This window comes from Diadema setosum, chromosome 12 (genome assembly GCF_964275005.1).
Source record: "Diadema setosum chromosome 12, eeDiaSeto1, whole genome shotgun sequence".
In the NCBI taxonomy this organism is placed as follows: domain Eukaryota; kingdom Metazoa; phylum Echinodermata; class Echinoidea; order Diadematoida; family Diadematidae; genus Diadema; species Diadema setosum.
This window is the reverse complement of record NC_092696.1, coordinates 25,521,506-25,659,160: the sequence shown is the minus strand read 5'-3', so window position 1 is coordinate 25,659,160 and position 137,655 is coordinate 25,521,506. Positions and strand designations below refer to the sequence as shown.

The 137,655-nt window shown below is 38.0% G+C and overlaps 6 protein-coding genes across 7 annotated transcripts; 4 read left to right on the top strand and 2 right to left on the bottom strand.

Annotated features, from left to right (window-relative positions):
• Positions 1 to 22,555: 22,555 nt before the first annotated feature.
• Positions 22,556 to 39,291, bottom strand: LOC140235945 (very long chain fatty acid elongase 4-like). The gene is made up of 7 exons (XM_072315938.1): positions 39,189 to 39,291; positions 33,425 to 33,546; positions 29,429 to 29,616; positions 28,429 to 28,509; positions 25,075 to 25,246; positions 23,910 to 24,037; positions 22,556 to 22,870 (listed from the first exon to the last, which is right to left on the bottom strand). The coding sequence occupies exons 2-7, from the start codon at positions 33,489 to 33,491 to the stop codon at positions 22,556 to 22,558; spliced, it is 951 nt and encodes a 316-aa protein (XP_072172039.1). The 5' UTR covers positions 33,492 to 33,546; positions 39,189 to 39,291.
• A 394-nt stretch (positions 39,292 to 39,685) lies between these two features.
• On the top strand, positions 39,686 to 51,497 carry LOC140236001 (very long chain fatty acid elongase 4-like). Its single transcript, XM_072315988.1, has 9 exons — positions 39,686 to 39,734; positions 43,354 to 43,430; positions 44,621 to 44,808; positions 45,422 to 45,505; positions 46,924 to 46,980; positions 47,792 to 47,906; positions 48,516 to 48,643; positions 49,479 to 49,613; positions 51,008 to 51,497. The coding sequence occupies exons 2-9, from the start codon at positions 43,361 to 43,363 to the stop codon at positions 51,152 to 51,154; spliced, it is 924 nt and encodes a 307-aa protein (XP_072172089.1). The 5' UTR covers positions 39,686 to 39,734; positions 43,354 to 43,360; the 3' UTR covers positions 51,155 to 51,497.
• Positions 51,498 to 64,335: 12,838 nt separating this feature from the next.
• On the top strand, positions 64,336 to 80,406 carry LOC140236163 (ubiquitin-conjugating enzyme E2 variant 2-like). The gene is made up of 4 exons (XM_072316130.1): positions 64,336 to 64,432; positions 66,617 to 66,762; positions 72,219 to 72,344; positions 74,841 to 80,406. Exons 1-4 carry the CDS (start codon positions 64,420 to 64,422, stop codon positions 74,979 to 74,981), a joined length of 426 nt encoding a protein of 141 aa, XP_072172231.1. The 5' UTR covers positions 64,336 to 64,419; the 3' UTR covers positions 74,982 to 80,406.
• An 8,921-nt stretch (positions 80,407 to 89,327) lies between these two features.
• LOC140235681 (ubiquitin-conjugating enzyme E2 variant 2-like) lies at positions 89,328 to 97,406 on the bottom strand. 2 transcript variants are annotated; one of them, XM_072315700.1, is made up of 5 exons: positions 97,326 to 97,406; positions 96,180 to 96,325; positions 95,374 to 95,496; positions 94,003 to 94,188; positions 89,328 to 89,863 (listed from the first exon to the last, which is right to left on the bottom strand). In XM_072315700.1, exons 1-4 carry the CDS (start codon positions 97,333 to 97,335, stop codon positions 94,048 to 94,050), a joined length of 420 nt encoding a protein of 139 aa, XP_072171801.1. In that variant the 5' UTR covers positions 97,336 to 97,406; the 3' UTR covers positions 89,328 to 89,863; positions 94,003 to 94,047. The 2 variants fall into 2 exon arrangements, with proteins under 2 accessions (XP_072171801.1, XP_072171802.1); XM_072315701.1 differs by having other exon boundaries at positions 94,017 to 94,188.
• Positions 97,407 to 103,841: 6,435 nt separating this feature from the next.
• LOC140235598 (retinol dehydrogenase 12-like) lies at positions 103,842 to 117,172 on the top strand. The gene is made up of 6 exons (XM_072315603.1): positions 103,842 to 104,108; positions 106,564 to 106,707; positions 107,216 to 107,407; positions 108,065 to 108,343; positions 116,007 to 116,208; positions 117,070 to 117,172. Exons 1-6 carry the CDS (start codon positions 104,060 to 104,062, stop codon positions 117,170 to 117,172), a joined length of 969 nt encoding a protein of 322 aa, XP_072171704.1. The 5' UTR covers positions 103,842 to 104,059.
• Positions 117,173 to 125,068: 7,896 nt separating this feature from the next.
• Positions 125,069 to 134,328, top strand: LOC140235820 (uncharacterized). The gene is made up of 7 exons (XM_072315821.1): positions 125,069 to 125,182; positions 129,433 to 129,739; positions 130,838 to 130,940; positions 131,904 to 132,029; positions 132,632 to 132,821; positions 133,796 to 133,973; positions 134,201 to 134,328. Exons 1-7 carry the CDS (start codon positions 125,069 to 125,071, stop codon positions 134,326 to 134,328), a joined length of 1,146 nt encoding a protein of 381 aa, XP_072171922.1.
• Positions 134,329 to 137,655: the final 3,327 nt, after the last annotated feature.

Below are 137,655 nucleotides of genomic sequence, written 5' to 3'. Positions count from 1 at the left end.
TCCTTGGCTGCGACTCCCAGCGTGTTACAGTGTTACCACACGCACAAATGGCAGACACAGCTAACAGGGTTCCTACAACATTTTTCTTCAACTCTGTGATATGCCCCCTTCACACTTGTCACACTTGAGGGCATAGAGAAGCTTCTCCAGCTGCGATTCGAAAACCATATACTTGGACTCAGTACAATACCAACTTAACTCATCACCTTCGCTTTCAGAGGTTGACTCAGATGAGAGGGTGTACGATTGATCACTTTTGCAATATTGCCAGATGAAGGGATGTCAGTTGAAGATGACTCGGACATAGGTGGGGATGACGGATTTGAGCTGCGCTCTACAGAGGATGTGGATGGTACAGCTATTGAAGGTGAACCTTGTAGCTCTGATGCAGAAGAAGCTGGAGGTACGTTTTGGAGCACATCAGCATCAATAAATCATAATATGATGTAATATTTAAAAAGCAAAGAAAAAATGAATTAATTGGTATTCAATGCACAGTGCAACTGGCTTCCTGCTAGATGATAGATATTGAAATGAGTGCATGCATAACTAACCAGTGGTAAGCCATTCTCTGCGTACAGGGTAGGATGTCCACTGGTCTGTTGGGGGCTCCCCTTTCTTAGCGGCTTTGAAAATTCTGTTATCCGAGTAGTGGGACGGATAGAGGTAACACTGATGTCCTTCAGTGTCCTTCCAAGTTTCCGGGACTACTTCCACACTGGTTTTGTGACTCCCAGCTTCTTTTTCGAACTCAACCACAACATATCTCAAAGATGCCATCTAAAAACAGGATAATGGCATATATGTTTGCTTGTTTTATACATTATTGATTTTTTTTTTCTTTTTTGGAAAGTCATTATCGCTTCAGGTGTCCTAAAAACACAACATGGGGTCACGCCAATGCCTGGTGATGTCATGTAACTGAGCATCTGAGTAATGGAGTGTGATCCCATGTAACTGAGCACAGATCCATTACTTGCATTTCTCAATAAGTTAAAATCACAGGCATTCTATTATTTAATTAGCAGAGCTGATGAGCAAGAGGTACCAGTACAAATGACTCTTTATATGGCATCCTATACAGTTTGCACACTATTTCAGACAACATCAAAAACACCAAAATTTCCTTCTTAACTACACGTGTCTATGTAGGACCAAGCACTGTATATTAATTTATTAAACAAGTTATCTTATTGGAGGAGAGGGTTAGATGGTTCAGAAAACTTTCTACCAATTGGTCAGACTGGACACACCCCTATGAGTGACTTTTCCTTAATTTTAAAGAATTGTTTTTGAACATGATTTCCAAAGAAGGAGGATATTCCTCTGACGTTAGCTGGTCCGTACGTTGCTACACCCAGCCGTTACCTGGCAACAGGGTGAATGCACCTGCAATAGTGTTGTATTTGCACAGTGTGTTATTGTACAGTGAACGAGGAGTCTTTCTATTTCTCTCTCTCCTGTTCTTTCTCACCATCTTTCATTATCGCTGTCCCCTTCTTCTTTATTTTTCTTTCTCAGCATCACCCGCATACATGTCCGTGTATGTTTTGTTGTGTAACTGTTTTTGTTGTGTAAAACTAGTTTGTCTTGTTGTAGTTAAGTAAACCGACAGTTGGTTATATTATATAATAATGTTAGACTTAATCGGTTTCAAGAGTAATTGATTAATATACATAAACTGAAGCACTTGAGCGATTTGGATCCTCCTTAAGAATCTGTCAGGTATATGTTGCTCTAAAGATAACATCAAACCAATCCTTTTGGTAAACCCTCCCCCTCATAAAAACACTAGTCACATCCAAATGTTCCATTGAACTAAAAAAGAATCTGTTTTCACTTTCTGCTGTTAGAATGACTTGTTCCACTTTTACTTTGGGAGCGTCTCTGGCAAGCTCAGGAGAGCTGCCAGTTTCATGCAAATTATGGTTCTCAAGTTTTCTGACATAATAATTATTTATCTACCACCTCCTCTCATTCCATCTCTAATTTCAACATTTACCTCTGTTATGTAATCTAATACACATAAAGGTACTATTTGGAAATAGATTTCTGCTCATACACTTACTCTCTTGTAATAACAAAATGATTAAAATTATGATGTCATTACTTAGTACAACTGATAACATTTTTATCATAATCATAATTTGCAATTGCTAGCATTGCCATCATAGCTGATATTGCAATGTACATACAATTGAGTCTTCGTCCACTTATAAATGGTTGTGTCAGATATCACAATATACCATGAATAAACCATACAATTTGAAACAGCGACTGCTAAATATCACCCTACAACAAGAGCGCATGTTTGCTATGCATATGGGAGAGGACACTATACTGCACATTACATCTATATTGTTTATACATGATGTAATTTGGTGATGTTAATTAGCACACAAGGCAAAAGAGAACATTGACTGATGTTGTATGAAGGCAACTCGTACTTTTTATTACAGAACATCCATGCTTAAATATGTACAGTGTATTTCACATCCATTACTTGAAACCTTGGGCACACAGAGTTTTGCCAAAAAAGAAAAGAAAAGTAAAGCAAACAAACTTTATTTGATAAATACTCCTTACTCGAGATCTATATCTAGTCCACAATTTCAATTCATTAATTGGAGGACTTGTACTTGATCTCGCTATGAGCCAAGACTTGGAAGACCGACCTTCGAAAATGACATCAAAAACGTCTTGCTCCCCGATATATTGCCACTGTCATGGTTTCTAAGGCATTTGGATGGCACGATGGCTGTAGTATTTTCATTGAGAAAAGCCATGAGGGCTTCTCTGAAGCGTTGTTGCCTTGTAGATCTCGGTTCCATCATTCTTCTTCTTCTACCCAGTCATTGGGTGTCCGGACAGGTACCCAAAAAAAATATCATTTCATGGTTAGTCAACATAGAAAAACAGGTAAGCATTGTTTTTTGTTAACATCTAACTGATATTGTTTCTTCAACACAGTGATGACACTCAATGAGTAGATGACATAATGGTTCTACTAAAAAAAGTGTATTCATTCAAGAACTTCAAAAGATTTTTTTTTATTTGCATGACAACAAAATCATTAACCTGTAATTTAACTTGGCCATCGTCCCATCATAACATGAGCCAAAATAAGGAAGCATGCAGTGATTTAAAAAAAAAAAAAAAAAAAAAAAATCCATACCTGGTATCCTGCTTTGAACAGGTATCATCCTCGGGCATCAGCTTCTCACCCTTGGCGAGTCATGGGGGAGTGTCTTAATGTCTTTATTTGGCAGTAGGACTTGCCCACGCAGGTTAACTGTTCATGGGAAAATGGAATATTAGAAGGAAAACAGGAAAAGAGGGAGAGAAAAATGATTTACAGTGAATGCATCGTTTCGCACTTGTCACTTTCAAAAAAATACATCAGCTCACCATTTTCATGTTTGGAAATGAGCATATTCTGGAAAAATTTGCCATTTCTATAGGCATGGATGAAGTTCATATATGCTCCTTTTTCACAATTCCGTTGAAGACAAGTCCCAAGTACACTCAGCTCTTCTTCAATGAGTTGAAAACATGCAATAACACAGTGTAAAAGGGAAAAGATGCGTGAAGTTGAAAATTGCAAAAATCTGCACTTCAGGCAAATTAATTCCATCCCAACCCTATTCAAACAGTATAATGTTATTTGTCAATTTGTTTACTTCGAGGAGGGGAGTAGGGTATCATTTGCTAAAATTTATCAAACACACACTAAGAAACAACATACGTCGCCATCGGGAACGAGGTGCCACTGGACCATGGGCTTGGGCTTGGATTTTGCCCCCTGGGTCTCCTTCTTAGAGTCTCTACCTCGGTTCCAAGTGCCTCTTCTCCTCCAGACTTGGTCCCGACACCAGTTCATCTGGCATCCTTACAGAAAAACTGTATGGTTGTCAACAATGCCGGCAACTCTGTAAATACCCACAGAAATAAATGCATACAGGGAAAATGTTTATAGTATATATCAGACAAAAATCCTCGAACAATTCTAGGAGTAATTCTTTGTAAATTAAACTGCATAAGATCGATGATCTTGTTTAGGCCAAGTTCAATTCTGGTGTACGATCATACTTGGCAGAATGCCCCGGGCTAGCGGCACGCCCATCCCCAGCGATGACCAGCGTCTGTCCTTCTGCCTTCAGTGTTTCCAGCAGGGATCTTTGATGTGCCATCCACACCTCCACCACAGGCTGGAGGATGCGCTCTTGCTGTTTGAAGAACGTCCTCTCTGTAATTACTGCCACCTTCATGAAGCTGAGGATCCCGAGGGTCTTCACAGCACTCCCTCCAGCAAACAAGGTGGCAGCAGACAGGAGGACATTCCCAGCTGGAGTGCTGCCATAGTGTGGCTGGCTGTCCCAGACGCTAGTGTAGTCACACGCCACGCATTCTGTGGTGACCCTCAGATGGGTGCCTGTCACCTTTTTGCTTACAATGACGTTGCCGGAGGAGCAGAAAGGACATCTCTGAGAAAGTCTCATCAGGTTGCTTTCGAAGATGATATACTTTGTCTCCTGCAATTTCGGCACATGCCGTGTTCTTGGACTGCGGTCTCTCTTGTCATACAAAGTCAAAGCAGTAGACATATTTGAAAGGCTTCCGCATCAGCATAGCATGGTCCCTACATGTACATGTAAGATATAATTTTTGGCTATAATACAATCTATCATAACATTTATACACCACTACAATTTTACCCTTTCAATCATAAAATTAAATCTTAAAAATGTTACTATTTATCACTCCACAAAATAATACCTTCACAACAATACAAATTAGTATTAGTTTGTGTAACAATCCTTTCCCCAAATCTTCCTTTTAACGCACAAATTTTTACTCTTGACAAAATGTATCAAACTATTCCCTATTCTTTCAATTAAAATGTCAAAATATACCTCACTTGCCCCCTTCCTCCTCATTAACTTTTTCAGTTCTCTTGCAACTTTCCTAGCATTAGTCACACTGATTTTTACCTTAGAAAATACAATACAACCCCACCATCCCCCCCCCAAAAAAAAAAAAAAAAAAATTGTATGGAGACAAATATTCATACCAATATACCCATACAAAATAAAATCAACTCAATGATTAAAATGTTTGTCAAAAACAAATACCTGATTTATGGTGCCACGCACCGATACTCTCATCTTCTTTGGACTACCATTCACATCACGAATGGCAACAACTGGTGGGTTTCGATAATCGTTGACAACCTCAGTGGAATACTCAAACCTTGATGCTTGCAAGAAGAACTACGGAAAAATGATAAGACCAATATTGATAACATAACATCAAACTTTACAAATATTTCTTATACAAATCCAAACAGTAATCAATATAAATGAATTAATAAAATACCTGACACTATGCTGTATATATTCACATCAAATTATTAAACAGTATCACCAATAATTTCTCTTGACACATTCAACTTATTCTTCAAGCTACCATCAAATCTTTTCCTTCAGTGTTTAACTACCTTTCCATTTCATAACTCATTCAAAATCTAACAATCAAATAATAATAAAATTATTAACACAAACAAATTATCTCAAACACACATCTAACAATATAATTACAATGTATTCATTAACACAAACTTACACTATTGGCCAAACATTTATGATCTAACAAATAACATTTTTCATTTATCATACACAATGGACCAGAAAAAAAATGAAAACACAATGGCATACTGTACTTCCAACACTATCTTAAGCCAGGTTTCCGAAATGCCTATAATTGAGCAATGATATTTTAGTGAAGATAACAGAACTTCAATATTCTGATAGTTCTTGGATAAACTCCTTGCATTGCAATGCAAAAAACTTAGATACTGTGTGTGTTGAGAGTTATTATTTTTGAGGGTAAAACTCACTGGGTGTATAATATTCACAATTAGTGCTGTATTGCACAGTATACTCATCCAAATTCATTGAATGGTGAGGGGAAATTGCCTAGCAGACTTGGCACAGTCATTTTTAACACAGGCACATAGGGAACATAATAGAAAGAATGGGAAAAATGGGGGATAATGTATAAATGAGAATACATATATACAGAAGTGAAACAGCAAAAAAAAACAACAACAACAACAACAACAAAAACAAAGCAAAATAAAGAACATGAGCACACACTGCTGAGGTAAGAGAAAAGAAAAAAAAGAGAAAAGAAATGATTTTGTAGCAGGGCTGTATGCAAACCACTCCAATTAAAATATGTCTGAAAATGCAGACAGCATATATAGCAATGAGAGAAAAAGAATGCAGAGAAGAACAAAGAAGAGATGGCCACTATATAAGCATAATTATATCGCTTAAATCAAAGGCAAAATTGAAATAGACAAAAGAAAATACAGTGGACTCCCGTTATAACGAAGTCCTCGGGACCGGCAGTTTTCTTTCGTTATATCGGAATTTCGTTATAACCGAACAAATAAACAATAGAAATACATAGAGTGGATGACATAGCAGCCCAAATTTTTACTTCGTTATAACCGGAATTTCGTTATAACCGTGTTCGTTATAACGGGAGTGCACTGTATCTGTAAAGGCAAAGCATTGGATGGCCTAACAGGTTGCATACACAGAGAGTATAGTCACTGTCTACCAGGCCATCATGAGTAGCAAACCACAAACATACAACATCCAAATTCCTGCCATTCTTTGGGGATTACTCCAATGCCAGAACAATCAAGACTCTGGTTTCAGAGAAAGGAGTTTAAAGTCACACTCTGAAGTATGGAGCTCCTCCATTTCCTCTCCACTGGCCAGCATAGAAACGAAGCTTGACTCCTTTCTTGTACAGCTCTTGTACCTCCTTTGCATGCTTCCTTTTAGTTTCCAGGTCGCGCTTGGATAAGTCGTCGGTCACATTGTATTTTTCCTCTTGGAGGGCCTGGCGGGAGGCTTTCATGATCTGAACCTAAATTCTCCTGGTAGGAAAGCGTCTTAAAAATAACATGCCGAGGTCGATCGCTCCTTCTTCCCATCCCGGTGGGCACGCTCCACTTTAATGTCAGCTTTGAATTTGGTACGAAGGATGTTCTCCACTACCTCAATGCAATCCTCCTCCTCACTGCGCGACTCAGGGATGCCAACGAATCGGCAGTTATTCCGCCTGGAGAACCTTTCTGCCTTGTTCACTTCCGCCTCTTGATGTGCAAGTTTCTGTTGAACCTCTAGTAGGCCTTCTCCATTTTCACCAACCTTCCTTCTAGTTCGTTGTTTTTCTTTTCTAGGTCGTCGAACCTCAGGCCTTCAAATTCGAGTGCCCTTTCCACCGTCTTAACACTCTCAACCACTGATCTGACTGCCTTGTCCAGCACACTTAGCCAGGTGAAACTGAAAATATGGTCAAATATGGGATATCCCAGTATGTGCAGTACGTTGCAGTTCATGCTTAGTGCCTACACATACCTCAAATAATTTGCAGCTCTCACAGCAGTACTCGGTAGAAGACTTGGTGAAGCATCGTGAGGTCTAGGCAAATTTGGAGGTAGCTCATTCGGTAGTTCAAGGCAAGGCTGTTATCCATTCTTATCCATTTTTTATTAATTTCTTGTAATTCAGCTTCAAACTGTTGATAAGTCAATCATTCTGTGTTAAAATGTATAGAACCATAAATTTTTAAAAATTGATAATAAGGTCTGTTAAAAACAGGGCTTTAGTATGAAATAAGATTATGGGATTATTTCCTTTAATGTTCGTTACTTGTCTGGCAGATTTGCTAGACCAACATATCTGTGATGCTAAATGTCCTGTTTTTATGTTTTACATGTCTGACAGCTGGTGCCTTTAAGATGCAGCTTGATTAAACATTGTCACTGACCAATACCTGCACTAGTTAAAGATCAATGATCTTGTTAATGCCAAGTTCAATTCCGGCGTACGTGCCATACTTGGCAGAATGCCCCGGGCTGTTAGCCCGCCCATCCCTGACAATGACAAGCCTCTCAACCCCTCTGCCTGGAGTGTTGCCAGCACACATCTCTGATGAGCCATCCACACCTTTTCCACCACGGCCTGGAGTATGCGTTCCTGGTGCTTGAAGAACATCCTGTCCGTGAATGCCTTCCACATTTCCACATTGTTATCGTCTAAAGATACCCGACTTCCACTCCTATTTCTGAGGCGTATACGCTCCCGATTACGCTCCCGGTATTTCGAGTCCCTCACTCTTTTTCTCTTTTTCTTGCACTATAATCCAAATCGCTTTGAGTTTGAGGTTTTCCTATTTTCTCTCTTTCCATCTTTTCACTACTTGTTTTCACGTTTTCATGATGCAGTAAAGAGATGTATGGCAAGACTTTCAGCCTCAGTTACCAGCTCACTTACAAGTTCAACAAGTGTTCCATCTTGGGCTTTTAGAACCATCTTTGAAGTCCTCTTGCCATTGGTCTCTGTGGATATTCTTGTCCATCTCTTCCAGTTGACTGGTGTAGTCTGTTTGGCGACCAACTCTTTGATGACTGGATGATCACCAATCCTTTTCACTCCACATTCTGTGCACTTCCTGTTAGTGCATTCCAGATTATGATGTTTCATACCTGTGGGTTTAGGGCACATTGTGACATCAACAAACGAGTGGACATCTTGAAATGGAGACACCATGTGATTCTTCAGAGCAATATGCTTCAGAGCATCCAGTTTTAATTGCACATTCGAGCAGTATTCACACAGGCAAGCCCGATATTTCATAGCACCATGAAGCTTGATGTGTGATGGTCTTAGTGTTTGGGTGCATTGGCGATACCAAGAATTGAACCCCAACAAAAATAACAGCTTTTACAGTATGTTTGGTACTAATGTTCCAAGCACATTTCTCCTTTTCAGTAATATCACATATCGGTCAGTCCCAATATGACTAGACAATGTGTATTTCATTCATCCTAATAGTTACAACTGTTTTTCCATAATTTTGATGATCTTTTAAAGATACGGAGCAACAAAAGTAAAGCAGAAAAAAGATATATTTTTTGTATAGCTGTAAAGTGACTGATTTGCTTGCCAGATTTTAAAATCAACTCTGAATTCACAATGCCATTCTGTTACTATGACTTGTGTCATTGTATGGGTTCAAAAAGTCAAGATTTACCACCAGTAATCTTTTGCATAAAAATGTGCTTGTATCAATTAAATGTAAGAATTAATTGTCTAATATGATGATATTTCTATCATGTGTCTTTCAAAGACTGTGCATGTTAAAGTTATGGCTGGTCATTTTGCAGTGAAACCCTGAAATATGAATTTCTCTTTGTGTCTTTGGACAGGAGAATATCAAAGCCTCCCCCATCCTCACTGATCTAGGAACCGGTTTTGCCTGTTGAAATACATATATACAGTATGTCCCAAAAAAAATTACAATCATATACTGGCATTGATAACACCCAATATGATTAAGCTGTCTAAATGCTACTTAAGGGTCTTAAGATATAACATCTTCGCTCTATTTTGCAGAAAACCCCATTCAATTTGGTTAAGCGGTCGCAGAAAAATGTGGATTGTTGTAAAGCATGTCATGAATCTGATTCTTCCAAGTTAAGCACTTCGATGCTCTTGTGTGTGAATACAATAGACAGAACTTGGAGGGAAGAGATTCCTGACTTCCTCTACAAAATTCTTCATTTCTCTTCGACTACTGAAGCAAATCGAATTGGGTTTTCTGTAAGATGTTGGCAATGAGTTACAGTTTCATTCCCTGAATTTGTATTTAGACTGATTCACTATTTTTTAAGATATCATTGCGGAGGGTCCCGTTGTAGTTTTTTTTTTTTTTTTTTTTTTTTGGGGGGGGGGGACATGCGTTACACGCAAATAGGTTGTTGTCATTGCAGCAACATACTCTGTCAGGGCATAGCTTTCCTTATGGCAGCATGGTAGAAACATGTGTTTTGAGCCATTGTAGGAGCTTTCTCCATGGAACCAAACACCTTTAGGAGTGTGTCACCGTTTTGTCCCATCTATATCTTGGTCTCCCTCGATTACGCTTCCCAGGAACTTGTGCCCTCAAGGACTCTTTTACCATCCCGTTATGTCTCATAACATCTCCAAAGTATCCCAGTTTCTGTTTGTTTGTTTGTTTGTTTGTTTGTTTACAAACTTCAGTAGTCAGTCACTAGGTACATTGAATGTCCTTCTGATGTAGTCAAATAGGTATCTCCCTAAAAATTTGCTGTTGGAAGCCATCCCATGTGTGACTGCTACACCCCTGACCATTAGACTTGCAGTTCATAATTCCACCTTGTGCATGAGCAGAAAAAGGTCATTTTTACCAACAGGTATTTTGGTTTGTTATTTCACTGAGATATGCATCTATGATATGATGATTATTGATGTGATCCTTATCTAAATGGTACTTGGTTGCACACATCCACCTGACAGCAAGCTTGATATTTGGCAGTATCAAAGAAAAGGGGTTGTTTTTGCATTCAATACAAAATAATGAAATAGATGCCTGCTAAAATGTCAAATTACGGACTATTCTGGTCACCCGGTCTAAATGCAAGTTCATTATTTCTTTTTTTGAACACAAATTCCATTAATTGTTACGTTTGGCAAGCTTATGCATTATGCTGCTTTGAAGATGAGTGAAGTACACATTGCCAACTGAGAAAAAAAGATGAAAGGTCATTTGTACCAATGTGTACGTAAGCTAGTTACGAACTGGCTTATTGCTGGGCACCATTTCATAAAATTTGTCAGCCCTGACAAGTTGTCAGTCTCTGACAATCACCATAGTAACAGTCCATTACAAGCACTTTGACTACTTAGCAGCTCATTAAGAAGAAATGAGTGGAGGTGGAGAAATTCAAGAACTTTATGGAGTTGTGACAAATTAGACAATGATGTTTACCAGACAGTGTTCCTTGATTTAGCTTCTGCCCACTCTGCTAGCAATTGCAGACCATGCATATGATATTCAGGAGCCAGATCATTCATTTCCAGTGTCATAAAACTTGGTTCTTGCCCAGTATTATGTTTTGTAACAATTGGATGATTTTTTTTTTGTATGAATTGGAATGTTCTGTTATTATGTGTATGTTATTGGTCATGACAGTGCTTCCTTTGTGGTGTGATAAGGTGATAATAATAATAAATTACATTGTTTAAAAGAATAAATAGTATTCCTGTTGCATTTATTCCATGTTAGTCAATGCATGCTCCATACTGTATAAACATTAAAATGAAAAAGGCAGTTGCATTCACACTTTAACATAGGGAATACTACACACACACACACACACACACACACACACACACACACATACACATTCTTACATTCCTCATCTCACTTTCTTTTTGTACATAAGGTGTTCAAGGGTACAGCGACCAGAAATTACTGCAAAAATATGAAAGCATGTGAATATATTATGCTTGACATGTGTACCATGCTGTGATGTCTGAATACTCGTGAAATTCATCTTACTTCCCAGAGTGCAGAAGTATCCTCTTTATACCTGTACAGTGAAAACTCACGATCTTCAAACAGACCTGGGCCCTGTTTTATTGAAAGATAAAATCAATTTTAAATTTCCTTACCACACAGGCACCATACACTAACAGTTGAAATCAACTATGATCAATTTTATCTCTTCATAAAACAGGGCACTGCTATAACAAGATACTTGATATAACAGACTTATCTCTGGTCTGCAATGAATTTATTTCCTGTGTTTTGCATTGTTCATTGACTACTGATAAAGTGAAACATCTGATGTAAAGAACCTAGTCGCAATGATCTTGTTATACTGAGTTTCCACTGTACTCTGTGTACATAGTTATACATTTCTGCAATCAACACACGCGTCAAAGACCTTTAGCCCCACACCAAAAAATCGATACAAAGAATACTGATTGAATTAATGGTGGTACCAGCCACTTTGCCTGGTGATCACATTGTTGTGGGTAGTTCATTTATTTACAGATTGATGAAGATATTTACAATGCCATGACTGTACAACCGTCTGGTTCTCAGCTTCCATGGATTCAAACAGTACCAGGATTTTCCCTCAACATTGAAGACTAAATTGCAGTTTATTGTCCCCGCCGAACGAGTTCGAGCAGGGGACTATGAAACGGGCTCCGTACGTGTGTGTGTCCGTGCGTGCGTCCGTCCGTGTGTGCGTCCGTGTGTGATCAAAATGTTCAATTTGCTACTTCTCTGTCATTTATGAGCCAATTTTGATTCTGTTTGCTTTATGTGATAGCACTACATGGGAGCTTTAAAACTTCTACACAGAATTTCAGTTGTGACCTTGACCATTGACCTATATTGTACATTTTGCTACAAAATGCTACTCCTTCGCCATTTCTAACCCGATTTCGATTCCGTTTGCTTTATGTGATGGCACTAGGTGAGGGCTTCAAAACTTCTACACAGAATTTTGACCTTTGACTTCTTTGACCTTTGACCTTGATTTTTGACCTATATTGTACATTTTGCTACAAAATGCTACTCCTTCGCCATTTCTAACCCGATTTCGATTCCGTTTGCTTTATATGATGGCACTAGTTGAGGGCTTCAAAACTTCTACACAGAATTTTGACCTTTGACTTCTTTGACCTTTGACCTTGATTTTTGACCTATATTGTGCATTTTGCTACAAAATGCTACTCCTTCTCCATTTCTAACCCAATTTCGATTCTGTTTGCTTTATGTGATAGCACTAGGTGAGGGCTTCAAAACTTCTACACAGAATTTTGACCTTTGTCTTCTTTGACCTTTGACCTTGATTTTTGACCTATATTGTACATTGGCTACAAAATGCTACTCCTTCGCCATTTCTAACCCAATTTCGATTCCATTTGCTTTATGTGATGGCACTAGGTGAGGGCTTCAAAACTTCTACACAGAATTTTGACCTTTGACTTCTTTGACCTTTGACCTTGATTTTTTACCTATATTGCACATTTTGTTACAAAATGCTACTTCCGGCGGGGACATATATTACGCACCACGTCAATCTACTTTTCCTTGTTTAATATGTTTATGTGTACACAATTTTATGTGTATGTGTATATATATATAACAAAACTGGAACAAAGTTCATGCTGTATCACCAACGGTTTATTTCTGCACACAAATTTTCGAGCGTCTCGCCAAAAATATAAAAAAGTATATACTTTATAAACCAGTTTTGTTATTTATCTTTTTGTCTTGCCAACACGTGGACTACCTACTCAACATATACTATATATATACACACACACACACATTTTAAAGACACTCCAATTTCATCTTCCGCTACATTGTATGTCTTTTAATGTTAAATACCCTGCAAGGACATTTTGTTTACATATTTAGGTATGATTGGCAAGTCCCTTGTCTAGTGTCCTCTTAATTGTTTTAATATTATTATTCATGGGGCAGAGTCCTCCCTTGTCAGGCTGGTTTCAGTTATCACTTCTCCCTTTTTCATTCCCCCCCCCCCCAATCCCTCATCTCTCTCTCTCTCTCTCTCTCTCTCTCTCTATATATATATATATATATATATATATATATATATATATATATATATATATAGCAATAATAATGTCACAATAGAGGAATGCATTAAATGCCAATTGCCTTGATTTTGATTCAAAATCCAAATTTTCAGGGGCCTCCCCCTTCATCTGGGATGACAGATGATGATCCCAGATGGAGGGGGGGGGGGCCCCCGAAAATTCGGATTTTTAATTAAAATCAAGGCAATTGGCATTTAATGCATTCCTATATTGTGACATTATTATTGCTATTTCTAGTACTGTCAATATGCAGAGCAACTACAATGTGTATAAACACACACACACACACATGTATATAGATGGATGGATAGATAGACAGGTAAATAAATAAATAAATAAGATATGTATGAATATATTGTATTGATTTGTCATGAAAATATAAATATCCATCTATCTCTCCAGTGTTCCTTACTCTTCAAGGGACTGTACAGTACTTTTTGAGGTGATGATTCAGGTTTATAACATCTTTTAGTGAGATACTGAGAAACCTCTAATGAAATATGAAAGAGCATGTAATTTTCATCAGGATTTAATGTTTATTTGATGAAAATTGGTCTTGAAATGGATGAGATATCAAAAAAAGCGATCCTAATGAAATTGAAAGACCACAGCTTTTAATATTAGGATCTCTTTGTTTTCCTTGTTTTTAGATATCTTGGTCATTTCAAAACTGATTTTCATCAAATAAACTTTTGATTCCCTCTAGAATTGTATGCTCTTTAACATTTCATAAAGTGGTTTCCAAATATCTTGCAAAATGTTACAAGCTGATTCTTCAACCAGTACTGTACAGTCTCTTTAAGGCCCTTTTCCTTAATACCGGCACTCATTAATATTCAATGCAACATTACGCACTTGTCAGCATTTAAGTTCAATAGCGACCACTTGATACAACAAAGGAAGACTACTGAATGCAGATCTGTACAGGTTTGTTTTTTGTATTTTGTCACTAATTTATTATATCTGACAGTGATATAAGGCTGTTGACAATGAAGAGCACTTTTTGAAGAAAATCTTCAAATGTCTCTCTAGACCAAGAAGTGAAGATAGCCCATGGGAAAGTAATAACGACCTCTACTGTCTGGGCACAAACATAAAGTAACTCATGCAATGACAAACGTACAGTGCTTTTAAGAAAAGCCCTCTCCTGAGAATTCATTTAAAAATAACAAATGATACACACATGCTTTAGTAAGGGCCAACAGGAGATGTATTGGTTAAAAGAAAACAACAACAACAAACAAAACAAGGGAACAGGACTCATTTCAAATGAGATGCAGAACATCATTAATGATATGGCATTACCACCCATTTACCAGACTGAAGGTACGTACTTGAATGTGAAATGTCTGGTCCCATCCAGTATAACTCATTCACTACATGAATAATTTTCTATAGACGGTGAATAAGCTGTGACAAACTACATGTAGCTCAATTGTGGATCCAACATTGAATGGCTAAATGAAATAATGGTATAATAAATGCCAAATCTCATCTAGCACAATAAAAAAGAAGCTGATATATGTCTTGATCTGCAATTTAAGAGTGGAGATGAGGGCAGGGAAAAGTCCTGCTCATAAGCATTCTCTGTAAATTCATTATTTCTTGAGAATGCTACTTGTCACTAAAGGTGTGCAAAACTTGGGGTTATGAGAATACTATGCAAGAAAAAGTTATTACAGACAGTATTTGGATCATCAATTATAGTTTCTAGAGCTTACTATTGCATACACATCACAGAATACCTTTAAAAAAAATCTGTTCTGTAAACGCAAATATTTTTGCAGTGCATTAATTTTCGCATACACATGTATTTCGTGCTACTTCTGGCTAGTGTAAATTCTAAACCCCACAAAAATATCTTCACAATTTTTTTCTGCACATTTTGAATGGGTTGACGAATGCGCAGCGCGAAATCAAGAACCCACGAATATGTTTTAGAGTCGCTCAGCACGAAAAATTAATCACGCAAAAATATCAACGTTTACAGTACATGATGTTAAGTTACTTCTACAATTAACATACAAGTGTATATGTCATAGGCCTTCCTCATATGTTCAATAAAGGATTATATGTATCAACGAGTAGGGCCAAGACAGGTAACATATTCATCACACTTCTACAGTTCAACTTTCAGCACATGAGGGGGAAGCATCTTATACACACTTGTACCAAAGATCAAGATTTCTGAAAGTTTGTGCGTCAAGAGTAACAACCGAATTTACAGCTGACAATACTGTAGATGCACAATATCACGACTATTTTGCAATACAACATAAACACTTGCATCTGTTACAATTCAAACCACCAACATCTCCACAGATTTGAAGATTGATCATGTGAAACTGCCAGGTTTCATTTGTGCAATAAAGAATCACTAAATGATATACAATTCCTTTATGTTTTCTTCACTTCAGTCAATGTTAAGCGTTGGTAAATCCGATGATAAAACCTCACAATCATAAAAGCAGAGTACAGTATGTAGTCTCTGAGTTAGCACATTCTGAGTCACTCGGGTTACATGATTCAACTAAAACTAGCAAATGTGCTTGTTTGTCAATATCAAAGTGTTGAGTACTGTAATGGAGAATTTAAGACAACTTGGTTGAAATGCTAGGGAATGAACACATGTGACAAAATGTATGTTTTTGTTTTTTGCTAAAAGTTTTTATAAATCAAAAGCTTTTTGGTGATTTCAGTTTTACACAAGACGCTATACTGTAGCAAACCCTCATATTCTTTACGATTTTTCAGCTTTACTATAAAGATACATATTATATCAGAAGATAGTGTAGCCTTCATTTGCTTTTGTGTGTGTGTGTGTGTGTGTGTGTGCGTTAGTGTCAGGGTGTGTGTAGACAGACAACTCAATGATAGCAATTGCTCATACATTAGCATTAAACTGATTTTGTACATGATATGACAGAATAACGCTGAATTCATAAGACTATGGACATGAACTACACAATAAACTTAATTGCGTGGCACCAATATGATATCACTACTGCTAATACCCGGTACAGTACTAGAGAATTAAGAGTAGGTGATCATACTATATGATTAAACCTATATGATAAGTGGTACAAGTATGAGTCCATGAAAACATACATAAATAATGCCACTGCATACTTTGTGAATCACTCATAACCTATGGACAGTCCCAAAATCACTTGACTGGCAGTGGGAGTTATAATTTTTCCAGAGTTAACCTGTGCATCCAACATTCACTGATCCACTCAAGACTTTACATCACATGTATCAAAAGACACATACACACACAAACAAACGTACTGTATAAGCTGAAATTTTCATGGTAACTTCATTTTTTGTAAATTGAACAAGTAGGTACTGGCTCTCAATCACACACACACAAAAAATAACATGTGAAAATATTCCTGAAAACTCAGACTAAATAATCCTTGCATGCAAGTTTAACACTGGCCATTTCAAGATTCTGGCACTGGCACATAATAATATGCACATACTTACGCTGAATGCTTCCTACTTTTGGGCTCAAATCTTTTGAACACTGGTACTTCATTCCCTAAGAAATTTGATCTCATTTCAAGCAATATTTCAACAAAACACTGTCGGAGAAGTCACAATTCTCCTGAACATTTGTATGATAAGACTACAAACCATGAGATTAACATTTCACAAAGATGTTCAATCAACTGTCATTTGTGAAAAATCTTTATGAGATGATATAAGTGTGTAATAGAAGAGATAGAAAGAAAACACTACAGATAATAACCATTTGTAAAATGATTTTGTTGCATTTTTTTTTCTCACACGCATACTCAATGAAAACATGAAAAAAGGTTTTTGTGCATTTTGATATCATTTCAGAAGTTACATGAATGTTATAAACAGATGCAGATGCCAGCATTTCTTATCTGTCTATGTACTGCTAGCCCCACTGCTTAATCACATACATTAGAAGTGTCAATAGATATTACAAAATATTTCCATTGGGCCTGGAAAGATCAGGCTCCACATTTAAAAAAACAACAACAACAACTACAAATCTACATTTGCCTTGTAAAATTGGTTCTGACATTTTGCCTATGAAAATACAAGATACAACATTTGTTATTGTGAGTTCCTTAACCAGCAGTCATAAAATACGCATATGTCTAATAGCACTCTTCATTATCTATGAAATAAATTGATTGTGACTCAAAAAGAAACTCTGAAAACCATTTGAAGGCTTATAAACTTGCAAGAAATCCATTCAGACACATCTGAACTACTGTAAAACCAGAAACATCGAGGCATGAAACTTTTGCAAATTGGCAACTAGCATTCAATGCATTGTGTAGACACATGAAACTTTTGCCAATTGGCAACTAGCATTCAATGCATTGTGTAGACAAAACCTTTCACATGCATTTTACTTTCACAAATCTTGGCTTCCTGCAACACTTTCATGCACATGAAAATATCTTGTTTTGCAGTAAATGTCACTATCAAATGCCCCTTTTGTATAGCAGCGTTGCTGTAACACATTCTTTTCAGTAAAGAATGAAGTTAGCTTCAAACAATCAAATACGAATTATAGCATATCATGTTAAAATGATAAAAATGATAACAGCCCTGTGAAAACTTCAAAAATTATACTCCATTATAAAAATGTATACAGCGCAGTTCAGCCTCAAAGTTGGAAATTCTGGGTTACATGCCCACCTGAATGAAACGGGAAATACGCTGCATCAAGCAAGCTGTCCATAGTGCACAAATTAAATATGAACAGCTCCTTACCTTTGAAATGATACTCTCAACCCCACCCACAGTCACACACACAGACACACACACACAAACTCTATCTCTCTCATTCTACATTTCTGTTGATTCTATATTTCTGTCCAATGCTTGAAAAAAAAAAAAAAATAAGAGTTGTTAGGTCAACAATTAAACTTTACCTGTGTGTAGTTCTGAGTTGGATACACACATGATGGGTGGTTATAGCTGAAAGTGGTAATAAATAATCATCATTGTACACATATCACATATAGAATGGTCTAAAACCATGTTCTTTATTATATAAACATTTTTCATATATCCGGAATATAGCTGTCAATTCACCGATTACGGGCAGCTTTTCCTTCTGAGAGTTGTGAGGTTCAATTTGTTAAGATTGCACACCAAGAATTAAGCATGCCAATCATGATTGCAAGGAGGTCAAAGAGTTGAATCTGAATTAACTGCTGCTCTACGATTTACACGTACACCACACGGCATAAAAACACATGGATAGATAATTGACATTGTTTAAGAGTGCTGGACCAGTGGAAAAAAAAAAAAACAATACAACCAAACACAAGTCATCAGTGTTTTGGCAAAAAGTTCAATTACACACATTTCAGGAAATGCAGTCACTGTCAACACTGAATACAAGTACAAACTTATGTTTTAAATATGCATTCATTCATTGTCAAACATGCTCACCTAAGCATTTGTACATTGGGTGTAAACAGGACTGGCTCAGCTAAAGAGAACTGGTTGGCCCTAATACTCATTGAATGGAGACTACACACTCCAACCATTCCACTCAATCTCTCCTCTCCTATTCTCTCAGTAGCTTTTCACTCAATCTCTCCTCTCAGTAGCTTTTCACTCAATCTCTCCTCTCAGTAACTATTCACTCAATCTCTCCTCTCCTATTCTCTCAGTAGCTTTTCACTCAATCTCTCCTCTCAGTAGCTTTTCACTCAATCTCTCCTCTCAGTAGCTTTTCACTCAATCTCTCCTCTCAGTAGCTTTTCACTCAATCTCTCCTCTCAGTAGCTTTTCACTCTATCTCTCCTCTCAGTAGCTTTTCACAACTATTTGATGAGTATCATCTGTCCCTCGGCATGTGTCGCAATTGATAAAAATATAAAAATAATGCCGGTATTCCTGTTTTAAAAAAAAAAAATCACACAGCTTTGTTTTCATTCTACGAAAACCTGAATCTACTAGAAAGCTATTTATGAGTGGAAGAATCAATCCATTAGGCTGCATGTCCATGATCAACACTACATATTTTTCACACATTTGTTCGTCCTCTAAGAAAATTGCACTTCAAAATCCAGCGATCACACTTTACTAAACTTGCAGTTCTTACCTACAATTTGTAATTGGATTACAGTCCTGAGCGTGAAGCATTCTACACACAAAGTATCACTGAGTTGTTTTGGATAAGATACTACACCACTACGCTATACACACAGAGCAATTATCTACTCTAGTATTTGTACTGCCACATTATATAGTACTATAGCAATTACCAACACTACACAATAACAAGTCGCACAACTAGACACCAAGATAAAAAAGCTAGATATATATATATATACATAGTCTATATTTGGTTTCAAAATTGATACAGTAAAAATTGAGTTGAATTAAACTAGACATGACTCCTTGATTGCAAAACATCAAAAGTAAGTGTTGTGCTAAACACCATTCTCCATTGCAGTATACTTATGATTGTGATGGCTTAGAATAATAAAGAGACCTATCTAGTATGCTGGTTCAAAAGTGTATGCTGTACTAATCACAAACTGTACCTATTTGCATTACTAGATGCTTTTTCACAGGCTACAATGGCATATCTTGCACATATTAAAGTGACACACATGAAGGAGGGGGGAAAGTCAATCAATCCAGTGGTAGGGGGAGCTGCCTACAGGCAACACCACATGCACAAGTCGGCAATCAGTGACCACATGGCCAGAGAAAATCACCACATCAGATGGAGAAAGTGTTCCATCCTAGCCAGAGACTCTGTAAAAACCTCACAATGGATAAGGGAAGCCATCTACATTTGCAAACAACAAGGGAAAACCCCGAGACCTGGGGCAATACTCACTTTCCTCAATATACGATCCCATTCTCTCAGATCTACATGTGTCTGGTATGTCGGCTAGTGGGAAGACTCTTTCACAGCATTCGATCTGAAGAAGCCCACAGATCCAGTAGGCAAAAGTCTCAAGAACAGGTAAGTTGCAACTGACTGTGACAAAATGAATGTTTACCTAACACCACTAGAGGCCTTCATAGACAAATGGTCCCTCTGAATAGGCTGGGGTGCAGCTTGATATTATTTCAAGTACTGTACAAGTGGAAATTTTCATGCACTTCACACGACATGAAACGAGCAAGAAATTTAAAGTACACAATTCTGCTTCCTTGTCATATCTATTACTATATCATACTTTGATTCCGAGAATTAAAAACAGGGGAAATTCATCATACCTAGCCAAGCATGAAAAATCACTCAAGTTAGAATTTCCACTTTTACAGTAGATGAGTTTCCACAGCACTGATGCATACCATGTGTGCCATGCATGGTCATGCATAAGACCTTGACATTGCTTTGGTCGTGTCTCAGAAATGAATGTGTGCAAAGACATACATGCATATTTCTCGTAATTTTCTTACGATTTTGGCTACCAATTAATTTGAAACAACCCTTAGATACGCTGTGAGGTTAGATTCAGCCGCATTGGTGGAAAGGAAGCAACCAAGCATACCACCAGGGTAGGGCTCAGCCACGTTTTTTTCCTCCTGTTATTGTGCTGGAATACTCAATACTGACCATATCCATACTTTCCGAAGATGGTTACTGGCCATGTCAAACAAATGGCTTCTGTGCAGAGGGTTTCTGTTATGCCTTTGACACTCCAGAACAATGCCTCAGTCAAAAGATGCATGCTGATCAAATGGGTGGACATTTTGGACTGCAAAAGACTTCAGGAATTGCAGCCCACATGTGCGTGCTTGTATCAGAAAGTGTGACTATAATTAATAAAGAAAGTCTCCCCCAAGGGAGCGAAAGGCATCCCCCTTGTAGTATCTGCTTAGATTATTGAGCTAATTAGCACTTGACTTGCTTGGAGTTTGAATCACAGTTATCTGTGAAAAAATGTCTCGACGACTTGGGATAAGAATAATGAAGACTTCACTCTCCATCAACCTCCAGCCACTTAAAACGTAATGAGCTGGCACAAATGAGAAGGGAGCATGCAGCTACTGAGTAAATAGAATCCAAAAGAATGTAAACTTTGCTTCTCCTCTGGCAACAGTGATCAATAAATTTCCCCAGTGCATTCAGCAGATGCGCTCCCTTGCTCTTTGCAGATGCACAATTCAAAATACACAGCATCGGCAATTCTCTACAGCAGTGATGTTCGCATTTGAGGATTAGTTTTTCTCAGGTCAATTTTTCTTTTCTAGGTCTAGATAACATGGGTGTATACATTTATATATCATACATATATGAATGTATGTGTGTGTATATTAGATATACACACAGCATATACATAACATCATAATGAAGATAAATAACCATTATTTATCTAATGCAATTCATGTCGGGAAATGTCACATTCCATGCCATTGTAATTAACACAAACACTACATAAAAGTACTAGATTTGTACTACCGGATTCTTGGCAGTACATGACCATACAACCCCCAGTAGAGATGTTCTACATCACAAGGGGCATGCCACAACAAAGGTACAAGAAACTTAAGGTGTGTTCAGGCACTCTCCCAAAGCGTGCCGCACCTGATGATAACTGCACCAGAGGAGCACTTGAACATTCCCAGAGGGTACCATACTGTACCATACCAAGTTAAACATGGACCACTTCATGATGTGCTCCAAAAGCATACCATACCGCACCATGCCATGCCAGAGCGCACTCGGATGCAAAGTGCTCCAAACAGCTGTTGCCATAAGAACTTGCGTAACACGCACAACATCATAATACAAAGATTTAATTCTCTTTGTTTGGGATACCTGTATGCAGTACTGGTGTGCGAGCTGACTGTGTTGGTTGCAACAAAACATGTAAACACTCTGAGGAGTCCAAAAACAGCACATGGGGTACTCTGTCTCCACAGAGCACTTGGATGCTCCAAATCTGGCATGGCAAGGTACGGTACGGCACGGTGTGGTTTGGTTTGGTTCGGTTCACTTTTGAGCACTTGAACACGGCTTTGGAAAGCAGCCCGACTTGGTTGACCGGTACTCTCTACGCCTACTTGACCTTTTTCTGTGCTATACTCTCCTTCCCCACCGTGGCCGAAGCTGCCTTCTGCACGCCATTCTGCGCACCGTTCAATGCCCCGTTTGGCGCACCATCTCCCATCTTTTGATGGCCGAAATCACGCGTGACCTTAAGCTGAACCTTGGGCGGGCGTTCGCCCTTGACGTAGGCATGGAGGTAGAAGTTGGAGAAGAGGAGGAACATGGAGGTGGCGTAGGCGATGAGGCCGTACTGCATCCAGAGGGGGAAGTTGCAGCGGACGTAGAGGGAGTTGAAGGCATGGACCATGCCAAGGCAGAACTGAACCTGGGTGATGAGAAGAGTTTAGTGGACTTATGTTATAACAAAATCCTCAGGACCAGCACTTCTCTTCCGTTATATCGAAATTTCATAATAGGGAGCTTTAGATTTTGATGAGCGGACGTTTGAGACGAGTGCGCTGGACGTTCTCCTCTCCCCTGCGTCGCGTTGAAAAGTAGCTTTAGATAAGCTGAGACGCAACGTAGAAAAAATAAAATCGCGACCCCATATGATCAGTGCATGAAGTAGTTCTCTACGTTGCAAAATGTGCGGACGTAAAAATAGCCCAGTACGCGTAGTGAAAAACTCAGGCGACGCAAACTAAAAATAGATCGACTTGACGCACGCTTCTCCGCACGCTCAGAACATGTTTTTTCCCCCTGAACGTCCGCACGTCTAAAATCTAAAGCTCCCTAATAACCGAACAAATAAACGGTAAGGAACAAAGCAAGGGTAATGTTGCAGCCTGAATTATTTCGTTATAACCAGAATTTTGTTATAACCGTGATCGTTATGATGGGAATGCACTGTATCAGTCTATTTCAAGAGATGGAAGATACAATTTTTTATCTCTCTCTCTCTCAGGAATATCTCCAAAGTAATTACAAAAGCCAGAATAACGTAATCTTTTCCATTATTACAACTGGCACCACAATATGCCGCAGAGACAAACGGAACAAAGGAAAGACAAAAACAAAGCTTTGAGGCAATACATATCTAACATAAAATGTTGATCTGACTATGTCTACAAGTTGACACAATATTGAGCAGATTTGACATTTTCGACATCAAACACCCAGCTCACAACATCATTTAGAATTTTCTTGTTGTTCTTGGTGGTGGTGGAAGTAGTGTTGCTGCTGGTGGTAGTCTTCTTCATAGTCTTCCTTTTCTTCTTCTTCTTCTTGGTGGTGGTAGTGGTGGTGGTGGAGGTTGTATTGGTGTTGGTAGTGGTGTTGGTGGTGGTGGTAGCAGTAGTGTTGTTGTTGGTGGTGGTGGTGGTAATGGTGTTGGTGGTGATGGTGGTGTGTTTGTTTATACTTACAAACTGCAAGATGGTGAGGTACCTCTTCCACCAGAGGTATTTGTGGAACTGGGGCCCCATGGCAGCCAGGCAGTAGTAGCTGTACATCACCACATGGATGAAGGAGTTGAGAACGGCACCGAAGAGAGCTGAACAGAAGAAAAGAGTGACGAAAACAGATGTTTGTCAGTGCTTTTTTTTCTTTCTGTGTGTGTCTGTGTGTGTGTGTGTGTGTGTGTGGGAGGGGGATGTTCAATTTGGAGAAACTTAGCATGGTTCTTCAAATTCTGCCATCTTCAATCCACTCCGAGGAAAATCAGGTGTGTGTGTGTGTGTGTGTTTGTGTATTTTGTTGCTGTTTTTACCTCCACCAAGGGAGGAGGTTATGTTTTCGTTACTGTTTGTTTGTTTGTCCATGTGCAAAATAACTCAAAAAGTAGTTAACAGAATTGAATGAAACTTACAGGAAAGGTTGAAAATGGCACAAGTAACAGACGATTAAATTTTGGTAGATTTTGGTGATCCGATAATTTCTTGGGAATTTATGAAGGATTTTTGATATTTTGGCAGGTAGGGTCAATGAACTTGGGAGTTCAAATGGGAGTTCAAGATGCGCATTTTTGTGGTTTTCATACGCGCACTAAAGTGCGTGCTCTAGTTTCTGTTAGGGCAAGGCGCGCCGCGCAGCTAAGGGTTTATGACATAACAAAGGCGTCTATATTGGGAAATCGGGCAATTTTTCAGCATGTATACCTATATGGGTGGAAATCACTGATCTCTATGGAAGAGCCCAAAGAGCTTTTCCCCAGTGGTGGACAGGAGAAAATCTCATTGGGAAGAGCAAGATCATCAGTGGACAGTAGCTGCTTGGCGGAGGTCTGCGCTCTTAGAGTGCTTTTCTAATTTTTTAGTTGATCAAACATTGCTGAATGCCTATTGTGTCTATACACATTCAAGATGAATGTTTTGTCATGTGAAATTATCGAAATCAAATAACGATTTTGAAAAAATACAAAAAGTTTGTTCCTGTGTGTGTTTGTGTGTGCTTGTATGGTGGGCATTTCTGTTCACTTTGGAGAAATCTTTAATATAGACAAAATAGACCCAGTCAAAAATGAATTGTCACTACCAGAATTTAAACCATACGGAACATTTGCTAATAACTGGACTAACTGCATTCACTCACACTGTCCACCTGCTACCCACTTGATCCCGATCCACCAGAGGATGAACATGGAGGCGTGGTGGTAGACGTGGAGGAAAGTGATCTGGTTGTTTCGCTTCCGCAGGATGAAGAATGTGGTGTCCAGCATCTCAAAGAACTTGGAGAAGTAGAACCACCACAGTGCCTTGGCAATCTGTGTCGAGGAAACGGAACAAAAGTGAATCAGAGATATTGCTCAAGACATATGCGGCATGTCTGAATAGTTATATGGATATTGCGGCCAATATTGGCCAAACTGTGAAATGCTCCGTTATAACACCATCAGCTAAGTGACAACCTATTGTGTAGTCCCACAAACTACGTCTTAATACTGCCAAGACGAAAATCTTTTGGCTGCGTAATTAGCACAATGCATCTAAGATCAGTCTTAAATTACCAATTCTGGTCAGCAATAAAGTCCTTGTGATCATTTCTCTTGATTTAGACAAGACTTTTTAAGACATCAATGACAGGCATGATTTAGTCATGATTTTTTAAGACATGACCAGGCAATGTGTTTCAGCCAAGATATACCCCAGTTAAAGGGATTTGTGGTTATGTGTAATTATTGAAAATAACATAACTGTAAATTTTGTTACATTGAATTTTGTTGAACTTCAGAGGTATTCATAAAGATGTTACAGAATATTTGATGAGCACTGTACATAGTCATGCATTTCAGTGCGATATATAAACTGCCAATATTAGGGGGTGTTTACATTCCTTCCTACAGAATCTTGGAGACCTTGTCAGTCTGAAGTAGTGTTGATTCGAGCATGTGAAAAAGTTGGTTTGCTTTCAACAATACCAATTACGGGTAGAATGAATCATCCAAATGGTACATTTGGATAAAAATGTCATTGTTGTCAAAGATTCACCTGACTTTACTATATTAAAAATATAAAATATTAATTCATCTTCTGTTTGGTATTCATTTGCAGTCCCCACACTGTCCACAGTATATCGCTCTTATACAAAGAGCTCTGAAAGAGAGCCATAAGAATTTGAGAAATCTCTACTGCTTAAGCTTGGTCAGTGGAATTTCATGCATTATTTTGATTTCTACGCCTGACTTCAGCACCACAACTTTTAGGTGTATACTGAAATAATACGCTTTGTAGAGATATTCATAGTCCACGAAGAAGGAGATGTCAATCCTTGAATGGATTCCAATTATTTGCAGGCTGACGTAAATGTTCCAAAATATCTTGTCAGAAGGGCGAGTGGTAAATATAACTTTTGAATAAAATCGAGGACAAATTCCTGAACAGTGCTGCTTAATCCTGCACCCTACACAAATATCATACGTTATGAATGTGTATGACTGAATATCTTATTTTTCCACAGGCAGACATTTGGAAAGAAGAAGAGGAAACATCCCTTCTTTTCCCCCTCCTTCACATGTTTATTTACAAAAGGCTCTAAATTTAATCCTTCAAGAATTTGGAAAGGCTCCAGGACATGCCTTACCACATGATTATAAGTTCTATTGGTACATCCATAAAGAAACTAAAGAGAAGGATCTATTTCTAAGTAAACATGTCCATCTATAATGTTTGGTTTCAATAGCAAACTTCTCTCAAGCAGAAGACTGGCTTTCTTTGATACACCAGGGTCAGAGAAGAGAAGACATTCATTATACAATGCAACTTTCCTCAATAGAAAGGAAGGACATTCTTCCAGCTCATTTTTGGCTCACACCCATATTTGTGGTTACAAGCATGGTAAGTTCCAGAGGGACAAATAAACCTGTAGCTGTAGTGAGTGGAATACAATACAATGCAGGGAAAATATGACTGCAGTAAAATATCAGAAATGTTCCTTGTTTTGTTATGTTGTTGTTTGTTGTCGCTGTTTTTTTTTTCTTTCTTTATTTGGTTGGTTGGGTTGTTTGTTTTTCTTTCTTTTTTTTTTTTCTTTTTTTTTTGGGGGGGGGGGTTAAGATTTGAGCTATTGTAAAAGTCTACAATACTGATTGAGATTTACAAGTGCATAAAAAGAGCTTATCAAGTTGTAAGCTAGGAATACAATGTTGATTTTAAGCTTTTCACAGCCATAATTTTCCTGCTACTTAGAGAGGTGGACTGACGCAATTTGACAAACAAAAACAAAAAAACAACAAATGTAATTTGGTACTTTATCATTCCAATTCCAATTCATCTAAACCAGTCAGCCTATGAAACTCTTGAAATATGCCTGTACAATGCACAGTGCACATACACGAACTGGTTGCAGACCATTTTAAAAGAGGAGTTTGCTCTGGGGGCTGTAGGCAAGATGAGACCAAATGAAACACTACAGCAAAAATTAGTAAGGTCCTACCTACCAAAGGAAGCAAAAATGTTTCATTTTTGTCTACCTATTGTTGATGAATATATTGGAGTACAAGGAATAAGATATCAAGTGCAACAGTTTCAGGCATCAAATTACAATATCTAAAACTCATCAAATTTGGATTCATGGTATATGATTTTGACAGCATCCAATATCATTTCACAGAGATGTTCAAGTACACTTGTGAAAATGAGTCACTGTAGGTACTTAAATTTTAATGAGGGGATAGAATTTCATATCATTGTGCATTTTTAAACTATATGCATTCATGTGGATATGAGTTTTTTGTGGGTTTCTTGAAGTGGAATACACTTGTGGAGGTGACTTGAATTTGATCTATTCTTGAATGCATCAAGTCCTTGGGGTAATATTTTGGCAGAATATCATCATCTTTTCAACATGAAATTGGCAACTCTGAATCTTACCGCATATCCTATACTGGAGAAAGATTCGACAGACTGAACTATTTGAATTTATTTACCCTGCATAAAACCACCTTTCATTTCTTTCTAACAAAAATCTGCCAATAACGATAATCAATTATACAGAAATGAGGGTCTATCATATTTAAATGTGTATCTGTATGCGTGCATGTATGTGTGTATGTATGTGTGTTTGTGCATCCTAAAAAGCATCAGCATGTGGGTAGGGAGGGTTTGTTGTTGTTTTGTTTTGAGATAATGATTTTGTAAAGTTTTTTTTTTGTTTGTTTGTTTTTTTTTGTTCACATGCTTTGATTTTACATCATTACATTTACATCCGGGAGCTGTTTTATGAGGAGTTAGAATTGATTATAAATAAAGTTGATTTCTATCATTAGAAGTCTATAGCAGCCTGTGTGTTAAGGAAATTTAAAATAGATTAAATCTTTTGATAAGACAGGGCCCTGATCATGATAAGTTAGTATCAAAATTATCAGTTATAATAGTAATGAGAGGACTTCGTTATAATGGGAGTCACCCCTGCACAACAATAATTTTGGGGGCAATGGGGGACGCTCACCCGCAGTTCATATTCATTGTTGCTGAAGACGACTTCCTGACAACTTAAGCTGTAGCCCGCCTTGTAACCACAGTATATACCCTGTAGGTAAGGAATGGATAGAAAAAAAACAAAACTCAAAGTCAAAGAGGTTGGGTTGGCGTTAGGGTTGGGGGGGGGGGGTCTTTGTGGACTAACTCAAAGTGATGAATGAATACAGGACACCTTCCCTTCAATGCTAATGTATTTTTTTTTTTTATTTGTATGTTTTATTAAATCATATCACAAACATGATCAAATGATTTACAAATAATATGTATTGATTAGAAAAAATATGAATAAAACACACAAAAAAAGGAAAAAGTTGACAAGACGTTGAAAATAACCTCCAATATAGAGTAAGTACGTAATACACGTGTACCAAGCCACCGACACAATGAATAGACTACATACATAAACTTAAACAAATATATTATCACAAAAAGGGGTTCTTCAAACTGACACTGTACTGGCAGCCCTATACTAGAAACGGAAGGAAAACAAAACCTCAATCCATCAAGGGTCTATGAAAACAGGGCACACTCCAAGTGCTGAAACGCATATACCATGTAGTAATATTACACGTTCAAACCAACCCTACTTCTCGAAATCTGAACGCATCAAAGCCAAATTTGGAAATTACCACATAACATGTGAAATGGAAATATCAATATCGACAGCAGCAGCAAGAGTAACAGTAATGAAGAATAGGACAGCAGCAAAAAAAATAAATAAATAAATAAATAAAAAGAATAATAATAATTTTATATACACAGATTCACTCAAAGATACTAATGGCAAAATTTGTAATGATAACAATAAAATATAAAATATATGAAGGATAATGATATTATAATTTCATTTATTAATATAAATTTTCAATGGAGAAATGATAAAAAGTAATGACGGTATAAGGATGACTATTAACTATAAAAAAAAAGTCAATGAGTGTCATGGATACAAATGATAGTCCCACCCATACCTCTTTGACGATGTGTGCTGAGAGTAGGACACAGCACAGGTTGTAGAGGACCATGGTATTCTTCATCTCAAATGGCTTCTGGTTCTCCATCAGTTTGGGCCCCACCTTGACCATGACCAGGTAGAGGGCGACAATGACCAGCGTGGGTAATGGACTCTGCATCAGGGGCCAGTCCTGCACCCTGGGGTCTGAGAAGAGATAGAGGGCAGGGTGGATGGAGGTTTAAAGGTGTTCCTTGAGCACACCTGTTTCACTCATGGGTTGGAGGTGCATATCACATGGGTCTTACAGTGATTTACCCATCAAGTGCTGGGGTAATTATTCTGCAGAAATTATCAAACTGGTGTTCTCCAAAGTTTGTTCGACCATATCCTATCACAATATATTTGAGAAAGATGAACTTGGTTCAACTCATCAAAAAAAAAAAAAGTACAGATTGTTATTGAGGGAGGAACAGGAATTCTCATGGATCTTTAAAAATGTGTTGCTAATTCAAGAATAAGATATTCAATTAAGCATAAATTTTCACTGTAGACCTTTGAAAATATTACAATTGATACAAACAAAATGAAAACTGAAAAACAAAGAGCTCAAATAAAAGAAGGCTGTGTTTATTTGTTTGTTTTTGTTTTTTGCTTTTCTTCTAGATATAAAACACAAACAAGACCCCCCTCCACATTCCATGTGATATGCGCCATTGCAAAAATATCACCCCTGATGTTTCACAACATTTTTCTTTCGAGTCTCCTGCATCTTTTGAGACCAAATCTGCGATGCCCAAGCGTGCAGTTTCTAAGTATACACACAAACATTATATATGAGTGCATGTCCTACTAAAATTGCTTTAGAATAATGTGAAGTCATTATAATACAATTTCTATGCAAATTGTGCTTTCGGCTACGGTAGGTCTCATAAAAGTATGGTCATCTTTGGTTTTATTGATTAATATCAACTGATATAAAGATAATCATCTTTATGCTCGAACAGTGTTGTTGACAAATTTCATCAAAAACAATTTTTATTAAGGTCAAAAAAAAAAACAATACATAAGAAATGAAAAAAAAAAGTAAAAAAAAAAAGTAAAACAGGTTACACCTTGAAACAAGAGACCCGCGGGTCTAGCGCTCACCTGAGTATCGCAAGTTCACCTTTCACGCAGTCACTAATCTAAATTATTCACAGCTCTACTAAAATTTGACCAGGCATTCTCAAGTAGAAGATGAAAATGTACAATAAGGGCCCAAATTTTTTAAGATTCCTTAATTTGGGGGGATTGGGGGCCCCCTGGGGCCCACTGGGTGGGGCATGGTGCCCACTTTGATAAATTGAGATCCTGACCCCCTAGGGATGCTACCTGCCAAGTTTGACGAAAATCCATCATGAGGTTTTCAGGAAGAAGATGAAAATGTACAATTCAGGCCCCCATTTGGACCTTCCCAACCCCCCCCCCTCCCCTGCCCCCAAGAGGGGCACCCCTGGATCTGCTATGAACAAACTTGAAACTACAGTCATTAATGTACTCACTCATAGTATTATCTTAGCTCTATAACTTCTGATTATAGAGTTAAGATTTTTAAAGATTCCTTCATTTTGGGGGGTTTGGGCCCCCCTGGGGGTCCCCTGGGTGGGGCATGGTGCCCATTTGAACAAAATGAGATCCTAACCCCCTAGGGATGCTACCTGCCAAGTTTGGTGAAAATGGGTCATGGGGTTCTCAAGAACAAGATGAAAATGTACAATTTAGGCCCTATTGGGACCCCTCCCCACCCCCCTCCCCTGGGTCGCATGGGGGGCACCCCTGATTCTGCCATGAACAAACTTGAAACTACAGTCATCAATGTACTAACTCATAGTATTAACTTAGCTCTATCACTTCTGGTTCTCGAGAAGAAGATTTTTACAGATTCCTTAATTTTGGGGGGTTTGGGCCCCCCTGGGGGCCCCCTGGGTGGGGCATGGTGCCCATTTTTACAAATTGAGTTCCTAACCCCCTAGGGATGCTACCTGCCAAGTTTGATGAAAATTGGTCTTGGGGTTTTCAAGAAGAAGTTGAACATGTAAAAAGTTTACGCATGACGGACGACGGACAACGCACGACGCACGACGCACGACGGACGCCGGACGAAGGGCGATCGCAATAGCTCGCTTGAGCCTTTGGCTCAGGTGAGCTAAAAAGGCATAACAGTGCCCAGCTACTCTTCTTGTGCTTTTCAACCTACAAACCGCTTAAAAGTGTAATGACCAGACCAGACCTTCACAAGTCGGTTTTACAGCGAAGTGTACAACCAACTGTTAAAGGTCCCGTTTACCTTGGGAGCAGTGATTTAAAAAATGTTCAAAATATCACTTTTGATGCATATAACGTGTGTAGGTCAGATGTATCACAAAACATCCTACCATATGAATTTTTGCAATAAAGCCTAAAATATAAGGAGATATTGACTATTTTTCTCATTAAAACATAACTGTAGACGGTTACGTCTGAAAACTTATTGTTCACATTTTGTATCAGTACTTAACATCGATTATACTGGTTCAAATTTTTACATTGGTTCTTTCTATCCCTAACTCACATTTTAGAACTATTTTGAAGCACTAATGCTGGGTTTTTGTTTCATCTGCAAATGGTAAATTATGCCTTTAAGTGGAAAAAAGATAATTGGGAAAAGGGAGTACCACGTGAAGCCTGATGGGGTAGGAGAGTTACATGTACCACATTAACCACACTGGACATTGTGCACAGCAAGGGAGTTGTGATACTGGTATGCACTCGCTGGCATAATTACCGGTACTGAATAAAAACATCAATTACACCAAGGCCTGCTATCCTATGGTGGTGTCACAGCAGTGGAATAATGCCAGTTCAAATGTGCGTACCGCCTCTCATTAGAAGTCATTATGAGCGTTTGGATGGGGATAGGGTATAATATGTATTGAACTACAATGCATAGATCTAGAAAACAAAAACTGTTTCTGGCTTGTGTCATTTTCATTCAGATAGAAGCTTGTGTGTTAATTTAGACTGATGGATATTCAAAGCTAGCAAACCTAGTGTGCGGTACAGTGTAGGCAACATTATATGCATAGTCCACAATGTTCTACTGCACTATCAATGATCATGTGCACACTGCCAGTCTGTGGTACTACAGGACTGTATATCAACCTGATTATGTTATTCTCAGAAATAACAAGTGTAGAGTACCAGTAGATTGAATACAATACACTGTGAATGCATGTAACTATAAATGTTGTGTATTTACTAGAATTGTTCACAATTCATAACACAATATTACACAATTCAGTAATGTGTGTTTGGAAAATTACATGACTATTGATCTCTCTTATGATCCTATGATCTCCTATATTCAATTCTACATTATATACCAAAATAATATAAAGACAAAAGGCCTCAAACAAACAAAAACTATTCAGCATGGAGTAATGATGCTACCACTACCAGATAACACACAGCTAGCCAATCAGTCTTTTCTATATATCTCATTTTACATTGGTTTACTTTTTAGGAGAATTCAAAAGTACTGTATCTAATGAACACACTTAGTTGTACCTGTGTTCAAAAAAGATGCCATGGATCAATGAACACTTGACCAAGAAACAGAAAGAGAGAGAGAGAGAGAGAGAGAGAAAGAAAAAAAAAAAGGCAACGAGATTTAAAGATAAGAAGAAAGATTTCAAAACACATTTCAAAATGCATAATGCTATTATCTCTCAATCACATGCCTCTTTAACCCGATTTACTTTTCAGGCAGATCAGAGATAGGGTTAAAGAGCGACGACATAAATTTTAGAGTCAAAACTCTGCTGGTATACCATATATTCATGACAGCCAGAATAAACATACTACAACTGTTTTAATAAGATACCAGACAGTAAAAAGTTTATGTTTTATTCTAGAGAACTCTCTTAATTTCAGGGCAGTTGGATAAGCTGAAAAGAAAACATTAATGGTTTAATATAGACCATAATCAACTTACCACTAAACGTCAGAGTGTGGAGGTAAAAGTTGTAGGTATCGTTGAGTTTTTCCACTACACCCTCCATCTTGGGACTTGTGAGGATGTCTTCGACCTCTGATGGACAGGATTCGGGTTCTTTCCTGTGTGAAAGAGCAGAAAGAAATCCACGTTGTCACATTCAAGCTCTACAAATGTTCAAAAGTGCAGTGGCAGATCCAGGGGGTGCACTGGGCACACGCCCCCCTCCCCTTAAATTTTTCTGAAAATAAGAAATAAAAAGTAAAAAAATGAAAGGGGGCACCTGCACCCCCCCCCCCCTTTAATAATTTTTTATTGTAGTGGCACCAGAAAATTGCACTGGAGCCTTGTTAGCTGACAAAACCTGGAAATGGCATGAGAAATAAAATTTAAAAAATCGCATGGAGCCTTTTTTTTTCTTTCTTTCTTTTTTTTGTTTGTTTGTCAGCTGATTAAACCCAGAAGTGGCACCAAATATATTTTTGCAATGAAACATGTTGATATTCAAGGACACCAGACAAAACCAACATGGAGTTATTTTTTTTTTTAAAGTAAAACATGTTCTTCAATAAGTTTAGCTTTCAGACATGTCTCAAGGAAAACTATTTACAGAAAATACCTTTTAAAGACTTAATGCTAAACGCTAGCATAGTAAATAAGCAGACATCCAACATGGAGTTTTGTATCCTAACCATACACTGTAGGGTGTTAATTTATAACCCTTTCCAAGCCGGTGAGTCCAATGTGCACTAATTTCACACACATATCGTAATCCCAGGTATCTGAGTTGGGGGGGGGGGGGACCTTCTCTGGCAAGTGACATTATGGGATGTAATTCTCATCATGCAGGACAAATTATTGTGCAGATTTTAGCACACACACACAAAAATAAATAAAACGGGACTAACTTAGCATTACATGTATTGTGATAGTTTATAATTTCTAGGGTGCCCATGATGCAAAAGACTGAACAGTATTTGCATCATGCTGCAAAAATTAATTTTCGAAAGCTGTTACTAGTTTTCAAGTGTGTGTGAATGCAGCTCATTCTACACACGTTAATGCAGTTAACTTCCCACACACAAAATCTCAAGTCCCACATAACCAAGAGATGTGCATGAACAGCCTGATAAATAAAACAAACATTACTTCTGACTCAGCAAACAGTAGACACCAATTTCAACTGATTACTAATCATGCAACAGTTGTAAAAGCATCACATCATATCAAAGTATCCAGTTAATTTACACAACCTTTAATCAATTTGTAAGATACAATCTAATTGCTTATCACACATTGTAAAATACCGCATACAGTGTACATTGTATACTCGATGATCTGCACTTGAGGCTGAGTCTAGTCTAGAATAAAAATGAGGCTCTGTCACAGAAATTATTTTCATACCCCAAAACAGTCTTCCCACAAAAGGAAAGCAGAAAAGAAGTATTGGTCTGAGAGTACCTTACTGGCAATAAGACTGAAGATTTTTTTTTTTTTCATGATTTCTTGTCACTTGCAGCAATTCTCTCAAATTGTCACTTCTTAAGCTGCAAAAGGTCATGTCCTCAATGATGGCTCTCTGTTTAGAGCAGTTCTATGTTGTTTTAGTTTCAGTTCAAAAGTAACGGTACTGCACCACTGCATGGGGATAAAAATAATGAACACATAATAAAGCATTCTTAAAAATTCATTTTATTTTTCACAAATATGTAAAGAAATTACTATCAAAACACTGACTTGCTGATAACAAATAACAATGTTGATAATAACAATTATGAAAATTACTACAAAATAATTTAATCAAATATGAAATATGACAAGTTTATTATAACTTGAATCATGTTTTTTTTTTCCAGAGGTTTAATATTTAAGACCAATGGTTCTTCAGAAACCGGCTTAGTTTAACTCATTAGTATCGGTATCAACGAGGTATATTGTGCCATGGTAGTGTATGGCAGGCACTATTTGTCTGGTTGATACCGTCTGCTGACTACACCATATGTCCTCCCAAAAAATAACGGTAACTTTAAAAATAGTGAATCAATCCAAACACAATTTCAAGGTGTGAAACTATAACTCATTGTCCACATCTTACAGAAAACCCCATTCAATTTGCTTCAGTGGTCAGAGAAAAATGAGGATTTTTGTAGAGCATGTCAGGAATCCCTTCCCTCCAAGTTCTGTCTATTGTGTTTACACATTAATATGCAGTTCCAAGAGCATCCAGGTGCTAAACTTGGAAGAATCAGACTCATGACATGCTTTACAACAATCCACATTTCTCTGTGACCGTTTAACCAAATTGAATGGGGTTTTCTGCAAAATAGAGCTAGGATGTTATATTTTAAGACACTGAATTAGCATTTAGATGGTTGAAGCATATTGGGTGTTATCAATGCAAAAATCCGATTGTAATTTTTTGGGGACATACTGTATTGCTAATCACCTGGGGGAATCCACAAGGGGCCAGCATCATCCATATATTTTGTTAGAATTCTGCTGACAAATCTGTTGTGTTGGCATCACTTCTTAATGCATTCATAGATTCAGTCATCTACTAACATTTTCAAATCTATTTCTTACCCAGCATTTAGCCTACCAGCTGAGGAGCAGCATGAGTGCTCAATTCAGATTGTCTTTCAACTTAATGACAGGTTGATGTCAAGATCTTGAATTATTGGATGTACATAATATTCTTCTTCAAAAGCTGCATGTACATGTACCTGCATATTTGTTTCCTAGGTTCAACTTGTCAGTGCTTCATACGCCCACTATTTCTGCCTTTATAACAGCATTTTTTTACACTGTGTAAAGAGTCTATGGCACATCTGTGTAAGAGCTATATACCCAGCATTAAAGGCCCTGTTTACCTTGGGAGCAGTGATTAAAAAAAAAAAAAAAAAAAATGTTCAAGATATCACTTTTGATGCATTCACTATGTATGTGTAGGTCATCCTACCATATGAAATTTTTGCAGTAAAGCCTAAAATATAAGGAGATATCACTATTTTTCTCATTATGCCATACAATGTAACTGTAGACGGTTAATCTGGAAACAGTTTTATTCTATTGTTCACGTTTCGATTATAAATACTGGTTCAAATTTTTACATTGGTTGTTTCTGTCCCTAACTCACATTTTAGAACTATTTTGAAGCACTAATTCTGGGTTTTTGTTTCATTTGGAAATGGTAAATTATGCCTTTAAGCAGGGCCAAGCGCACTGTTTCTATAGATACAATATTTGCTCAAGATGACCTTGTTCTGTCAGTGAAAAGCACCATTCATAAAAGCGATCTATTGAGCCATTTTAAGGCACGCCTATATGGTAGGACTATTTACCACTGAAGCCTGGATGTCGCACACAGAATGCCTGACCTTTACCCCATATGCATTATCAATATCTTTTCACCATCACGACTACAAAAATATGCAGCTACTGTAGTGTAATCTGTAAAAGATTGCAATGCTGGTTTAAGGACCTTTTTTTTTGGGGGGGGGGGGGGTTGTGAAAGGAAAACAGAGGGATCAAGTCTGGCAGCATTCTCCTTGCTTTGTCATTCACTCTTGCATGCAAGGTCCAGATTATCTATGGATTATCTGGGGTACACAAAGCCCTATAGTTAGCCTTCAGTACCCCTTTTTTCACTCTCATGTTAATAGCTCAATTTCATTTTAAGTGGCATTTAATAGACTGTCTCATTGTGAAGAACTACTCCCAACCTGGTAAATGGCTTTCATCATCTCTTTTTACTGTAAAACGAGGAATGTTCGCATACATTTTAATTTCGTGAGAACCAAGATTCGCGAAATTTAAATGCACATGGAAGTTCTTGTCTACACTATACGCATTGAATGTTAGAGACAACTCGCGAAAATTTCATGCCGCAAAAAAGGCCGTCGGCTCCAATTCACAAAAATTTCATGCCATGAAAATATCATGTTTTTCAGTATTTGCTTGTTTATTTGTAAATGTGCTGCCCTTCAGCTGAACACTGACACACTGTTGATAGCTCTTTGCAAAGTAACACAATATGTGGGGATGAGTGTTCATTACAAATAGTATTATTACGCAGACAGTCTGACTTTTGTCATTCTCCATGCTTAGTGGAATAGGTCGACTTGAATGTCACAGCTCTAAAATATGTCACACACACACACACACACACACACACACACAAATATAGCATTTAGTGACCAACCGGCGCAATAAGCAATCAAATTCACAAAGTCTATGTGCAAAAAAAAAAAAAAAAAAAAATGAAAACAACAGGGAAACAAGTCACATAATATATGGTACACTTCCCAGGCTCATAGACTGGATAATCAAGTCATCAATTCATATTGACCTTCGATTTGGCACTTTTGTGATAAAGTCAGATAAATCATGTTTTTATTTTTTTCTTTGGAAAGTTTTCTTAAATAACTTAGGCATTTGTCGATGAGAACGAATAAATGCACTGCCAAATCCAGCATAAATCACTGCAGTGTTACATAATATCAGCTACACAAGCAAAATGAAAAACAACACACAAAAGATTGAGGGCCAAAAATTCACTACACAAATCAATCCAGAAATTGGGTTTACGTCCTGAGGAATTATTAAATGACAATGAAGACTTTTGGGGGACTTGGGGGTCATGGGGCTTCACCTATAATCATTTTACCAGCAAACATGTCATATTCACCTTTCAGTTCAGGCTGGACAAATTGTTCGGGACATAAGATTTACCAGGGTAGGCCCTACATTCATTGATTGAAGTCTGGTGTTGCAAAAACCATCTAGGCCTATCTAAACTAAAAGAACTCTACTCTTAGTCTTGGTGAATACTGATGAAATTTCAAGCAGAAGTGATATCCCCTCTCATCCCTTCATACTCTATAAACACTGTGATCTGGATGTTCTATTAACTAGACCTACCATTTCAACATTGGCCCATCAAATCAGGACACTTCAGTCTGAATTACTCTCTTTTTGAAACACCTGGCTATTTTGTTTTGTTTTGTTTTGTTTTGTTTTGTTTTGTTTTGTTTTGTTTTTCATGGGTTACTGCATGTGGCACTTGAATTTTCCACTGAAAGTTTCAGATTTAAAAACACTCAATGACTTTGTCACAATTTAAATAGATTCTAAATCTAACTAAGAGGGTGTCAAGGCCAAAAGTGCAAAACAAAGGGGTTTAAGGCCAAGGTTGTTGAGGGTATCCTACTCTGAAGACAAACCTTTTTAGTCTGAGTGAGACTGCAAGCGAGATGGATGATTAATACAAACATTGCAATTGGTCTTCTCGAAGCTTTGAGGCAGGTAAATTCAACAATACATTATCAATTGCTCACAATAAGCTGAATTCTTCCTGTTTAATCGCACATAGTTCATCACGGCACCATATTCTATAAATGAGCAATCCCTAGAATTCATAGAAACATAATGAGCTTACGTGAGTGACTGTGAGTTTATTTGAGATGGGCAACCAGTTGTGATGGGGATGATGGTCGGTTGGCCTTGGGCTTTCGCTCCACCAATCTCGCCGGCCGGTAAGGTCGGCAGACAAGCGCAAGCCCAGCAGACAATTAAAATGCACAAGAAATCATTCAATCATGTATCACACTCATTCACAGCATGCCCCACCTTCCCGTCTACATCTACTTAGGCGTAGCATCCCATCGTATTCGCACAATACTAGCTGCTGCACTGATCATAACACACATCGTTCATCGTCTGTCTGTGTACAACCTGAGCATGAACAATAAATACCTGTACTCACGATTCTCAGTTCAGCTCAGCCTGGAGGCTATGAGATGGACACTGATTTAGAATAAAATATAATTTAGTGTAAATTACTGCAGTGTTTTTTCACTCAATTTGCGGTCTTACTGCTGTTCCACCTCAACTTAGCATCAAGCGGTCCCATGTGCTGACATGAATTACCATATTTGGGTATCCATTGGACTAATTCATTGTAGTAGAGGTAAAATTGCGAAAAGAAAAAATACTTAACTCATTCAAGTAAGCTTGGTTATTTTCTATGTTTTTCTTCGAAGGTGATGAAAAGCAATATTGTAGAGGGTTGTACAACTTTTTATACCAAATATTTATTGTATTTCATTTTTGAGGATCATATTTCATACGAGATTATCCCTAATAACATAGTAGACTAATCTGGAGTTCAAAGGTTAAAATGGCCTGGAAACACAACGCATCTAATTAGCATATGAAATTAATTGTGCATATGAAATTGGGCCGTTAGCGTCTGCGACCGAAGGGCAAATCTGGCTCGAGGTAAATATCGAGGAAATTTTCGGGGAAAGTGGTTAGGAGTTATTTTTTTCGTAGAGAATAGATCAGATGAAATGTGATGTAAGAATATGATGTGATGTGACAGGTGATAGACTTGTGTCAAGTTATGAATGCATGGATGGTTTGCGGGGACAGAGAGGGGAACTGGAAGTGTTACTGAGTGTCAGCAGTGCAGTGTGAATGTCAGCCAACATGTTCTTCGCATTGATGACAGAGATGAAGAGGGAGCTTTCAACACGAAAAAGAGTAGATGGGACCGAGGGGGTGCTAGTACCTTGCCTGATTGTGGGACAAGCTCCGCTGCGCTGCGCTGGTCATCACACTGACAGCATCGAAATTTCTGCCCTTGGTCTGAATGTCTGAGCTTCAGGTTATTACCTCCGCCCAGCAAGGGAGGCAGAGATTGAAAGTGATCATTGACATTGGCGTTGGTTTGTTCTGTTTGCAAAATAACTCAAAAAGTCATGGACGGATGTAGACTCTTTCAGAGGACAAGGACAAGTCCACCTTCAAGTTCAAATAAACCCCGGGGCCGGGGCGCTCCTTGTACACTCTTATACTGTGGGAGTCCAACACGTAGCGTTGGGGCTGGCCGCAGTTACCTTCAATATAAAGTTTACATGTGGATTGCGAGAATGCAACAATATTAACACATTAGTGAAAGTTTGAGGAAAATCGGACAATCCGTTCAAAAGTTATGAATTTTTAAAGTAGCCTATCTGCGCAATCATGCAATCACTGCACTGTGCTGGTAACTACACGCAGCCGCTTGTCGCAAAGCGACAGCAGCTGCACCTCTACTCCTTCGCAGACATTGTTATTTTCAGCGGTGGGTGTACGTTTCCTTCATGAATATCTTTATTAATCGTGGAAAACTAAAATATAAGGAATCCCCGTAATCTATGATAATCATTCAATAATCGGTAGGGTAAGGGCACCAATATTCGGTCAGGCACCGGTATTCGGTCACTTATCACTAGTCACCAGCCAGTAAGTTCAACTGTCACAACACACGCAAATCACACTAATTTACATACTTACACGCTCATTCACAACAGGAAACTCCCTTAGCCCCCTCCAAAAATCCATCCAAAATCCCAAATTTTACCGTCAAAAGTGCAGAATCGGCGCTACTTTCCAAAAGCGCGCGCGGATAAGGCCCAGTTTTAAGAGTACGGGTCGCCGAAAAAGCGCTAAAAATCGAGAAATACGCCGTTCTCTCGCGGGATTTTTCGCTTATCGCAAGCTTGGAGTGTAATGGTATCCTCAAAAACGCAAAAGAAAAACAAAATGTCCGTACGTGCCGATACAGTGTCCCAATGTACAAGGGTTGAATGCAAGTGCCGAGGCCCCAGTATTCGGTCACCAACGGTCGCCGCAACTTCCCCGATGCAATTTTGCGCCAACAAGGTAGCGCGCGTGCGCGTTTTTCAGCTGCCTTGAACACGCATTGACTTTGAACGCGCACATCGCGTGACCGAATACTGGAGCCGATGACCGTATACTGGGGAATTTTCAAGGTGAAATATTTCGCGATTTTGTGCAATTCTGTGAGATATTTAACGAAATGAAAGTTGAGATTAAAGAAATTTGATATATTTCACATACATTGCTGTAGATATGATGTATGTATGTATTATTTTAGTTTGAAAAATATTGCAAAAAAGCTTAAGTGACCGAATACTGGGGATGTTACCCTATGCGTATTTCTTTTAATTCCGTCAAAAACCCACCGAAATCCGTCCTTAAAATCAGGTCTGTAAGCGTCCGTATTGCTTCAGTCCTCATCTTCTGCGTGTTATTGAATAGCAATCACTCTCCTATACTACAACGTAGCTAGTCGGAGCGGAAGTGGATGAGCTAGTCGGAGCGGAAGTGACGTCAAATCATGAGAGCAGCACGCGCGGAAATACACGTACGTAGAAGACGACAAGCTTTACATAACACAAGAAACGCACGGGCGTACGTAAAATGCTACCACGGTACCTCGGGTTGAGCGTTCGTGGTAGTTCGTTGATTTTGTGAATCATTGCACAATTTACTCCGAAAAATTCAACAATAATGTTTGGATACCAACAAAACACCAAATTCAACTCAACCATCAGCAAAATACGATATAGGTGGGTGGTATTACTGTTAAAATCAAACAAAATAAAAGACATTTTTGTGGTCTTGCCGTCAAAAGCGACGGTCGTTTACAACGTTTAAACACTAGTACATGTCAGACTGCTGTTTGCACAGCCGTCTGGTCAGGCTACACTGCTGGATGAGAATTGCTGGACAGTATAGGATGTCACATGCATACAACGATATACTGTAGATTTCTAAGGGAAATTAAAAGAGAATTTCACAAAACTTTCCTTTTTGAATAAAGTGCACATTTCTTCGACTTGTTACTGTTACTGACGTATACATGTTAAAGGTAATATTATTCCCCTTTCGTTCTGAAAGAGAGAAGTCAAGTGTTCTTTTGTTTAGATATGAGAAAAGTAAAAATATGTTGAATTTTCTAAAGTTATACTTTCTTTATAATGTTGTACAAATGTGACATCACAAGCTGTAGTAGTCTTTTATGTCTATGATGTTGTCTATGAAGGTGAACTTGTCCTTTAAGTTAGATGAAACTTGCAGAAAAAGTTGATTGATTTTGGCACAAGGAACAGATCAGATGATTAAATTTTGGAACAAAGTGATCAGGGAATTTCGATGAATTTTAGAAGGATTCTTTATCTCTTTGCAGATAGGGTAAGTGAACTTGGGAGTTCAAGCTGCGCGTATTTGAGGTTTGCATACGAAATATGCATGCTCTACTTTCTGCTTGTGCCCTATGGCGAGGCACGCCATGCAGCATGGAAGTTTGATACGTAACAAAACTGAAGGCTTCTTATTGGGATATCGGGCAACTTTCAGCTCTCAGAGTGCTTCTTGCTAGTTTGTATCCTCTCGTGGTATCACATTGATTTTGCGAATGGACATAAAATTTGCCCGGGACAATGTTTAATAGGCTATCCTGGGTTTTAGAGCTTTCAATATGTTGCCATTTACCTAACTGCGACCAGCCCCAATGCAACACGCTCCCACAGTATCTGTGTAGAAGGAGCGCCCAAACAATGCATGCTGGAATTTTTTTATGAATTCATTATGTTCTGCGCTGAATATGCAAAAGTGCAAAACCAAGCAACTCAGTATTTTGTACTTAAATAAGACTGTGCTTACATTTACTACTCAACAATATGTAAACTACCAGTATAAAACAGTCTAAAATATCTGTCTAAATTTGAATCTATAATTTCTAAATATTTTGTCCTTGTTATTGTTGCATACTGTCAATTATCATCAGCATATCAATGGCATCTGAGGTTTATGTTCAGGGTCAGGTGTGACTACTTGTATGCACAGTTTTATTGTGATCTCATTACCAGCTCATCTCTATCCCACTTTACAGTAGCCACTATGAATACAAATATTAGTAATACACATTGTCTGATGCATACTAAAATAGCAGAGTATATGCTCTAGATCTTTTCTGACTTGCAGTTCCCTTAGATATGGATGGCACTGCATCTCCAATGAAGAAAAAATAATAATATCCATGTATAATGTAGAGATGCTGAATTGTATCTTTGCTCTAGATTTCGTATGATTTCAATCATGAGTGGCCCAGTTCAGAAGCTTCAGGACTTTGTCCAATGGGCAGACAGTGTATCAGGTAAGTATGTGAATGATATGTTTTATATACTGAAAAAAAAAATTAAAAAAAATATATATATAAATATATATGAAAATAAGTGAGGTATGTGCATTTTTATATGCCCTGCATTCACCAGAATGTTATGACTGAATTTAAGTGATAGCCCCTATAAATGCAATTTATTGTCATGCCTATGTTCCTTCTTATTCTATAAGATCTACCTATGTACCTGTAGTGTCACTTTTCCCAAACTTCAAGTCAATCCAAATTCTAATCCTACATGTACTCCCATTCTTAACTTTAACCCAAATTGTACACTATTATAATTGTCCTAATAGTGACACCTACATGTATCATTCATGTGAATATAACAACAACAATTTATAAAAAAAAAAAAAAAACCTCACTATATATCTATTTCAAGCAAAATATTTGTTGTTGTGTCTTGTTTCCTGCCTGTCGTGTACAAGTTGTAAGTCATTCAAGTTTGATGTGCTTGACATACAGATGTAGAAAGCTGTACATTTGTAGTAATGGATATTGAATTGTGCGCAATCTGCTCAGATATTTGACGGCCTTGCTCATCAGACTCTGGTCTACTGCTTTACAATTGCACAATTTACTATTCACCAATTCTTGAAAGAAATTCTGTCATTATTTTCAAACTGATCTTTTCTTACGAAGTACCATTGAGAGTTGATATAAATGTTTTGTAAAGTACAGTCATTTGCATGAAAGCTGTACAATTGTGCCTTTTCTGCAGATTTTCTTCAAAGAAAAAAAAAATCATTCTTTAGTCACTTCAAAAGCTTCTGGGGGTACTTTCATTGTTATTTGCCAACTTACTGCGCTGGTGAAAGTGTTCTAGAAGCATGCATTGATCATTTAGTGCACTCTTCTCATGGGATATAAAGAACTTACTATAAAGCAAGAAATATTCACGGCATTAAGGAATCACCACTGGCATCCAGTGTATTATACTGTACAATGTACACAACTTTCGCGTGCATTTTAATTTTGCGAATCTTGCCTCTCCCGAAATTCACTAAATCAAAATGCATGTGAACATTTTGGGTTTTACTGCACTCAAAAGATGTCAATTATAGAACCTGCTGAGCACACAATTATGGACAGTTTCCCTGACACTATGAACAAATATAAGTTGACACAGACCCTTCATTCTCTGCATACACCCTAATTCTTTCCAGACCCGAGAACGTCGTCATGGCTACTGATGTCATCGCCTCTCGTCACGTACAGCCTGGTGGCGCTCTACCTTCTCCTCGTCTACGTGGGACCGCGGTGGATGTCTTCCCGAAATGCCTTTGTACTGAAAGTTCCAATGCTGATCTACAATGCAGCCCTGGTGCTACTCTCTGCCTACATGTTCAGAGAGGTAAAACGCTTCTTTCCAGACCTCTTTTTTTTTTGTGTGTGATGCTAGTATTTCATCCATGTGCAGTCAAACCTGTCTGTAACGGCCACCCAAGAGAGACAAGAAAAGTTGCTATTATAGACAGGTGGCCGCTATAGAACGGTTCTTTAATGTGCTTCTTCTCTTGGAGGGAATTGTTTTTTGATAGTGGTCGTATGCAGGTTTCGTTATAGACAGGTTTTCGCTAAGACAGGTTGTACTTTATTCATTATTAAAGAGTGCAAATTGAAGAGAACAGTAAAAGTTTCAATAGTGTTACACAAAAGAATTACAAAGTTAATTGCCAAAAGTTACACAATCTCACAAAACAGTGATTTCTGTCACCATCACATCTGCATATTAAATGGGGAAGCCTTAACACCTGGGCAACAAAAATGAAGCTGATCTAGAAGTAGGCAAGAATCTCCTCTTAAAATTTCTTTTCAGAGTCTAGACATCTCACACAGGGGAACACAATATCATTTAGAATAGAACACTAACACTAGTGATGAGTCATTACCAAGTGGCATGTAGTGAATGCATAGATCTTTTTATTTCATCCTTATCATCTGCACAATATTTTTCTTCACAACAGTTCTTTGTGCCAACGATCATGAACCCAAAGTTCAACGCAGTCTGCCAAGCTGTCGACTACTCCAATGATGAGATGTCTGTCAGGGTGAGTGGAAATTTTCCTGGTGTTATTTGACAAGGAATGATGAGGTAGAAAGTATGGAAGAAATGTACCCAAATATATATAGTGGTCAAAGGCCTAGAAGAATGGACCCATGGGAGAAGACCGTCATTGTAAACACATTGTGATTATATTTTCTGTTTTCATGGGTTCATTTTAATGCTCTAGATTCTTCTTTGTGAAAAATCTGTTATCTGTAGAAAGAAGCTTTAAAGGGAGGGTATAGTATTGGTGGGGATGAGGATTGAGCTTTTAACTTTTTGCAAGATACTGAAAAAACCATCGGAAATGTTACAGAGCATACTATCCCGATGGAATCCCATTTTTTTTGGCTCATTTTTCCTCGAATAAATTATATTAATTTTTGGTCAGTTTTCTTCTGTTTGCATTTGAGCATACTATTGTAAGAGGAATTCAAAGTTTATTTGATGAAAATCGGTTTTGAAATGGCTGAGATATCCAAAAAAAAAAAAAAAAAAACCAAAGCAAAACAAAGAGATCTTAATGAACGATAGGTCCCATCTTTCATTGGTATCGCTTGTTTTGGATATCTCAGTCATTTCAAAACCAGTTTTCATCAAATAAACGTTGAATTCCTCTTGGAATTACATGCTCTTTCTTTTTTTATAAGAGGTTTCTCATTATTTCATTTAAAAGGAGCCAGGTCTCAACCAAAACTATACCATCCCTTTAAGTTTTATGAGCCAGGGGATTGTAAATATATGTGTGCATAAAACTTTGGCCACATGAGGCTACTCGAGAAATCTTTTTGATTGGCTAAACTAAAGTCATTTCTTCTTTTGTGACTCCTACTTTCACATCTGTAAAGGCTAATAATGCAAACTTGATGGTGTGATAATGAGTAAATTATTACATTATGTGCTCACTTATTCCATATGTCACAATTTCTGCTTCTGGAGATGATTTCACAGTATCATTGTTCCCATGCTTCATGCTGGTGTTTCATTTTGTTTTCTTTTATTTGGTTGTTTTGGGGGGAAAGTTTTTGGTTTTGTTTGTTTGTTTGTTGTTGTTGGGGGTTTTTTTGCCCAAATTTGTTGTGGCAACAAAATTATAGCATCCAAAGTGGCAATATTTATAACTGTATGTAGCTAACTGTGATTATACATATTAATGGTTTTGTCTGAAGTTCCTGAAGAAATGAGAAGAATCAACAGACAAATGGTGGTAGCAGTGGTTGTGCTCGTGGTGGTGGTGGTGGTGGTGTTTGTTGTTGTTGGATTATATAGATGTAAAATATATATTTCATGACACTTCATCTTTAAACCCATTTGCAACAGACACATATGTATCATTACCAACATTGTAATTTCACAATTGTTTGGTCAGTAAACCGTTAACATTCTCTTAGTTTTAACTCTCTTCTTTTTCTCCCTGTTTAGTTGGCAGGAGCATGCTGGTGGTTTTTCTTCTCCAAGATCATTGAGTTGCTGGACACTGTAAGTCTTCTAGAATTTATATATAAAGTATTTCCCACCTATGAAGTATTTCCAACAATGCCCCATGTTCATGATGTTTTGTAGGTAATGGCTCCTTCCCCCAGAATGTAACAATGTTTAATTTCAGGCAAACTGTCAAATCTCCCTCAGGCAAAGCATGAAGAGCAGATGCTCAATGATTACTTTCCCAAATTTATATCCATATGATGTATCACATCCAGTAACCTCAGTAAACTTGACTTAAGTGTTTGTCATTCTTTTTCATTTTTGAAAGTCTTATGTATTGATTTCTGAGTATTGTATACCACCAAAAAGGGCACAAAATTATAGCACTTACAACCATGTGATGTAGAAACTGCCACTATAGGCAAAACTGTTAGAAAATACACACATACTGTGGGTGCACTTTTTTTTTCTCCTACAGAGAATAGCAATATCAGTAAGTGACCTTTGTCAATTTTTTTGTGATCACTCTTGTACACGTCTCAGTCATGGACTGCTCTGACTAAACACTCTGCCTTGCATAGCCTAGTCAAATCCATCAGAGCTGAAGGTATGTCATGTCCTCTGGTGGTAAATCATGTGTTTTGTTTTCATACCTCTCTTTCATTTGTCTCTGGCCTTACAGTTCATACCAGGGTTTGTGAAGCAGTGAATTTAAAACACATTTTCACTTGTGCAAAGGAAACATGGATGAACTAAACCACATGTATTAACCATATAAAGATAGAGTTCATACAAGACCTTATCTTCAAGATATCATGATGAAGCTTAGTTTACAGTTTGTGATTCCCTTTTGACCTTTGACCAGGTGATCTTCATTCTGCGCAAGAAGGACAGCCAGATCAGCTTCCTCCACGTCTACCATCACGCCACCATGCCGCTGCTCTGGTGGATCGGAGTCCGCTGGATCCCAGGGGGTGCCTGTAAGCTTTCAGAATTGCTGTCTCTCATAAGCTTCACAAACTGTATATATGCACTGCATCACGCAAGATTTCAACCCGAAGCTGACACACAATTACCGGTAAAAACCAACAAAACAAAACAAAGAATGAAAGAAAACAGTGGCATTTACATCCGTGGGCTGATAACATTTGAATCTTGTTAGGAAAAGCATGTGCCAGGTAGTTTACATTTCACTTTAAAAACACAATGAATGTATTCAAATATTTTTTTTTAAATGCTGAACGAAGTATTTCAGTAAAAAGGTAAATGCAAGTGGTCTTCAATAAGTACCCCATAGTATAACAGTATAAACTTGGAAATTTACTGACCTGACTTCATACTATCCAAACTAAAAGCAAAGCATTCATTCATCTTGTATTTCAGGGAAGTATCAAGTTTGTCATTCCCCTTGTTTGTTTCTCAACCATCCCTTAGTCCAGTATGTGTGAATATGTGTACCCCTGGGGACTCATTACCTTGATTGGCCCAGTAGTAGTTATCTGTATGTTTAGCCCACAGTCTATCACCCTGGCATTTGAACCAAGTATTAAAAAGACCTTTGTGTGTGTGTCTCATGTTCCATTGACCAGCCTACTTCTCTGGGATGGTCAACTGCCTCATCCATGTCCTGATGTATGGCTACTACTTCCTGTCCGCCCTCGGCCCTAGCATTCAGCCCTACCTGTGGTGGAAGAAGTATCTGACGTCCCTCCAGCTGGTATGTGCATGGAACATCCCCTTTTTTCGGAGTGGAATTATCCAGTTGTTTATTTATGCATCAATAATTTCATTAATTCATCTACCTGTAGCAGAAATATCCTCTACCTGTAGCAGAAATATCCTCTGTATCAGTATGTGTATGTATGAATCATACCTTTTCCCAAAATTTCTTATTATCGGAAGACTCATTATTTTCCGTTTTGTTGCTTCAAGTCGGTTTTTATGCATATGCACGATGGTCAGAACCATTCATGGATTTGTTGCCTTTTGAAGGGGTGGTCTACAGGAGTGACTTCTTCTCATGAAATAAACTAGTGACAACTTCTTGTGGCAACTTCTGCCCTTAAAGGATGTAGATGCATCTACCATGTTCTGGCTGTCGTCTCAGAAACTTTGTGAAATGTGATGAGTAATCCCATTTAATTTTAGTTTGGATGTATTTATTGTGTGCACTGAAGAAGCAGTTATGTACTTAAAATTACTGTTGGAATCAAACAAAAAATTGATTTGCAATAGTTATCATCATTGCTGGTTTTATTTTTGTCATTATTATTCATATCAATTCATCTTATTGTTATTATGATTGTTATTACGATACTACTACTACTACTACATTTATTGCTGTTATTATCATTATTTCAGTCAGTGAATATGGGAACATATAATTGACAGTACGAGTATAAATAACAGTACGAGTATTATATCATTGTACAAAATTTTGAGTCCAAAGAATGCTTGTTTAGCTTATCTTGAAAAAAAAAAAAAAAACGCCATGTAGGTGTGGTTACACAGTGTGGCCTGATCAGTGTCTATTGTTGCACGTTTATCCGCAGGTCCAGTTTGTCGTGGTCCTCATCCACTCCCTGATCGTGCTGTACCAGGACTGTGGCTTCCCTCGGGGCTACGTCTACGCCCTCATCGCCTACCTCATCTCCCACATCATCCTCTTTTCAAACTTCTTCCACAAGGTGAGTGGTTAGGGCGGAGGCCATAGCAGAGCCCCATATAAGCCCAGTAACCCCCCACGAGTAAATGATACTCTGTGTATCTCACAGTGTTTTTATTGTTGCAAATTTTGCGAAGTCAAGTGATATTAACCAAATTACTGATAGCAACTTGAGAAGATTTCCCCTGATGCTCTGTATTCATTATTATATTTTTTCAGGAGAAACAATTATGAGACTTGTGTATAAATGACAGCATCACATCAGTAAATTTACAAGTCTGGTTTCAGCCAGTCTCAATGGTCCGTGAAACAATGCAAAATACCGAAACTCTGCCACTTTCTTGTTTTATGTCTGATTTCAACAAAAGTTACACCCATTTTCTTCGTTTGATATCACTCTCTTCATTAAAATCAGCTTGAACATGGAGCAGCATTGCTGTTAGATTCTGCAAGTCTCCTATGAAGTACAGTAGTGTGTCAGGGACTTTGAGTCTTACTTTTAGTCTCTCGTAAAGGCTTCACCTCAATAATATATGAAGCCAAGTCTGTCTTCTGCAGGAGGCTCGCTGAAAAATTATTTCTTCCCTTCCGAAGGATTTGATATCTGCCAGTATTGGGGATTGTTACACCTAATCATATGCATAAAGTGTAATGTGTCTCCATTGTGGCTTTTTAGGCCCTCCCAGGTATTGAAGCTTGAATGTTGGCCGCTATCTTATATGTGCTTGAATAAAGGGACTTAATCTTTGTCTTTGTTTTAATCTACTCCTGTGTGTCCAAAGAGAGAACATTTAGTTTTTATTCTGTATCATGTATATTATATGATCAGGGAGAAATTAAAAAGAAAAAAAAACTATTTTAATTTTATTATTCACTGCAAAAGTGGAAGCTTTTTATGCAAATGATTTTTTGCACTGCATAAATTTGAACATCGTACTTCTTGTTGATTTTGCTGATGAAATTTCTTCTGTACATTACATATTTAGATATCTCCCCCGAATATCAATGTGTTGTTGGGTGGGTTTTTTTTTTCACGTTACTACCATAGAGCATAAAATTCACTGTACTTCGTCTTGATTTTGCTGAGGAAGGTATGTCTGCACATATTTGAATATTTTCCCCAAGTATTCATGCGTTGTATTTTCATGTTAGTACCTTTGAGCATGAATTTTGCATGTTATTCAGTGTTTGAGGGCACTGCTTGCTTTGCTCTAGACATTGTTTGAGGGAAGAAGCAAATTTGTCAAGAGTAAAATGCAATATGTACATAAGGCGCTGAATGTCACCTACAATTCATGAAAAAAAAAAAAAAAAAATCATGCTCAAATAGACTGTCAGCTCTAATTCACAAAGATTTCATGCTGGGAATGTTTGTAGTTCTACAGTATTTACCCTCGGTCACTTGTTTTGCCCCAGGCATACGTGGTCAAGGGGAAGAAATCTCGGGCCAAGAAGCCGGTCGAGCAGAACGACCAAGCCGAGGACGACATGGACAGCCCTCGTAGGAACGGCCGATACAACCTTCGCGAGCGCCCCGCTGGACGCACGCCGTACCGGGAGTGATGCCCCGTGACGTTCATTTTCCATACCGGGAGTGATGCCCCATGACATTCACCTTCAATGCCAGTTGAGATTGTTTGCATATATGGCTTTGCTGAATGCACTTCTTATAAAATGAAATACTTGTAAAAAAATTTAAAGAGGAAGATGAAGAAGAAAGATGAGTGGCCTCTGCACAAAATAAATGGTGTGACTTTAGCTTCACAATAGGTTTCTATTAGTCTGTGATTTCACAAGGAACGAGAGTATGCATTTTTGTGTTTTGTTTGCTTTTCCTTTTGTTTTTCTTGTTTTGGTTCGTAGCATAGGTAAACCAGAAGCACCAAGTTTGACTTATTGAGCTCCAGTAGGGATGACAACTATCTGTTAACACAGAGAAAAGTTTTACAAGTTTTTTGTTTGGAAACCCCAGTGCAGTGAAGAAGAAAGAGAAGGCAGGCTCTATGTAATGAAGGGGTTGGAGCTGACAACATCATAGGTTACACAATTTATGTAAAATCACTCGTTGTTTGGACTCTTTCAGTACTTAACTTCTCAGGGACCTTGGAAAATTCATTTTGTTTGGTTGTGTTGTTTTGTTTTTTCTTGGGGGGATGAATAGTTTTTTTCTTAAAATTATGTTCAATCCCCCCCCCTCCCGTGGTCCTAAAATAGAATATTCAAAGTTCATTCAAATAGATAGTGATGCAGAGTCAATTTTGAAGCATTTCTGTTTGTTTTTTGTTCTTGTTGTTTTATGTAAGAAATGCAGTAATTTTTTCCCTCCTTACACATCTTCTTTTTTTTTTCAGGTTTTAGCTCTTGTATGTTTTCATGTCTCTTCACATTCAGAGGAAGGGACTTTAGAAAGAAATGATATTTCAGGAAACGGATATGTAAATGAATGTTTACCCCAGATGTAACAGATTCTTGTCATTCGCAGTCGGTTTTCAGACAAGTCATCTAAAAAGGCTGACCCACCTGCTATTCGTCTGTTATGCCTGTTTGATTTCAAAATTTAGTACGTTATGTATGATGGAATGTACGTATTTACAGAGACTCCAACTCTCCCGCTTTCGACGGGAGATCTCCCGCCGACAACCAATTTTTGCAAAATCTCCTGTTCTCCCGCTTGAGATTTAATTTCTCCCGTTTGAAATGATTTCTTACTTAGTGTCATTGTATGTTGAAAACTAAGCCTTAGATAGCACGAGATAACATCTAGAACCCTAGAGCTGGACCCCGGCCACAAGGAACTTTACGCTTCGCGCACATCAAGTTGGAGTCTCCCGTTTGCTAGGGGTTTCAGGCGGGAGAATCTCCAGATCAGAAGGTGCTTGGGGTTGGAGTCTCTGTATTAAGGTGTACTTTAGGATCACTTTAGACATGTTATGCAATATCTCAGTCACCAAACCCCAAAGAAATACATTGTGTTGTATGCTGCTATCTAGGAAAGGCTGCCTTCACTCAGTTTCTTAAGTTCTTGATGTGTTTTCACTTTTGGATGTGTGTAAAGTTTTGAGTTTGGGGAATTTATTTTCATTTATCTTTTTTTTATTTGTTTGATTTTTGTGAATTTCTTCATTGAGAGTGGGAGGGCAAATGAAGGGGAAATTCTGTACATAATGTATTTATGTCTCCATGTGAATCTGTAAATAATTTGTTGTGAGATTTTTTTAACACTTTCTATTCCCTCCTCTGTCCCTATACCCACAGTTTTGAAATCCCTCCGAAATAAGGTAACACAATGTCCAGTCTACATTTGCCGGTCCTAGTACTTCTTTCTAAATGCAACACATATGTTAAGTATTTGTATGTAATCGGATGCTACCTGAATTCATGTGGAAGTGATGCATTCAGAAATGTTTTAAATACTATCCTAGTAGAAGATAAAGGCTTCTGATTGATTCAGATAGAAGCTAATCTACTCAAATTTAAAAACCAAGCAAAATAAAAAATTTTAAAAAGGACATATTGTAAATCTCTTAACCTGTTGAGGACGAGTCCCGAGTATACTCGGGTGTCTATGGGAAATGCGTGTTGTAGCAAAATCAGTTCGTCCCCACCGGGTAAAGACCTGGGAGCATTGGAATTCATGGGTAACCCGATTCATTCGCTGCCCACTGAGATGCATTAAAAAAACACAAATAACACTGGTCAGCAAATATGTGCATCGTAGCATACACTCATTGATAGCAGTTGACTCCCGTCAAGATTATTTTGCTGTGTGTGTACTTACACAGAGATCGGGAACACATTAGTAGTATACCTCCAAGTTGAAACCTGATGAGGTAGAAATGTACCATGAAGTTTTCCAACGCACACACACACACTCACAAAACGTAAAAGACCTAAATAATTATAATGTTGAAGACCTTTCTATGTGTTCAAAGCTGCATCCGACAAACTGTGTTGAAATTAATGCAATGTAATGTACAGATATGCATTTTTCTATATCATTTTTTTTTTTTCAGTGTCAGTAGAATGTCGTGACATTTGATGTGGTTTTCGTGTGTAGATTGATGAAACAGCTGTATGTTTGTCTTAACCTTGTATTGTCTGTCTTTTGTTATGTGCTCTGGGCCCTGTTGCATAGAATCTCATTCTGATAGTAACTAGATACCATGGGCTAACAACAAAATACCATGGTAACAAGGAGAATATCTGTTAAAAAAAGCTGATGGGCTCTTGGCTATGGTAGTTTCTGTCATGATAGATATTATGTTCAATAGGGCTGAGAGCTTTGTACCTGTTGTATTCTTGTGCTGCAAACTGTAATTTGGTTCTGTTACATTATGATCGTGAATATTTGCTTTGTATAACCTCTGTAGCCATAGAAGCGATGTATTTCTTCAAACAATTTTTTTTTTTTGAAGTTGCGTTTGATGTTTTTGTCTTTTTTTCTATGTGTATTCCTGAAATAGTAACCACTGCAAGTTTGATTTAAAAAACAAATGCAGTTCGTTTCCATTCTTTCCAAGCTGCAAAAAGTACTGTTAGCCATGAGCAAGGTCATCTTCTATGTGATGCCAGCAAATTGTCACTTCCTTTTCTCGGCTTGTAGTGAAATACTTTCCATCTTATGTAGTACAGCTGAAATAGTCCTTCAACAGTCAACATTGCCTGTGAGAACCTTTTCGTAAGTCAAGAATCCTCCCAGATTGAGTTTTCCCCCAAAGTCAAAATTACCACCTTGCACTGAAGGGGGAAAAAAGCCAAACAAAACTGGACAGAAATGGATCTACACAGGCGTTGTTGACGGTGGATTTGTCATTTTGCCAACTTATATTTACTACCATTGACATGAAATAATTTCTACATTCCTTCTTCCAGTATTTATTATGATTATTTATGATTGATCTCAGCAGGTGGCAGATGTAAAAATTGGACTTGGTGTGAACAACCTTGGAAACATAGGTAAAGGGCCTCAGGATGCTACGACAATAGATTATCGATTATTTATTTATGCCTATACCATGGACATGCACAAGCTTTTATATCCTATTGTGTGTGAAATAGCCAAAATTTGGAATAAGGGTGTAGTTGTAATGTTTGCTCAAGGTAAGACAAAGGTGTTATATGTATCATACGCTGCAGTCATCCAGTAACTTTTCCATAGATGTCAAATTGTGAAGACTGCTTGTGGGAATATTGTACAACTATAGCCTACACTGATGCAAAGAAAATTAACCTGTTACTGACAGAACTCAAGAAAGTGTTGTGGTTTTGGGTTTTTTGTTTTTGTTTGTTTGTTTTTTGTTTTTTTTTTGGGGGGGGTCTTTTTTTAAGATGCAGACCAGTAGTGTTTAAAAAAAGGAAAGAAACTGTTTTCTAATGCATTGAATACATCGAAAGACACTGTTAGCTAAGGAGCAAAGGCTCCTTTAATTTTCACTGGGTTTTACCCATGCTGGCTGGATAAAAAGAAAAAAAAATGGAAAAAATTAAAAATCTGCACTCAGTATTTTTATACAGGTATCTCAGATTAAAGCCTGCATCATTGCTCTTTTTTGGTGAACTGAGAATGAAAATTCATGAGGTTAATCATCATAAAATGTATTTCGGAATATGTGCAGTATCAGTACTATGCAAAGTTAGGGGGTATCCCTTTCCTAGCCATTGAGGTCACATTTGTAACTAATGAAATAAAAATGCTGCTTCATTTTGTGATTTAGTCTGTCTAGTAGCATCTAATCACATTACATCATAATAAGATGCCATGTATACACTCTTGCTGACTAATGTCAGTATGACAGTTATTGAGAATGAATTCTCAGTCAGTACTAAGAAAGTAGTACATGTAGTGCCAAAAGTACATGAATGAATGCCTGTGGTGTCAATTTGATGCAGCTGACATTCCTTCAGAGGAGGTCAAAGGTCAGCAGTTTTGAAAGACAGTCACCTCGAATACAGGTGTACTGGTATATATCAAAAATTATGACTAGGTGAATAAGCACCATTGTTTGTCTTTGAAGTGTATGCAAGTTTTAACTAGAAAAGTACTCCGAGAGCGCAGACCTCCGCCAAGCAGTTACTTTCCACTAATGATCTTGCTCTTCCATAGAGATAAGTGATTTTCACCCACTGAAAAATCGCTTGATTTCCCAATATAGAAGCCTTTGTTACATCATAAACCCTCAGATGCATTGGCGGCGCACCTCTCCCCAGCAGAAACTAGAGCACGCACTTTAGTGCTCGCATGCAAACCTCAAATACGCGCGGCCTGAACTCCCAAGTTCATTGACCCTACCTGCCAAAATATCAAAATCCTTCATAAATTCCCAAAAAATTCTTGGATCACTACCAAAAGTTAATCGTTTGTTACTCGTGTCATTCTCAACCTTTCCTGCAAGTTTCATCCCAATCCGTTAACTACTTTTTGAGTTATTTTGCACACGGACAAACGAACGAACGAACAAACCAAGGGTAACGAAAACATAACCTCCTCCCTTGGCGGAGGTAATTAGACAAAGAATAAGGCCAATAGAGTTACACCAATGAAAGCACATGATATGATGATGTTGTGTTGGTTGTTTTTATTTTTGTTTTTGTTTGTTAGTTTTGTACAGCATTTAGCATTACAATTTGAAAAAATAAGAATTGGGACCCAAGCTATTACATCCTACTCTGAATAGGTTATCACTATACATTGTACTTGTATTTCATCACCTTGTGAATGTAACCTTTAATCATAGGCTGTGTGATTCCCCATTCAAATCCTGATGTAAAACAAATTATTAGTTCAGGTTTCTACCTGAACAAAATGAACCGTCTTATAAAGGATTTGCAATCATACTGTCAACGTGGAATATTTGGCAGTGTGGGAATTTTCTAAAAATTTTGCGCTCTTCTGAACGTAGATAAAATCATGAAGTATTTCCATAATCAACCTCCATTGTAAATCTTCATCACATAGTTATATTATGCAGTGGCTGCAAAACATTATCTTTTACATGGAATCTTAATGTAAAGAACAACCATTACCATTGTAACAAACTAACAGAGTAACAAACTGTAACAGAGTATATTGTCTTGCCCCAAGTTCAAAGTTTCTTTGTATTTTGTTGCTTTTAAAACTCCGATATCACTAACTTTGGATAATGTAACAAAAATCATTTCTTTGATAGAAAGGAGCTTATTGTGATTAGAGTCCACTCCATCAAAGTTTCATTGAATTAAAAGAAACTTATGGAAGTCAACAAAAACATGCCAATAGAAAGAGCAGCTGATCTGATTTTATGTCGAGCACCTGACTTTTATATTGGACAAATTGGTTCAGATGATTAGTGTACCAGTATATGTCTTATTTAGAACATTCTAGGAAAACATTTTTGTCATTACTTGAGCAAAAGGCAGATAAAATGCAACTGCATAAGTGGAAGTCAAATTTTGAATGTATCAGAGAACGGTACCTGCTTCAAAGAACTGTTAGTTTGAACTTCTGCAAGGGTTCCCAAGTGTTTATCGCCTGATGTTCCTTCAGCATCTTTGACTGGCTTCCTTATAACTTTTGTGACTCCAATAAATGAGTAGAAGCATGAGTAGATAATTCTGAATTGTAGCCACAAGATAGCTTCTGTGGTGTACCCAGTGTATCAAGTAAAGAGTGTAAGACCATTGGTGGTCAGTATGGTATTACAGTTATTTCAATCTGTCTGCTAGCAGAGTGTTCTACAGCCTGTGTAGTGTTTTTATGCAGTGAATTTGGACCACAAACAATTTAATCTGAACAATTTGTCAGGTAAAGTGGTGATGGCAAGTCTGTCATCATTGTAGCATATTCTGCAAACAGGTGTGTCCTCTTATTTCTTCAGTCCCAGTATGTAAAGATAGTTGTCTGTTTCTCTTGTCTGACCATGTAGTGCATAACATTAAGAAGGATCACATTCCTTGTGGTATACTATTGCTGCTGTTAAGAGAGATATGTATCCTCAAAGTGAATGACAACTTACCTTGGTATAGCAATTCTTTTCTATTTATACAATCTCCAAATATTTCATTGATTACCGGTAGTAGCTGTGTGCAGTCACAAGTAACTAGCTGAAGCGTATGAAGAAAGCTGAAGTATAGTCTATGTAGAGAGTATAGACCAAATTATACAAAGTATGTTATGAAAATGGCTTTCTACCAATATAGTATTCAGAAGAAGTATCTTACAAATGATGTAATGGACAGCACTATTCATCAATAATGGTTTTTCACTTTGCAAATGAATAGTTACGGTAGGTAAAAACCCTTGACTTCTTGCAATAATGTAACATTGCAATTTTTCATTGAAGTGTGAATGGAATGCTCAAACATTGCAGGATTAATGTTGCAGTATTTCTTACTGAGAATGTTGGTACTGCTTTATTTAAAGGGATGTTACAGTATTGGTGCAGATGAGAATTGGGCTTTTTAGCTTTTTGCGAGATACCAAGAAAACACTTATGATATAGTACAGAGTACACCATTTTAAGAGGAATTGAAAGTTTATTTGATGAAAATCGGGTTTGGAATGACTGAAACATCCAAAAATAAAATAAAACAAAGCGATTGTAATAAAGTGTGGGTCCCACACTTTACTAGAATCGGTCTTTTTTGGATATCTCAGCCATTTCAAAACCAATTTTCATCACGTTGAATTCCTCATAGAATTACATGCTCTTTCAAATTTTATAAGAGGTTTCACATTATCTTACCCAAAAATGTTAGAAAACTAAATTTGGTCTCAACCAAAACTGTACAATCCCTTTAACTTTGCCAACCTATCAAGGGGGACATTAACATCCTGACCCAGGGCTGTCATTTCACCCTTTTTTCTGTGAATGCCAAGAGCCTTTTATGGCCCGATTACAGTCACATTTTATGTGGTGTATTATAGCACCCATGGTAATTTCATTTTTCAATTTTTGACCCGGTACATACACATTGTTTGTGACTTCAGTATTTGTATAATTATGAGTATGTGTATATGGGAATGCTGTCTCACGAGTGAATAACAACAAAAGGGGAACATATCCCAAATAAAATATGTGTGATTTGGAGCCATCTTCTCAGTGTTTTGTGCTCTGATGCAGTCTTAAAGGGGCATAGTCCCGGTAGTGTAGATGGCGCTGTTGATGATACTGCCGATCACCGTTAGCATTGATACGAAGATTACCGAAGTTGAGCTGTCATCAAGAGTAAAGTGCGTAGGTGTTGCTAAGTAACGTTGCCTTTGTTGTCTTCTTTGCGCATCGCGCAGTCTGTAGTAATGCCAGGGTGCGTGCATATGTGCTTGTTATTGTGACATCACAAAAGAAGTTTGCCAAAGCTGTCATCCCCCTCAGCCGATTCATGAGCCGAACTGTGATCGGACCACTGACTACACTGAATCGGACTTCTTCGGACTCGGGAAAGTGGGCCAAAGCGTAAGCGCCAAAGAGAAGTCGATAGCGTAGGTCTCTATAGGAAACTTGCGCCGTGCGCCCGCGTACGCATTTGACTAAAACACCGGGACCATGCACCTTTAAGGCCTCGGCACACCAAGAATGGAAACGGCCAACAGTGCGGTGTTTTGCTATGGCGTGCCAAACAAAAACATATCTGGTTCTGTTACAATTAAATGTCACTTCCCTGCTAATAATTTTGTTTCGAAATAAATCTTTAACCAGTTATGTTGCTGCTCGTGATTTTGACATAAGTATGATTTTTTGGGGGGATGATTTTTGTATCAAATTATTGATTTTTTAAGAAAACCAGACACGATTCCTTTTGGCGCACCATAGCAAAACACCAGACCCGTTGCTGTTACTATGCACGGTGTGCTGAGACCTTTACACTGTGCTTGTCTTTTTTTTTTCTTTTTTTTTTTTTTTGTCTGTTGGTTTGCTTCGATTTGTGCTTGTGTCTGTGTCTGTGGGTGTGTGTGTGTGTTTGTGTGTATGTCTGTGCATTTGTAAAGAGACGGATTTGTGTGAGAGAGTCACAAAAAAATATAAAGAAAATTGTCATTTTCCTCACATAACAAAAGAGCACAGACTTACCCTCTTTCAGAAGGCAGGGCGAATAATATTACCCTTGACATACATCAATGACAAGTCAAGTACTGTAAAATGACTAATGTCTGCGTGCATTTTAATTTTGCGAATTTCGCGAGAGCCAAGATGAGCGAAAATAAAATGCACGCGAAGGCTCTTGTCTACACTACTGTGGAAGTGGATATTTTCGCGGGACTAATTTTTCGCGCTTGGCCCGGTAAGAAGAGTTTCGCGTGTTTTTAATTCCGTGGAATCAAGACATCACGCACAGGGAAATACGGCGAGCAAAAATATTCGCGTGCTTTTATTTTCGCGCTAGTTTTTGGTTGCGCGAAATGTGCGAAAATTACAACACCGCGAAAATTTCCACCTTTACAGTATATGCATTGAATGCCACAGGCACTTCCCAAAAATTTCATGCTGCTATATTATCATGTTTGATAGTAATGTATACTTCCCCTTCCCCACTCAAAAAAATTGTGAAATTTCGTTCAATTCTTTTGTATCTTCTTTATTATCGTTCTACACTTGTGACATCACAAACTGCAGTAGTATTCTCATCCAGTGGTGGCGGCACTAAAATTTTAAAAATTCATAACTTTTGAACGGATTGTGTGATTTTCTTCAAACTCACTGGTGTGTTCTGCTAATAAATTGCTACATTCACTCAACCCACACATACACATACACATACACATACACCAGGGCTCGACACTAACGGTGGCCCGGTGGCCCAGGGCCACCAAAAACGCACGTCGGGCCACCAAAATTTCAGAAAGGAAGAATTTGGTGGCCTGTTCGGGCCACCAAAAAAGGTCGGATGTTTGCCTTTGGGCCACCAAAAATAAAAAGGTTGTGTGGAGCCCTGCATACACATACACATACACATAATACACATACACATACACATACACAAAATGGAAGAATACTTGCTTTATGAGAGAGAGAGGAAGAGAGAAAATGTTCTTAGATATATTTTCAAATATGTTGTCATCCAACAAATGAAAGAGAATGCATCCAAAAGAGAATGTCTTTTTAGTCAGTGATGGCATCTGTTGGATGAAATGTGTTTCTTTAATTTGTAGAGCTTTGTGAATATGCCTACAAGTAAAGGTCCTATTTAGATTGGTAAGGAATGAGATTTGCATAATTATATTTAATGCAGATGTACTGAGCGAGAAAAAATAAATGATGCACAAATAAAGTGTATCTAATTTTAAAATGTGCTTTAATTCTGGAGAATGCAGTTGCAATCATCATCAATACAAGGTACAGTATATCCAGGTTTCTATAGAACTTATGTCACAGAGGTTTCAACTAAACCAGTTTCTTCCATCCAAGTTTCAGGCAGTGATTAGTTTGCCTACACACTCTTACTATAACTCTTATTTTTGTCATTATTATAAAAGTAACACTCTGTTTCCCTTATTTCTCCCTCTCCTTTTCTCCTTCTCATCCTTCTCCTTTGTTTTCTCTTCTTCTTTGAATTCTTCTTCTTCTCCTCCTTCTCTTTCTTCTTCTTGTTAATCTTGTTCTTATCTTTCTTCTTCTCTTTCCCCTTCTTTTCATTCTTCCTACTTCTTATTTTTCTTCTTCTTCTCATTCTGTTCTTTTTCTTGTTATTATTATTGATTATTCTCTTCCTTCTTCTAAGCTTCTTCCTCCTCTTTATTCTTTTTTTCTTCTTCATTTTCTTCACCTTGAATATTACTGGTCTTCCCTCCCTCCATCTTCCACTGTTCGTGGTTGCCGTTGCTGATAACTTGAGAGGGCGCTCTTCCATTCATTACTACAGTGCCGTATATTAAGAGAGTCTGGCCAACTCATAAATTGGACGCCATGTCGTTACCCAGCGTACAGTGCGCTTAAGGTTTTAGCGTGTGCGCTTGGGGGTTAGCGTTACGCGCAGGCGTCCCAAAGGCGCAAGGCACTGTATTGCTTGACTTTTTTTTTTTTATTATAGAGAGAGAGGGAGAGACACAGAGAGAGAAAGGGTGTAGATTGGGGGAAGGACACTCTTTCATTCCATCCATGTTGAACAAAGCCAACAATCGTCAATCATTTTACACATTTGCATAGACCATTGCAGACACAAGCACCCAGGTATAGGGAAGCTGTCTAAAGGACATAATTCTTGAATATAAATATTTTTTTTTTTGCTGTAAAAATAAAAGAAGAATTCACAGTATGCCGTGTCATACACTTTCACTAGACTGTATGCTATATTGTATTAGCAAGCTGTCCAGGGAACAAGAATATTGTACAACATGATAAATAAATTTACAATTCTAGCAGTGCACAGGCAATAGACGAATTCCACAGTTATTAACTTATTACTGTTTAGCACGTAAATAACCCTCAATTACCATCCTATTTAGTACCATATAGTTATAATGAAACAGACATGAAGGCCTTCTAGGTAATCCAAAAGGAAAACGCCTATGTACAATGTACAACATGAAACATCATCGGCAAGTGCTTATTATTTGAGATCATTTCATATACCTTAAAGGTATGTAAAATGATCTCAAATTGTTTAGAAATAGTTTTTAAAAAGACCTGTAATTGAACGAAAGCACAAATACCTGGATAACATATGATGATTAGGGATATCCTCAGCGACATCCGTACCAAATATAAACTACACGTTCAGGATCATTTAATATAGATATAGTTTAAAAACAAATAAAATTGTCCAAGTGGCTACCGGCGTATACCTCAGCCATATTACATTGTTCTCTTAGCAGGTGTACAGTATGTCCCCCCCCCCCCCAAAAAAAAAAAAAAAAAAAAAAAAATCACAATCAGATTTTCGCATTGATAACACCCAATAGGATTAAACTGTTTAAATGCTACTTCAGAGTCTTGAAATACAATATCTTAGCTCTCAATTTGGTAAAGCGGTCACAGAGAAAAGTGGATTGTTGTAAAGCATGTCATGAGTCTGATTCTTACGATGCTCTTGTGTGAGAATACAATATACAGAACTTGGAGGGAAGAGATTTCTGACATCTTCTACAAAACCCCTAATTTCTCTTTGACCACTGAAGCAAATCGAATGGGGTTTTCTGTAAATAATGTGGGCAATGAGTTATAGTTTCATACCATGAATTTGTATTTAGATTGATTGACTATTTTTAAAGATATCAATGCGGAGAGTCCCGTTGTAATTTTTTTTTTGGTACATACGGTAGAGTACGTCTTGACAATGTTACACGTCAGTTTCATATAATTGACAGAAAAAAAAAATGGCATGTTTGTCATAAGATATAATACGTCCAGTGTTTACTTTCCTTGAACTAAGTGTGAATGGATGACTTTTATTGTTTAAGAGAGCAAGTATTAAGGAATTTGAGCATTTTTTACTCGTCAGTTGACCTATCTATACTTCATGGCAATACCTTGAGTGGTTATTTTAAAAATATGTGGAAAATCTTGTCATTTGACTATTTTCACTTGACCTCTGACCATCATGGCCAAAATCTTTCCCTATAAATATACGCGTAACTGTGTAGTAATGATGGCATGCGAATACCGTGTTTGGTTTTAAGTTTTTGCATTGGGTAATCTCTAAGGTACGGAGGAACTGGGTAATAATATCCTAACAATAGATACTAGAATTTTAACATTTTACCTGACATTGATCCTTGACCTTTGGCCCCCTCCCATGACCCCACCCCTACCCCCCAATAAATGAATAAATACATACTAGTAAATAAATCACAAGAGAATCATAGTCGCCGCAGTAAGTTTTGTCTGGAAATACATGTACTCACCTTCAAAAATTGCATGTAGATATGTGGGAAATAGTAATATTGTTTTAAGAATTTAACCATTATGTACATGATTTTGACCTTTCACTTTCACACAAAAGTTTATAAGCTAAAGACAAAACTTCGTCCACTCACACATATGCATCTTATGTCAAACAGTTTCATTACAAACGGTGTCCAAAAAATGATTACGGAATGAAGGACAGACAGAAGGACGGACGGACAACCAAAACAGATGCCTCAGGCTACACTTCGTACGTTATGGCGCTGGCATACAAATGTAAATCAAAACTTGGATAGTCTGAAAGACACCGTGAGGAATCCAAAGAAAACATATCATACAGTTTTCCCGTCGCACACTGATTTCTCACCTTTTTTTTTTTTTCCTTCGTTTTGGATCTGTCGGAAAGCGGTGCATCATTACACATGAGTCAGGTGGTTCAAGCAACGCCATGCTGGGCAGGAATTTAGGCATGACAAATCTTCAGTTTTTCGCAGAAACATATCAAAATAACTTCAAAATGATATATTATATACCTTCTACTTCAATAAAGTAGACAACGGCAATGACAATTCATTATCCCCACTGCACCGTGACTGATATTGGGGATTTCCCAAAGGCAAACAAAATTAGCGCGTAGCTGCGCGTAATGAACAGTGGGCACTGCGTATGAGCTTTGCTCGCGCCCGCGTGATTGACTTTGGTAACAACATGGCGCCTGTAGATCACGGGACCAGCTTTTGACCAATCACAGGCTTCAAAACACATAAGCCAAAAACCGAGTTGGCCAGACTCTCTTAATATACGGCACTGCATTACTAGTATTGCGATGAATGAGTGATCGTGCTGCTGCTCGAGCTCTACTCTACTCTTGATCTTTGCATGCATATGATGCAGCTGGTGTATGATACGTGTGCATTTATATGTGAACGTGTGTTGTTGAAGGCGGACGACTAGATCTAGACTCTGAAGTGAAACGAAGATACTTGACGACGTGATAAGTACTTTTCCAAAATGTCGGGAGGAGGTAAAGCATGATTTTATTATCCGTTAGTTTCACAACGTCTGTATTAACTGCAGATGATAGTGAGTGTGATATATTATTTATGAGCAGAGACAATTACTAGTACGAGACACCGAGCGGGTCATGATTTACTCTGAACGTGCTAACCGTTACTGTTGCAATGTTGTGTTGTTCGGGTTGTGCCTATCATAGTATCATATCATCCGTGCTGCATGCTGCATGCTGCTGAGACGATAGCTCAGTTGTGATGTGTATTTTATTTACCAGATAAACTACTAATATTAGTGGTAGTACGAGTAGTAGGCCTACTTTAGGGGGGTTCCGGTTCCTGGGTGGGGACCCCCTGGATCAAGCGGATCGGGTCTAGATCCATGTTGGCGTTAAGCCCTGGCATAATCAGTCTGGGAAACCTGCTCATGACGGGTGCTCCCACTCATATAAGGACCCCCTCCGCCTCATGAGCATCCCGGCCATGCTCATGAGACCCCTGGGGCGAGCGAGCTGCTCATGAGGCCCCTGGTTCACTATTCATCCATCTCACATCTGACATACAATGTAGAAATCTATTTTGTTGCAATTTCGCACAGTGATTTTTTGTTACACGCACCACATTACCACTCTCCATGATGAAAAGAGGAAAAAATTCTGTCAGCGCTTTTTTGACAGAAATCAAGTTTTAATCAACCAATGTGCAGCGACGACCCATCGAAACACGGGTGCCAGTGGGCGGGTTCTCTCAATGCAGGGCTGCCGCACCTATCGGCCTGATCTGACTCAAAATTTTCCGTGCTTTTTTCTGCGGCTCACACCTCTCCATGCATGAATCAGCTCCATGAAGCTGAAAGTCTGACGTCATTTTACAAAGATTCATAAAGACAAAAAAAAATCAAGAACTAACCTGATCTTGTTCATAGATCTGTATTCCAAATTACTATTCCACACTGATGGAGCGGGTGGGGAGGCCCTACTCGAAATCGTCAGCAAATTAATCGCTTTGTAGATATTTAATACGGGATCACTTTTTTTTTTGTGAATTCCCCCATCCACCAGCCTTTGTGCGCCTTTCGTGCAAGCATCCTGCTGCATCCAGCACAGACAGGGCGCAAGCCATGCAAAGCTGTGGGATTTTCAGAGCAAGCTTGCGCACGCACATGAGGAGATTTCTGTACATTGCATTTTATTGAACTGGGGGCCTCATGAGCAGCTCGCCCCATGGGCCTCATGAGCGTGGCTGGTGTGCTCATGAGGCAGGGGGATCCTTATGAGCGGGAGCAACCCTCATGAGTGGGTTTCCCGGACTGTAATTAGACCCTATGTAATTTAAACTTATACAGGGCCTAACTAGATTTTCTAGAAATTTATTTTAGATAAATCTGCCTCTTGTTTGGTGGCCTCTTGTTAAAATCTGTTGATAAAGAGGCTCAATAATCAGGTACAAAAAGTAAACTACCCTCACTTCCCTGAACACTTGCTTGCGAAATGAGTAGACCATTGTCTATTACTGGATGTAGATAAAGTACATTGGGCAGCGTGCTAGCGCAGAAGTAACATTTTTTTTGTCAACATTATTAGCAGTAAGGGAGTGTGAAGTCCTTGACCATATAATACCATACAATGTAGTAGACGTCTACAGTGTCTTGAGTGAGTGAAATTTTGTGGCTACTGGCAAGTATGCGAGACGGGAGTGTGTTTTGTATGTTACACAGATTATAAAGGAAAATACACATTTCAGGCAAAATGACATACAGTATCCAGGTAGAGGTTTGATACAATTTAGAATGTTGATGAAGATGTACCATATACACTGTATTTGTACATGTACAGTACACATACAGTGTATGTGAGGGAGTATCAATCCGACTGTGAAAGAGTAGTTATTTTGTCAGGAAAGTACCTTGATAGACTTGTGTATTAAATTTCTATTTCTATGAGTGGCTAGCTATCTGTATGAAAGTGAGTGGAGATTGAAGTGCAAGACAGCTTTGTAATATTTCATACTTGATTAATTGTTTTTGTCAGGTACTGGGGATGAACTTATACAATTGTAGGAATCTTAAAAACAACAGTAGTATAAACAAACAGTGATTAAAGGCCCGAAGGCCATCATACTAATGATAACCTTCTTCCTACATAGTGGATCTTCATTGCACATTGCATAACTTGTTCTTATGTTCTCCTTTCACCCAGATTTTGTGGTACCAAGAAACTTCCGCCTGCTGGAAGAGCTGGAGGAAGGCCAGAAAGGAGGAGATGGTACCAGCAGCTGGGGGCTGCTCAACGATGATGACATGTCTCTCTCGGAGTGGACGGGCATGATCCTGGGACCACCAAGGGTAGGGACCGGAAGGGGGGGGGGGGGGGTGTTTCATCAACGTTTGTCAGCGCTGACGACAATTTCAGCAAAATCCTTGGTTTTGATTGGCTGAGATGCTCTGGTCACTGACTGTTACTATGGTGATTCAAGTTGTCAGCGCTGACAAACGTTGATGAAACACCCCCCTGGTATCTTGAAAATCATTTCTTTTTGGCGTTAGTATGATTACCAACTCTCATGGTACCGTACCTGCAAAACAGTCCAAACACTGTCGGCTACATCACCTCGGGCATGTTAGACTGTTCTAAAGGTACCTTGTGTGTGTAGTTCTTACTAATGACCTCACTGATGGGCAATTCCACGGTAACTGATGTTACGCGTAAGGATTTTCATGAAATTGTTTATGTTGTAGTTTTGTGAATGAAAGCACCTGGGGCTTGTAATTAGCATTGATGAATGAGTTCATGAGAATGAAGAAATAGGTGGAAAGTTTTTCTCTCAAACTGCATTTCTTATCACATAGCAAGTGAAAATGTGTCAGTAACTGACGTTACGGAAAAAGGACATGGGAAATTATGGTGTAGATTTAAATGGAAATATCTCATGTCCCCGACTTCTAAACTTTATGTGTTTTATATGGCAATATACCTAGGTTCTTAGGAACAGGTGTGCAAAATAATGTGCACTTTAGATATTTCCTTTTAGCACCATGCCAATTTCAGTGAAGGCATGACGGTAACTGACGTTACGCTTACATTTGCCATAGGGTTTACACATGGAAAATCATGATTAGGAATAGTTTTGTGATATTTTATAATTCTGACCTTTCAGAGTGATTTGTTTGATATGGAATCATACCTTGGTTCATCAATTACAAATACCCAAATGAAATGAAACATTATTCCATTTTCTTTGTGTTTAATGAAAACTTAAAGGGAAACATGTCAGTAACTGACGTTACGTAACTGACGTTACACATACTTTTGCTATGGGGTTTACAAAGAACTAATTTATTTAACAGGTTATTATGCTGCTGCAGTATACCAGTAACAATCCCAGGCATTTACTTAGCAACAAATCAAAACATAGACACAAATGGGGTGGGGCCCTTAGAGAAAAAGCTCCCACCCCCCCCCCCCCAAGGCCATAGCACAGTTGAGCAAAAATAATGTAAATGCACCAGAGGATATTTCTTGACATTTGTCTGAAGATTGAATGCTTATTCAACAGTTATCATTACACAGAGCCATTTAGATTCAGCAGTTCCAAGTATGAATATTGACATAACTAAGGTTTTTTTTTTTTGTTTTTTTTTTTGTTTTCTTTAATGAACAGGAAAGTTTCTATCTAGAGTACCCCACCCATAATGCCCTGCAGTACTACACAAAACACAGATATTTTTGTTTGTGAAAAAAAAAAATCTTTCAGGTCATGGGGAAAAAACACATACAAACAAAAATATTCATATCGATATATATGTATGAAATCTACTGTGATACATTCTTTCTTCTTTTCTTTATTTTACTCCTTCTCCCTCAAGGCATTGTTAGGGCCACAAATAACAAAATAATCTCCATTATCAATAATGATTTAAATGAATAGTGTTACACTTTTAATATTTTTTCTGTGAAGAAGAAGCATGCTTTTTTGGTCAAAAGGGCATTATTTGTTTATTCCTTGCTTGAAGGAATGTAATTGTTTTTCTTTTCCTTTTCACTGGTATATCAAGGCTTGCAAATACATCCCAGATACCAAGATATAGGACTTTGCAATGAAAGAATTCTAAGATCAATATAAACGAATCTTCCTGTTCGTAATTATCATGTATTACAAAAATGTCCTTGCATGAATGAAATAAAGTAATCAACAAATATGAACAGTTTTTTATTTTACCCTAGAATCACCTCTCACTTTGAGCAACATTAGTGTTAAATGTTGAGCAACATCAGTTTCAAACAGTAATGACAGTACATGCCTTATGTCAGGCCTGCTTATGTACCATTTCAAGATGTGCCATATTAACTAAACCAAACATTTAAGTGCAAGCGAAGAAATATATCTCTTCCTGCATTTGCCTTGGGGTAGAAACTTCACTAAGCTTCCAGAAAAAAAGAAAAATGCTAGCAAAAGTAGTCATTAGTAAAGATTACAAAACTGTTGGTATACAGCTGTACACAAGCTTTTTAATAGAAAAAGGTGGTTACCATACAACCACATCATTGATTAGGCCTACAAATTTGGTAGCTTTATCATCCCGTAGGACTGTGAATGTACTGTATAGTAATTTGAGTGCATTATATATTGCATGTGGTAAACCTAAACTTCCAGATGATTTAACCCTATAAAGCCCAAGGGGGGGCACATTGTGCCCCCCCCTCCCATATTTTCGTTTGCCGCTCCTATACCCTTTACCCGATTTCAACCAAATTTGGTGACTTTTCCTAAAATCTTATTGCGCACATTTTGATATATAATTTAGCTATGTCTGGTATTGCTGGTTGCCATGGAAACCATAAACTGACAACCATGTTCGTCAGATTTTGCATGATTTTCTGTTCCAATTTCAGTTAAGAGTATAATAATGGATGAAATGGGGGTTTTCTTGGCTGTAATTTGCTGAAGAACCAAAGGGTGAAGGAATTATGGTTGTGAATTACCCTGAAATGGTTTTCTTATTATTTCCTTTATTTTCTATACGACATAGGCATCAAACAATAGATATACTAAAAATAATTGAAAATACAGCATTTTCCAAAGACTACCCTTTTATTTTGTGTTATTTTCACACAAGCTGTGCCTGTAATATCATTTGTTTATCATATTATCAATCTGCAAACTCAAAATTACAATATTTTGGAAATATGAAATGCAATACCAATCTATGTATTCATTCCAAGCAATACATTATAGGTTTTATATATTTCTTTATATTGTAATGAAAAGCGCCCCCATGTGTTGACCTTGAGAAATTTCAACCATAACAAACAGTGAAGGCTGACTTGCTTTTCCTTTGTGGTAAATATGAAAATGATTGATATTTTTAAAAAAGATATATACTGGGGATAAAGAAATAAACAGAAAAAACATGATTTTAGCGTATTTTCTATGTATTTCTTTATATTTTGGTAAACAGCGCCCTCAGTGGATGACCTTGAGAAAGTTCAAATGTTGGGTCATGTAGAGTACGAGTTGCTCTACCCATGTGCCAAATATGACGGTCATACATCATATAATAAAGAAGTTATATAGGGGGGGCACAATGTGCCCCCCCCCCCCCCCCCCTTGGGCCTGGCAGGGGTCAAAATAGCTTGGGCTTTATAGGGTTAACCTTAAACTTGTGCTGAACTGAAAATCAAAAGCTCAAGCCCCCTCCACCAAAAAAATATATGATAAATAAATAGATTTAAGATAAAATGAACAAAAAAATATATATATCCATGGACATGTATACAGTGTACCATGGTGATGACATCATTCCCTATCAAAGGGATTGTTGCTCTTTGTTGATAACCTTTGACTTCCCAGATGTATTGAAAAGGCCTAAAGTCAAAAAAATTGCTTAAGTTACAATTACTGTCATGGTAACTGACGTTACATACTGGTATATGACGTTTCGGTAACTGACGTTACACATTTTGATGTGTTCATTTAACTCTCCAGTATGCCAAGTATCCTTATTTTCTGGTATTGAAAGGAAGGCATATGGGCATACATTAGAAATCCTAAGTTACATCATACAGCTCACTTTCTTTGATGAATAAAGTTAAAAATTCCTTGTTTTTGGTAACTGACGTTACATCCATCATTGTCAAACTAATTAAAAGTTTTTATAAAATTCTTTAAAGCAACCAGCTTTTTTTTCTATCATGTGGTAAAAGACTTGTCTGGTAACTGCATACATATAAAAGATTGTTGTTTAGAGTACTAGTAAAGTGGATGTACAGAGGATAAATTATGTGACAATACATTCTTTCTTACCATTGAGTTATAGGCATATTTTGGCAGCCATTTTGAAAATCAAAATGGCCACTTTTATTGAAAAACATAATGATTCCTAAAACTTCAACTCGAGTATTGTCTGAAAATGTATGGTGTTTGAAACAAATATCATTTTGAATTTTCGGCATCTGTGTCCTACATACCGTGGAATTGCCCTGATGTGTATTATTTGTAGGAAGATGGTGTCACATAGGAGGGATGTTGGTGTCGTATGTGTTGTATGGTGTATGCGACTACGCTGAAATTCTGTGGTGGCAGTCTAAGCGTCTTGCTCAATATTGACAGGCTCATGCTGAAAATAGTCGTGCAAATACTTTTCATACATCTGTAATTTTACTATAAGTTTGGCGAAAGATTCTAATCCTTAGACTACAGCTCTGTCATTATGGGTAAAGTATTCAACAACAACAGAAAAAGGAGGACAAGATAACATCAGAGAGCAGCTAGAATAATAGAGAGCCTTCCAGGAACTTGAGCCAGCCTGCAACCAAAAGGGGCTTTATGTCTGTTAGAAAGACCCCTGTTGCACGTAGGAAAAAGCCGACCTCGGGCCGGCCCCAAGTCGGCTTTCTCATAAATGTGTTAACAGTCACACAAAACTGGGCCCGTTCTCGGGCTGACTTCACTTCAGGCCACCTCTGGAGGTGGTCTGAAGCCGACCATGGCCTGCCTCAGGTCGGCCCCAGCTATGTGTAAACGGTACAGGGCTGAGGCTGGCATTCGGAGCTGCTTTTCACTGGTCACATGACCTTCGGCAGGGACGAGAGTGCAGTATACTAGTAGTATCAAAACCAAATCTACCGAGCAAAATGTTGTTTAATTAAAGGGCGCTCTCACGGCAGAGTAGGGAAAGGTGACGTGAGACTGGCCCATGTGTAAATACAGTAGGGTCCATGAGGAGCGTCGTTGTTCGAGCTGGCCCCGATGCTCATGTGTAAACGGTCCACAAAGCGGCCTCGGGCTGGCCACGAAAAGCAGGCCTCGGGCGCCTTTTATGTGTAACAGGGGTCTAAGTGATTTGTGTTTTGTGCATATACCTACAGTCATGCAGACTTATGCTCAATATCAAGATTTTATTTTTCATGTGACATGTTTAACATGAAGTTCTGTACCACACTGGTGTAGTGTAGCTTAGTTTTGTATAGTGTGTTATAGTATAGTGTAGCATGGAGTAAGGGGGTAATGCAGTGTAGTTTAGTATGCTTTTTAGTGTCATATTGTGTTCGTATTTGGTGTGACATAGTGCTCTTCAGTGATTGGTACCACGATTTTGATTCTGTGTGCATGAAATGCTACCATTAAAGGTTTCAAATGATGACATTTCTCAGAAATGTGTTTGTTAGTGTATTCACTTTCATCCAAAATTATATCTGTTTAGGGACTTCTGGAATTGGGTCAAAGAATCTGTTTCGTAAAGTTCAGTAGCTGATGATAATTTTTTTTTTTTTTTTCCCCCTGCCTTGCTTTGTCCCACAGACCGCTTATGAGGGCAGGATTTACAACCTGGAGATACGATGTGGACCCAAATACCCAGACCATCCACCAACAGTTTGCTTCACAACACGTATCGCCATCTCTTGCGTCAATCCACAGACGGGAGAGGTATGTTAAGAACATTCAAGCTCACTAATTGGCTGATTGGATGGATTTGCAATTTCGCACAATCCCAGTGCCAAGCTTTTCCTTACGCTAATGTTGTATCCACCACGAAAAATGTTGAACTAGAAAAGCACTCTGAGAGCGCAGACCTCTGCCAAGCAGCTAATTTCCACCAATGATCTTGCTCTTTCATGGAGATCTGTGATTTCCACCCATTACAACGTAGGCCTATACATATGCATGCTGAAAAAAATCGCCTGATTTCCCAAGCCTTTGGTACGTCATAAACCCTCAGCTGCGCGGCGTGCCTCTCCCTAGCAGAAACTAGAGCACACACTGTAGTGTGCGTATGAAAACCTAAAAAATGCGCAGCTTGAACTCCCAAGTTCATTGACCCTACCTGCCAAAATATTGAAAATCCTTCATAAAATCCACAAAAATTCAGGGATCGCTGCCAAAATTCAATCATCTGTTCCTTGTTTCATTTTCAATTTTTCCTGTAAATTTCATCCCAATCCGTGCACAACTTTTAGAGTTATTTTGCATACGGACAAAAAAAAAAAAATGGTAACGAAAACATAACCTCCCCCCTTGGCGGAGGTAAGTATACATGTACATAAAATGTCCAATATTACCCAAGATGGTATTCTTTTAAATCGCTGTGGTTATTGTGGATCCTTGCTTGATTACTTTTTCATAGGAATACTGACCATCATTTTCACACAATTGAAATAGAAACAAAGTCAAAATATTGTTCCTTCAATGAAAAATATACATGTAATGATCCTTCTATGGCAGACATAACATTTCAGCAATGTTTGATGGCCTGAGAATACTCATACTCCAGTGAAGAAATTTCTAATGTTACCATTTTGTGATAGTTAGATCACGTGTAATTTCTGTAATTAAGATTTCTGCAAAATTCAAGATCCAAACACAGATGGGTTCTTTACAGTTATTGTGATGATTTTTAATGAGGACACGGGTTCTTTGGTGTCACACATGTGCTATACCAAACCTGCAGTGTTATGATAAGAAACAAAATGATTACAACAAAAAGATACATTTAAATGAGCATGAACTTTACAGCTATGTCAGGACATCAAAATCAAGAAAGACATTTAAAGGGACAGTCACACAGCATGCAGTCATAATAAAACACTTTGTGTCATATCATTTTGTTATCTCCTAAGAGGACATTGTGGCTGTCATCACACTTTTATTTCTGTTAGTATGGATGATGACAATTTCAAGTCCTTGGTGTGATGCTGGAAAGACTGTATAAGGACAAGTTCACCTTCATAGACATGTGGGTTGAGTGAATGCAGCAATATTAGTAGAACACATCAGTGAGAGTTTGAGGAAAATCGGACAATCCGTTCAAAAGTTATGAAATCTTAAAGTTTCTGCTTACTAAAGGCTGGATGAGAAGACTACTAAGGGTTGTGATGTCACGTGAGTACAACGATATAAAGGAAGATTAAAGAAAATTCAACATGTTTTTACTTTTCTCGCATAACAAAAGAACACTCGACTTCTCTCTTTCAGAAGGCAAGGGGAATAATATTACCCTTAACATACGTCAGTAACTTGTTGAAGAAATGTGCACTTTATTCAAAAAGTAAAGTTTTGTGAAATTCTCTTTTTATTTTCCTTATATCGTTGTGCGCATGTGACAGCATACACTGTGGTAGTCTTCTCATCTAGCAGTGACTGCGCAGATACTTTAAAAATTCATAACTTTGGAACGGACAGTCTAATTTTCCCCAAACTTTCACTGATGTGTTCTACTAATATTGTTGCCTTCACTCAGTTCACATGTCTATGAAGGTGGACTTGTCCTTTAACTCTTTATGTGCCATGTTAGCACGCTCCACTCGGTCGACGGCGTGCCAACTTCACATATTCTGCTCAAACGCATAAACCCGCCCAAAACGATCAATAAATCGCCAAATGCCGCAGAAAGCATTTCTCGCGATTCCATTCCTATCATATGTAGCTTGCATTTTAAGTGGTGATTGACTATCAAGGGGTATTCCCTCGTGGCTTTGGGATAAAATTCTTAGTTTCCATTACTGTTCTGTGTGCACAAGTCACGGCTCTACGATAATCTAGCTACTGGTCATTTGAAAGAAAAGCAAGCATAGATTTGTCATACAATTTACATCAAAGCAAAGCTTGGCATATTCTCTGCCATTTTGCTCATTACATGTCCAGGATAACATAAATTTTAAGGTTACATAGATTTGAAAAGTGAAACTTTTTCCTAAAGCATGGCTAAGTTGCAATCACAAAATAATGTGGCACACAGGGAGTTTGCACCATGGCACATAAAGAGTTAAGTAACTTTAGTAACATAATTAAGACTGCTTTCCATTCTGTCACTTTTTATCTGCCTTCTTGAATTTTGTCTGTTCCCTCTATCTATTTGTCTTTCTCATTCTCTATGTGTGTCTTCCTACATGTCTCGGCCTTTTTCTTTCTCGTGTGTATCAACAGGTGATACGGAACACTCTACCGAGTCTAGCACGATGGCAGAGGAGTTACACAATTAAGACCGTCTTACAAGACATCAAACGCTGTATGACCACCAAAGAGAATGCAAAATCATCCCAACCTCCAGAGGGAAGCAGGTTTTAGCACCGTCACATCAATTATTATGTTTTATGTTGGGTTTTTTTCTCTCTGTCTATCTTCCACTCCTCTCAAACTATATATATCTCTCTATCTGTCTATCTACTGGTATCTATCTTTCTTTCCCTCGCGTTTCTTTCTCTATCTAAGGAAGGAGGTTTGTTCTGAAGTTGGAGTCATAGTGTAAATATCATCTGGTATATGCTGAGAGCCATAACTCTGAGATGCTTGTAACCATTCCCATTGATGATACCTCCCCCATCAGCCTGCATCATTTCATCGGTTCTCCTTCTGATGCTTCTCTCTCTCACACCCATCTCCTTCTCTGTCTCTCCTTCTGTCTATTTCTCACCTTCTGTCTATCTCTCTCAGTCTTGTCTCATTCTACCCTGTATGTAATTTTTTGCCATCGCTGTTATATTTGATATTGTTGTGAGTCTCAGCTGATTTCCTGAGACAAAAACATTTGGGGTGTTTGCCAGCCCATAGGCTGTCATGACAGGATACTAACAAAAGTTTACATAATTGTACTCAGTTTTGAATGGTTTGTTCCCGAGCAGTGCATGAATAGCCCCCGTTGGTGAAAAGGTCTGATATGACAGTTAAGCAGTTGTTAATGCCATGTTTTCTCAGACACCAGACACACTTTGTCATGTACAGTTGTTTCATAATATTTCATATATTTATTCATTTATTAGATTCTTTCTCTTCCTGTTTTTATACGTCTTGGCTGACTCAGGCTAAATATGCAAGTGCGTACAGCAGAGAATTTTGCAGCACTGTTGGCTCATCATTTACACCGTAATATGAGTACTCAGACTTCTCGTGCTACAATGTACAGTGTATCAATGTCTTCAGTACATACATTTTAATACAGTTTGCATGGGACTTGGCCACAAACAAACAAACCATCCAAACAAAATAGCACTATGTGATTGCAGCTTGTTGGGTGCAGAGCTTCTGTAAGGTTTTGATTACCATGCGTAGTGTGACAGTATTGGTTGTATATTAGGTTTTTCTTCCCTCTTGATTGCATTATTCTGGATTGGGTATAAAAGCACCATAGATCCAGGCAATGGTTGTAGCACCCTGGTGTTCATGGGGTTGTCCGTCAGTGTGCCTGGCTTGACGTATGTCGATCATTTCATCAGAACCTTGGGACACTCTGCAGTCCAGCATGGTTAACCAAGCAGAACTTGGTACATGTATACTGAGGTGCAATCATACAGACATTAGGAGATTAAATTTTGGAGTCCTTGTTGGGTGAACGGAGTGCACTGGTCTCAGGGAGCATCTTAAATGTCACACGTTTTACGGCCAGTTCAATCAGTATTTGGTGCAGGGGTAATTAAGAAAGGTTAACCTTAGAACAAATCTAACAACTTGGAGAAAAAGATCAAGCTCAAGAGTCTCCAGTTCCCTTGTATGGTAATTTATAAAACGCTGTGTGAATGATAGTCCAAGGATTCAATGCTGTAGAATTGTGCGTTGTCGTTACCCGCGCGAGATTTATGCATGAACTAAAACATTGTTGTTGCTGATGTCAGTAGACATGTTTTGGCGGCAGAAGGCGTAAGATTTGGGTAGCGATCCGCATCGTGATCCAAATCTTACTCTATACAGGGGAAAATTAGTTTTATTTATAGGTCGACAAAATGTAAGTCGACGTGTTTTGCTCAGTCCCGATTATGTCGACTTACGCGAGGTTGACTGTATGTGGAGTTTCTGGTATCTTGTGGGAAGAGGTTAGGGCATGTAATTTGCATGTTTTGAAAATGTTAGTCCACACTTAAAGTGTCATATTATGTCATGTGTATGAGACTGGGCAAATACTATTGATCTTATGGGTGAGGAATGTAATAGCATGTACAAATTTATTAGCCCACTCCCCCCCCCCCCCTTTTTTTCTTTTTTTTCCCCTTTTTTTTGTGTCTGTCTGTATACATATGTATTAAACTCAAACTAAGGTGGTAGGGTGAAGTTTTATGTGTGATATGCATACATACACAAATTATTTAAGTCAGTGCAACTTGCTGATTGTAGAAAAGTTTAATTATTTTCAAATGAAAACCCACTTTGCGCAAGAGCAGGAGAGTACAAAGAGATGATTTGTACCGTAGAGGATGTTGATACTGTTTCTATAATCCACAGAAGGTTTAATAGAGAATTCTATGTCTTGATGGAAGCATGCCATCAAGCATTGTGCCATTCAGTGATGCACAGGTAAATAGCATTGGTAAGGAGAAAAGGATGAAAGAGACAGAGGTGTTTGAGAGAACCCCTACCTCTAGCATGTACATGTAGATGTGCTACAACCAGGATGTAAATGTATTATTTTTTTAGCAGACCTACATTTGAAATGGTCTTTCAAAATTAATATTACATGTGTTATTCTTTCTTTTATCATTGGTTTGATGTATGCCATATTTACCTGTTAATTTTTACTTTGACTTTAAGATGCCCATATGTTTATTAGAAAGGCACACAGTAATGTAGACTAGAGTAGCATAAACATGTCTGTTTCGAATGCAATTTTTGCCATGGCTGCCATGTTGGACATACTTTTTTCTTCTGTGTTTAGAATATGGCCTGGGTCTGAAGAGTGCAGACTAACCATTGTTTCTTCAGTTTTATCATTTTAAGAAAGAGAGAGTGAGAGAATGTGTGTATGTGTGTGTGTTCAGAAGAAAGATGTTTAGTCTTCTGTTATCAGCCTGTCATGTGTAAATTTAAGGAAGAGCGTATAAAAATCACATATATTTGTAACAGCTCTGGGTGTTGTTTGGATGTAACACTGTAGCACACCATTTCCTGTGTCTGGAGTATAAATTTCAGCTGCTGCACTGGTTCTGTTTTTTCTGTGAGCCCAAAATAGTCTATATACAGTGGAACCTCGTTATAAGGAGGTCAGACATAGCCAAGATACCTGGTATAACGAGGGCATTTGCAGGTCGCATTCCATTTATAATCCCCTGGGTATATCCCTAATATAACGAGAAAAGTTCAGTGGTATGAAGCGGCTCCTGATAATGGGGTTCCCTGTAGGTGTATATTGCATTGTAGATGTGAGCAGTTTTTATTTTTTCCCGTCACTTTCTTATCGAATGTTTGCTATGGATTTGCATCTAAAGCAACCTTGATCAAATGCCAATTCTTGTCTGTGCTGATCGTAAACATCAAGTCCCCCCGCCCCTCCATTGCGTCAATGCATATCGAGAATGTTAATCAACATAGTCGCATTTTCCTTAAGTCATCTGTACTTCAGTTGGTCTAATATATGCACATTTACAGACTGTAATTATGTGTATCATACATGTAAGCATGAATTTCTAGTTTAAAAAAAAAAAAAGAAGCTACTTTGGTACCACATGAACTTCTATAAGCAACTGAATGTTAATTATTACTATGTACTCTATATCTCGATCAGAAATGTAGAACTGATAGTTGTGAAAACATAGAACTGATGCATAGATACTCTCAGACATTTTCAAAGACTTGTTCGTTCCACAAATCCTCCAAGATATGGAGTTATAAGGAATGTGAAGTTGAAACTTGCTATGGCATGTAAAGTAGCAAACATGAAGCAAGTATGAAAGCTGTCGGCAGACCAAGTATGCCTACTACTTGCAAGTAATGCCAGACATTTACCTGGTAACATTAAAAAGCTTGGTTGTGCTCAATGTACTTATCTGTGTCTAGTTAATGCTCACTCAGTGTAATCTATATAATATGGGAAGCTTTGTTTTAAGTATTTTGAGTTAAAAATCTACGGGAACAGAGAAATTGCAAAACGGATTGCATTTGTAGCAAGAATGTTCGTGCAGTGTTCATGTGCGAATGACAGTTAGCAATCAAGCAAAGCATGCTGTTAGAACCACACAATTATGATTTGATCATGTCCGTGTTGTGATCTTGATAATTTCATCTGATACATAATTTAGAAACAACACCCAAAATCAAACCAAAAAAATATATGGCTGCAAAGTAATTCTCTTGTATTTGTTACAGACCTAGACATACACAAATTCTAGGAGAAATCTCTAGTGTGTTTTTTTTGTGTGTGTTTGGGTTTGTTGTTAAACACCAGAAACTGATGGTGGCCCATCAGCATTTGTAACTACAGAACAGTTGTGAAAGGGCATTGTTGAGACTGAAATACCACTACGACATTCTGTGATGGTCCCGGTTTTTATTCAAGGGGTGTCCGTGATCGTCAAGCCATGGCCGACCAGTGACTGTGGGTTTGATCTCGCTGACACTCTTTGTAAAACCTCTTTTCTCTCATCTGCCTGTCGCAGCTCCGACTCAAATTTAGCAGCATCATTTTCCTTTTCCTTCACCAGGCCAGGGTACTCTGGAAAAGAACTTTGTAGTTGATTGTAAGGTTGTTTACAACACTGTTTCCACACTTCTACTCCAGAGCATCCCGTGATAAAGAATTTCACGATCAAATGCAAGTCTGTATTGTATGGTGCCCTGGTCACTGTAATTTTATAATTTTTTGATGTACTCCCTCTTCTGTCATTGAATTGCTCATGATTACAGTGCACTCCCGTTACAACGAACACGGTTATAACGAAATTTCGTTATAACGAAGTAAAACTTCTGGTCCCAAAATTATCACCATTAAAGTCTATGGTACAAAATTCGCTTATAACGAACACGGTTATAGCGAAATTTCCGTTATAACGAAGTCTTTGCCGAGCGCCACAGACAAAGAAAAACAAGAGAAATGTGCTCCGTTATAACGAAATGCGAATTGCTTTCGAAAATACGTAGCGGAACAAGCATTTACAGCGTCTCTGCATGGGCGAATGCTTCACATCATTACGTGTTCGCTCCTTGTGTCACGCACAGTTTCTGAAGGGAGCGTTTAATATAGTAATAATCCCAAGGCATATTTTACATAGCTTTCCAGTGTATGCTAAGGATTCAGCAAACAGAATATGATATATATGCATGGTTTCCTTGTTTTCGTTACATATTGTATTGTTCGGTTATAACGAAATTTCGTTACAACGAAAGAAAACTGCCGGTCCCGAGCATTTCGTTATAACGGGAGTGCACTGTATGTGTTTTGGTATTTATATCATTCAATGTATCATCTTGAGGGATTCGAGGAAAAAAAAAGAAAATATTCAAAAAAGGACAAAAAATAACATTCTGCAAGATTCTCAGAAAGTGTGCGATACGGTAGAGTCACTGTATTCTAGGAACATTGCATGATTGTGATGTAAAGTGCTAGTTTCTTGTCTATAAACTGGGAAAATGAAACTGCAACTAATAAAAGGCTCGTAATGAATCGTACTCACTTGCAATTTTTGAAGGTATTACAATTCTTCCCCTGATTGCAAAACTTGCATTTATTACTGGCAAGTGCAGAATATGTCAAACTGTTGGAGACCATTAAAAGTACTTTGTTATAATGAGACCATTTGTCAAAATATCTTATGTTTGCATTTCAAGTGTATTAGTATTATTATGTGTAGCAATATATAAACACTTGGTATATGTACAGTCAACCTCTTATAAATCAAATCAGTTTGGACTGAAGAAAATGGTGTGACTTGCACAAACTTTGAGGTATGCGTATAAGAAGAGGAAATACATAAGGAAATATCAGGACTTATATTTTGCCTCGGAGATATTCCCAAAGCGATATTCAATTAATCCGACATAGAAGTCTGCTATGTTAACCGTATACAATATGTATGAATATATATATACAAACATACATATATATATATATATATATATATATATATATATATATATATATATATATATATACTCACAAATACACCATTTTCTCTCTTTTGTCATATCTCAAATATACTGATTGCTTTCTCGTTTTGTTTTTCTTTACTCAAATACAGCGTAAAATATCATACATTAAGGTATACTGTAAACACAGACATTTTTGCTGTGAGGAAATCTTTGTACATATAGCACAATCACAAACCAGCACGAAAATAAAAGCATGTGCATATTTTTGCTTGCCATATGTTCCATTAACTAATGTCATGATTAGGTGGAATTAAAACATGCTAAATTCATCTCACCTGGCCTAGCGTGAAAAATTATTCTTGCAAAAATATTCGTGTTTAAAGTATCTTGCAAACACATTGTGATAACACTTCTTCACATGCACCCTTTTTACACAGAAGGGGCACACATGTCCTGGTTGACTTCTGGATGTACTTGGGCAAACACAGAAGTGACATTGTAGTTAAAATACATGTACAGTATGTACTAAAAAAGTGGATATCTTTGCTAAATAAATTTTTGTGCTAGGCTGGGTAAGATAAATTTTGCATACACATATTTTCAATTCCTCGGAATCGGGGCATTTAATGGTGTTATATATAACAAGCAAAAATATTTGTGTGCTTTTATGTCTCAAGGTAGTTATTGGTCGTGCGAAATGTGTGAAAATTTCAACACTGTAAAAAATTTCGAACTTTTACAGTACTTCGGAGTTCAAGGAGCATTGTGTTGATGTGGAATGGTACATGTATGTTTGCATGTGTGCATCTATCCACTTTCTTGATGAGATAAAAGGGATGGTATAGTCTGGTTGAAATGGGGGATTCAGATTTTTAAGTTTTTGCAAGATAATTAAAAACCACTTATGAAATAAGACAGAGCATACAATTCGAAGAGAATTCAAAGTTTCTTTGATGAAAATTGGTTTTGAAATGGCAAAGATCTGAAAAAAAAAAAAAACGTAAAACAAATTGGTCCTAATAAAAGGTTCATCCCACTTTTCATTAGGACCTCTTTGTTTTGGGATATTTCCGCCATTTCAAAACCGATTTTCATCACATAAACATCAATTTCCTCTTAGTATCATTTATACACATGAGGCATTTCTGCTGTAAGAATTAAATGTACTGTGCTGGATGGATTAAATTGCATCATTATCACCCTTCTTTTAGGAGTATCTGTCAATTTTTCAAATGTTGCACTGCACGAAGCAGAAAGCTATAATACACTTGTATTTGTATCATAATCTTTGCAGACTCATGGACAGGCACTATATAATTATGCAATGAAACGCCAGATCCCATTGGTTACATGTAACATAAAAACATGCAGATTCACTGCCCAGTTTTCTAGCATTTGAATGTTTCAACAATATTGCAAATAATCAGATGAAACTTGAGGAATATGGTATGTTGCAAATTAGACAACAATCACAATAGTAGCTGGCCATTTTCGGAAGACATAAGAACCGTATGATAGTACTGCCTTCATAAGAACAACATTGCACTCTGCGTCACCTTGCGCTAATATGGACCTAGCTCCAGCAGCATACTATATTCCATCAAGACCAGCCAATGTCATGTAAATACAGTGCACTCCCATTATAACGAACATGGTTATAACAAAATTCCGGTTACAACGAAGTAAAAATTCAGGCTGCAACATTATCCTCTCTATACAGTGCACTCCCGTTACAACGAACACGGTCATAACGAAATTTCGCTATAACGAAGTAAAACTTCTGGTCCCAAAATTATCACCATTAAAGGTAGGGGATACCTTTTACAGACCTCCCAAAATGCAGCAAAATATTAAATATGAACCTCAGGGGACTTGTTTAGGCCACTGCTGAGAAATTTGGAAGTCAACAGTTATCTACAATTTGAATAATGCACAAAACTCAACTACTCAGTAGTTCTGTGTGTCAGCCACACTTAAGCCTTTTTGTTGCAGTCTTCTGCATTTTTTTTTAATCTATAAACACAAATCTAAAAGTATAAGAGCTGATGTAATAACATATAGAGTGTGTGGCAAGAATGTATAATAGAAATGTTTTTAAGTTTTGATGAACTTTCTTCACAAAATATACATGATGGACACACATGCAGTGCATGGGTCTGCAAAGGTAGCCTAGTAATGTACTGGAATTTACGGTGAGCCCCGAAAAAAATTCAATTCAAAATCTAACGGTCAATAAAAATGTACTAAATGTTACCTTCCACTTTCAATACTTTATGGGAGTTTCTAAAATAATACTCTCTTCAACATGCCACTGTATTTATACAACTCTTCATTTAAGGCATGCAAATGGGATTCCCTACCTTTAAAGTCTATGGTACAAAATTCGCTTATATTAAATAATGAACACGGTTATAGCAAAATTTTCGTTATAACGAAGTCTTTTCTGAGCGCCACAGACAAAGAAAAACAAAAGAAATGTGCTCCGATATAACGAAATGCGAATTGCTTTCGAAAATACATAGCGGAACAAGCATTTATAGTGTCTCTGCATGGGCGAACGCTTCACATCACTGTGTGTTCGCTCCTTGTGTCATGCACCGTTTCTGAGGGGAACTTGCGTTTAATATTGTAATACAATAATCCCATCACATTTCACATAGCTTTGCAGTGTATGATGAGGATTCAGCAAACAGAATATTATATATATGCGTGGTTTCCTTGTTTTCGTTATACAGTGTATATTGTATTTGTTTGGTTATAACGGAATTTCGTTATAACGAAAGAAAACTGCCGGTCGCGGGCATTTCGTTATAACGGGAGTGCACTGTACAGTATTTCTATTGTTTATTTGTTCGGTTATAATGAAAGAAAACTGCCAGTCCCCGAGGACTTCGTTATACGTAACAGGAGACCACTGTAACGCACATTTTATAAAACCATTAAAGAACAAGAGACCCGCGGGTCTAGCGCTCACCTGAGTATCGCAAGTTCACCTTTCACGCAGTCACTAATCTAAATTATTCACAGCTCTACTAAAATATGACCAGGCATTCTCAAGTAGAAGATGAAAATGTACAATAAGGGCCCAAATTCTTTAAGATTCCTTAATTTGTGGGGATTGGGGACCCCTGGGGCCCTCTGGATGTGGCATGGTGCCCATTTTGATAAATTGAGATCCTGACCCCCTAAGGATGCTACCTGCCAAGTTTGATGAAAATCCATCATGAGGTTTTCAGGAAGAAGATGAAAATGTACAATTCAGGCCCCCATTTGGACCTTCCCATCCCCCCCCCCCCCCCATCCCCGCCCCCAAGAGGGGCACCCCTGGATCTGCTATGAACAAACTTGAAACTACAGTCATTAATGTACTCCCTCATAGTATTATCGTAGCTCTATAACTTCTGATTCTAGAGAAGATTTTTAAAGATTCCTTCATTTTGGGGGTTTGGGCCCCCCTGAGGGCCCCCTGGGTGGGGCATGGTGCCCATTTTAACAAATTGAGATCCTAAACCCCTAGGGATGCTACCTGCCAAGTTTGGTGGAAATGGGTCAAGGGGTTCTCAAGAAGAAGATGAAAATGTACAATTTAGGCCCCATTAGGACCCTCCCCTGGGTCCCAAGGGGGGCACCCCTGATTCTGCCATGAACAAACTTGGAACTACAGTCATCAATGTACTAACTCATAGTATTAACTTAGCTCTATCACTTCTGGTTCTAGAGAAGAAGATTTTTACAGATTCCTTAATTTTGGGGGGTTTGGGCCCCCCTGGGGGCCCCCTGGGTGGGGCATGGTGCCCATTTTAAAAAATTCAGTTCCTAACCCCCTAGGGATGCTACCTGCCAAGTTTGATGAAAATCGATCTTGGGGTTTTCAAGAAGAAGATGAAAATGTAAAAAGTTTACGCACGACGCACGACGGACGCCGGACAAAGGGCGATCGCAATAGCTCACTTGAGCCTTTGGCTCAGGTGAGCTAACAAGTCATAACCATTTAAATCCTCTCAGCTGTAGCACACATTGGGAACACCTAGGAAACAATAGAAACACATGTATTAAAGTATTCCACAGTACACACTTCATTTGACAATAGAAAGATCTCACATTTATTCTCTCTTCCATTTTTAGTTGTCATATTTCTCACAACTTGCAAGAGTTTCATAACTGACAAACTGCTATTGATACCATGCTGCAATATAAAGATAATAATCAATATTTGTGATTTCATCTACAGTAATAGTTCAATAACTAGAACTGATGACACTCATACATCATACACCTACACACACACATGCACACATGCACACACACACACACACACCTCTTTATTAAAGGCCTTCAATGTAAACCTATCCAGGGGTACAATCTTCACAATTGGGGCATGGACCACATCACGCTAAGCATATGTAGCATATTTTTAGCACATGTACCAGATGAGTTTTTATGCTTGTGAGGGGTAGAACAGATGTTCTACCCCTCACAAGCATAAAGACTCATCTGGTACATGTATCCGTATGTTTGTGGGAGTCTAACAAACCTTGTCATTCACCACAGACATCCAACTCCCCGAGATGGTGTATGTCTGGTTTGAACTGCATGCACCCCTGGAGTGGTGCACATTAGAAGACTTGACGCATACACATCCACACTCACACACACACACACACATACGCACACTGATGTGCTCATACACACACAGTAACACACACTATGTTATGCATTAGTCATGTGATCATGAGAATAAATCAGGTGGTATCATAAATGACTAAAAAAGGGCACAAACAAACAAAGCTGTTTTAGTTGGTGCAATGCCAATAGAAACGAAAGAGGAAAAAATAATTATTTTAGTCTTCTACAGAGGGGTCAAGTGGAATAAGATTGTATTCTAAAATCATATGAATAAGCTAATATTGCATTCTCAGTTCACAATCAAATTTCCTGTGTAAGCAACACAGGTTTACTAAGAAGTCAAACGTGAGAAGACACAGCAAGTTTTCATTGGCTGCCGCTTACCCCACACGAATGGCAACCAAATACCAAGCTGCGTCTGGTAAATCTATGCTTTATCACACTGATGCTTTGCAAGTGAAGTTGTGGAAAAAAAAAATCAATGTACAGTGAAATAAGAACAAAAAGAAAGGAAAATATATACATCTGATCTCAACACATCTAAATAAGAGCACGCTGTTACACAAATTGAAAAAAAAAATAAATAAATAAATAAATTGCCACACACCATTGCAAGTCGGACAGAGAATTTCACCCCCTCCTCTTCCCTTTCCGGCAAAGCTAATGCAGGGTGTGACAATAGCAGCGGCCCAGTGGCCCGGGGCCACTGAAAGTTGAATGTTGGGCCACCATATTACCAAAAAAAAGGCCATCTTTTGGTGGCCTGATTGGGTGCATAAAATCTGAAATAAACGATTACATTTTCTTTGATTTTGGACCACTACATTACTTTCTAGTGCCACCAAATTTCAAATCAACAAATTTTAGTGTCCCAAACGGGCCACCAGAGAAAAGAGTAAGAGTGAAGTCCTGGCTTATGCCTTGTGTATACCATTTCAAGTAGAAAAGCAAAACATATTACTAGCAGTGATTAAAGTGATTAATGGGGGAAAAAGTCATATACATGATGATTGATTTGAGGTTATTTCTGTACATATTTTCAATGTTTTCAACAAAACATTAACAACAAAACATAAACAGAAGGGAGGAAAGTTTAAAGAGGACTAGGTATGACAGTATTAAAGTCTTTTAAATCCTAGATGAAGGCAATGCTAAAAGCAAAATTATGCAGTGCATTGCGGGGGGAAAAAATAAAGGAGATTACACACACACACAACACTAATTGCCACACTGATGCTACTTGCACCAGTTTGCTTTACCTAGCCTGGGTCAGAGGGAATATGCGGCCAGGTTTGAATAAATTTGAGAAAGTCATCTAGCATTAAAGGACTCCCAAATTAACATGTATGATGGTGTTACTGTCAAGTTCACAAAATCTGAATCGACAGGAGAAATTTGAACAAAAATCATGTAAGATAAAAGAAAGTTACAGCTTTCTGAAATCCGCTGATCACTGTGAGACAGCGGTGAAATTTCGGAGAAGCTGTGGCCGTCCCTTCTTTTTGTTTCTTCTGTCCAAGTAACTGAGATGATCTCCTTCGCTAAAAAAACAAGATGTCACATGCAGAAAAGAAATCCTCTCGAAATATCATGAAGTCGGACGATAAAAATAGAGCAAATCAGAAGATATCGCAATTTAACGTAACCCCTGATTGTACAAGAGAACAGAGAACTGTCCACAACCAGCCTCTCATGTAGTTATCACCCCTGAGGATTTGCTATATCTTTTTCTTTTTCCAAACGAATGTTCAAAAAAAAAAATTACAAGTGTTTCAAAAATTAAGTGCCAGAACTTTCTCATTCCATGCTTGACAGTGATTAAATTTTCCAGGATACACCTGAACATTTCCTTGAAAGTAACTCCAAATTAGAATTTTGGATACCTTTAGATGTTTTTTATCACAGCAAAGCTTTTAGCAATGCCCTCATTTTTCTACGCTGAAAGCAAAAAGAGCAGGCATGTGCATGCGTGAGTATGAAAATCACACAATACAAACATTCACCCCTTCCTCTCATGTTAAAATCTTGACTACGTCGACCGATGCAATAAAATTTACCCCCCTCATTTCGGGAATATTCTTAATCCCACAGACAGCCCCGATGGATGTCACAAAGACATTTATCATCGCTGGGGCGACAAGACCTCTAATCTACAAATTGTCAAATGTTCAGGAGAGCAAAAAAAAAAAAACATGGCAGCCAAAGCACTACATCAAATGGGATAGCCTTTACTTTGAACAAGCAGTAGTGGCTTCATTTTGGAGGTAAGACAGCTAGGATTTGGACAGGACATCACTTAACTGATTATCTGACCATTAACGCAAAAAAGTCATGTTCACCAAAATGTTAGATACAAGGTCTTGTCACCCCAGCGACGTTATAGAAGTATCAATACTTTACAGTCCCAAAAACCCATCTGTGATGTCAGAGGACTCTACAACAGTACAGTATTCAAAAACATGGCAGCAATGACGTTTTCGCTGGCCTTACTGCTCATGTCTTCGCCTCACCCAGTGGTGGATGCACAGTACTGTATACGCCAAATATTTCTCGAGGTTTTTAATTTTGCGAATTTCACAAGTCTGCTGCTATTCCCAAAATTAAAAATATGCGGAAATATTGACTCTCGTGCCGATACGAGTGTGACGTACGTGTATACATTATTCTCCGATCAGTACAGGACTACACGATGGCGAATTTAACCACCCGCGAAATTGTCGGGAAATCCTCATTTGCGAAAATTTAGACTCGCGAAATATATGGCATATACAGTATATCATTTGCTGTAAAGTGAGATTCTATCCACCCCACCCCACCCTCTTCCTCCTGTATGTTGAGAAGGTAATAAGTGAAAATAGCTCACTATTGCAAACATTGTTGTATCTGTACAATGGATAGCTAGATGCAACAAAAAAGGAAACTTATAGATGTTTGTGGTGTTTCTGCACTTTTGGTAACCAATTAATTTCTCTTTGAAACAAAAAAAAAAAAGAAAAGAATTCAGTTGATTGTCAATATTAAGAGTAGATACCATTCCAAAAATCAGCTTCAAACCTCAGTTCCTAGGGCTCTTGTTTCTTAATTATTCACTGTTCATTTCTTCTTTCTGTCTTTTTCCTTTTTTGTTTCACCATTATGCAGTGTGTTAGTTGTCCATCAAATAGTCTGTAGACTCCATACAGTGTACCCAAGTCTTACCATATTAGAGTCATTGAAGCTTGGATGTGAAATACCCTGATATTTTGTGCAGTATATCATATGCATAGCATGGACACATAAACACTGCAAGATATCTTGGTATTGTATAAAGGCTATTTAAATTTCTTCCTTTAAACAGAGCTGAATGCACCTGAATCCATGGTAATGCACACATGCATACAAACACATAATCAATCCAGTCCCTTGTGGTCATTGTTACCAGAAAAAAAAAAACCACATTGTAAAAATGCTTGTTCCAAGATAAGACTACTGATGTTGTTTGAGCATTAAAAATGGTTACATAAAAATCAAATACTGGGGTCATGATGGCAGCACTTGTTCAGATTGGAAAACTGGGAAGTTTCCAGTGTGAATGACCTCCTTTGAGCATATACAGTTGAACCTCTCTTATCCGGCCTCCCTTTATCCGGATCTCTCTATTATACGGACACAATCTCGCCGTGATTTTTTTTTTTAATAATTACGGGAGGAAAGGAGGATTCCCAACTCCTTGAGAACTCCTACACAAACACACATGAATTACATATTACTTCCAACATTAAGATACACCTCTATTTTTGGGTCTGTTACTGAGTGTAACAATGAAAAGGTTGCAGTATACACATTACTACAATGTGGTACTACAATGGGCTACATCAGTACATGTGTATGTATATGTACATGTATAAAGCATTGAGTCTCCCGTATCCGGCCAAATCCCTTATCCGGATGAGCCCCGGTCCCGACTTGTCCGGATACGAGAGGTTCAACTGTACTAAATTCCATGCTCCACCTATGACCCATTTCGCATGATATCATCAATCGACTGCTTACATCTGGTATATATGCACAATGTTGCTCATTGACAAACACAGGTGGTACAATCAATTCTGTCAGTAGGAGTTTCCCCATCCCACAATAACTCTAGGATCACTTTTTTTTTTTTTAACCAAGACCATTTTTGGCATAATTCACAAAAAGAGACCTTCCGCTACGATCGAAACTACACAACGAAAATTTGACATCATTCTTCACACGTCATGATTCTGCAAAGCAGGAGGGAAAAAACAAACAAATACACAAACGAAATAAAAGCTAAAAATCACTAATAGCAAACACCAGAGGGTATACAAGATTACTCATAAAATTGCTGTATACTCTGTACAAGAAATAGTCGTCTTTTTTTCTCTCTTTTTTTAATTGGATGACTGCGCCTCACTGTCGATGTTATCCCACGAATTCCCCATCAGTCCGCCGGCGCAAAGGAGTAGACCATAGTGCGTTTTCCCCACTTATAGCTCATTGATCGCTTCTTTACAGTCTCGCAATTCTTTATCCTGCAAAACACACATAGAAGAAATAAACCAATTACATATCTCATTTGATGAAATACTCAATTGTGATTGGTTGATGATTGGTTGAATGAATGATGGATGACTGGTTGTATGACTGTATGTGATTCACATATCAGAGTTCATAGGTAGTGGCAGATCCAGGAATTCCGTAAGGGGGGGGGGGGCAATAAATATATCTGGTGCCACTTCCAGCTGACAAGCAAAAAAACAAAAAAAGGCTCCTGTGCAATCAGTTTCAATTTCTCGTGCCTTTTCTGGGTTTCATCGGCTGACAAGCAAAAAAAAAGGGCTTCAGCGCAACTTTCTGGTTAGCAATGAGCGTGTGTTTCAATGCACATATTCCCCGACAAGTGGCTCATCATACTATTTGTGGTTTCCAAATGCCCCCGGAGGGCAGCCAATTCTACTGGACCACCACTGTTCCTCCATGTTACTGAGGCTTTAACTCTTTATGTGCCACGTCCTACTCAGTCGACGGCGTGCCAACTTCGCATATTCTGCTTAAACACACTATCTGCCTAATCCGATTGATAAATCGCCAAATGCCGTAGTACAATGAAAACACTTCTCGCGCTTTCGTTCCTCTCACATATAGCTTGCATTTTATGTCATGACTGCCTAACAAGTGGTGTTCCGTACTAGATTTAGGTGTAGATTTTAAGTTTCTGTCACTGTTTGGTGTGCAATAGTCATGCCTTTTACAGTAACTTAGCTATACGGGTCATTTGAAAGAAAAACAATAATAGATTTGTCATACACATTACATAAAAACGAAGCTTAGCATTTTCTCTACGTTATTCACTATATGTCCAGCTGAACAAAAATCTATAAAACTAACATCGATTTCAAAACAAAATGTCTTCTGAAAGCATGACTATGTTTGTGTCTCAGAATAATGTGGCACACTGGGGGTTTCCATCTTGGCACATAAAGAGTTAATGGCTAATTCTGTTCCAGTTAGTCTCATACAAAAGAGGAAATTATTCAAAGCACAGCAGTGAAAATGTTATTAAAATCAGATAAAAAAATCAAGGAAGCTATATCTAAAAGTTATTCAGATAGGAGTGACATTATGGTATATGCTTTTACAGCAAAAAACAAAATAAAACATTGTCATCACTGACAATGTTGTTTTCATAGCACCCAACATATGAAATTCATGAAAATAAAGTCCCTGTGAAGTATAGAGGAATCCCGTTATAACGAGATCGTTGGTTCCGGGTGATTTTTATCGTTATATCCGGATTCTCGTTGTATCCGAACACTTGTGGAATGTACACTTTACATTAACATGCTCTGTTAAAATTGGGTTACATGCATTAAATAATAACGACATCATATTGATGAAAAGAAAAACAAGAAATGCAACAGGAAAATGAGAAAGCATTCTCGCGATAATTACAATTATTTTTTTATCTCGATGCTTGTTATCAAATATTTCAGAATTGACAAATCATATAATCATGTCGTAAATGGGGCCTGCCTTTTGTTATCCCCACGCTGATCGATCTGCACATCTGAGAAGAGAGAGAGATGAAGCAAAATTTATGCAACTAAAGGTAAGGTAATCGCGCTATCAACGCTGCGTTTAGCGTAACTCGTGCGGTTGAAAGCTGTGAGTAAAATCCGAATTTATAAGAGCTTTCATTCTATGACAAATTATTGATACAAACCACGTGCATTATGGTGAAAGTTTACACCACAATCTATACTCTCGTATTTTATTTCCTCCAGGGAAACCGTGCCCAACATCCTCGCTATTACTGTACAGTGAAATGAGCGAAACACGTGTAATGCAAGAGCGCCATGTGCTTCCAGCTTGTTGCGATGCAGGTTGAATGCGTGCTTTGCGTGAATGTTTTACCCGATGAGATCGACGGGTGAATGCTGTTTACGAAAACACAAGGCAAGTGCCAAATTGTGTCTCGCCCATTCGCGTACAAGGAATTAATATTTTTTATAACTCCCAGAAGTTAATTGACCTGCTTATGACCTTTGACCTTGTGGTGACCTTCAACACCCCAAGGGACATTTACCATCCAAGTTTGGTCACAAACGGACAAAGGGATCAAAAGTAATGAGCTATAATCGAAATGCGCCATAAAAACTTAACATTGGGCCCTAAAAATTTGTTGACCCCTCTTTGTGACCTTTGACCATGTGACGACCTTCACCTCCCCAAGGGACATCTTCCATCCAAGTTTGGTCACAAACGGACATAGGGATCAAAAGTTATGAGCCATAAACGAAATGCGCCCTAAAAACTTAACATTGGGCCCTAAAAGTTCGTTGACCCCTGTCTGTGACCTTTGACCTTGTGGTAACCTTCAACTTCCCAAGAGACATCTACCATCATCCAAGTTTGATTGCCATTGTAGCAACATGTGCTGAGTTACGTGTGATAAGAGAGTCTTGCAAGTAAACTTAACATATGACCTCAAACGACCTTTGACCTTATCATGTGACCTCTTACTGCACCATAACATGAAGGTACTCCCAGTGCATCCATCATCCAAGTTTGATTGCCATTGTAGCAACATGTGTCGAGTTACGTGTGATAAGAGAGTCTTGCAAGTAAACTTTAACGTATGACCTCAAATGACCTTTGACCTTATCCTGTGACCTCCAACGGCACCATAACATGAAGGTACCCCCAGTGCATCTATGACCCAAGTTAGGTTGTAATCCAAGCAACTTATGTGAAGTTATTTGTCAAAAGAGAGTCTTGCAGGTAAACTTTAACATAGAAAAGAGAGTCTTGCACATACTCTTTAATATATATATGACCTCAAATGACCTTTGACATCATCACATGACCTCCGACAACACCATAATATGAAGCCACCCCTAGTGCTTCTATCACCCAAGTGTGGCTGCCATTGCTGTAACAGTTGCCAAGTTATACATCATAAGAGAGTCTTGCAGGTAAGCTTTAACATTTGTGACGGACGACGGACGGACGACAGACGAGGGACGGACGACGGACGGATGACGGACGACGGACGGACGACGGACGGACGCCATTTGGATCTCTTAATCTCGCCTTCACCTCCGGTGGGCGAGACAAAAAACCAGTACCCGATAACTGTGGATTGCAAAATCGACTGAAATAGTACTTGTATTTCGATAAGCTAGAGTTGAGTTAATTAAAATTTTAGCATATGACCCCATCATATTTTCACTTTGACACGTAATTCAATTTATCTTATAATCAAAGTTACGTAAAATGGGTATCTAACTGAGCGGCTAATGTTTGTGAAAGCAGCATATAATAGCAGATTTTAACTTTCGTCAGGGCTCGGTAACAGCTGCGATCAAACTCAAGACAGTTTTCATTTTTACAACCAGTTTTTCTTATCACAAAGGATTTTTGAACATGTTCAAAATTTCTCCCAAAACTTACAATTCGCTGCGTTCGCCGCTCACAGTTTGATACCCCCGTTACGTATCTCTTTGGAAACAGATACATAAATACATGTACACCATTTTTTCTTGTTGTTAAGCCATTAAAGAACGTTAATTCCAATTGTAGCATTTGTGACAACATTTTGGCATAAATAGCGAAGGCTACAGCTTCTAAATATTCTGATGCTGTCCCATCAAGGCCCTCGGAAAGAGACTTCATGAGCTTGCGGTGCGTCACCTTGATTGCGTTCTGTTTGGCACTTACAGATGTTAGTCTCTGCTTGCACGCAACAATTTGATTCAGACAATTCAAGGAGAATCAACCTTTTCTGGTTTTGAAATAGTGCGTGACTTTGCAAGTTATTTAGTTCGGTTTCAAAAAAAAAGTTGTCGTTATATTCGCACAAATTCATCTTTGTTTTTCTTTGTTTTTAGGCCCGAAAATTATCTCGCAATAACCGGAACTCCGAAATTCCATAGGCTAACATGCAAATTTATTTGGGACCGGACAATTTATCTCGTTATAAGCGGATTCTCGTTGTATCCGATCTCGTTATAACGGGATTCCCCTGTATATTATTGAATAAAGACAACCCTAAGAAGGATATCGTTGGTATCTCCAAAGATATGATGAGTGACAATTGTTTGGCCTCCCTGAACAATCCAAAGAAGATGAAGACAGAGAATTATGGAAAGGCTGAACAGAAGACACCAACCTTGTACACTCCACCTTACACACTGACCAGCGAGCCCCTTGAGGGTCAGTAGGAGGCATTTTCACCGGGCTGCTGCAGCTTTGCATTCTCCTTGGAGGCCATACTCTGTCGGATGTTCGTGAGGATCGACTTGATGGTGTAGTTGCGCTGCCAGTGCTTGAGTGAATCCAGTTTCTTTGGCATTACCTGATCAGACAAGATTAAAGGAGTACATGTATATTGCTTCAGTTCTTCTGCTGTCATATTCATGTAGGCAAGACTATCCAGGGCCTCATTTCATAAAAGATGCTAGGATAGCAACTCTTGCTGGGATGGCAACTTCCAATAGCAACAGCCAATCAGGAAGCTGGATTATTGTCGTTACCATGACAATTGCCATCCCAGCAAGAGTTGCTATCATATCAAATTTTTATGAAACGGGGCCCATTACCATTTTGTGTAGCACGAAATATAATCAGTTACTGTACATTTGTGATTTCTTTGATTCTGATGTAAAGCAACCATGTTGTTGTTGTTGTTGTTGTTGTTTTTGTTCTTGTTCTTGTTGTTCTTGTATTGAAATGCTGGATGTATACCACAGTCTGACTTCTGTTAGCCAGCCATCTCCATACAGTAGTATTCCGTACAGAAACATGTCATGAATTTTACACAAAAATGAATAAAATGTTTCAATTTCTGGAAAACTGGACTATAACTTTTAGTAGGCTAGCATAGATTATATCACTGTTGCAGGGTACACTCCTTGCGTTACCACTGGGTTGGCACCTACTTACGTACATAAACATTAAACCAGGTGTTTTTTTATTCCTGAGATTGTAAAATTTCAAATCACAGAACACAATGAATTTCATCCGACCAACAGCATTTATCTGTTTCAATTTTTTACTTTTATAGAAAGCAACACACCTATCCTACCTGTACAATCACTAATTCATTTCATGGCAAAACATTGATTTGGATGTTCAGGCTATAAATGTAAATGCAAACATGTTTAACCCATTAAGGACGGGCTGATTTTGCTACAACATGCATTTCCCGTATACACTTGCAGGAGTGAATGCCAGACTCATCTTCAACGGGTTAATAAAACAGTTTTCATCAGGAAGAGGTGCGGGTGTAAAAGAAATAAGCTTAAAAACCTGGACACCATTTCATGAAAGTTGTCAGCCCTGACAAGTTTTCAGTTTCTGACAATTATACCATAGGAATAGTCAGGGACTAGAGCATCTCAGCCAATCAAAACCAATGATTTTACTGAAATTGTCAGAGACTGACAACTTTCATGAAACGGTGCCCTGGTACAAACTAGGAAGTGTGGATATTTGATTCTGCGTCAGATATCACTAATATGAAAATTTTGACGACACTCACATTTCCATTGGCGTCCACACAGGACAGGTTGATCCGTGACAAGAACCTGACCGTGGGGGCTTCATCCGGATAGTTTGGTCCACAGAATACCTTGAGGCTGAATATCCTGTTCTCATATGGCGTCTGAAATGTACCACACAAGCAGATCAGTGAATGGAGAGATTGTTAGAAATAAAAATTTGACTGCTGAGATTTAGCCAAATAGCAACGGGTTGACACGAGTCTTTGGAGATGAATTTGGGATTGCAATGGCTAAATTTTTGTTACGTTGCCCCTTTCCCCTATGAAATCAAGAATAGAATATAAAGAAACTAACTGGATCAAATATGAGTGCATTCCACGCAATATTTTCCTGCAGTATCATATTTGATTCAAGCATATATTGGACCATGGAGCTAACTAACAAACTGCCAGGAATCGATGTTGTGTCAAGATGTTTAGACTGTCAAAAAAATTGCCACAGAAGTCACCATGTTAATGAGAAACCTAGAAGGCTTAAGAAAAACAGGGTGAACGCAGCAAAATGTTACAGCACGTAATAGGCTGTAACAAAACTTGGAGGTGGCCCGTAGTACGGTCCGCAGTCAGACGCGACAGAAAATACACTGTAGTCTAGCCTGTCCAGACACTCCGAGATGGCGTCTGATAGCTATGCGTTAACTGGAGAGAGGACTGAAACAAACAAGATTAGAATGAAGGGGGAGGGGAGAAAAATATCCCCCCTACGGTACCCACGGCGCACTAACTATAGAGCAAACGGGGCTGCCGTGGCTGCTGGGGAATGGTGGAAACGAAGCATAACTCACCCTAGCGGGGCCGATGATCATCCCATTCCATTTCTTCATGTCCATGTCTTCATCATCTTCCAGGCCCCAGCTAACCATCCCATCTCCCCCTTTCTGCCCTTCCTCCAGCTCTTCAAGGAGACGGAAGTTCCTCGGTACTACAGCCGCTGTGTGCGAACAGACAAGAGGGGGAAAAAAATTGTACAGGGGTATATGGAGATGATACTGTAAACATCAATATTTTTGCGCGATTAATTTTTCGCGCTGAGCTGCTGAAAAACATATTCGCAGGTTCTTGAATTTGCGCTGCGCAATTGTCAACCCATTCAGAATGGTGAGAATGTGCACAGAAAATTGTGAAGATATTTTCACGGGTTTTAGAATTCGCACGAGCCAGAAGTAGTGCGAAATATGCAAATTATGGAGCAATTTGGTTAACTACAATTCGAAATATCTACGGGGTATGGATGCGAAAGTGAATTTCAATTAGGCCTAGCGCCCTAATGTCGACGATGATAAAAAATGCAATCATGCCAAGAAAGAATACAAGCTGATCTTAAACTTTTAAAAATGCTGGACTACAAGTACAGTATTTTTTTATTTGGTGGGACAGTGTAGTTTAACCTCAGTCCCATGTGTACATCTCCCCCAGTCCCATCACAAAGTAATCTGGTAATATCAGCCCAGCATAAATAGACCACCTAGCTACTAAAAACTATGTAGACGTAAACAGACACAGCGTAGAACTCCAATGTTAGAAGAAACGTATGCGACGGTTTGGAAGACTTCCAAAAGCAGCAGGGAACGCATGACTAAAAATGGATGAATAAGCTCATCCTAGATGTCTTTTATTACTTAATTTAACCCTGAATTACAGTCAGAAGTTGGTATTTTTAAGAGGCTGATATTTAGAGTTTTATGTTCTTCTTTATTCAAGGGATTGCTTCCCCATTTGAAATAATTTCAAAGTAATTCACTCTCCATAGCACAACTGCATCCAAGTCCCACGTATTCGATTTCATGTATCTATCACTATCATGAACGGGTTCTATTTATCGAAAATAGTATCTTGCATCATAACAACAGGCATCTGAAAAGAGACAAACAACCCCAAAATTATTACAAAAACTACTGCCTACATCTACACTGGAGTAAATTCATACTTACTTCCTGCCATTGTTGAAAATATAGTATCACAAATTCCGGGTTAGTTCCGGACCGCTCCTCAGATCAGATACAGTCCTCAGGCCTGCAGGATAAGTAGCACCCGCATTGCCGTGCCGCACCAAAGTGTACAAGCTTGAAGCGCAGCGCAGCGCAGTACAACACTGGTAGTACTGGTGGGTAGTAGTACCGACCACAGATGGCAACCCGCACGCGCGCACACACCCTTGTGTCATGGACATTTATTATTTCGTTGTCATTGCCGAAAGCCGGTTGAACAAAGTGACAAGGGCCCCTACATAATTGCAGTAAGACGAAAAAGAGACAATGGAAAATCTCCCCGGTAGGCCTATAGAAAACCAAAATTGGTTAAAACAGACGAATAAGTTACTACACAAGTAGTATTTAGTGGATATCATTACACAGTGGTGCACTTCAAATGGATATAGGTGAATATGATTAGTTTCTTATTTTGTTGATATTCTTAGTATCTTACTGTAGGCAACTATAATTGCTGTTCAAAACACTGCTAAAGATTCACGAAAATATATACTCACGTTTCTAAAGACTTACTGTTGAACAATTTGAAATAATATGTTTGATTCACTGTAAGTATTTTTGCACATAATGGGTAAAAGTTATTCACCTTTTGTGCTATAGTGTAGTTAAAACTACAAAAGTACTACAGTACTGGAATTAATTCTTCCATGTGTTAGTTCGTCATTATGGTATGTTTGTACACTTTTTTGTCATTTACATTTGTATGCATTGTTATCTATTTTATTTCATTGCACTTTGAGATTTGTCACTCATAAGATTTGAGGTTAATTTCGTGCAGCGTTAAAGGGATGGTACAGTATTGGTGGAGATGAGAATTGGGCTTTTAACTTTTTGCGAGATACCAAGAAAACACTTATGAAATAGTGCAGAGCATACCATTTTAAGAGGAATTCAAAGTTTATTTGATGAAAATCGGGTTTGGAATGACTGAAACATCCAAAAACAAAGTAAAACAAAGCGATCGTAATAAAGTGTGGGTCCCACACTTATTAGAATCGCTTTGTTTTGGATATCTCTGCCATTTCAAAACCAATTTTCATCAAATAAACGTTGAATTCCTCATGGAATTACATGCTCTTTCATATTTCATAAGAAGTTTCTCATTATCTCGCCAAAAATTAATGTTAGAAACCTGAAATTAGGTCTCAACCAAAACTATACGATCCCTTTAGGTCTTATCTACGATATTTCTTGATAAAAAGGTGGAGTTTAAGGTCGTCAAATTCATGGACACTTCGATCTTTCAGTTGATGCAAACTATTTGAAATCTCCACCTGCTTTATACCCATTGTGTATATTACAGAAACCTGCGTTTGACTGAAACAATCTGCTTTCGAGGATTATAGTTGACTTTCATTAGCTTTCTATTCGGTAAGGTATATCTCTTTTGTTGTTGTTGCAATGGTGGTGGTGGTCGTGGCGTTGTTGTTGCTGCTGTTGTTGTTGCTGCTGTTGTTGTTGTTGTCGTTGTTGTGAGCTTTTTCCATCTCAGAGTGTACGCATGAATTTATTCATCAATTCACGAATATCTATAATTGGCATCAGTCCCAAAATGTTTTTCAAATGGGCAAAGTAATAGACCACCAGAAACAGATGTCTGGCCATCTCTTCTTCTTCTTCTGCTTCTTTCTCCCTTAGTTGACTTTCGCATAACAATGAAGTATGTCAAGAAGCGTTAAGTTCTCACAGTATGTATTCATGTAAGCGACTTTGAGCTTTCCGTTGTTCTCTGTAGGCGTGAGGGGATATTTGGGAAGTGCGTGGTAAGTATTGTCTGTACATGTTCCGCTATGTGATTGTTATGACAATCAGTCACCATTTCAGTCGGGCAACATATCTTTCGTTCGTTATTCTCTTTAGTTTGTGAGTTGCTGCTTAATCATTGTTTCTATGTAAACTCATAAAACAAATTGCTAAACATTATAGTTTGTGTGTCTATCAAGATGAAAGGGATGACAATTCTTGACGTCCCATTGACCCACCCTTAGCCAAGAGAGGGCGCACTATAATCACTGTAACCATGAAACGAGTGTCTTTTTTTTTTTATATAACGGCACTGACTGTCACCAGTGACTGCTGTAACCCTGACAGTAGTCCGCCTGCGACCAAATAAATTTGTGCGTACATTTTGGGGGGTAAGTCAAATAGGTTTATATAGGGACCTATACTATAATCAATTCTTGGGTCAGTCTGAGAAATATTGCTCGTAGCTACGTTGGAATCTAACCCCCCCCCCACAAGTTTGCCAAGCAAGAAAATGCTTTTTGTTTGCTGTAAGGAACAAGTTGTTGTCTGTTTGTTTGTTTGTTTGTTTGTTTTTTCATTTGCGGCATAACACCGAAACCTCAATATATTCCATGATCTGTATTATATTATATTATATTACATTATATTATATTATATTATATTATATTATATTATATTATATTTTATTATATTATATTATATTATATTATATTATATTGCATTATATTATATTATATTATATTATATTATATTATATTATATTATATTATACTATATTATATTATATCAAATTATATTATATTATATTATATTATATTATAGTATATTATATTATATCATATTATATTATGTTATATTGTATTATATTATATCATGTTAGTTTAAGTTTAAAGACCATATCAACACCACGTTCAAATATGCTTACACATGAATTGATGCAAAACATCCTATCATATACGATTTTTGCAATGAAGCCTAAAATGTAAGGAAATATCACTATTGTTCTCAATAAACTATAACTGTGGACGTAACTTTAATCTGGAAACATTTTTGTTATAAGTATTGTTCACATTTTGTGTATTTTCAATATTTGACATCGATTATACTGATTCAAATTCTTACCCTGATTGTTTCTATCCCTAACTCACATTTTTAAAGTACTAATGCTGTTTTTTTAATTCATCTACAAATGGTAAATTATGCCTTTAATGCGCATGAATAACATGTGTTGTCTTTATTCTCAACATGTAAAGGGGAAGTTAAAGCAAGGCAAGAGTGTTTTCATAGATCTCAACTGGCACTCTCCGCCAGTATTTCTATTACTTTTTCCCCCTCTTCCTCCTTCAATATTTCCTCCTTCATCAATATCATATGAGCTCCCTCGTGGAGACGTAATGAGCTCCTTTATGGAGACAATATGAGCTCCCTCGTGGAGACTTTATGAGCTCCTTTGTGGAGACAATATGAGCTCCCTCATGGAGACGATATGAGCTCCCTCGAGGAGACTTGGTATGCATTTAATATTCTTGTTTATATCTCTTTACGATCTATAATGTTTGTTTTATGTTATAAGTGCTGTCTGGGGCAAATTATTTGTATAGGGCCCCATTTCTCTCTCTCTCTCTTCTTTCGATCTTTAAAATAACAACAACAACAACTCTTCCTCCTTCCATTTGACCCCACCTCGTGTTTACTATTGCTATTGGATATACCCACACTCCCAATACTAAATCAATAAAATGCAATTTTACTATCACCACCACAACAACTATATTATAACTAATACTATCTCTACTGTTACCACTTTACAACTATCACTACTGCTGCTACTACTACTACTACTACTACTACTACTACTACTACTACTACCTCTATTTATACGTTAAACATTACTGCTGCTGTATACCACTACTACTACTACTGCTACTACTACTTCTACCACTACTACCACCACCACCACTATACTACTATATAGGGTATACAACTGTAGCTACCGGCTAAGACTGCTGCTGCATGCCGCCACATTTTCTCGACGCACTTTTACATTATGCTGTCACACAATCATACTGCTACTGGATTATACTTTGAATATTGATTCTCTTATACTTTTATCATTACTAATGGTATGGTTATTAATATTGCAGGTTTACTACTAATATCATACTGCTGTATACTACAGTTACCTTACAGTTACCTACAGTTACCTTATTGAATAGTATCATAATTGCTATCACCATTGTCGCGACTATTCTATCTGATTTACTTTGCACTGTATTGGTTTGGTTTGTGTGTTGGTTTGTTGTTGTTGTTGTTGGTATGTTGTTTTTGTTTTTGTTTTTTGATAGGGCTGATAGGCCAATTCCTATTTAGGGTGTGACATTATTTCATACGGTTAGCTTTATATTACTCATCCATAAAATTATATCCCCATCATTTTGCGTCATGCTTGCCAAATGTATAACAGTAAACAGCCAACCATAAAACAGAAAAGAAAAAGACAAGTATCTAAATTATCCCAATCAGACAGTTAACAATATTACTTCATGAGAGCTGGACTTATTGTTCTTTCTTAATTTCTGACACTATCAAAACCGTTGAGCATATTCAATTTTTATCCCCAAGTCGCTGAATAGTGAATACCACTTATCTGTTTACTCAAACTATATGCAGTGTAAACATGGAACACAATTTTTGCTGAATCATCGTCCTCAGGACGGAAGGTCGCCCAGATCTTCGAATCCTGCTATAATGTGTGCAGCAGGTCTGCTGAATATATAGGAGGGGGGACCTGGTTTCAGACTATCTTTGATATTGTCTCGATGAAGTGTTGTACTTTGGCCGTCTGCTGTATACTCTATTCAAGCGATAGAGCGAAACACCTGAAAGAATACGTGGGAGGTCTTATATGGAGAATAGTACAATTTTATGCAAAATCAGAAAATGGAACGTACGGTGTACTAGAATTGTAATACACCAACAAAAGATATCTTTCTCTCCCTCTGGCCGCCCCTCTCTCCCTCTCTCCCTCTCCCCATCTCTCTCTCAATCATTAAAGGGTGTGTACAGTTCTGGTAGAGGTGAGGATTTAGCTTTTAACGTTTTGCGAGTTATTCAGAAAACACTCTATAGACGCGGTCAGACTGGCAAAAGATCGAGAAGTTTAAGATCGCGAAGTTTGGGCCATTTTGTACGCGCGCAAGAAAGAGTGCGCCGTCCGATGGCTAGTTAAGTGATTGTTATGTAACAATGCACATCTGTACATGACAATACTCGCGCTTCGGAGACACCGCCCGTAAACAGATCGAGAAGTTTCGCGAGAAGTTTCGCGGGAAGTTTGCGGTCACACTGGCAAAACTTCGAGATCTTAAACCGCGCCTTATGAGATGTCAAAGAGCATGCAATTCTAAGGGGTATCAAAAGTTTATTTGATGAAAATCGGTTTTGAAGTGGCCCAGATATCCCAAAACAAGGTGAAACAAAAGATCCTAGTAAAGTTGTGGCCTGTAGTCTTTTATTATTATCACTTTTTTGGATATCTCAGCCATTTGAAAACAATTTTCATCAAATAAACGTTGAATCCTTCTTAAAATTACATTAAATGAGGTTTCTCATTACCTCACTTATACTAGGAATAGTAAAAAATATGAATCCCCACCTCAACCAGTATACTGTACAGCCCCTTTAAAGAAACATTTGGTTAATTGTTTCTAAAGCACTGTTGTTGATATTTTGCTCAGGAAAGATGATGATGATGATATAATTATGCTCTTCATTGAGGATTGAGGTGTTCAAATTGAAATCACACTTCACTCGTGGAATACTGCTATACAGGCGTTTATGGCGAGTGCTCGTGTTAAACCTGCTGCCTCCGAATTACTAGTATTTAACTCCCATATAGGGTTAAAACGCGACACAGTCACGTGCACGACTCTATAGCGAGCGACTCGTTAATATAAATCATTGTTTAGATTACCGATATAGTGTGAAACGGAGAAAAGGAGCCACACGAAAGCTTACCAAACTTGATGATGCCCCTGGCCATTTTCTTTTCTCTTCTTTTTCTCTTAACCGTATCAGTTTAGAAACATTACAAGAAAAAAAATGAATTGCAAAAGAACCATAGAATAGAAATTATCTTGCTAAGGGGAAAAAACAATAATTGGTTTCATAAAAAAAAACTTTGGTAACTATACAAAAGATAACCATTTATACGCAAACATTTTGCTCTCATGACTACAATCTACCTCCTGCAAATAGATCGGCTGATTTGATAAACTTGAAATTGGAAGCGAAACTGAATGTGCCCCCCCCCCCCCCCCCCGGTAAAGGAGGCAAAGAGCTTGGCAAGGGAGGAGCAAAGTGTCATCGCAAGTTTCTTCGTGATATATCCGTCAGGTCAATTTTCTAGCGCAAGATATTTGACTGCCTACTGTGACCCTTTAAAAAGGCTACAGGTGGAACTTGACATCTCTATACATCATACACGAAAGCCATCGTGACTACAATCAATCACGCATACACAGAGTCGGCAGAAGTACAATTAATCACCATTCAAACCGACTACGAAATGATAGTTGTGTGTTCAAGAACGGGGTGCGCAAACGTATTATTTCAGGCAAACCGCGCTCCAACCGCACTTCGCATCGAGAATCCATATCAGATTTGTATACGAAGGTCATAATATAGACACGTTCACAAAACATATCCAGCGAATGATTACAGTACCACAGCCCAGAGTGGCGGTGAACTTGATCTTGTAATCTTACGCTAAATCATATCTAAGCAGACGGTCAGCCGTGTTCAGTGCCGCTTCCAAAAGTGCCAAGATAGATCAGTGGTGTGAGGTTCGCGTTTGCTCCCCTGCATTTTCTCCCATTCCCGAACTTCCAGATTTTAAGTGACCGACGATAAAACTTGGATTTATAAGCAACATGGCAGGGTGCTGTTCTTTCACCACGGTAGCTGTAGGTGGTTTGGCAGGTAAGTTTATGATTTTGTTCTCTTTCAGTATGATGAACACTTTGCTTCGTCCTCTTCGCTCTCACCCCAGTCCACCGTATTGGTGGAAAATGCCTTCTCTACCAACTCTAGGAAACTGCAATAGGTATACGAGTACAGTCTGGTGCGACGACCTGGGCACTATTATCCGAACGTGTACTTAGGTCATATATTCGATAGTTTCCTCGTCCTTTTGGCTTTACAATGTATGTGTGTGTATTTTGTGTGAGTTTCTGTGGTGGTGCTTTTGATGCAGGTGACGCAAGTAATATTGCCATTTTACCATGTCTACTGCATGCATAGCGCTATTCTGGAAAGGCCGTGCGAGATTCGCTCATAACTTAATTTCAGAGAGAAAGGAAAATTTTAGGAGGTAATCAGCATTTTAATTATACCTGAAAGGGGGAAAGAGGCTTACTACCGTAATGAGAAACCACTGTTCTAACCATGTATAATGCAAAAGCAATTAGGAGACCTTATCCGTTTCCAGCCTAACCGCCTGCGATGGCGGTCGTCTGCATTTATTATCTCTCCATTTTGCAGGAAGAATATCTACTAATTAATATAGTACTTCTTATCTTATTTTGTGTTTTCATGTTTTATTAACGTTAATGTTTATTGTATAATATATACTGCATGTTTTCTACTTATTTTTTGTGTAATATTGTGTAATATTTTGCATTTGTCATTGCTTATACATTTGGAATTTGGTTTGAATTTGTATTTGTTTGAATGCAGAAATAGACCAACCCTATAAACCAAACTCAAAAGTCAAAGCGTAATGATTATGGAGGAGATCAGGTATAAGATGAGGGCACTACTCCGTGCGCATCATCCCCTGTACACGACGTTCCGAGGGAGGGGGAGGGGGATATATAGGAGGGGCGCTATAATAAAGGGGCGGGGCGTTAAAGGGGTCGGTACCAAGGGAGTGTAAACACACGTTGAGGGCTGGCAGTCTTCCAAACATGGCTTTGACCTAATATATTGGCTCCAACTATACTACGCAACGTCGCAAACAGTTCTCCAAAGTTTGATGTACATTATAGCATTCTTTGCCAGTTTTGAACGACTATCTTGATGATGATAATTAAATCTACATTTTAAATGGCAGTGATAATGATAAAGATGATAGAATTATGATAAACTTTTCGATATTCTTCAACTATTAGTAGTGTTATCGTTGTTATACTATGGTAACAAAATGACTGTACACTGATTAAAAAAAAATGAATTCTGCGCGAAGATTTGTTACTTTGTAACTTATTATTTTGTTGTTGTCACTTTATATACACGTTCCGTATATATTATATGGTACACTTTTCCATACCTTCTTTAGTACAAGCTTTGCCCCGTAGCTTTCATCCATGTTCGACATTGGCAAAAAATATTTAGTATACATAGGGCCTAAATATCATTCATCGTGGCTAAACAATCTATTGTGTGTTTGTACTATGTTTCGATATTACAGTTGAACCTCTCGTATCCGGACAAGTCGGGACCGGGGCTCATCCGGATAAGGGATTTGGCCGGATACGGGAGACTCAATGCTTTATACATGTACATTTACATGTACATACACATGTACTGATGTAGCCCATTGTAGTGCCACATGTAGTAATGTGTATACTGCAACCTTTTCATTGTTACACTCAGTAACAGACCCCCAAATAGAGGTTCGTGTTTGCAAGAATGAAATCATTTTCTTTTATAAATTCTTGGGATGATTTACCTAAATAATTATCAAGAAATTTATCAAGTATATGTAATTCATGTGTGTTTGTGTAGGAGTTCTCAAGGAGTTGGGAATCCCCCTTTCCTCCCGTAATTATAAAAAAAAAAAAAAAAAAAATCACGGCGAGATTGCGTCCGTATAATAGAGAGATCCGGATAAAGGGAGGCCGGATAAGAGAGGTTCAACTGGGGTATCATGTATAGAATATGTATATTGCTCTTTGCAAATGTTTACTATACAGTTATTTTTTTGTTGAAAATGAAAATGAATAATCGAAATGAAATGAAATGAAAATTGATGCTGATAACATTGATGACGGAGGTAGTGGATCTTCGGTAACAAAAAGGAAATCAGTCTGCTGGAGTTACAAGGCATGGGTTTTTAATGGGGTTTTATTGCAGTTCCCTTCTATTGGAATCATGTTTCGTTATCTGTTGTCCAGTCCCTCATTCTATTTGCCATTTTCGTGGGTTTACTCAGACTACTTTTTAATGTGATCAATTGAGGGTGGAAAAGCCTCCACATTAGATAATGCTATTATTTGTAATCATGCAATTGCTTGAAACATTCAGTTTAGAGAAAGAATAGAACTAGAAAGGGGAGAAGAAAGGAGATGTTTGACTAAAACAAAATTTTTGTCTGTTTGTTTAAAAGCAAAAATCTCTCTCTCTTCGACGTACCCTCTCCCTCTCTCTCCTGCAGTTGTAGTCTCCTTCTACTTCTTCAGACGCTTCCTGCAGGGAGGGCGCTGTTACAGCAAGGCGCGACTTGACGGCAAGACGGTGATCATCACAGGATGTAATACAGGCATCGGGAAAGAGTCGGCTAAGGACCTGGCCAAGCGAGGTAGGCGTCTGTACTTTACCATTGTAGACATGCATGTTATATTACATTTTCATATTCTCTTTTATTTCAAACAATGATTCTCCTAGAAATAAAGATTTTCCATAGTCATGTTGTTGTTGCTCTTTCAAAAGTTGTGATGCCTTGTTTTGATGGGAGCTCAAAATCAACATTTCAACGCTTTTCCTTCAACATCTCTTGGCAACCTTTTGTCTAATTCATGTTACAAAACCAGCCTTATCAGGAGAATTATAATCTAATCAATGTTAACATCGACATTCGATGGGTATGTATTATATGATTTGAGGGATTAGTTTCTTTGAATGTCCAAACCTTGTATAGCACTTACCATGGCTTCCAGACCATCTGCACATACTATTATTTTTGCTTTAAATATTAACGTCCTCTAAATACAAAAGAAGTAGCAGGTTAAGATCTTCCAAATCCTCCTCTTCTTCTTCTAAAATAAAAGTTAAGCCATTCTTAAAGTTTGTATTTGCTTCCTGTAAAGGAGCCCGTGTCATCATGGCGTGTCGTGACCTGAAGAAGGCCGAGGAGGCCCAGCTATGGGTCATCAGAGAGTCAGGAAACAAGGACGTAGTGGTCAAGAAACTGGACCTGGCCTCGATGAAGTCCATCCGGGACTTTGCCGCCGAGATCAAGAGGGAGGAGAAACATTTGGAAATCCTTCTCAACAACGCAGGTAAAATTGCGAGAAAAATCCGCATTTCTATACCCACTTTTCTATCCCGTTCTGTCCTTATACAAACCGCCATCAACGTTAAGCTTTCGATTGACCCTTTGGCCCGAATTAACGAAGGTGATACAATTGAAACCATGGTTTAAACCATGGTCAATTTGTATGGAGCGCCAAGTGTCGGCCTTCGTCGACGAAATGATAATTTCTTTAATGAACGAAATAGGCCATGCGACACTTGGCGCCCCATACAAATTGTCCGTGGTTTAAACCGTGGTTTCAATAACCACCTTCGTCAATTCGGGACTTTATGTGCTTTGAGTGCCAATTGGCACAGAGAACCCCAAAGCGCGGTACACTAAGTCCAAAGAGTCCACAAGAGGATTGGAAAAAGATGGCAGTTAATTAAATTGATATACCAGAAATATACTAGAAATTATACTAGAAATATATACTAGAAATTCATACATGATTAAGAGAGATTCCTGCTCATGAGCATTGGTGATAACATCGTTATGGTTACAAGGATTCTTTCTGATCATGGTAAAAGATTCATATCGTTAAACTCCCTATTACTTCAGTGGAAATAATAATTATAGTACGTGTTAACCATGAAAACGCAGCTTGGCACTGATTCTGCTGGATGAATTTTGTCCTCTCCAGGAATCATGATGTGTCCTGAGTGGAAGACGGAGGATGAGTTTGAGATGCAGTTCGGGGTCAACCACCTGGGTCACTTTCTCCTGACCCACCTCCTACTCGACCTCCTCAAGGCATCAGCCCCGAGCCGCATCGTCAACGTGTCGTCCAGCGCTCACAAGTTCGGCCGCATGCATTTTGATGACATCATGCTCACTAAGAAGTACAGTTCCACGGCCTCCTACGCCCAGAGCAAGCTTGCCAACGTTCTCTTCACCAGGGAGCTAGCCAAGAAACTGAAAGGTAAACAGACTAGTGCAGATTTTCAAGTGAATTCATAATTTTACTCCAAGTCACGTCATTAAATTTGTCATCTCATAACATCAACAGTTGAACCACTGGATAACCATTCTGGATACCAAAACTTTATCGGTGTTAAGTGTTATGCCATAAACACATTTAATGTCAGATTCGCGCCGTTGCATGTTATTACCTTTTTTTCAATTCAATCATAGTTTATTTCCAATCATCGAAAATCAAAAAGCATAGTAAAAAGTATACATGTGATGAAATAATATTGTTCAAACGTTTGCAAAAGGTTCATGTAATATATATACGAGACAAATTATAAAACAACATATAACATATACAATATTTAGGAAAAACACTGTATAAATACTTCGTGGGCGAGCGGAAAATGAATTCGATTATGGAAAATAGTGATCCACTAAAAAGCAAAGCTTGTCGGACGTGGATCGCTAGATAAATAATGAGTAAATGATATACTATTCTATAACAATATACATGTAATTATTTTGAGATACACCGGTTGGGAAAAAAATATAGAATACCAATGCTAGTGCCCGGACATTGCTCACTGAACCACGTGTACCGGGAAAATATAAGGACAACACGTTCGTACACACATTCGATTACCCACAAGTATATACACTGTAAGACGCGAGACAGTACCGAGAGGAGAGAAGACGGTAACAATACAAGTCTACGAAGAACAAAAGACGGTAACAATACAAGTCTACGAAGAACAAAAGACAGGAAAGGAAGAGGAGAGAAGAAAGAAGAGAAGTCTGCACACAGAACACGCCAAGTGCTGCAACATCAGGACAGGTGAAAGCTCAAGCATGAATTAAAACAATTTAAATTATCTAAGATTATAAGTAGAAAGTAAATGTTTTCTGAATTTGTATTTAAATGTAACAAATTTGGGGGAATCTTTGAAACTATTATCTAAATTATTCCAAAGTCTTGGTCCGGTATAATGAAATGTATTTTGGGCATGTGCGGTTCTCATTAATGGAAGATGAAATTCGTCGGATCGTCGCGTGGGATAGTTATGAACATGACTGTTTCAATGAAATCAATCGTGGAATATTTTAGGTAAAGAGTTACTGTTGTAATTAAACATTAACTGGCCAGGTTGAAACACATACAAATCATTTACTTTTAATATTTTATGGTCAGAAAACAAAGCATTTGTATGTTCTCGGGTATGTAAATTAAAAACAATTCTAAGCGCTTTCTTTTGCAATAAAAGAAGTTTATCAAGTAACATCTGATATGTATTACCCCAAGCAAGAATCCCGTAGTTTAAATAAGGTAGTATCAAACTAGAATAAAGAGTTAATAATGCAGATGAAGGAAGATAATATCTTAATCTATTCATTACGCCAATGTTACGTGATATAATTTTACATATGTTATCAATATGATTCCTCCATGAAAGCTTGTTATCGACGCAAACACCAAGATATTTAAAAGAAGAAACTTCTTCTAAAGGAGTAGTATCAAATGTTATTTTGCTCGGGAGGCTATCTAAAGAATTACTAAAAAGCATAACTTTTGTTTTTTGAGTATTTAATGACAATTTATTTGCGTATATCCATTGTATAACCTTTTTCAGTTCTTCATTGACTGTTCTTATTAAAATGTTTGGGTCAGAGTGAGAAAAAAAAAAAAAGGTTAGAGTCATCCGCAAATAATATGAATGATAGTTTCTCCGAGGATCTATGAAAATCATTAATATAAATAATGAATAACAAAGGGCCTAATAAACTCCCTTGTGGAACACCACATGCAATTGTTTTACTTTGGGAGTCAAAGCCGATGACATGTACAAATTAGGATCTTTCTGATAGGTAACTCGTGAACCACTCCAAGGCCTTTCCACGTATTCCATAATGAGACAGTTTGGCGAGAAGTATACCGTGGTTAATCGTGTCAAAGGCCTTGGAGAAGTCCAAGAAGATACCTATTGCGTGTGAAAGTGTGTCGAGTGCGTGTGTGACTTTGTCGATGAGGGCAAGTAGTGCGTGTGTTGTGCTGTGATTTTCCCTGAATCCAAATTGAAAGTTTGAGAATATGTCGCAGGTTTTAAGAAAACGTACTGTCCTGATATAAACTATTCTGTCAAAAATCTTAGAAATAGAAGATAGTAAAGATATGGGTCTATAGTTATTGACATCATCCTTCTCCCCTTTCTTGTAAATAGGAATTACTTTCGCAAGTTTCATGCTATTTGGCACATAGCCACTTGTAAGCGATGAGTTGATAATGTGTACTAAGGGATCCACTATTTGAGGAATTATGTTTTTTATCAAATAGTTGTCAATTCCGTCATGGCCAGGACTTTTTACTTCTTTCAAATTAGCAACAATCTTTATTATTTCTTCTTTATATGTTGGGTCAAAAAATATAGTTTTGGAGTTAGGTGTATCTAAAAAATCATTAAAAGATTTACTAGAAAGAGGAATATTTTGAGAAAGATTTTTTTCCAATTGAAGAGAAAAAGTCATTGAAAATTTCCGCCATGCCAGCGGGAGTGTTGCTGGAGGCATTGCCCCACCGAATTTCAGAAATATTAGATGAATTGTTAGATGTATTCATAGCATTCTTTAATGTTTTCCGTGTGTTTTTGATATCATTTTTGTATTTGCTTATCTGATTAACATAAAACATTTTCTTCTGCGTACGTAATAGTTTGGTGAGTGTGTTTTTGTATGAAACATATTTTTTCTTATTTTTTCAGTTGGATTGCATCTATATTTATAAAACAAATAATTTTTCCTATTTATAGATCGTAATATAGACTGGGTTATCCACGGGAGTCTTGGAATTTGCTTATATATATTTTTTATGTTACGCAGGGGAATATGGTTATCGATTTCGGAGGTAAGAATAGATATGAAATAGTCATAAGACAAGTTGACATCGGTAATGTTGTATACAGAAGACCAGTCGATTTCTTTTAAACTGTTTTGGAGACTTGTAAGATTATCTGCAGTAATCTTACGACGCTTATAATAATTATTTTGTTTAATCAGTTTAATTGGTACCTGAGCAAATATAGGAAAATGGTCAGTGATGTCTGAGAGGACGATACCAGACTCAGGAATTGGAAAAACATTACAAAAAATGTTGTCTATGAGGGTAGCCGATTGGCTGGCGACACGGGTAGGCTTGGAGATTAATGGTAAAAACGAAGCAGACATTAATGCTTCTATAAATTGTTTTGAACTGTTTTGGGAGCAGTGGCGTATCTAGGGGGGGGCAAGGGGGGCACGTGCCCCGGGCGCCACTCCTTGGGGGCGCAAAAAAACGAAAAAAAAAAAACGAAGAAGAAGAAGAAAAAAAGAAAAGAAGAAGAAGAAGGGAAAAAAAAAAAAAAACTCGCCCGGAAGGGAGGAGGGAGAATGGTGGTGGTGGGGGGGGGGGGGGGGGGGGGGCAAAAGACCAAATCAAACAAGATAAAAACTAAACATGATGACGCGGACAAAATGACAATGTTTATTGTGTTCACACAAAAATTCCATGTTCTGTGAGCTGAAATACAAAAATTTTCGGCAAAATGTTTCACGGAGCAGCGGCTGCAATTTCTTTCGTTCTGAAGCGATCGCCAATTGGATCAAAAGAAGGCGCCAACGGTTTCGAACATACGGGAGGGGGGGGGGCGCAAAAAAAAACCCGAATCAAACAAGATGATAACAAAACGTAATGATGACGCGGAAATATACAAATTTCGGCTCACTCGCTCGTACTAATTTAGATTATTTTTTCAAGTCCTCGGTTTGTTGGTATAAATCGTTATCTATAAGGCCGTCACTATTATCTTGATTAGAATTGTAAGATTTAATAAGCAAAAAATGACAAGAGTTTCATGATTTGTAAGCTGAAATACAAAAATTTTCGGCTCGCTCGCTACGCTCGCTCGCCAAAATTTGTATAAAAAAGAGAAGAAGATAGGAACAAAACGTGACGATGACGCGGACAAAATGACAATGTCTATTGTGTTCACTCATGTCATTTTATATTTAGCAGGAAAAATGTTACACGAAGCAGCGTCTGCAATTTCATTCGTTCTGAAGCGATCGCCGATTTTATCAAAAGAGGACGCCAACGGTTTCGAACATATATATACGGGGGAGGGGGGCGCAAAAAAAAAAAATCAAAAAAGATAAGAAAAAAAACGTAATGATGACTCGCTCGTACTAATTTAGAGTATTTTTTCAAGTCCTCACTTTGTTGATATAAATCGTTATCTATAAGGTCGTCACTATAATTGTGAGATTTAATAAGCAAAAAATGACAAGAATTCCATGTTTTGTAAGCTGAAATACAAAAATTTTCGGCTCGCTCGCTGCGCTCGCTCGCCAAAATTTATACTAAAAAAGATAAGAACAATACGTGATGATGACGAGGACATATACAAATTTCAGCTCACTCGCGCGTACTAATGTAGAGTATGGTCCTCAGTTTTTTGGTATAAATCGTTATCTATAAGGCCGTCACTATATCTTGTTTAGAATTGTAAGATTTGGTAAGCAAAAAATGACAAGAATTCCATGTTTTGTAAGCTGAAATACAAAAATTTTCGGCTCGCTCGCTGCGCTCGCTCGCCAAAATCTATCAAAATTCATTACATTTAAATCACCCTCAAAAGATCCCTTTTAAGTGCTTGAAAAAGCATCATGTGGACCTTGTTTAAAGTCCCTACCGGGATGAGGTTGGGTTGAACACTTTTTCAGGAATTAGGGGCGCAATTTTCGTGCTTGCCCCGGGCGCCGTTTTCCCTAGATACGCCACTGTTTGGGAGTTACATTTCATGAGATCGATATTAAAATCGCCCGTCAAAAATGTATCTTTATTAAGTATCATGGGATTTTGTACTAAATCCTGCAAAACTGTCAAAAAAAATCATTCAAATTTGAACGAGGGGCCTGTAAATTACACCAATCATAATGTTTTTTCCATGTGGATTTATCAATTCAATAAAAAGGGATTCAAGTACATCGCTCATAACACTAATCTCCTCATGTATAATATATTTAATTTTTTCGAGATGTACAAACCAACTCCACCACCAACTCTCTCGCTTCTATTTCTAAATACAAATTCGAATCCGGGTAAAGAAAATAAATGACTGATGTTAGAGTTCAACCATGTTTCTGTTAACCCTATGATGGAGCAAGATTTATGATCTGGGTTTTCTAAAAGTAAGCGCAACTTATCAAAATTTTTGTTGAAACTGCGTAAGTTAAAGTGAGCTAACAAAAATGTTTCACCAACTGTATTCGTGATCCGATTTCTATACTGATTTTCGGTCAAATAAACACACGATGGACTCTGGACTGGATCATTTGAGTCAAAGTTATATTCAAATTCTTGTGCTGCGGTATTGTATTTTTCGGATATGTAATCTTCATTATACACTGGAAATAATATTTACATGATCAGATTCAGAGTGCCTTACTGTGTTATAGAATGTGTTATAGAATGTCGTGTTATTTCAAGGAATATAAGTGTTATAAACAAAGTTAAATTTCATCTTCCCAAAAATGTACTTTTTATGTTATATTCTACTTTGATACTACCTTACTTAAATTATGGGATACTCGCATGGGGAAACACTTTTTCTACTTATACAGAAAGAATATTATTATCACAGAAAAAAGCTCTTCGTATCATTTGTCACGAATCGTGGAGAAGTCATACTAATAATTTATTCCACGAAAATAATATTTTGAAAATTCATGATCTTTATCGTTTGCAATTAGGACAATTCATGTATAAACTCACCAACCATTCTCTCCCCCTTGTGTTTGATTCCATGTTTTTAAAGAATGAAACTGTTCATGCATATCCAACCCGTCAATCCCATGAATATCATTTGCATTTGACTAGGACGGTTTTTGCAAAATCTTTATTCTCCTTTTCTGGACCAAAATTCTGGAATTCTCTGGATAATATTATAAAAGAAGCTTTAAGTTTTCATACATTTTCTTTAAAGTTAAAAAATTATCTAAAAACTTCGTACGCAGCATAATTCATTTTTCTTTTTTTACTTTTGATTTTCAAAGTTGTTGTTGCTTCGTTATTCTCACTACTCTTTCTTCATCAGCGAGCTTGTGCTTCTGTGCCTCCAGTGCCCAGGATATGACCCACCATTTTCCTCTCCTCTCCCCTCCTCCCCCCCCCCCCTTGTCCACCTCGAACTTACTACCTTCTTCACTACTATATCTTTCTATCCTCCTCAATTTTTTTCCTTACAAGAGAGCCGCCATGTGTTTGTTAATGTGCGTCCGTAAGTGTGCTTGTATCTGTGTATTACTCTTGTCTGTTTTTTTTTTGTTTCTGTTTTTGTTTTTGTTTTTGTTTTTGCTACCGCTTAGGGAAATTTGTTGTTGTTGTTGTTGTTGTTGTTTTGCATTTTTTTTCTTTATGAGGGGACTGCATTCTACAAGCTCTGCTTTTTAGCAGTCCCCTCCATTTCCAGCAATATCGTTTATGCATTTACCACAGTGACGTAACACATATTTGTATCTCTGTTGATAATTTACCTATATTTCTCTTACAATATTATTCTGTTCATCGCATTGTGGTACTGATTTCATGACGTCTGTGCATATGAGTGTTTCTTTGTATTTCTTATTTGTTTGTTGGAAGTGAAATAAAATCAAAATCAAAAAAATCAAATCAAATTCATCACTATTCAAAGAATTAAAAGCAAAATTTATTGTGTTAGCCATGGGTTAAAATATAAAACATTCGGGAATTGATAGCTGGCTTCCCGCCTGGTCCTAGCTCAACAGCTACGTGGGGGTATGCAGACCTAAAAGAAGAAAGGAAACCGAAATGCGTACAGAGAAACATGAAACACAGACAAAACAAGGAAACGAACATGAACACAGATGACACGGAATCAACATCGTTGCGTATGGTACAAGACCATGGCCTCGCGTACAATGCCTATCATGAACTTATTTAACATGTAAGGACGTGTGCTACACGTACTAGGCAGTGGAGAGTGGAAGTGGACAGAGCTCCCACTGACAAGGAAAAAAAAAATGTAAACAATCAGCTATTTACCGATATACATTTGCTTGGCAGGAAAAGAAATCATCCATATCACTGAATTATTCTTCAAACATATCAAACATTTACATGTATATTATGCATATAATTATCTCGCAATCAATAATCACTAAACACCTCCGGTCTCCTACGTCACAGAAATCCCAAAGAGGGGGGGGGGGGGCGGCAGTAGCCCATAGTCATTTCTTACGTTTCGGAAAGTACAACAATCTCTGCTTTGTAATTTCCCTCATGGAAATTTCCCTCATGGAAATGTTGTTGATAAGCACCACATGACATAGACCATTTTTTGTCATAACGTGTCACCATATCCACAAAATAATTAAATTTAATCTTAACATGTCAATCCAGTTTGATCTGTTAGGCCTGGACCGTAGCTGCATCCCAAATCACGCCATGGCAGTTGATGTGCGAATTTCTTAATTTCGAGCTTTTGTTAAATCCTTGGATAGGACTAACAAACCAAATGTCACTGCGGATTACGTGTGTACATTGAAAGCCAAGTATAAAATGAATATTAAGCCCGTGTCTTTGCTTGTTTGTTGTTTGTTTGTTTGTTTGTTTGTTTTCTATCCAGACACTGGTGTAACCTGTTACTCCCTCCACCCCGGTGGGGTAGACACCGACCTCCAGCGTCATTTTGGTTCCAATGGCATCCTCTTTAAACTCTTCGAGCCGGTGATGCGTCTCTTCTTTAAGACGGCGGAGCAAGGAGCACAGACCAACATTTACTGCTGCGTGGATGAGAAGGCTGCCAACGAAACTGGCCTCTACTACAGGTGCGACGATTTCTTTGACGGGTTATACCAGTTCTTGTCACATTAATGTACTTATAATATATTGTTATCTATTAATTCCTGATTATATTTCATATATGGTTGTGATCATTTTACCCACATAAAGTCGGAGATTATATAAAAAGGAAGAAAATACTTGTAAAACCAACTTTGGCATTATTGTTACCTTTACAGTTTTCTAATTTTTCATTCTTTTTGAAAATATATTCCTTTTAATAATGAAGTACATGTATATATGACAAACTATATATATAAATTTAAAGTGTAGCATTTAGCAAGTCCGTATCTGTCAAAAAAAAAAATCATTTTCCCGACATTTTGGCCTTCGTGATGAAGCATCATATTTATTCATTAAGTGCTGTTATCATTTATTCCGAATCATTTTTTGGTTTTGTCGGCACTTGTTGCTTCACAACCACCGATAATGCTTCTGCTACTATCATCGTTGCTTTTTGTTTGTTTGTTTGTTTGTTTGTTTGTTTAATGCCCGTTTGGTCTACTTGTCACTTCTTCTAATGCCCAGTTTGGCTACTTATCGTTTCGTCTAATGACCAGATGGCTAATTGCCATTTTGTCTAACAAAACTGTGGGTATTAGACGAATTGGGCAAAGCCCATCCGGAAGTATATAGACCAGCTGGTAATGAGGCTAAATGGCAATTGGACTTAAAGGTCATTAGACGAAGTGATTGTAGACGAAACAGGGATACATGTAATGTAGGTTAAAACTTAATGGCAATTAAACAAAGTGGTAGTAGACCAAGTGACAGTTCACCCCCATGACTAAATTGTGAATTAGTGTATTATAATCTCATTCTCATTTCTTTCGCGTTGTTTCTCATAGTGACTGTGCCCCGGCATCTGAAAGTGCAGCTGCCAAGGACGATGAAGCCGCCGAAAAGCTGTGGAAACTGAGCGTTGAACTGGTTCGATTAGACCGGCAGTAAGAGTACTGTAGATCTAACGCAGCATGATGACATGGCAGGGGAATATGTCCGAAGATGGAGAGACGTGTCTAAGGCTGCGTTCATGCGAAACTAGAATTGCGTTTCTAAACACGTTTAGTCGCTAAACGTGTTTAGTTGCGTTGCGTTCATGCGATTTTTCCATTTAAACGCGTTTCAAAACGCCGATCTGAAACGCGGAAAAAAGGGCGTTTTGAATCATGATTCTGCCAGAATCACGATCGCAGAAACCGCATGAACGCAACCGTGATTTCAATCATGATTCTATGACGTCATTGTGCGCTGTGCGCATGCGTGTCTCATGGGGTATCCCACAGCTTCTAGTTCTGTTCGCGCGCTTGTGTACGTTTTATGAATCGTGTGTTTTGGTACCATACTTGCACTTGTTTGTTTACATCAACGCCGCACACCGATTCTATGCTCGTATCTAACGTTAACTGTTTAATATAATAATACATGTAATTACTCTCCGACTGAGTTGATAAAAGTAATGGTTGCAGCGCTGTGTCTACCAAGGAAAACAATTGGAGAGACGAAGAATTAGTATTATTCCTCGATCTGTTCTTCGATCTGTGGGCAGAGCCTGAATGCCACAGCTTATCGGAAAGTATTCATCGAAGTAAAAACGTAACGGCCTGTACAGTTGGAATAAGGAGGTCCGGCTCGAGTTGCAGAGACAAGGTCAAACTGCGCAGTGCGCTGCGCAATGGCAAAGGATGAGCTGAGCCAGAATCAGCGTTGCGAAAGCACGCATGAACGCTCTTCCACTGAGACCGTGATTTGAAACGCCGTTTTGAATCATGATTCATGTTTGTGATTCTGGCTATGAAATTCGCATGAACGCGGCCTAAGGATGGAGAAATATGTCCGAGGGTGGTGGAACGTAGGATAGAGAGTTTTAGGAATGTGAGTAGCAAAGACGAGTTGTTGAGGGAGTAGTAAGAGAATTAAGGCGTTATAAATGGAAGAAAAAGTGGGGAGGGGAGTGAATGTGGAGGTAACCTTCGAAATTAGAATAATGATTCTTCACGTCAAAACTGAAGTCGTAGATTCACTAATATGAATGTATAAAAAAACGAACTTATTTCGGAGATAATAATGATTGTTTGGGGAAATCTGAGAATACGTCATTTGAAGATAGAGAAAATAAAGTGATTGAAAGAAACTGAGTAACACTGTCAAACTTTGTTCCTCTTGGACTTGATTTCCTAAAGGAGAATCACATGGAAGTTTCTAGACTGGGTAGTGTGGTGGCAAAAAAAAATCCAGCATTAAAAGAATAGTAAACGTTAGACAAATTCAATGCCATTCTTAGGAGTTATAAGAAGTGAACAAATCGTTACACGTTAAAAAGTCACTGATATTCGACTTATCATTGTGCTTACTGTATGATTTGTCTTAACACCAGCCTAGACCTACATAAAAATTTATGGAGATCGTACATTGCGTGTACACTAGGAAGTCCGATCTTATATTTCCACTCTGTTAAGTGTTAACCGTCATAGCTTCATATTTGGGCAGTGTCAGAGACAATGGTAGCATATCTACACAGCTCGGACTTTTTCCAGTGGGAAACACTGTTAACTGTGCTTGATTGGTGCAATGCTGTATATGTACCATTCGTGCATATTTTTCTAAAATGGAATACGCATAGTTCGAGAGAAATTTTATGAATCGTTCTGTCTACAAAGAATTTTACACTTTCATTTTTTGACAGCATTCTAAGACCACTGTCTCAAGCTCATTTGCTTATGCACTGATGAATACATTTTCAATTTGTCATTCCGAAGGCCGCTATTCCCGAGGTTCGTTATACCCAAATTCTAAAATGGAAGGAAGGGGGTTTGTTATTCTGATGGTTCGTTAGTACGCATCTTCTTTTTAATTACGGATTGAGAAACCTCATTTCATTTTAAGATTAACGAAGTTTTGGAATAACGAACCTTCAGAATAACAGACCTTATCTCATTAAAAAAAATCTTCGGAAAGACAAAACCAATTCTATAATCGAATTAACAACCGCCGAGATAACGGATCTTATTTCATTTTTGATGATTGACGAACATTCGGAGTAACGAACCTTATTTCATTTTAAGATTAACGAACCTTGGAGATAACTAAACTTTATTTTATCTTTTAGATTAACGAACATTCGAAATGACGAACCTTATTCCATTTTTGGATTAAAAATCCTTCAAAATAACAAGCTTTCGGTATTACAAACATCACCCAATATGAGTCGCGATTGTCACAGAAAACTAGTCACTGTATTATTGCAATATATGCAATAATTTGCTGCCGTTCTTTTGCTTTTCATTGCTTTTTAAATTGTATGGAGAAGCATATTTGCATTTGCATAGGCATATGGTCATCACAGTTTGAACGTATGCCACATCTTTCGCCTTTGTTTACATTACTATTCTCGGTGAGGAGTAACTTCATTACAATTGATTTTACTATTATCTTCTCCTGAAATATTCCTCTGGTTGTTTGAAAATATATGTAATTGTATATAATTTGCTCAGTTTGCCATGTCTGTATATGATTGTATGTGGGTCTTAGAAAATGCACGGTATTAATTTGATCTTTCGAGCTGCTTAGAAGTGGAGAAGAAAACACTTAAACTTGTAGATATTAGTTTTAATGTAGGAAATCTTTCTTCCCATCTAAAGTTTTGTTGTTTTTCTTGAGAAGAGGTAATATTGGGAAAACACATCATTATTATAATGAGTGTAATGTGATTGTTCGACTGAAATATGAAACGTGCCTTCCACTGGGGGCAGAAAATCTATAAATTTGTCAAGTTTGGTCATTCGGTGTGTGTCGCACACGTTCACGCGTTATCAGCAAGACATCAAAGTGACCCGTAGGTAATTGCTGTCATTCGTAGTCCATTGTGAGTCGTGCATGCGTCGTACGTCGTGGGTCATACGTCGTCCGTCATGCATCTTCCGTCTTGTTCAAACGCGTTGCATTTTTAATTGTTGAAAACCCCATGACGGATTTTCAGCAAACTCGGCAGCTAGCATTACTACTACTACTAATAATAATGCTACATTTATTAAAGCGCATAATAAGCACATGCTTCTCTATGCGCTGTACAATTAAGGCAAAGATACAACATACAAACAAATGACTAACAAATGTAACAATCAAGATGATAAATACAATGAATAACTAAAGGATAATGAATGTTTATTTTAATCAAGGAAGACGAAAAAGGTGAGTTTTCAGACTGGATTTGAAATTTGAAAAACTGGATGCCCGTCGAATGTTTTGTGAGAGATTGTTCCAAAGATTAGGTCCAGCAACTGCAAAAGATCTGCCCCCGTAATATGACGTGTTGGTTCTGGGTGTGTGAAGAAGCGCTTGGGTGCTTGAGCGAAGGTTACGAGGAGGGTGATACTGCTTGACCAAATCTGCCAGATAATTTATGTTGGGGAAGAACTATGTTGTGCCTTGTAGGTCAGCAATATGAGCTTGAACTAGGTGGATAGGATCTCAATTAATACTGTTCATGCCGTGGCGGTTCCGGGGGGGGGGGGGGGGGGGCACCTGTGCGCGCCCCCTCTTTATTGTCTGATAAAACAACAGAAATGAAGAGAAAAAAATGGGGGGGGGGGGTGTGCCCCCTTTGATTTTGCAATGGCACCGCCCCTTTACGAAATTCCTTTAGATCTGCCCGAAATGGGCATCATGTCTCCCCCTCCCCCAAATTAATTAAATAGTAATGATAATAATAAGCCGGGAAGTTTTGCTTGTACATGGTTGCATTGGTATGGTTAATGGAGGTTGCAAAACAGAGAAACTACAATTTTGTATCTATTTAGGACACAATATATAGGGTGGTTTGTTGTATCGTGTATTTTGTTGCGTCAGACATCATGACAACGATTTCAACGATAACTAGCCTCTGCATGTAAGACAATAATAATAAATGTTCGTATTATCGCTCAGACAGGCGGTGCCAGTAACCTACCTGTAAGTTTGTGTTTTTACCTATAAATAAAGTATAAGTACGTAGGACGGTTAAGCCTTACTATTACTTGCCAAACCTTGTATTGTGACAATTGTGTTTGTTAGATTTTGTAAAATCGATCTCGCCAGTGACGTTTTGTGCATAAGTAGTTTCATTTCCTGTAATATGTTATTGTTTTATACCCGCATATCCCTAGGGTCATTGAGCTACTAAAATAAAGTAAACTAAACTAAATTAAATGGAAAGGAAAGCTCAGAGACTTCGAATATGTCACAAATGACGGCCGCAGCACGTTATGCATACCTTGAGTATTCGCTTGTCATTCGTTTTGAGCGTACAGCTTCAGCGTCGGACAGTCGCTGGTTGATTGGACGCCAAGCATCCGTTGGATGGACGATACAGGCACGGGCTTTTCTTTGTTTCTTCCAATGCTGGTAATAACGGTTAGCATTATACGCTCATCATTCGTTAGGCGTACGTCTGATACGTTCGTCAGTTCGCTGAAAACCAAATTTTGCCCTATAATTCGAGCGCATTTGAGTGTATCTGGACTTTGTTTCTTCTTCTTTTTTTCGCCAAAAAAAAAGAGAATAAGAAGATGGGGTTCATTGCTATAGGCATAATACGGCAGCCTAACGAAAGAGTGCACTGATAATTCTCTACTACGCCTGCCATGATAAGTGCGCGTTCGTCAAAACAGGTGGCAAAGATCGAGTTGCGTGTAATACACAAGTTGGCACATACTGTAGATATCCCTTGGCATTGACATCGGTGTGCAGATGAGCGGAATTTGCCCAACATGAACTACCATGATAATGGTATAGTATAGTTAGAACTATAATGAGACGTTTTATGTGTTATCCCATCTTTGCCCGGATGCTCATAACCATGAGGAGCCTGCCATCTTACCCTCGTCTCCAAACATTGCCAACACTAAAAGTAAGTATAGTCATATACGGAAAAGACTACAATTTTGCCCGACGCGTATAACATTATAACGTCTTTTGTTGTCACGGTATAGACGCTTAGTTCGTTATTTCAATTTAGTGTAATTCAGGTCATTGGTTCAATTATACTTTGTGTGAAATCCATATTCATTTGTCCTATGAAATAAAAACATAAAAAAACAAGTTATACAACGTAACCAACGGAGTTCAAAATCAAAGCAGTGGCATAATAAAGATGTTTAAGGTGCATTCCAGCGTATTTTGTTAATTATGCTAGTACAATAGCTGTGATTGACGGAAGGATGCCATTCACATCAGCGTCTAATTGGTTTAGGTAGGTTCTTTTGTGAACGTATCAAAGTAATCTGAAGAGAAATGGTTGAAAATGCTGATGAAATATAGCATGGCATGTATAGATATTCATTTGGCCACATAAGTGATGTTGAGGGTTTCATGAATCAACACAAGTCAACATGTAATTGCAATATGGTATTATCATAGTATCATATATATTATTATGGTATTAAACGCATATGTCATCTTTAAACATGTCCGTGATCAATTCATATGTGCTTTAACATGTTAATATTCTTTACACATGTGCACAATAAGAAATGATTGTGCAGAAATTTTGTAGGAAAAGGGACACAAACTTGCACCTTTCGCGGTGATGTGCTGGCTCCAACTCAGTGCGGGCGCAAGTTTGCCACTTAGCATATAGTCTGCATGCATGAGTCGCATTTACAAGATCAATGATATGTAGTCGATGAGTTATGCGGCGAACAAATTGATGATCTCACCCAAATTGCCTTTATTTCGTATAGGCTGTACCATATTTCTCGTACTATGACCATGGCCCAACTCTTATGTAAACATATCTTTTTTTATCATTACGAATTTATAATCATGAGAATAATACGTACATATATTTCATGGCATAATTATCTATAAGTATACACGTGGAAGAGAGGGTTATCAATAAGCAAATCGCTTGACGTGGACAACAGCGGCCTTTAGACAATAAGCAGATTGTTACAATTATTCTATCTACATGTATTTAACTGAAGGAGCAGAACGCATACACATGGAATAAATAACGTAAAACTTTCCAGTAATTTCATTGTAGTTTAACTGAAAAGTATACAACACAAGGAGGATTTAACTGAACCAAAAACAAAAACAAAAAAGAGAATATCTAAAGGGACAGTGTCACATGGGTTAAACCAGAGTCGGATATAATCACACATGCCACTTACTGATCTAGTATCTCAACCAATCTGTAGTGTTTATTCGAACACAACAACCCTCAGGACTTCACAACTTCAAAATATCGTTAACTTATATCTCATCAACTGAGTTGCACATTCGTGTACACGAATTTTGATTCTCAAATCCATACACAAGTACCTTATGGGATATCTCGGGTTCCTGATATGAACCTGCCGTGATATCTTTACATCAATAACCACTCCGTCGCCCTTACTACTGTTACAACTGTTGAAGTACGTTGTTACACCACTTCTGCAACTCACCTTTCACTTAGGGCGAGTATGGGACCTAGCTAACTAACATGGGCTAGTATACTCATGTTTAACACGATTCGATAACACTTGTAACACTTCTTCAAAAAAAGGGGGTAGAAATTATAATTGTAACTATACGCGCGGGTAATCGTTACTCCATTAACATCTATATACCACCCCCACTTATATGGTCCTAGTGGTACACATGAAGCGACTAAATATCCTCCTACTGATATATCATTAAGTGTTAACTTCTTAGTTATCTATGTTATCGAACAACAAAAAATATATATATTCACTCAACTTTCTCCAAATGCTACGAAAAGAGCATCACAATGGAGCATCAAATGCTCGAGCTCACTATACACGGTTCCTCAAACAAACTTCCAGGTACATCACTCACAATTCGCCATAGGAAGGCGTGTACGTGTAGGGGACATAAACTCAATAAGCTCTTGCTGAGCTAATAATCATTCGGGCTTCTTATCCCTTTATCTTGTCAGTCATGCACACACACAAAAAAAGAACACCTCACGGTCGCACCATATATGATGAAAAAAAAATATTGTTGACGTGTATCATAGGCACTAATGAACATCTCACTCCTCTCCAAATTGCAACGTGATGAGCCAACTCAAATATAATCGGGCGTATAACATCGCCAGGTAACTTGTTTGGCCACTGTTCCTAGTACCGTACATGAAATATCCAGTGTTCAGTTGTCAGTGTACATCACCAATGTTGCTGGACGCGAAAAAGCATACAGAAGTGTCGACAGGTGGATTGAAGAGCGTAGTTTTGCCAACGTTCAGCACATCCAGTGAACTGGTTTTCCACTGGCCGGTATCGTAGTTGACACCAGCCTTCACCGCATCTTGAATGCCATTGCCGACTTTGGTGCGAAGTCCCGAAACCCAGTTGCCATCTAAATTATCAAAGCAGTATTACGAAACCTTACATACTACGGGCAGCTGACTTTTTTTTTGTACATAAATCTTGATGCTTAAATACTCAATTTCGTATAATATCACGATGTAACATGTACTCTAAAGTACACATCAATGTATCAGTCTTATTCATACGGCATACCTAACTTCAATAATATCATGTTGTTATAACGCTGTTTTCACCATCACGTATGTCTCACACGACATACATGACAAATAATGCGTTTCATGTTACATCATTATTGTTCCTGCATAAAAAAAAAAAGAAATACACAAATAACCGAGAGTACTTACTGCTGGTTGTATGGATAGTATTCTTCTCCGTGGAGAGGAAAAAAGAACCCTGGCTTCAAGTGGTCCAGACTGGCTTAAAAGGACTAATAACTGGCGAGGTTCTGCTACGACTCCTCCTTCGACCACATCCCTGCTCAGTCTGTCACACACTTAAAATATTCTTACCCTATCATGTACAAAACTACACAATGTACTACATAGAAACCCTGGACGGCTCGCCCACGGAATCTGGCACCTGTGGAAATTCCACCCTTTTGTCGCATCGCTTTTGTCTCATCGCATTCCCCACACAGCTTTCTGCAGTGGGTTATAGAAAACACACTCGTCATTTTGTTACAACACAAATCGCGCTTCATCACATTTCAACGCACTTATACTACACCAGCAATGGCAACTGTTCCTACTCTATTCACTGGTATATATTCTAATAAAATAGAAACAAAAAAAAACAAAAACAAATACATCTCTCCTGTGACAGACAGGAATAAGGGGTACACGAATATATAGGAAAGTATAGAGAGCTAGAACAGAACAGAAGGGAAGGAAGGCGATAGTATAGTGTTCAGGAGTTGGGAGCTTTATGAAGGAAAGTAAAACAAACTAATATTATCTTAATATTCCTATTTTAAACAATAACAATTTTCAATAAACCAATGGACATGATGATTAACATCCGAAATGTATACCATCAAAGTAATGATGTCGGGCGATAATACACTTGGGTCACGCACGTCAGTAGCCAACATATAGCTTTCATGGTCATATATACGACAACTGTCAGAGCCAAGACTTCTTGCCTTATGTTGCTTAAAAAAGCCAAACAAATCAAACTTTGATACCCTTAAACCGCTACTAGAAACTTGCTGTCTCCTGAATGATTATTATAAAGAACTCCCAAACAATACATTTTGATGGAATGCTTCTTCATATAAAATTTCATAGATAATGCGCTGACCTTTAATTCCTTTGTGAAATATACGGGCTACCCAAAATGTTCAAGTCACTTTAGACGGCTGCATATTCCATAAGTGTCCATGGAATTAATTCAGTGGATAGAAGTCGTCAATGTTGTACATAAAGTATTGGCCATATTACTGTATTCTATTCAGGAAATAAACGAGTTAAGTTAAAAAAGCAACAAAATAAGGTGTTGCAGGAAAAAAATGGCTTTGTGAAAGCTCCAATATTTCATTCAATTGATATCTCTGTTATGATCCATATATGTTCTCACGGGCACCTTCCACGTATACCTTACAATTTCTGACCAGCTTGTGAAAAAGAAAAAAAAAGTTTCCTGAATTAAGGGCCAGAGAAAACCAACTTAAAATACGATAAAAAAAGACCCGTCTTACCTAAAAGAGGAAGTGGAACTACGTGCAAAAGGTACGAAAATCTCATAAAATCTCTCTGATGACTTGCGTTTTACATATTAAAATGGCCTAATTAACTGCTGTACCTTTTCGGCCGAGAACACCAAAGGTTTCACAACAAAATTCATCTCAATAAGCTCATACCTTGGTGTTAAAAAAAAAAAAAAAAAAAAAAAAAAAAACTTTCTCAGATTATAAAGTTATGGAAAGACTTTCGGATGATAAACTCACAAATGTGAAGACTAGAATCGTGGGTTAGTTTATGCCGCTATACCAATCAAACAAAAAAGATGACCTGCAATGCACGTATAGAATTCACGGTGGATGTATTGATATAATTTTTTACAGCATCAGTCGTTTGAAAAGCTGGATGATGTCGTAAAAGAGTGGCATATTGCCTCAAAATAGTATCTCGCTGCACTTCGTCAGGTTATGGAAAATGAATTTAGATATATATAGATTATGATACCAGCCTGAAGGAGAGAAGTTACCAGCCCACAAGCGTGCTCATCTGGTAAAAGCAAAAAGGTCACTGCACGATTGCATGTCGAAAATCATAATTGACGGGAGTACTATCAGTGAAGAAAGAGTATACATATGCATGTACACAATAAGGCTTAAAAAATGCTTCTTGATAAAGGTCAGAAATATATTAAGACGATAGTAAGAAATTGCCCTGAAAACCGTAAGCAATTCTCTACTTATTAAAAAAATAGACGCTATTTGCTGGTAGTCATTTCTCGTGGAAGAATAAGTCTATAAAGTGTAAGTCACAGCAAAGCAAAATGAAATACAGAATTGAAAAGGAAGAAAATAGCAACTTATATATCTAGCCGTGTCATTAAAATTGAAGATATCGCCACTTATCCACTTTTGCCATTCATCGTGATTTCATGGAGTTGAATAGCCAGACGGGATAGGATGACAGCACGTACAGCACCATACAGACAAAGCTTTCTCAGAGTTCTTTGTTTATCATTTTATTATATTCATAGAGATGAGACTCGTTATCAATACAGGACGATTTGCAAGCATTCAAAGCGTGAGATATATTCTAAGCAACAACAACAATAACATTAAAGGAAACCAAAACCCAAAGAACAATGTGGATTGAATGAAAGCAGCTACATTATTAGAACATATCAGTGAAAGTTTGAGGAAAATCGGACAATCGATGCAAAAGTTAAGAATTTTTAAAATTTTGGTGTTGAAACCACTGGATAATGAGCCTACTCCAGATTATGACGTCATGTGTGGACAACAATATAAAGAAAATATAAAGAAAATTCAACATATTTTCACTTTACTAGCTGAATGAATCAGCACTTGACTAACCTCTTTCAGAAAGCATGGGGAATGATATTACCCTTAACATTTTTCGGTAACAAGTTGGTGGAATGCATAATTTTCATGGAAAATGAATTTTTGTGGAATTCTTCTTTTATTTTCTTTATATTGTTGTCCACACATGACTTCATACACTCTAGAAGTCTCCTTATCCAGTCATTACAACACCAAAAGTTTGAAATTTCGTAAGTTTTGCATCGATTGTCCGATTTTCCTCAAACTTTCACTGATGTGTTCTCAAAATGTTGCCGCTTTCACTAAATCCGCGTTACTCTTTGGGTTTTGGTTTCCTTTAAAATCACCGCACATTTGGAACATCTCTCTTGTCTGATATTGGGCAGTTAATATTTATAAGGACTTTACTCACAACCAATAAAACTAGACCAATAATAACTAGAAATGTCGCTACAGCGACTGGTTATACCCCCGCCAAACAACATTTCATAAGCTTTGGTCAAAACAACATTTCATAAGCTTTGGTCAAAAAACTGAGGAAGTAGTTAAATCCGCAAGATCTTCCCTTGATCTTCTGCCATTAATATGCCGTTACCATGGCAACGTACTTTCGGGTACTGTCGAAAAATGCGTCTTGCACATCTACAACCAAAGGCACACATCTGTACCAAGTTTCATGGAAATTGGGCAAAAACTGAGGAAGTAGTTTGCAACACAAAATTTTCCATCATTTTAGCTCATAATATGTGAGCTGTTACCATGGCAACATACTTTTTGTCACTGTCAAGAAATGTGTCATGCTGACCTATATCCTAAGACAAACATTCAATATGAATTCCATGAGAATTGGAAGAACACTGATGAAGCAGTTTTGCCATGAAGCATTTTGCCCTATATTTTACCAATAACATGCCGTTACCATGGCAACGCACTTTTTGCCACTGCGGAAATATGTGTCTTGCACATTAACATATTCAGATGAACATCTGTACCTAATTTCATAAAAATTGATCAAAAACTGTGGGATGAGTTCGCGACGCAAGATTTGTACCCATTTTTGCCCATGATATGCCGTTACCATAGCAACGTACTTTTTGGGTACTGTCAAAAAATACGTCTTGCACATCTACAACCCAAGGCACACATCTGTGCCAAGTTTTATGGGAATCGGTTGAAAACTGAGGAAGTAGTTCGCGACGCAAGATTTGCAACGGACCGACCGCCCGACCGACCGACCGACCGACCGACCGACCGACCGACCGCCCGACCGACCGACCGACCGACCGCCCGACCGACCGCCCGACCGTCCACTGATTCCTATATACCCCCTTCAAACTTCGTTTGGCGGGGGTATAATGATACACCTAAGATTAATTAAACTGTATGAGTCTGAAAAAAAAACTAAATCTAAGGGTGCAAGAAAAAAAAAAAGATTAAGTTATCAATTATCATTCTTTGAGATTACCAAGATATTCTTTTTTATTATGAAAATGATATTCTATGCAACATGTTCATATCATAACTGAGTGTTTGGTGGAGGCATCTTTTCTATACATTCTCGTATTCAAGAAGAGGGAGGGCGATTTCCCCTCCCCCTCCAAGATTTTCGTATCTCAGTGGAATTAATCCTTCTCCCACACCCGTGTCTAATACATAATAGATATGTAAGTTATATCATGGATCTATACATGGTTATATCTACTGCATGGTAACAGTGAAGATTTGAACAGCGATCCACTCCAAAATGTATATAGCATATAAATGCCTATAATTCCAAGTACGATACACCATTTTGATATGTGAATATGTATGATATATGTATTTTGTGAATAAATCAAATCCAATCCAATCAAATCAAATCAAATCAAATCAAACCACAGACGAGGTCGGATCGATGTCACACATCCCTTCGGAGGGGATCGCGGCGATCTATTCTCGACGGCGATGTGGACTACGCCCTCAGGCAGGACATGGGGGAGAACTTCCGGAAGCGCATTGTCACTATCTCCACCCTTGGGACTACTTTTGACATGGTGTACGGAGAATGGCCCGGCGTGAATAAGGAGGGCAAAAAGTATCCAGTGGTCATCTGTGTCCACGGGGTTCCAGCCACACACGGAGCGTATCGTCCAATTGGCAGCCGCATGGCAGCGAGAGGTTTTCGAGTGTTGGCTGTTAATTTTCCAGGTGAGCTAAAGAAGGACACCATCACGCCTTGTTCAGTTGAAATAAAAGCTAAACACCACTGGACATTCAAATTGAAATAGTTAAAGTTTCATCAAAAAGGCGAGAGCATGCAAGAAAGTATGGAGTGGAACATGGCACCAAAACACTCATTAGACAGGGTATAGTGAAGAACTCTTCGCAATTGTTGAAAATTGAGGATCCACTCAAAGCAGGTAATCTGCTCCCACTTTCAAGAGAACTAACTGTCTTTAAGCCGTCAAGTCCATCTGCAGGTGATCATACAATATAGTTTCAAGGCTAGATGCGTGAAATAGATGAAAACACGTGATATCGCTGAAATATTGATATGTCAGACTTGGTGATCCCTGAGGCTGCGATTGAGATCCTCTGAAATGGAATTCTAATGTTCAAAAGCCTTTAGATTTTCAGTCATCCCAATCTGGTTTACATTATTACTTCACTTTTTTTGACAATTTGTCCAAAGCAATTCTGATGTCATCCAGTGCGCATATTCTTCTCCCTCCGAATGTTGAGTTTTGTGCGAGAATTTATTACAATGTACTTTTTATCTGCAGATTTCTTTCCCGGTCCAAAATGAACTGTTTTAAACACACCTCACGACTATACTTCTCACCCCTCCCCCTTCACCTTGCCGCAAAAGACTATGAGGCTATAACTTTGAAAGGGCTAGTACTTTGTCGCCGATGACCGATATGTTGTTGTTGGTTAATACGTTTCTCTGTATAAAGGCAACATTTTCTAAATTCATTAACGATGATCTTGAGGGATTGAATATCAAAGCTCTGCTTTTTAGCTTCCCCTCCATTTTCAACATTTTCTACATTATCTAGTTGATATAATGCATCTACATAGGCTTCCCAGTTTATCTTCTATTTATATTATATTTCGATATATTTATATAGAAAATATATATTGCCTTTTGCATGATGTGTCTTGTACACGTATATTCTTTGTTGAAAATGAAAATGAATAAACCATGATTAGTCGAAGTAGAAATAAAAAGAGAAACCTCAAATAGCAATACACCCTGGTATTACCAACTTTAGATACACTGTGTTAATCTTCATCCCGTCCCAGGAAACGGTTACACAGAGATCGATGCCAGTAGCGCCTACGACTACACCACACAGCACAAGGCACAAATTGTCAAGGCGTTCATTTTTGCCCTTAAACTGAAAAGGTCAGTGACTTATGACGATTAGTTGAAAAGAAAAATGGATAAAATAATGTAAGTAAGCATAAACAAGATATTACCGTAATTCAGATCCTTTTACACAGATCAGTATCATTGTCATACAAGCTTCGACAAATGTGTTTATTTTGTTCACTTGCTATGTTTGTTTTAAATTTTCCATCTGAGAAGATGGCTGGATAGCCCATGTCCAGCTGCACTAGTAGCCGTACTAGCTGGTCTTCCATGGGGGCCCAGCTTGATATCTGTTCACAAAGTGAGTTGACAAATCGAGTACACCAAGTGTATGAAATAAGAGAACAAACTTAAGTAAGTAAGCTCAGTGATCAACTGAGTGTAATGAATGATAATAATAACAATACAAGCATGTTTGATACAATGTATATAAAGGGAATATATATATAGCAATAATAAAGTCACAACAGAGGAATGCAGGGAATGCATTAATAGCCAATCTTGATTTAATGATCAAGATTGGCTATTAATGCATTCCCTGCATTCCTCTGTTGTGACTTTATTATTGCTATTTCTAGTACTGCCAATACGCGGAACAACTACAATATATATATATATATATATATATATATATATATATATATATATACATTATAAAAAAAATGAGCCTACTGAAAAAATAAAGTTAGTGTAGATGAATAATACAAACTGAGTTGTAAAGTGCGCAGCATCAGTAATACAACCAGCAAAGTCCGAAATAGGTCTTAGGCACTTGCGTTGCTGTTCTTGACAAAAAAAAACCAAACAACCAAACAAACAAACAAACAATAACCATTAAACAAACAAACAACAGATAAACAAACAAACAAACAATCCGACAATAATGTTCGAGATTGATTCAGTGTATGAGTAAGGTTTTCGTCCCTGTTTTACATTCGTTTTGACAGTCTTACAGGAAAAGAGGTATATGTGCTCCTGATCCTTTTGACTTAATAGAGTTGCTATGGTGATTGGCCACTCTTCAGGCTGCATGGTGGTCGCTAGCATGGCTGCTGACCCCGAGCTGGACGGAGTGGTGCAGTCTGTAGGCATGATCTGTGGTACTGGCACCACACCGAGCAAGTCAGTCTAATCATTAAAGGGATTGTACATATAATTTTGGTTAAGATGGGGACTAAGGTTTTAACTTCTTTCGAGTCTGGAAACACTTTTTTTTTAATATTAAGAGCATAGGATTCTTTGAGGAGTAAAGAGTGTATTTGATGGAAATCTATTAATGCTAGTCAGTACCAGCCTTGCCCTATGTGCATTTTTATGTCCTATCTCAAGTCTGTCTTTTAAGTGGGCTTTGGAATGTTTTATTCTGTATCGAATCTATGATTTTTGTGTTAATTAAATTCCTCAGAGAGGCCAACACAAGCATTGTCTTTTCAATATGCCCCTCCATTTTTCGCACATTCCAACGATATTATATTTTTGATTAATACATTAGTGACACCGTTTCATCAATGGTTGGCTGTTTTTGAATATGGCCTATATACTTTGATTATTTCACAATGCATTGTTTCCATCATTCTTTGTTCTATAGAGTCAGTTGTATGTTATACAATATGCCGAAAACTACAAATGAACTTGAATTGAATTTAATTGAATGGAATTGAGTTGAATTGAACTGAATTGAATTACATTGTATTAAAGTTTCTCTCTTTTTCCTTCTCTCGTAGGATGCAAAAGCGGTATACAACGATTCCATACCTTCCTTATCTTCTGTATAGAGCAGTCTCTCTTCCTATCATTGGACCAGTCATTCTGCATTTAGTCTCCAACATGGTATATCGGCTCGGCTTCAGGGGAAGAACGCGGGAAGCACAGGTTCTTGTCCTTCACGAGACAGCTATGCTACGATTTGATTGGGTAAATTTGGTATAAGCTTTTGTATGACAAAAGCATTGACACACATGACCCCGAATTCCCGAGGAGGGCAAATTCGTACTTTGAATAATGATATGGGCGATGTTCCTCGCGTCGAAAGGTTCGAAAATCCGAAAATGAAAGAGGGTTCGTTGTTCGAAGGTTCGTAATTCCGAAAGACACAAATTCCCTATACCTATATAGAGTTTAATTTCAAATCCGAAGATAAAAAGAATTTGTTAATCCGAAAATTTGTGGTGCTAATCCGAAGATTTGTTATTCCTGAAATACAAAAGGTTCCTTACTAAGGTTCGATTAAGGTTTATTATCCGAAAATGTAGAGACTATACCAAAGAATTTTACCGAACTTACCTTCTGAATAATTGACCCTCCGAATACAAAACTCTTTTCATTTTTGGTTTAACAAACCTTCGGAATAATGAACCTTGTACCGAGTATCATTTTCAGAATAACGAACCTTTCGAGCTTGCTTTTGTCTGTTTACTAGATAGGTTACTCAGCGTTATTCCGAAGGTTCTGTATATACTATAAGGTTCGATATTCCAAAATAAAAAAAAAATTCAAATGAATTACTTGAAATTTTCTATATTACCTTCCAAAATGTCGTCATGAATTGTATGCAGTAGTCTTTTTATCCAGCGATGACGGCACAAAAAAAAAATAATAAATTGCATAACTTTTGATAAAAGGCAGGAGGGAGAAAGTTAATTTCTTTCATTGTACCTTAATAAGTACAACTCTCTGATTTTCAAAATTTTGTTTGAAAGGAACAGTTGGTCCATATGAGAGCGTGCAGCAGTATTGTAAATTACCTGTTACCCTTTTTTTTAATGAAAGTAATCTATCTCATAAGATTCATTGTGTATTGCCCCTACAAGAATTCCGTAGATGAGATATGGAAGTATCTACGGAAGTACCAATGCGAGTCCTATATAATTATTGTGACGTCTTGTCAGTTTATCGAGGATTTGAAAGAGTTGAGAAGAAAGCAGTTCCCACTCCTTCTCTTCTACTGCTTGGATGATACCGTGTTTGAGCCAGACAAGATTCGTGTCACCATAGCAACCCTTGGCATCACTGAAGATGGAGTCAAGACGTATGACGCCGACAACCGATCACTCGAAACCTTCCCAGGTATAAAGACAGTTCACTGTCGTGCCGTACATGCCACAATGTCGGGTTTCTATCCCACTACTATTGTATTGTTGTAAATATTAAATCCATCTCTGCATTATGGAGGAATACTTTAGAACGTGTTAGCTCTGAACATAATATCCAAATATCCTTCCTTGATATGAAAACAGGGAAAGGAGATTCATATTATATAGTTTTAAGTGCTATTTTTTTTTCCTGTCAAACAGAAGGAACACTGCAAAGAGTGGTCTGCTGTGAGAGGGGATCACATCGACTGCATTTCACTCAACCGGAACTGACCGTCAATGAGCTCGTCTCCTTCCTATTGGTACTACAGAAAGAAGAAGCGGACTAGATTCCAAAGAGGGGTGGAATGGATGGGAACAGGAAGTGTTTCGTCACAGGCTGCAGTCCACTGTACTTTTGGAATGATATATCAATTTGGAGAGAACTGACTCGAATATTGCTTCCAAGAAGTGATTGAGAAATCGCTAATTTTTGTCACACGCAGGAATAGTAATGCTACCTATATTGTTACTTGAAGCCACGCGTAATACTCATAAACAGAATTACTTTGTATGACTGTACGTGTCTTGCACATTACTTCTTTTTTTCATGTAGGCCTACTTTCGGAAATGAAATATTCCATGAAAATCAAACCAGCTATTTTCTATACTGAGTACTTTATGAACGTATATACAAAACATATCATTCAAAAGAAATGCATATATTCTAATCATGTTTACCTGGATTTATGTATTGTGCAGCTTAGAATACAGTCCTATGATTACTATTTTTTAAAATATCTTTATTTTCTGCATTACAAAGACAGTCTGAACATTTGATCATGTGGTGTAAATAATGTATTCACACCCCCACATAAACCCACTGACACTGACTGATTTTTTGTTTTCATTTGATTTTTAAGAAACGAAAAACCGCTTTTATTAAAAGCTGTAAAGATATAAACATTTGTGTAAAAACACATTTCTTTGTGTATTTGCACCATATCACTGTATATCAGAACCCAAATTATCGTAAGCCAAGGTGACTCAGTGCCAAACGCTGTCATGTGGTGCGTACGTTTACTACTAGACGTACATTGTATATAGAACAAGTTAGGCTTGAGACTGACATTGCTGTCAAATATGCGCCTTATGCTATGTTATTCTATGGCATATCATGTTACTATTTAGAATGTCTTTGTGTGTTCTTTTGGTAAATCCTGATGAAGTCGAAGGTAGCATGTGTAGACAGAATGCTGAGAGCTGTACGTCCCTCTCAAACCTAATTTCTTCCACATAGACCTATGATACATATATATATATATATATATATATATATATATATATATACATACATATATAGCGGGATAATGCTGATACTCGTACCGTACGCCTCTGACATCTTAGGAAGAATTATAATCGAGACAATGGATAACAGAAGATGTTGCAGGATGCCGGCTGGTGGAAGCTTTCGACCTTCGGTCTTCTTCAGCTTTATTGTCTGTTTATACGAAATGAAATAGATGTTTTGAGCATAACAGATCATATAATGGAGAGTGAGTTACTGGATGCTTTTTCAAAACTTAAATATCATCATTATGATAAATGATCTAATCAATGTTGCGCGGATAGCCGCACAACAAACACGATCCATTTGATTCACCTGTTGGCGTGTTTCCACTCACTTGCTCACCAAAAATGACGCAGATGTCAGAGTGATTGTCTTTGTATCCCTAGAATAAGGCGTTCATCTGTGCATGTTTTCTTCTCTTCGTCTTCTTCTATCATTTCTGATTTGTTTGTTTGTTTGTTTGTTTGTTTGTTTTTGTTGTAGTTTTTTTTTTATAATCCTCTGCTCATATCTGCAATACATGTAAACAAGCGCATGCCTACAGTCACCATATAACGATATATGCGTTTAGTAGTTTAATAGTCTTGTTAGTATTTTCGCAAAAATGAGCTAAATATATTCTTGTTTAATTGAAATATGTGTGATTAAAGCTGTCAGAAAACAAAGAAAATAATATGAAAATACAGGATATTTTTTTATCATAAATTCCAGAATATTCCCTGTTATGTCACTAATGAGGTATTAGGCCTACTGATGATGGACCTATTTTGAAATGTTTAGAAATGGAACTTGGCTCATTTTGCAATAAAACTCTCCATTTACTTTCTGATATTTCTCTCATTATATTTATGATCAAAACATAATGCGTGTATCATGCGTATAATGTGAATCCCTGTGTGTGTATATGCATTAGCGCTTGACTGTGTGATTCAGCAGCGCAGATGAGAAGAACAGCTGCTTTTTCTTGTTCGAATCAATATCATTGTGAAAAAGAGCTTGATATTGAATGGATTTCAAATAAACAGTATCTTTAGAAAAATGTGTCTGGCCGCGTTAAGGCATGTGCAGGAATAGTGTAGACATTTTGAGTAGGATATAGTCACACACGCAGTGGCGTATCTAGGGGGGGGGGGGGGCAAGGGGGGCACGTCCCCCGGGCGCCACTCCTTCGGGGCGCAAAAAAAAAAAAAAAACGAAAAAAAATGAAGAAGAAGAAGAAAAAAAAAGACAAAAAACGAAGAAGAAGAAGAAAAAAAGAAAAGAAGAAGAAAAAGAAGAAGAAGAAGAAGAAAAAAAAAACTCGCCCGGAAGGGGGAGGGAGAATGGTGGGGGGGGGGGGGGCAGAAAACCAAATCAAACAAGATTAAAAACAAAACATGATGACGCGGACAAAATGACAATGTTTATTGTGTTCACACAAAAATTCCATGTTCGGTGAGCTGAAATACAAAAATTTTCGGCTCGCTCGCTGCGCTCGCTCGCCAAAATTTATATAAAAAGAAGGTAAGAACAAAACGTGATGATGAAAAAATGACAGTGTCTATTGTGTTCACACATGTCATTTTATATTTAGCAGGCAAAATGTTTCACGGAGCAGCGGCTGCAATTTCATTCGTTCTGAAGCGATCGCCAATTGGATCAAAAGAGGGCGTCAACGGGTTCGAACAGGGGGGGGGGGGGCGCAAAAAAACAACAACAAATCAAACAAGATAAGAACAAAACGTAATGATAACGCGGAAATATACAAATTTCGGCTCACTCGCTCGTACTAATTTAGAGTATTTTTCAAGTCCTCAGTTTGTTGGTATAAATCGTTATCTACAAGGCCGTCACTATATCTTGATTAGAATTGTAAGATTTAATAAGCAAAAAATGACAAGAGTTTCATGATTTGTAAGCTGAAATACGAAAATTTTCGGCTCGCTCGCTGCGCTCGCTCGCCAAAATTTGTATAAAAAGAGAGGAAGATAAGAACAAAACGTGACGATGACGCGGACAAAATGATAATGTCTATTGTGTTCACTCATGTCATTTTATATTTAGCAGGAAAAATGTTACACGGAGCAGCGACTGTAATTTCATTCGTTCTGAAGCGATCATCGATTGGATCAAAAGAGGACGCCAACGGTTTCCAACATACGGGGGAGGGGGGCGCAAAAAAAATCAAAAAAGATAAGAAAAAAAAACGTAATGATGACGCAGAAATATACAAATTTCGGCTCACTCGCTCGTAGTAATTTAGAGTATTTTTTCAAGTCCTCAGTTTGTTGGTATAAATCGTTATCTATAAGGTTGTCACTGTAATTGTGAGATTTAATAAGCAAAA

Excerpts from the sequence above, each read along its gene's own strand:
- LOC140235681 (XM_072315700.1), bottom strand. Across the intron at positions 95,497-96,179 it reads TGATCATCGGCCCCGCTAGG|ACGCCATATGAGAACAGGAT; the intron begins GTGAGTTATGCT and ends GGTACATTTCAG. Across the intron at positions 94,189-95,373 it reads GTGTGGACGCCAATGGAAAT|GTAATGCCAAAGAAACTGGA; the intron begins GTGAGTGTCGTC and ends TTGTCTGATCAG.
- LOC140235598 (XM_072315603.1), top strand. The coding sequence starts at position 104,060 with ATGGCAGGGTGCTGTTCTTTCACCACGGTAGCTGTAGGTGGTTTGGCA. Across the intron at positions 104,109-106,563 it reads AGCTGTAGGTGGTTTGGCAG|TTGTAGTCTCCTTCTACTTC; the intron begins GTAAGTTTATGA and ends TCTCTCCTGCAG. Across the intron at positions 106,708-107,215 it reads TAAGGACCTGGCCAAGCGAG|GAGCCCGTGTCATCATGGCG; the intron begins GTAGGCGTCTGT and ends CTTCCTGTAAAG.
- LOC140235945 (XM_072315938.1), bottom strand. The coding sequence starts at position 33,491 with ATGGAGGGTGTAGTGGAAAAACTCAACGATACCTACAACTTTTACCTC. Across the intron at positions 29,617-33,424 it reads CCACACTCTGACGTTTAGTG|ACCCCAGGGTGCAGGACTGG; the intron begins GTAAGTTGATTA and ends ATCTCTTCTCAG. Across the intron at positions 22,871-23,909 it reads ACCTCACCATCTTGCAGTTT|GTTCAGTTCTGCCTTGGCAT; the intron begins GTAAGTATAAAC and ends CTCATCACCCAG.
- LOC140235820 (XM_072315821.1), top strand. The coding sequence starts at position 125,069 with ATGTACTACATAGAAACCCTGGACGGCTCGCCCACGGAATCTGGCACC. Across the intron at positions 129,740-130,837 it reads GTTGGCTGTTAATTTTCCAG|GAAACGGTTACACAGAGATC; the intron begins GTGAGCTAAAGA and ends ATCCCGTCCCAG. Across the intron at positions 133,974-134,200 it reads ATCACTCGAAACCTTCCCAG|AAGGAACACTGCAAAGAGTG; the intron begins GTATAAAGACAG and ends CCTGTCAAACAG.
- LOC140236163 (XM_072316130.1), top strand. Across the intron at positions 66,763-72,218 it reads TGATCCTGGGACCACCAAGG|ACCGCTTATGAGGGCAGGAT; the intron begins GTAGGGACCGGA and ends TTTGTCCCACAG. Across the intron at positions 72,345-74,840 it reads TCAATCCACAGACGGGAGAG|GTGATACGGAACACTCTACC; the intron begins GTATGTTAAGAA and ends GTGTATCAACAG.
- LOC140236001 (XM_072315988.1), top strand. The coding sequence starts at position 43,361 with ATGATTTCAATCATGAGTGGCCCAGTTCAGAAGCTTCAGGACTTTGTC. Across the intron at positions 43,431-44,620 it reads ATGGGCAGACAGTGTATCAG|ACCCGAGAACGTCGTCATGG; the intron begins GTAAGTATGTGA and ends AATTCTTTCCAG. Across the intron at positions 49,614-51,007 it reads TTTCAAACTTCTTCCACAAG|GCATACGTGGTCAAGGGGAA; the intron begins GTGAGTGGTTAG and ends GTTTTGCCCCAG.